Genomic DNA, 144,179 nt, shown 5'->3' with positions numbered 1-144,179 from the left:
CTGACCATGTGGACTCCAGTCACTACAATTTCCTATTCCGTGATCAGACACCAAACATGGCCGCTTCGCTACGGAAACAGTGCTTGATGAAAAATCCCAGTCCTCCCAGAAACCCCATCACCAAGTTCTGAGGGTGGTTCTGACCATATTTCAGATGGAACTAGTTGACCCACCAGGAGGACGACATCCAAGTAAATAAATAAATACACAAGGATATGACCTGCTGCCACCAGGTGGCGCTAAGCCCAATCCGACTGGTCTGTCCTGCTGGCAGGCTGACCTCCTCGGTCGTGATCGTTTTGGCAGCTCTTTTTACTTCGGCCTAGGATCTTTGATTCTGATTCAGTTTCTTTTGATCAAAAAGCATTTTAGTTGGAGTCACACTCCAGACGTCTGTACATGATGTCGGGTTGCAGTGAAACCCTCTCATTGTTTTCATTCTTTGCAGATACAAAACACCATGGATTTGTTTTCATCACTTCTACAAAATACTGTTTTGCCTTTCTGACATGCTTGCCCATGTCAAATTAAAATGAGAATTCCCTTCAGGCGGGAAGAAAAAGCCAGAAACCAGCTGATTACAGCTCCACACAAGACTGATGACCATCTATTGTTCGTCACTTTAAATGAATTCAACAATATCAACATGAGTTTTAATTGCCTTCCCTCTGACGTGGTTTTAAATAATTTGTCTGTCAGTGGTGTTTCTTTGTTCCTCTCCTGTTTCTGTTGTTGCTCAACAAGCAGTGACAAATCAATGGCACCAGCTCCAAACCTATTTTCAGCCCTTTTAGCCCACGTCTACTTCTCACTGTGTCAAAACAGCAAAAACAAGAAAATACTAAAAATATGTTGACACAGGCAGACTGCCCACACAGCCTCTGGACACGCAAAAAGAAGAAAAGGAAGGAATTTATCTTCACTCCCCACACCAACCCCTACGAGCCTGACCCCCTTCAATTCAAATCAGTTGCTCCTTGTTAAAAGGACCCAGCCCTGGACTGAGGGGTGTGTGTGTGTGTGTGTGTGTGTGTGTGTGTGTGTGTGTGTGTGTGTGTGTGTGTGTGTGTGTTGGGGGAGGGGGGTGATACCCCTAATGAAGATGAATATTCAGCTGCTTCAGAAGCCCCTGGAAAGCTGCCCGGCTCACAGTTACACTGCTGCTCCAGTCAATTTGGTGGCAGGGTTAGAGGAGAAGGGGGGGGGGGACACGCAAAGGAGTGGGCTTAAGTGGAGATACTGGGTGGTGGTGGTGTTGGGGGGGTCGGGGGTGGAGATGATTGGGGTGGCAGATAGGCAGGGGAGGGGGTCTGCGTGCCTTTGTGCTGCTCTGGAAGTGAGCTGAGAGCGACGCATCAACTCTGAATACACAAGGACGTGGAAGAGGCAGGCAGCTGAACACGCCGTCAACAGAAAAGATGGGAGCCTGTTCACAAGTGGGCTTCTTTATTCACATGGTTGGATGAGAAGAAGAATTTATTCTGGGAGGCATCTAACTGGTCAGGATGGGACTGATGCTGTTGTCCAGTGCTGGTACGAGAGACCTGGATCCTGCACCCCTTCCTCTGATCCACTTGTTCAGGGTTTACATCAGGATGCGCGTTCATTTCTCTTCATTCGGAATGTTTCGTTCTTACCGAGTCACGTGTTTATACTGCAGGTTATTGATCATTGTATTAGGTTAGTATTTTATTTTTTATAGGCCTTCTGCTGGTGATCCTTGGATGGTCGACTGCCGAGGAACAGGATTCTTTCTGATAGTCAAAGTTGAGGGCCTTTTCTTCTCTGTACCACGGCGATGAAGCAGTGGCGTAGTTGGACTGTAAATCTCAGAACTTCGTCTCACTCGTTCTCCTGGAAAACCACATGACTTTCCAGAGAACCAGTCTCACACGGGAGAGGGACCTCTGGAGTCATTAGGGCTGCGCAATTAATCAAAATTTAATCACAAATCTCTGTTTGGCCGTCTCAGTTTTCAAATAGCAGAAAAGCCCAATATTTGAAAATGCTAGTTGTGTTGAAAAGGCTATTTGATTGAATAATGTGGAGCTGCCTGCTCCTACAGACTTGAGAAACATCTTTGGTTGACATCGATCCACATAAAAATCACAGGGTCGTCACTGAAATCAAGTTTTTGAATTAAAATCACACAAAAAAATGAACCTCCAGCATAAAATAACAAATACAAAGCAAATCTAACAAATTCAAAATAATCACAATCAAACGCTCTTCTATAATCGTGCAGCTCTGTTGATAACATTTCACTGTTGAGTTCATCTTCCGTTTAGTTTTTACCTGCCGTTCTGCACTCACGGCAGAGGCGGTGACAACAGCCCCGTCTAGGTCAGTCGACATTCCCTCCTCTTCTGCTCCAGAACAACAAGCAGAACCAGCAAACATAACACAAACATCTCCCAGCATTCCCTCCAGCTCCGGCGTTCTGAAGTCATGTGACCGCTGGTCACATGACTTCTGGAGCGAGAACCAAACTGATAGAGTTGAGCGTGGCCTTCATCTACATCCTAGAACGATAGTTTCTCTACAACTTTAACACGTTGATGAGGTTCACTTGTGTAGTTTTTTTAAATGTTGTGGTTTCATTCATTGGTTTGCAGTCATTCTCTGCTACGCTTTAGGAAACATAATCAAATGAAAAAGAGACGTTATAATCCAAGTGTTGATGTTGGTGGGATCAAAACGTCGCGATTGTGTTTTGCACTCGACTCCCCCCACGAGGAAGGTGTTATCATTTCTACAAAATGAAAATCACGACTCTGGCCGGTGCTTCCTTCGTCTGGGCTGTCAGGAGATGGGAGGCGCCAGCGCCCATTAGCGCTGAGGAAGGCAGAAAGGCAGCTTTGCCACCTATTTGAAGTGGGAACAGCCTGTTTGTGAAGCGGAGGCCGAGCTCTCTGCTTTCGTGCCCTGCTCCCCTGTGACCTGAGGAGACCTCGGCTCCAGAAACCATCCTGACCACACAGCGCCTGGGAAAACAGGAGGAAGATACAACCCTGGCTGGATGTCCTCCGGCACCCCTGGAGCTGGGACGCCTTACGGAGGGAGATGAATAGCCAAGACGTCCAAACAGACAAACACTAAAAGGTCCTCAAGTATTGACTCATTACCTGAGTGATAAATAAGAGGTTTAAGGGCATGACGTGACAGTTAATTTCATGCTGCATAACAATAGCGACACTGTGACATTTGTTCATGATTCTTTTAATGCCACTGTCACACACCATCAGCACTCACCCTCTGATCCCGTAAACGATTGTGTGATTAAACATGAATTAAAAGTGAAACCATGAAATTGCTAGTCCTCCTACCATCTTCTCTAAAGTTCAAATCTGGTGCTCTTAGCGGCAGTTTTTGACACAAGTGCTGATCCAGCTCTCGGGCATGAGGGCTTGAGAGACTTAGACATTTTTTTGTCGTCTCTGCATTTCTTGGGAGGGAATTGGCAGATTATTTGGTCAGCCTCGATCAGTTCCACCACAGCTTAGAGGGATACATGCTCGCTGACTAATACAGCCCAGGAATCCATCAAAGTCACAGGGCTTGTCCCCCTTTAAAAACTTGTGTTCCAATCAAGCGCCCGGCGAGTCGAGCCAACACAAACAGGCTCCACTCCTCCCGAAAATGACCGATGGAAACAAAGTACAGTGTTCCAAGCAGGAAGCCACTGCTGCCACAGTTACCCACCGGGCTGGTTCAGTATCTCCAGATCAGGTCAAGACGCTTTTCACACTCCAAAGAGTTTTGAAGTGGGATGCAAATGTGGGCTTTTAGTGAAGGCTTTTGATTGCTGTGGTTGCCAGGTTAAGGTCTTCGGAGATGAGATCTCAGGAGATGACCACACACACGGAGATCCACTGGGACTCCAAAGTTTTCAAGCAACTTGAATGAGGCCAGGCGAGATGAGTGATGTGTTTTCATCTAATCGGGATTTCAATTTTTTTTTTTTTCTAATTTGGCAAAAATGTCCGCTCACTGTCAAGGATGACCTGAAAAATGTCAAGGTCAAGGTCAGTGTGAGCAGCCCCACTGCGGTGGTCGATGGCCACCAGGAGGTTTTCCCTTCATAGCAGGTGTGAACGACAGAATTAAAGGGAAACATGCAGTCCATGAATCTGCTTTCAGTGGAATATTTTCGCCCTTCAAAATGACAAAAATGGTCTCTGTACTCCAGATTGAAGTTTAAATACACAAAGTCAACTAAAACTGCATCATGTTAATGACTCCAGGAGACCGCCGCCCCACCATCATCATCATCATCACCATTATCATCACCATGGTGTCTGAGCAATTGTTCTAAAAGAGTTTGACATTTCTGACATCATGTAAATGCCTAAATGTTCCAGAGGCCTCATGACAGAGTCGAAGTTCCTACGAAAAGTCATGCGGCATAATTGGGATGGAACCCACGGAACTGTGAGGCAGGACGAAGGAGGGAGACGCGGCGAAATGGGCAGCCGAGTTTCACGCAACCAGGCTGAATAATTTTAGTGAGACACGATTTCAGACGAGCTGGACCATCTGGACATTTTCAAAAAGGTTTCTGGAAATGAAACACAGTGTTTTGTGGGTGACAACGGCAACATTTTCAGCTGTTGTTCATCACGAAGCCTAAAGTCCTGCGTGTCCTGTGAGCGGCGTGCGGGAGGCGGCCGCTCACAGGACACGCAGGCTGAACGAGGCAGTGCCGCGCTGCCCGTCACACCACCCCCCAAAATCAGGGGAAGGTTTGATGGCATCATGACTGACATGTTATTTAAACTTCACCTGGAGATTCAGGTGAGTTCAGTGTTTAACTAAAGGAAGACTGGTGTTTTCCTCCACTCATGGATGAATGGAAATGGAAAGTTCAGGAATGTAAAAGCCTGTCGAGTAAGTCGCTGCCTCCACGTATCACATTCGCCAACCAGCCTCTTCTTACCTCCAGCCATCGCAAATGTCAGTGCTCTGCTCTGCTCAGCAGGCCACCAACACACACACACACACACACACACACACACACACACACACACACACACCCAAGACAAAACACACTCTTACACACAGTTCCACATGCCTCCTGGTCTTCAGCTGCAGCATGTGACGGAAAAACAGTTATTTAGCACAGGTCCCACGGGTTGGCTGTCTCTTCGTTTGTTAATGACAAGCGTTTGGGGTAACAATCGATTTCCTGTGGCACTAATTAAGAGTAGACTCATTAAAACGTTTGCAATACATCCTATGTTAACTGTGCAGGTTGTTTTTACTCTCTCTGTTTTTCATTTCACTTTGATTGCTGCTTGTCTTCCCCCGTGTTGAAGTGATCCGTCTGAGGAAAGACGGATCAGCGACTACCAGGGAGACGAGGATGCTCGCCCGTCACAAACGGCGACAATTCTGCTCACATTCAAATGTGAAGACAGAGCAGCTGAACAGAGAGGCGGCAAATATAGAAAGGAAAGCTTTTAGGTTTTTTAATATTTCAGCCTGCGACCACGTGTTCTTACTTGTTGCTCTAGGCTGAGTTTGTCTTCATAAAATTTTGGCACATGGATGGTAAACAGAGCTAATTTTGTCTGTTTTATCCCAAATATTCCTGCACCTCAGGGGCGGCACAGTGATAAGAATTTAATACGAGTGAGAGATAATGACAGGAGACGCTTGGCTCTGGTTCCAAGTAAGCAGACACTCGCATCCATTTAGGAGTGCAATCAGGATTAAGAGCCCAGTTTTCCTATTGATCCGTCCAACTGTCCTCCCTGTGTGTGTTTACGTCTGGTGCCAGGTCGGATCGCTCTTCCTGGTGCCATCAGTTCACAAGGTGATTTATCTTAGTCTGGTTATTGTAGCTCCCTGAAAGTTCTGTGGGGGGGGGGGGGGGGGGGGGGGGTGTCCATATGTACTAAGAATATGAGCTGGATGGACAGATGGACTGATTCTGTTTACACTTCCTCTGCTTTTATTCTGAAATCCCTTCCCTTCTGCGTGCTGGTTTGCACGGTTTCCTCCTCTCGAGTGTTTTTCCTCCTTGTCGTATGCTCATCAGTTCTTTCCCAGGCTCTTCTCATGATAAATTTGGAGGTATTCTTTCAAAAAGTAATGCAGTATAATTTGCGAGGCACATCAGCCAGCCAGGGCCAACCCAAGCTCTGTACAGCCAGACAACAAACGAAGGATGAGGCGGAGCAGCCGGGTGTTTCAGAGAGTCACTGGGACGATGCCGGGTTTTTACCATGTTTCTGGTGGCAAAACTGGATATTGTGGTCGAGGCATGGGGACATTTTTAGTCTTTGATAACCAGAGCATCACAGCTATCATTAATATTGCATTTTCCACTAAGAAGGAAAGGATCTTCATAACTTTTGGTCAGAAATCATCTGAATGTTGACGTCAGCCCGTCTGTGTCTGCACCGGCTCGCCTGCCCTTGTGTCCTCCCACCACTCTCTTACGTCACTTTGTTGTGTTTTTGTTGTGTAATCAGTTGTGAGCTCTTGTCATATCCTCTGTTCACTTTTGTCTTGTGAGGTCAGCTGAGTTCCAGCATATTTATTGTCTCCCTGCTTTGGTAGAGTTCTGCTTTTTAGTTTCGTTGTGAATAAAGTCCTCTCAATCTTGGCGGGCAGCCTGCTGGCTCAGCGTGTGCAAGCTGAACACAGGAAGAGCGCCAGTTTCACATGGTGTCCAGACCGAGTCACTACAAGCATGGCTCCCCACATTTGCTGCACTGCAGCCCAAAGAGACATTTTTCTGTACACTTCCATTCTGAGACGTCTGGATCAGGCTCCACTGGTGGAAGTGTTCCCCTTCATACCAGGAAGCCAAACGTTTTGTCTTGGTTCCCTCCCTCCCTGCTCCACAGTACCAGCGCACCACAGAGTTCAGAGGTTCATAGGACTGGGAACAATGGAGCAACAACTTTGACTTCACAAGCACGAAGGTGTATCATGTTTTTTGTTGCCTGGCCGTAAAGAACTTTGATCGACCTTGGTTTATAATATGTGCGACAACAATGCGGCTGACTTGACAACGACTACACAAATCCTTGTACGACTCGACACCAGACCTCTTGTTTGGAACAGTTTCATTTGAGAAGAAACAGTTGAAGGTTTCTGATCCCGGTTTCCTAAATGCGAACATTCCTTTCTCCCTCCGCGCCGTGAAGACGACACACTGATCCGTCCTTGTGTTGTTCGCCATGTTCCTGCTTCTAAAAGCTCTACAGCTGTAACACAGCCAGCAGAGAAGGAATTTTTGGAGTACATTTTGTCCTCCCACCTTCCAACTGTTGTTCCACATCTGACTCACATCTTAGGGATGCGTCCTCTTTTTGAAAATATTAGTATTACTTATGTACTACAGGTTCACTGTGTACTCGAGTGAAAGAATATGGATCATTTATGCATCGAGTGAACCTCTGCATATACCCCTGCAGGAGAGGGATGAAGGCTGTATTGTTTGTTCTGTGCTTGAAATGAAAATTTTGAGCAACAGCAGAGGGTCCTCCCACAAACGATGTCCTACTTACTCCAATCATTATTTCTCAGGAATAAAAAGCAGGAGCCGGGCTGCTGTGCTGCTCCTTATTTCTCTGCAACCGTCAACAAGTGATTCTGCACTTCTCCACATTCGTATTTACAAAAAAATTCAACTGTACTTTTTAGTGTCTGACATGATGTGTATTGATTTGTGTTACGATGTATTTGACGTATCAATGTTTTGTTCCTCACTGAACAAAAATCAATGAAAATCTGCAATAAATTAAATGAAGTGGTATCATGTTGATCTGTTGGTTTCCTCTTTAGTTTGAAGAGGGAGAGCAGGAAGTTGAACGACATGAGGCCACCACACTAGCCCGTGTAGCATTCTTGCTTCTATGTTTAGTCTTTGAACCTTTTTATCTTTTTTTGATCATGGCAACACAACACATCTTTCTTCAGTATCTCCATGACAAGTCACTCCCCTGAAAGCCAATCAAGCCAGTTACTGAAACAGGACATCGCCCATAGCAACAACCACGCCCCTTTTTCCTCAGTCCCTTTTAGCAACCAACAAATGTATACCTACATACAGTATGTAAGTATCTCCCTCCCTCCCTCCTGGATAATTGTCCTGCTAACGCAAGTCAGTTGAATCTTACAGACAAATTAGTGTCAGATAGAGAACATTGTCTGGTGAAGCAGGTGAGCTGCAGGTGAACACCAAGAGTCACCATCTGACTGGAGTGGCAAGGAGGTCAGTGAATGCACCACGACTGGAATTTATTTCCTGCATCGTAAACTAATAACATTCATAAATTCATACAGACATATAAACACAAATATGTAAAACGCATAGATAAATACACATATACGTCCACGTCCTTTGGAATTTAAATTCATGGAGCGTCATACATGTTCGCACACCACTCACACGGATTTGCATGCAGCTCACTCCCACTCCTCCACCACTGGTCACATGGCAGACGAGGCACTTTCCCAGCAGGCTGTTACAACTGGGTCTGTTTCCTGTCAGACCCATAAAAAAGGTCGATCAGCTCATTGTTTTTCCTTAATTGACACTTTGTGGCCCAGAAACATCTTTCACCCGGAACAAAATGTATAAGACGAAACACAAGGGAGGAGCAGAGGGACTGAGGGTCCAATAAAGTCACAGCATCCGTCCTTCAGGTGACTGAGTAGAAGTTACAGACATGTTTGCAGGAGGACTTTCAACACGTGATGTGCTGGAGGAAGCTGATCCAGCATCCGTCCGAGGGGACACACCTCTCTTAACAACAGCAGGAATTAAGATCAAATAAAGCTCGTATGACATGACAGTTTAGTGGCTTCCATTTTAAAACTGATAAAACTCATATTTATTTATGAGTTCTGTTTCTTTTAATTGAATCATACATAACTAACCGAGTGAATGTGAAATCATATTCACTGGAGAGTTTACTCTGAAATCCGTTCAGCCTCACTCTTACCGTAACTGCTGGCATATACGTGCAGCAAAATTACGCACAGGGACGACTTTCTAAAATGGACGCTGGCCAGACTGCAGTCATTTTAATGTGTTCATAGCATGTAACCGTTTCCTGAGCTCCCCCAAAAATGTATGAAGTTCTGTTGTCACTGCCGTCACCACCATCACATTGATGGGTGGTCCCATGCCGTCGTTACTGTGGTCTCAATGTGGAAAAATCTTCACTTCCAAAAATGTAAAAAAAAAAAAAAAAAAATTCATTCCTTCACAACCCCTTAGTTAGACAGTTCAGTCCCACGACATCTTGAATTTACAATAGTACTACTTGGTTCGGGTACTCTCCTAGGTTTACTCGCATGCATGAAACCGGTCGCTATGACAACAAAGGTGTCATAAATCAGTAAAAATACAGGAGGACTGTGACTTCAGGAGGAAACCCTGAGCTGGTGAGGAAAATCTTAAAAGTAGAGAATTTACTAGGAGGGCTGGCAAGTATGTTGCCGAGCAGCGGCGTGCTCGTGTGATCAGAAGTATGATACAACAGTCCAGCCTGTCCTCACCATGACGCCCATCGTCGCCATCTTATTCAGCTCAGTGTCATGGCACAGAACTTCCTCACACCTCTAGTTGATTTATGTAACATCCATTGATCAAATCAACAGGAATCTACTCCGACACAGGAGGGTGCAGAGGAGCAACGACACGGAGAGAAGGCTCACCTGCTACCAAACCACACCTGTTACTGGTCTGTGTGTGCGTGTGTGTGTGTGTGCGTGTCCTTATCTCTGAGGAAGCGTGGGTGAAGTCATTCTTTGTCTTCAACAGCCCCCGTGAGGCGTGTGAGGGCAGGAGGAGGGAGTCTGTCCCTGTGCTGCCATCACTGCAACGCTGAATGAGGAGGAGTTGATGTTGGTAATACAGCAAATTAAATGTACGACTTCTTTCCACAGATAATTGAGTCCACTTTAATCTGCTCAATTTGTTCACTCAGTTGTTTTAATTATATGTAACTATGTTTCCTTTACAAATTGTCTTTACTTGTACAGCCATCAAATCAGTTGAGAAACAACCCTAATAACACCCAGCAGCTCTGTGTCACAGTGCACGTGAGGAGCTGCGGGCTCCCACGGCTCTTTGTACGCTGTCCCCCCTCACAACGGCAGCTGCTCTCTTTCTCCAATCATACTCTGCTAGTGGGCAGCACTTGGAAACGTGTGGAATGAACTGCCTGCAACAATATTAAGTGTTTGCAGTCAACTCAACAGAGAGCTAATGAACCGTAGCAAACAGCTTGTGGGGTGTAGCAAAAGAGAGGGAGGGAGGGAGAGGGGGAGAGAGAGAGAGAGAGAGCAGTTGCATCAAAAACCCTTCATTGGCACATCGGGCAAGCTTAAGTGAATCAACGACTTCCCAGAGCTGCAGGAAAACAGGCGTGATCCATTGACATGTAGTCAGAGGGAGAGAGAGAGAGAGAAGAGGTGCTGCACTAAATCTACGTCACACATTCAACTACTCAGGAATGAGTCCAAAGGGCGGCGTGGTGGCGAGGGCCTGCAACCTGGACACAGGTGAGCACTGGTGAGCGTCCGGTGTGACTTGTCCCTGCAGGTCGCTACGTACGTGAGGCTATGAGGCCGACGGTGAATATGAAGCTTTAGCGTTTGATAAATTAGCTTCCACGGCTAACGGTCCTACTTGAGTAACGTTAGCCAAAACAATGGAAGGTTATATGTTTTTGTTTTGGATGTATGTTCCAGTGAGAGTGCCCTTGACAGCGGCATACACCAGACCTTTTTTGAGCCTTTTTTTCCTGATGTTTGAATTTGCTGGAGTTAAACAAAATATAGAACACCAGATTTTAAAAGGTGCTCAATTTATGGAACTGCAGGAGAAAAGAACCCCTCTAAGCTGAGACATAGAGCTTCTTATGGATTTTCTGCCTTCTCCTCCATCACCATTGTTATAGTCAGACACTGGTATTAATTAGAATTCATGTCCTATGACTCCTCACTCTCCAAGTATCCTCCTTCCCAAGTCATCTGCCCCAGCATTGTGATCCTCTGCTAGTCCTCCTCACTGCAAATCCTGCGCCCACTTCCCATGCAGATGTCGGACTCTCCATGTGAATGGCAGCGTGAATGCTAATAGGCCGTTGTAATAAGGTCTTTGAAGTATGCAATACGCTGTTGCAGAATCATAATGTGAAAATCCCCCTTTGAATTGGGAGACTCTGCCCTGCTTGACACTGACGGGGCCTTGGCTCACTCTCTCCCTGCAACGTTCCTTTCATATTCACTCCTGGCAGGAAGACTCGGCTTGCTCTGATGGGTCTTAGATGACAACCAGGGTTTCTTAACACCAACGTGTGAGATGTAGCTATCCGTGGGAAAAAAGTGAGAAAGCGGATCCAGTGGGGAGTGGGTTGGATTATTGGTTTAGGGGAGAAATGGTGGGGTTTAGGAAGCAGCAGGATCGGTTGGGCTCGGACGGAGGGGGGCAGATTAGGTGCATCGCACCCGAGCGGAACTGTGGAGGCTGCAGTTGCAACGCTGTCGACTTCCCCTGGTAGCAGAATGATCGACAGCATGACGAAGGGTAAATAATTAGTGCTTCAGTTAGAGAAGTCCACAAATATCAAATCGTGCATTTGTGTAGTGGTTTTCATGTTCAACCTCAGGGTTTGACAGGCCTCAGTGGAAAACCTCTGAAGTCTGGAGTCTGGAGTGGAGAGTTTTGTCATTTCTGGTGAACTGGAGGTTCAAGCACCCGACTGTGAAGACACTTGAAGGTGATTCAATCAACTTCAAATGTCAAAGGGCATCATTTAAGGGATGTGAATATAAGAACCATGGTCCTGGAACCGACAAACGATGATCAGGATAGTTTCATTAGGATCTTTAATGACATCTTCCATGAAGAGGACAGCGAGGAACCATCCGATTTAAAGATTCATCAAACATCTCGCTGAATATGTGGGGAAACGGTGAGTGTAAATACTTCCAAAGGTCGGTTGAGGGTTTGAGTGCAAACATTTTGGTGAATGCGACATTAAGTTGTGGTGTCAGCAGTCGCCACATCCTCAATACACTCAAGCACAGAGCAGAGATCTCCACCCAAGGGGCTCCACGCTTCATGAATCGCAACCGTCAAAGAGATGATTTCTGGAAGCCCAAACGCTCCTCTTTCAATCCTGACTTTTGTCGATCAAACATCCAGGAAACTACCGCTCACAACTAGATTCCAGCAATGACCTAGAAAAGTCTCCAGGATCTACAGTTTCATTTGGATCAGCTTCAAAAGTTCATCTCTGTCCAGCAAATTTAGTCAGGAATCTGTCCATCCGCCTTTCGCCGTTGTCACTTTCTATGGGTGGGAGGGGAACGTTGCCAAAGACTCACTCAAGGTTTAATGTCACTCCTTCTCACATTTACTGATGAAAAAAAGGAGCTCATTTGTACTTGAGAGAGACACTCATGAGTTGCTCGTACTGACGTTGGAGTTCATTGACAGCCACCGTGATCTCACACGGACGCCATTATTACATTATTATTGATACAGAGCGCTGCTCTGACTCATGACATCACAACCAGTTCAGACAATTAGGGCCCAGAGAGCAGCTGACAAACCAGACAGATGAAGGAGGTGAAACAGGAAGAATCAGCATTAGTATTCAAAGTTGAGTATTTTCAATCCTGTGGATCTTTTGACAGGTCTGAAGGGGATCTTTAAACAACAATCAATTCCCCCACTTAGTGCTGCACTGTCACTGTCGATAGGAAATGTTTCTTCACCCACAAGCAAAATACGGCATTTAAGACTGAGGAAGCATTAATCACAACACGTACTTTAAACTACTTATTTAAACTTCAACCCTGTTCTTTTTCTAACCTTTTCTCCTCCAGAAGGAGCATCTTGAGCTGTACCACCCCGACCCCCACCCACCCACCCACCCACCGCAAGGAAAAGAGTGAAGCATGCTTGGGCTCGGGCAGAGTAACGTCAAAATCAATACGGCTCATATTTTAATGGTTGCAGAGAGGGAGAACTTGGAAGGAGACTGAATTTACTGTATATTTTATAGTACTTCGATAAAACATTGAATCCATACAACGACACTGTGGATGACACAAAGTGCAATCAGAGATTTACTTGATACTCCAGTTAATTTCCTTACATTTGCTCCCTTTGCGCTGCCATGCCTTTCACCTGAGACCAGGAGCGTTGACTAAACTGAATCATTAGCTGCCTGAGAACAGCAGGTGAATAGATTAGTATCCTTGGTGATTCTAGTCTGAGTGAATATTGATGCAGTTGCAGGTAACTTTCCTTCATCCTCTACGTCTACATCGATGAAATGTTCCCAGTTAAGCGTTTGTGACTGACTGATAAACTGCACGTTGGCGGACAGAGCGTCTACTGCATACACGGCTTTAGAGAACTCAGAACATAGAACAGTTTGACTCCTTAGGAAAATGCAGCATCAAACGTCAGAGACAAACGCATGTGCGCCGCTCCAGCAGCACCTTGACAGACCCGTCCGCGGTGCTGTTAGCTGTCAAGCTTTACGACACCTTCCTAAGCTGAATGAAGTTGATTTACTGAATCTAAAACGTCTACATTTTCACTGAGAATTACCACTTCACGGTTCTACGCCTACATGATTAATGCCTGACCTTCGATCACCACGTGTCTTTTCTCAGGTCATCCTTGAGTCCCAGTGGATGTTAGAGCTAAACTTGGGCAAACGCCCCCCGGGGGAGCCTGGAGATATCCCTCAGGACGGACAGACAACCTGAAGTCATACCAGACCTCCGGTCTGTGGTTGGTGCCGAAGCATCAGAATAGCAAAACTACAGAGGTGATCTGGTGGTCTGCTGCTGTCTCTAAATAGACATCATTTTGATGCTGAACGTGGCCTCCAAAAACACAAATTACGGAAAAGCACAATAGGTCCTCTTTGAATTTCTATCTGCATATTTCCCTTCTGCTCCCACTCATCTCTGCTCGTCCTCCTTTCATCCATCTCTGCTGTCGCCACTGTCAATCACCTCCCCCCATGCTTATGAAGCAGCTGAGTTTTATTTGCCAGACGCGCCACTGAACTTGACCCGTGATAAAAACCTCGACAGCATGTTTTAATGATGAAGCCACGCTGACTGATGCGCAGTCACAGCAGGAGTCAGGAGGGGAAGTTGTGAGAGTTTGACCTTTGTCAACTAGATGCACCGTGGGCTTCAACTTCTCCGCTCAGTTGTTGGCCAGTGTAACATCGACCGCATCTCCAAAATAATTACTGCCATCATGGCTTTCATATGCCATCGGTTTTTCGCTCCCCTTGGCGTCTTTTCTTTCCTTCTCTTATCTTTTTGTGTACAGATGATTCATTCTCCTGCCTGCGTTTGTCATCCAGTCCCTTTTTTAAGCGTTCTTTCTTTCTCTCTCCAAAAAAGGTAGTTCACTCGGATTCTTTGTCTCCACTTTGCTCTCCTCGCTATCTCTCAGTCACTCTCATTACAAAAGGTGATCACCCATTGAGCTCATCAGCCCCGAGTGCACTCCCCTCACCCGCTGACGGATGAGTGGGAGAAGGGGCCTGTCGCCACGCTGACAGCTTCTTCTGAGGGGAAACGTATTAATGGCTCTGCTTCAGACTAAAATGCTACGCGTGGACCCTCCCGTCCCACCCACCCTGCCGATACCGTGGCGCTCTTCTCTGGTATTTCTTAAATGCCAACGTCAGTCATGAATAGGTCAGGACAACAAGCACTTAAATAAGGCTTTGTCACTGATTAATGAGAGGTGGAGAGGACTGGGAAGGCCTCTGACTGCCTCGCACAGATAAAACAATGAATGTTTTGTAAATAGCCACGGGTGCTTCTCGCCGCCTCCATCCCCCCCTCCCCACCTCCGCCCCTCTCACTCTGTTCTTTCCTTCCTGGTAGAGAGAAAACATTGCCGTCAGAAAACTGACAGCTGCTCTGGGGATCGCAGAAACACATGTTCCCAGCCACAGGACTGGGGGAAATCCAATCACATCCCAGCGAGCCCACAGTGGCTCAATTGGAAAAGCCAACAGGCCTCTTCCCAGTATTGTTGTAATGGTATTAACAGGTTGGACACCAGCCAAGAAGCGCTACGGCAGTAACACGCTGATGTTATTGACTGTTTACCCATAAAAATGCATCTCTTCTAACTGCATTATATTCACATGTGACACAAATTGACTAATCTAAGCTGATTAAAGTCACTTAGAGGAGATTGGAGTTCACCCATGGTTTTAATAAAATGCACAAATCTAATCAGAGACGACGTGTAAATTGGCCAGCTAAAGGCAAAGATGTGTTTTAAAAAGGCTGTTTATTCTCTTTAGTCTTTGATATCAATTAGAGGCGATGCATTCATCACCAATCAGCTAAAAACGCTCATTAAAGGCATACTTCAGTTGGATTGAAGGGAGGATGCGGTTGTCATCCATAGCAAAGGACTGCAGGTGTAATTTACGGCAGGCGGGAACAGGAACACAAAACATAAAAGTAAAACCAACGGTTCCGGTAATGCACAGACTGGGACAAAGTCAACGAAAAGAAGAAAATAAAAGTTTTAGTTGGAGTTTATACTTTATGAGCTGAAAACAAACTGTTATACTTTCTGTTCTGCGCTACCATGACTGTAGGGGCACAGAATGGATTGTTCTGGATGATGCCAAGGCCAAGGCCAAATAACCCAACCAAGCAAACAGAAGATGTCTGTGAAATTTGGGACCAGGGTCACATTCCATGCACACACATCCACTCACATTCCACACACTTTCACGGCATTAGAATATGAGTGTCTCAAAGTGGTGATGGTGTGGGATTGTGCTATGAATTTGTGTGTCGTTTGGCTGTCATTTTGGAACTCTGCCTCCCCGAGTGTGTTTTCATGTGGTATCTCAGTAAATTCTCTTCCGTGGCCTACTTTGGGCAAGACATAAGGGTTCCAGTTTGTTTATGTTTAGCTCAAATCGAACAGTTAGTCGACTACTGAGCGTACGGCTGGATGAAGACGGCGTGGATTAAACCGAACGATGAGCTTAAGAGTTTGTACACTGACATTTTTGGACAGTTTCCTGACTTCCGGAGTCACAAAGAAGAAATGCAGGAGGTAAACATCTGTGAGCTCAGTACAGGAATTTGTGGTTACTTGAAAAGTGAAATACTTTTTGGGGGTTTTGCTCTAAAATATCATGCGTTCCATGCAGGAAAGGATAAGGAACCAAATCAATGGAGGTCAAAACACTGTGCGATGATGAATGGAAGCGTTGTGTGCAGGCCTGGACACAGACCGGCAATGTGTGAGAGCGTGGGGCACACATTGCAAGGGTTTGTGGAATCAGTCAGACACCCAGTACTACTGGGCAGGAGAGGTATGAATGAAGCAGGTCACGGCTCAGCTCAGATCAATAGTTAGCTTCAGTAAATGTGGGTCAGTGAATCTTCCGTGCAGGTCTGCCATATCTTTGTAGCCAAATTGCTGCTTTACTTCAGCTGACAGCCTTTTCTCTTGCCCCCCCCCCCCTTATATTTCTACACATGCTACACACAGTATTACTGCACAGCAGCACTTCCTATTCAAACAGCTGATCGGCCAGAAGAAAGGGCTGTCAGCAGAAGAAGGAAGGCATTGACAATGTGACACATACAGAGTCGTGCACATGTGAAGAGATAAAGTGGGTATTTATTGAGAAGTATGTTTGTCTGCAGTGCCGTCCTCAGCAGTGCATCGCTGAGCTGGAACCGGTGCTGCTGCCGGCTCTCTGGGTGGAGGACACGCTGACCTGCCTCAGCTGAGGGGAAGACTCATGCTCTGATGTCTACCTCACACAAACCCACCTTAAGAAATCGGAAATATCCCTTTAAATCATATAACTAAATATGCGTGTACATTTCTCCGGATGCACTGAAGTTCTTGACAAACTAAAGTTAGGAGTGAAGTGAGTGTGCTCCCCGGGACAGACCTGGCTCACACACCGCGCAGATGTCTCCCAGGTTGCGCTGTTCATTCTTTTCTTCTTCTTCTAAAGTAATTAACCCTGTGGAAATGATTTACCCTTGAATGGTTGTCAGATCAATTTCTCATTGGAGGTCCGTGTAAACCTGCTGAGGCACCGGCAGCCTGTCGGATCCAAGCCACTGGACACATCAGGAGCGGTTGTTGACTGTAACACCGTAGCGGCAGCCTCTGAGACAGGGCTGCACACTCGTTGTTTTGAAGTGACAATCAACAAATCACATGAAATATTGAGCAGAAGCAGAGAGCCCAAAAAGTCTGCTTTATGAAGACAGAGATGTCTTCGCATACGGGACATTGAAAATTAGAGTTTTTGCCAGTGTCTTATCAACATTAGGCAGCGCAGCCTGAGGTAGAATTTTACTGTTGGAAAACACCGACTCCACCTGTCTTCCCCCTGCAGACAAATGCATATCATGGTGTGGTTCTCTGTCTCATAAGCGGACAATTTCAACACTGCTTGGTCTCCTTAAGTGTCAGTCCTGCAGCACAAGTCTGCGTCGACTAGACACGATCAGAACGGTTGCAGAAGTAGTAAGATGATGAAGGGGAAGAGGTCAGTAGGTCAGACGAGGGCTTCTTTGGGACGTCACACGCCTGAAGGTCAGGATGTGATGGAAGGAGTGGTGCATCAGGTGTTCACTACCTTTGAGCTGAAGTCAAATCAACCCCATCTGACTCTGATCCAAAGTCTCAGTACGGGGCAAAAAAGAGCCGCTGCTTGAGTGGCGTGACAGGAATAAGCAGAAGACAATGGATGGATGGATGGGTTTCAACCACATATTCACCATTGCATCGATACATCATGAAAACTTGGACATGGAGCACAACACACACATGATGTTGTCAGATGAGAACGAGTTGCTACTTGCAGACAACTCGGGGTTTGAGCCGCCTCAATAAAAACCCCAACCCACTGGTCGAAGCAGAGGGCAAAGGTCTCTCTCTCATCCTCATCTTCTTGCCTGCCTGTCATTTTTGACGGATGAATAGTTCTGAATAAAAAAAAACACGTCTGCATACAATCATGAGGCTGAGTGTGTTTGTGTGTGTCCCAGAGTTGTCTTTGCAGGCCTTCATTATGAACAGAATGATTTAGTGAGCTATGGTGTTGAGACATTCGGATGATTCTTCTTGCCCTCTCACTCTATCCCTGGCAGCTTCCCAAGGACGGGCGGCAGAAAGCAATTGCTATTAGTGCGCATATATAGTCTGAGCAGATAAATATAGGCGGCTTTTAGCAGATGAGCCACAGTGCCATCAATTAAGATTAGGGTGAGTGCTACCACAGTGTCATAAAGAACAACAAGGCGGCATTCCTTCAATGTCAGGGGTAAGATGAACATGTACAAGTTGAGAAAAATCAAAGAGAAAGCGACAGCTCATATACATAATGCTGCACATTGATGTTTCCTCATCAGGGAGAGTGACGTGGCTCAAACAGCTGGGATGCACGTCGAGCACCGAAGTGAAATTATGCTGAAATTTCTTCATGAAGCTCCGAGGAACCTTTCCCGGACGCAACTGAAGCTCATCTCCAAAGACCTGGAGAATGAAAGTGGAGCTGCAGCATCTTGGCTCCGTTATCCAGAGAGGGTTTGCAGCTCGAGCTTCCCCACGTGTACTTGGTCCATACGTAGTTATTACGAAAAGTAATGCTCTGTAATTTCCATGGTAGCCCTGGTAATTGTGTGGCACCAAGAATGTGCAGGTGAGGAGGGCAGTTATTTTCATCCAGACATCAGGAAAATGGCGGGTGGTTTTAGGGGGACAGTCGGAATGTTTTCAACCGTGTTTTTGCGAGGAGGCCAGATGTTTTGGGCAAGAAGTGAAGACGTACTAACTGTTGCTAATCATTTATTTCTATATGGCTCAATGGAACAAGACCTTAACCAGGTTTTTGTCACAACTACTGTGGAATGTTGTATTTTCCAATGACAGTGACCCTGCAGTGCACAGGGGTGAGGGTCAGGGTTAGGGTCAGACTCTGTTGCACTGTGGCCTCAAACTCTTGTCGTGAGAGGCAGTCGCGTCGCTACCATGGAGAGCTACGCAGCGCTCCGCCACTGACATCCTCTGCTGGGTTACTAGGACATGTCTTTTTGAACGGAACAGGAATGTTTGACGGTAATAGTTTGATGTGGGCCGGGCTGCTGCTCCGTCCCCAGGTCGCGTCCCGTTTCTCTGCCCTGCTTGTAGCACAGGCAGTAAACTCCACGCCAGGCCAGAGAGACGTGGACAATATGTGAGTCTTGTGACTCTCTAGTGGTTTGCAAGTAAAGGCCATCACTCTCCCTAATTAGCTGGTCTCTTTTGGGCTGTGACTAAAATCACCTCTGTGGCTCCTTCCTCCATCGGATCACACCTAATTTTAATTATACCCCTCGGAATATTAGCCAGGGTCTTTGTTCCGCTTCCTCTCATTAAGGAGCCAGACAAATGAGTCTTTAAAATCCTTTATACATTTCCTCTACTTTTCTCTCCTCTTCCCCCGTCCCCCTTTAATTATTGTCCTCCTCCTGTTTTGGGCACGCTCTTTGAGCACGGCATGGTGCATAAGATGCCCCTGGCCTTGTGATTGTGAGTCATAATTGTCCATTTAGGATTTTCAAGATTTGAGAAAGCAACAGCAGGCTGCTGCATCACAAAAAAAAGTGTCCAAAGTGACAATGCATCCACAAAGCAGCAATAAGTGGCTCAGTGAATTTGTAGATGTGGGTCACGAGCCGAGACAGGACGCAGCACGGGGGCTGTCAGCCGTGAGGGGAGGAGCTCCAGGCAGATGGCCGAAGTGAGGCTGCTGGATCTGGTCGCCATCCAAATCAGACATTCAGATATTAGCGATGTGTCAGTGGCGAACAAACGGCTTTAGAAGCTCTTTTAGGTGATTGTTTCCCTCTCCTATCAATACAAGAGGATATTTTTGCCACACACTCTTGCACCAACTCAACGCTGCTGTGCTGCTGTGTGTGTGACACTAAACCCAAGTGATGAAAAGCCTAGACGACAGATCAGCATCAAGAGGTTGTGTAAAGCGCCATAAAAAAGATGAGTGGCAGCTGCAAAAGAACAATAATTTGATTGAGAATTAATTGATTCGAAAATTTCCCTATGACGAACTAAAAAGAGACAGATCTTATAGCTGAGCTGAGCCAAAATAAGCAGCTCAATAAAGAGAGAGAAAAGAGAAAGCAGTGTTGTCGTCCCCGTGTTTGGATTCGGATGATCGACTGAGAATAACCTCTACTCTTTAAATGCAGCGTTCACTCAGAAAATGGGCACCAGCAAGCTCGCCAGCACTGATTCACTGGTGCTATTTTTGCACCTGCTGAGTAATCTGCAGCTGCACTCAGCGTTGTGTTTGTCCCACATCAGAAAGGGGGGGCTGTGCTAAAACTAGCCGCTTTTCTTTTATTCGGTCCAAATGTGGTGATGACAAAGGCTCACAGCAGCAAGTGGTGCTCGGACCTCCACGGCACCGCCGAGCAGTCCCACTGAGCTGCGGTAGCAGCAGCTGGACCCACTACAGGTCTTACTGTACGTGATGGTTTTGTCGGAAAATATCGCTTTGAAAAAGAATATGGGATCATTTTTGTAGGGAATGAAAACACTTTACAGCTTGTACCTCTGTGTTTCTCTTGTGAGTGTGTGTGTTACCAGCTGCTATCCATTATGATAACTGACACAAATACATGGTCAAACTACGTAATGCGGCGGCGTCACAGCAGCTGCTAAGCTCACATGCCTGCAGCATGGAAACAAGGACAGAGGAAGAAACCAGGATCCTTCCTGGATGGAGACGCAGGATCGTGATGCTGCGCTTCTCCTGTTGACAGACGGGCGCGTAACTGTTCGAGCTTCGTGCTCTCATGTCTAACCTTCAGAGAGACTTCTACATACTTTACCACGTTATAAAAAGAAGGCAAATATTAGCAAAACTCTCAAAATCAACTACTTTATGAACGCACACACGCACATGAGGAGGAGCCACATTGTTGTGACAGGCTCAGCAAACAGGTATTATTCAAATACTCGTGGAATAATACACAGCCACCACAACCACTGTCACTTTCTAAATGAAGGGGAAGAAAACAAGCAATTAGTGGAATCCTGAGAGCAGGTGAACGTAACCAGTGGCTCCTCTCACTGATCTTTGGATCCTCCCCCGGCCCAGCCACCAGCCTGGCTCTGGTCCAGCCCTTTCCTCCTGCCCCGGTCACCCCCAGCTCTTCTAACCAGCTGCTTGAAAACTGACACTATTTATACTCGCTTCCTGATGTCTTGAAGGCACAACCGAGGTTCACCAGCCTAAACAAATAGGATTCATTCGAGCAGCGGTGTAGATGGCCGCCTCAGGTTCTATTCCAGTTAATATGAAGCACAACCTTGGTGACAATTTCAAAATTATTAAATGTAAAATACAACCACGGACGGTGATTTGCCTGTAGCTGGCCAACGCCGCACATCCATACTGCCTCAACTCCAGATACCAGGTTGGAGAACGTACACCCTCAGTTCCACATGCATGCATCCTGACGCGGCGTCAACTGATCATCTGAACGGTTTTCAAGAATCTGTTTTTGTGTTTCAAATCAATTATACATATTTAGGATATTTAATGTGTTTTTATGATGACAAAAAAAATAATCCCACTTAAATTTGTATGATAACTTTAAATATTTAGGTGTTTCCGGGATGCAAACATTCCGTGAAGGCCCAGCTGGCTGTCTTTATAGTGACTTGTGTCCTTGGTTCCCTGTGGGTATCTACACCTACACGTAAATGTTTAACACTTGCTGTGAGCCTCCTCCTTCCAGATGTGAGTGGTAATCTATGTAGCGCTGAAAGCAGCAATAATCACAGCTCATTAAGAAAATATGAGCGATGAGAGAAAACATGTCCATGGCGCTGTGCCCGTTCCAAATTAAAAAAAGAACAGAATTCCTGTTTTTGTGGTTAATGGGTGGAATTGCTGTCTCCTGTGTCTGGCCCTGTATGGCTGCCGAGTTTAGGGAAATCACTGGCGGTTTGTAAAAAACAAACTGGCTCACGTGGTTCCTACAACCTCAGACAATGGGCCTTCTTTAACAATCTGCAGCCCCGTGCTCAAGTGCATTTGGGGCATGTGCAGTCTACTCACTGAGGTGAAAGGATGCAAAGTCTGGCACAAGGCACAAAGAGGTTGTCCTTAGTCTCTAAATGAATCATGAGTGCATCTGAGGCGTAATATGAGACAGAGTGTCATCTTCTCCTAAAAGCCAGGTGAGACAGAACCTTGGATAAATGACAGATTCAGTTAGCTGGATCAAAACATCAGCTATTTTACTGGGAACTTGTTTTTCACTTGTCTAAAAAGAGAACAACCTCGAAAATGAATTTTATCTTCCTGTTTTATGTCAGATTTCGACTTACATTTAAAGAAATACTGCACGACAGCTGACTCTACTAGGGCTGCCCGTAGCAATGAGCTTTGACCACCATCATCTTTTCAGTTCATCCCCACATCCCAGTGGACATGTCAATTAAATGTGAAGAAATTCCCTCAAGGCGCTCCAGAGGCATCACACGTACAGGAATGGGTGGTACACACACACACTGACGGAAACAGGTTATTAACCAGGAAACAGACTACCTCTGGCCTATGGCATTCACAAACACACACACACACACATATGTATATATGTATATACAGTAGGTGATGTGAATATGTTTAGTATCATAAATCATTCTTTAAGAAACATTTAACTGAGTGTGAAACATGACATGTAGCCTGAGTGTAGTCGGTAATTATTGTCATTAATTCTAGCAGCTAAACTGACCGTGCGCTCCATGTGAAGCATCTCTACGTTCTCATTCCTGTCACAGAACAATGCAGCCCTCCGGGCGTCTAGAAATGACAGAATCTCCAAGGAAACGGCTCCACTTGTGCTCTATGACCAGAATGTAACCTGCTATTGATGACATGGTTCACACCACCGGTGTGTTTATGGCGCAAAGGTTAGCAAAATGCCTGGCTTCAAAAACCTCCGTTCTCAAAAGCTTGCAGCCGAAAAGATCTCCATGCGCGGTCACATGGGGGAACCTACCTGAAACCACAAAACTGAACCAAGACCAGGTGCGACGAAAGAGGAAAAGCAGGACCGATGTTGGACCTCAGAGATGTCATTCCATCTGCTCCATCCTGGGAACACCGACAACCTCGAGCGTGTTGTGCAGTTCCTCTTTATGACCAACGCTGTTGACAACGGCCGTGCTGAAACCCCACCAGCTGCCAATCTTTGTTGACGGCAGCAGCACCTGTAGGGGGAACAACAGTCAAAGCACATTAGTATCTCCCACTGGCAAGTCATCAGAGTTCAAGTTCATAATCTTCCCCACTCATAATATTAACATCTGCAGCCATTTAGCCCAAGTGCATTTCCAGGCTTTGTGCATGTGTGTGTGTGTGTGTAAATGGGACCACACACGCGCACACACACACGCGCGAGCACATGTTTACTATTTGTCTACATAGCGCGAGTGTGAGGATGCACTCATGGGTGGTTGAGTAATAGATGCTGGTGCTCTGCCAGTGCTGCACACACTTGTTCATGAATTATAAAACCAAGAGCAATTATGGCTTTTACACAAATTAACCAAAGCTTGCTGGATGCAAACTCTAATTGGGTCAGTGGTTATTTCCTGCAACACACCTGGGCTTGCTGTAAACGTTGGCCATCAATTATGAATGGCTCCTGCCCTACCTGTGCTGTCGAGCAGCCCGTGGCCTCGCGCAGCCTATACAAGAGCATTAGCATACACATGATAACTGTGATAATCTCCATGATGGCGCTTAAGTGTCTCTTACTCATGTTGTCTTTCTAGGTTGGATTACAAGGTGAGATAGATATCACGCTCTCTTTCATTAGGCTCCTTCCCACAGCCGCGTGGCCTCAAATGACTCAGAGGAAAGCGTCTCAGGCTGAATGGGTTGAAAGGTTTGCTGGTCCACTCAAGTCGTCCCCCTCAAGTCAAAGAACACATTGTTAAAGACACAAGCCTTTAACCATAAAAAGACGAAAAAAAGAGTCAAGTAATGAACTTAAATCAAGGCAGCAGAGACGACCCCAAGACCGCAGTAAAAGACACAACCCTCAGGACTGTCATTTCTTTCAATTATACTATTCAGCAATAAAAAAAGCAAATCTCACAGTGAAATTATCAGTTCAGTCAGACACATAAAAGAAAAAAAAAATCCCCAAGAAAAGAACTGTGTCGTTGGTGCAAGCGTTTGGAGCAGGACTTGAGCTGCAGCACAGCCAGGTGTGAAAACCCCCATCCCATCATCGGAGCAGCATGCATCACCTACGATATCAGGGCAGAGATTAAGCAGAGATAATTGCATTTGTTATGATGGGAGGATAGAGGAGCGAGATAGTCCCATAAATGAATGAAAGGTAACTCCATGTGTAATAAAAGGGGTGTTTCTAATTAGGAGTTGATGAGAAGATGCAAATGAATGAGCGCTGCCTTTTTTCAACAAGACCGTATTTAATTGGCTGTTCAAAAGTTTGTTTGCGGGGTACAGTTTTTTGTTGAATACATATTACATATTTATGTCTTGCATTTATATCATCACTCACTCTTTACAAGCAGTTTCAGGACTCAAGATTCAGGGGGCTGATTGTTGATGAAAGACACATCTGACCTGAGACCAGTCTGAGCCGCACTCAGACACCCAGATAACTTCATGCCACACACGTGACTCTGAAATCCACAGTACGACAACGACAGTACTCCTAACACTGACGTGTGACGGAATTAAAAAACAACAACAACAATGTGACTGCGGGCTCAGTTGCAAAATTGTGAGCTACACTCAAGAGTTGTTCACCTACCGAGTAATGACCCTGAGGAAGGTTTCCACATTCAAATTCATAATTCATGCTCATTTAGAAATGAGCTATTAGACAGTGGCGTGTGCAATTAACCGCACAGTGTGGAACAGGTATAACAGTAATCCAGGTACTATTAAATATATAGATAATGTACGTTTCCACAGAAAAGTAATTTGACTTTCCACTGCTAAGTATTTACCCAGGTTATAACGAGGACAAGAGCCAGGACCAGGGCTGACAACAATGATTAAAAATGAAGAATTCAGCTTGTGAGAGGTGCAACAGTGCAGCGTTCCTGCAAAAAAAAGCATGTAGAATAATCCCAAATACAGGAGAACAGCTTGTAGCAGCGACTCGGGAATGACGAGCAGGTACGGAGGTGTGGCTGATGATTCAGGTGTTTGTCAGCGTGGTGGGGAGCCCAACTGTTCATGTGTGTCCGTGGTTGTCGTGGTGCTCTGGAGTGATGAAAGGGCAGGTGACGCAGCAGTTACGTCACTTTTAGATTGGATGGTTGTGGTGTTTGGTGATGTCACACAGCCAATGGCTCCTCCTTAAGAAAAACAACAGCAATCCTCTTGAACAAAGAAGTTGAGCTTGCCGTTCGTCTGTAAAAAAAAGAACGCGAGCGCACCCACACGGTCAAGTGGCTCATGATGAAGCTTGCTCTCGTGCTGGATTGGTAGATGCCATTGCAGTGTTGACAATGAGTTTGGCCATTCTGAACACAAGCAGGCCTCATACCAAACACCCACGTGCACCAGGTTCATTTTCTTGAGATCTGACACGGGCGCAGCGGTGACTCACGGCGTCGGTTCAAGTAACACAGCACAACTCTGTAGATATGAACAGGTCCCTGTAGATTCCACGGGAATGACTGAATCCTCAATGTCATGGATCATTGATTAATCACGCCAATCCCTAATCAATATGTATAATTAATGTCATGTTTTCTTTCCTACAACTCTGCTGTCCGCTGGCTCCGTCCCGCAGGAACATCAGACCACAAGACCTGAAGTAATAGCCTGTCTGTTGGAATCACATAGTGCAGAGTGACAGTTTGTAATTAACTTTCAGGTTTTATACATATATATATATATATATATATATATACATATATATATATATATATATATATATATATATACATATATATATATATATATGAACAAAGGCGGCCTGTTGTGTGAAGAAAGCTGTTGGAGGGAAGAATTATTGGGTTCATTTTGACCTGAAAACATGTTCAGTTTTATACGCGTACACCTGCAGAGCAGAAGATGGACTTTTTGGTGAAGCAGCAACAGCGTTCCTGCCAGAGGCCTCATGTGGGACTACCTGGTGTTAGAATAGACTGCAGCTCAACAGGGATCTGTGGCTGCAAAATCATTACGTCTACAGTGGAGTTTGGACTATCCAGCTTTTACACATGGAACTTCTGTTTCATGGTTTGTCTTTTCTCTGCAAAAGCCCCAATCAATATATGTAAAGCAGTTGCTGGAAAACAAGGTCAGGGAGGCTGAAAGCTCCTGGAAAGATTCTAAATCTTGAACCTTGAATCGTTCTTCTTTCCTTTACTTCCTCAGACTCTATGAATAAAGTGGATTGTGATGAGCGACATGTATCTGAAGGAGCAACTCTCAGGCACTATCCCCTGGATTATTGTGGTTCTTCCACCTTTATCTCAAACTGAACACAAGTTTTATGTTTTCTTGTAATTCAATAAAAGGCTCCATTATTCTCAGTTACACTGCGGATTTCTTGCATCTAAAAACAAGGCTGAAAACCATTTCTTGTTTTACCCCTCGGACCAGAGTCACAGGGGGTAGGGGGTCAAAAATCTTCCCCTATGGAATGGCACAGCCTTTCAAAAGCCATACGTCATCAGCAGTCACGAACGGCTCTTAGGTAAATGCCATACAGTGGTAATAAAGGTATATCACCATGACATTTACCATTTATCTGACGGAGACTGAAAAGCATGGATGCTCCAGATTCCTTCACAACTTGAATTTTTATGCACCACTCAATCACACAAGTCATGAAAACAGTCAGCAAGGAGCGGTGAAGTTCAGCAACCTCTCTGCTGGACCTCAGATGAATTCAGGGCTTCAGATGTCCTCAAAGCGAGTTGAGTCCAAGATGAAAGTAGATTCAAATGTGGTGTTATTTAGTAAAATAAGGAGTAATCTTGGATAGTTGATGTTGGAGGTATCGGAATACTAACATTCGGAGTGGTTTTTGTTTGTTTGTTGTTTTGAACAGCAGGACAGGGATTATTTGTGATTTCTGCCCCAGGTCTCTTGTGACAAGAGCACAACGATAGCATTTTAATTTCTGGACACCATCACGACTACATGTGTTTCCACAGCTTTGCGTCTCCTTTCTGGACAAATCTGATGTTGCTACGTACACAGACGACACTCCTAAATGGTGTTACTGTGAACAGATCTGGAGAAGAGAGAGGGAAACACGCTGTTACTGGTTCACAAGACTCCTTCCAGCAGGAAACAAGATCTCAGATCAGCAGGGGTTCTTGGCAATGTGGGTCAATCAGCTTGGAGAATGGCAGAAGCACAGAATATGTGGATCATCACTCCCACTTTACAACTGCATGATCATGTCTCTGTGAAAGCTTTTGTTTACTGTGAGGGAGCCCTCATTACCATGCGCACCAACCTCCAATATGGATTCATGTCCAGCTTGGGGTGACGGCAAGTCCAGAAACACACAGACTCAGTCACTCACTCACACACACACACACACACACATACTCACGCACCGGGCGAGCTGAGGTGGAGGATGCAGCCATCTGAGACGAACACTGTAAACATGCATATACTTCAGGATGCACCCTGGCTCTCCACCTCCACAAAGCATTGTTTCTCCTTCTCTGTTCTCACAGAATCTTACCTTGAGCTGCTCGTCTGTTTCTATGGTGATTCTGCTTTGGAAATCTCTCTTTTTTTTCTTTCCCCCACCGTCAGGTTTGAAATACTTTGGGCAGTTTCTGCTGACATCTCGGATGATAATTATAACCACTTTAAAGTCATACTGCACCCAAAACATGTAGTTTACCTTTCAAGTACTCAGACATACATGTCTTTTGCTCACCCACTTTTGCTCCCCCTCTGAATTTTTCTTTGTGACTCCAGAATGCAGAAAGAGCCAGCCATGTACATTTAGCCTGAAGCTAGTGGAGTCTGAGGCAGGGAGCGTGTCCAGCTGGCACATTGACTTGAAGCAACTTGCAAACACTCGTCCACGATTGCGCACCGACTCATCAGACCCGAAGGCTTTACAGGAGGAGGTGCCTTTGGACAGTTTTGCTGTTGTTAGCCATCAGTCAGCGTTAGCTTTAAGCTAAATGAATGTGACTGGCTCTCTATGCTTTCTGGAGGCAAAAAGAAGCAACACAGACGGAAAATAATCTATCTTTCTGTGATTGAGGCACATATTAATTATTTGTATTTGAACAGCAGTACAGCTTTAAATTACCTTCATCAATAACAAGGGTGAACGTGTCCAACTGGAAAATTAGCTTTTCGTGACAAAAACGTTGACGTGACTCACCTGTGTCAAACCTGGATTTGTTCAAACCGACATCACTTTGCATAGTGCCAAGACACGCACTCTCTAAAACAGCACTTTTGACTTTTTTTTTACTTTATTTCCATGTGGGCTGCACTTATTCAGATTTTTTCCGCCTTAGGCAGCCTACAAGCAATGTTCCAGAGATGAAGACATATTAATCAGATGGAAATCACTGGAATATCCTCGATGAAGAATATCGTCTTTAGCGTCATCATCATTCTCCGGATGTCAATTTAGACTTGCCAGGAGGTCAGTTTAGGTTAGATGAGGAAGACTAATGACAAAATTAATGGCACACAATGACTAAATATGTGAGGCTTTCAGCTGAAGAAATGATTAAAACCAAGATTCTTGAAACTAATTCAGGATTCAACCATTACATTTATTTCCTAAGATAAATAATTAAGCCACAAACTGGTGTTGATGACATTCTTTCATACTAAATTTCCGAGCCATTATCAGCACATTATGTAGCTGGTAGTTCATCACACCCAGCGCTGATGGAAACTTGTCCCTGAGCAACTTAGCAAGACATGACTTACATGACAATCACATCTTTAGTGACAGATTGTGGATTTGTAGGTTTCTGGAGTTCAGGTTCAGTGTACACTGACAAAGAAAAAGGAAATCCAGAGGTCGATCCACTTTGTGCATAGAACAAATGTATTGTTAGAGGGACGTGTTTCAGCTCGTGGCCTCCGCTTCAGCGCGGTCGTCACCAAGCGCAACTTTGCTTTGTGAGCTGGTGCTGCGATCACCCTAATTTACAGGATTCTTGACAGCAAAGTGCTAATTTACAGTGGTGATTCTCAAACTGGCACATGAGCTCCCCCTTGTGCGACGGGGAGGGAGGACATAAGAATGCAGTGAAAACAACAAACCTTCGGAATGAAACTCCATCAACCAGATTGCTATCCTAAATAAGTTTTGTCGTTCGGTGTTCGGAACGTGAGCACTAAAGGAAAGAGAGACAACAGTTTTAAGTTAAGTTAACTTAAAAAGAACTTTTAGAAAGGTGCAGAATTAAAGTCTGGATTGACCTGGAAAAAATGATAGTGGTGAAACAAATATCTACAAATAGTTATATTATAGTAATTATTATAATAATCATAATATTATTCATATCAAGTATCTCTAAGCCAATAGCATGAACATGTTGATATCACGTGTTGTCCAAAGCCGTGCTGAGGTGGCCAATTTTCTGAATGACAGCTAAGCTAACTTTTGCTAAGGAACAACAGCAGTAGCTCAAGTTAGCAACTTTAGCTTGTGACAGATTCATGTTGTTATTGTTTGACGTCCTCACCAAATGCACCGTACCGACGGGGAGCTGTAAATGCTGACCACTGCATCCTCTGATGGAAACTTGCACTACTTAACCTGGCATATTTGCCTCAAAACACAGGAAACTCACATTTTCTCTTTTTTGGTATTTCTAAAATTCACTTGTATTTCCTTAGAAACTTTATTTACAGTCACCTTTTCAGAATAATGGTATTGACTTACATAGTACCCAAGTGTGGGTTCTTGTTCCATCCCTACTTTGGTTAAAGTAACTTGAGAATCAGGTGACATTGCACGTTGCCCTGCCAACACTTTAATGCAACAAGACAGCAAAATACCAGCCTCTGATTCAAAAGAGGTTCCCGTGTCCTCCGTATCCTCTGAAGTTTATTACCTGCTCTCCTCTCTAACCCACAGGCCCCTGCTGCTCATGAAAGTCATTCAGAACAATTTAGCTGCATCGTCCCTCAGCCCTATTGTGCAGTACACTATGAATACACTGCCACCCAGGGTAATGCTAGCACAGCAAGCCAATGTCCACAGAGACACCTCGAGCGTGAATCAATACCCCTGACTTCTATCAGACAAAAGCAAAGACCTTGCCAAGGCAAAAGCTGATTTGCCAGGGACGTGTACTCATGACTACCTCATGTGTTGCAAATGCCCAATGACACTGGATCATCTACTTCATAAAACACTGGCAAAGCCCTGTTGATAGACTTTCAAGTCAATTCAAGGAGCTGACACTCAGTTGTGGGTAAACACGTAATTTTTTGCCCAGCATTTGTAGGCTGACACTGAGATGCCTGATCGAATGCTCCATTGATGAACGCATCACGTTGTCACCTTGCTATTCTCTGGCTTTGCAGCGTCAAATGAAGTGAGGTAAGCCTGAGCCTGAATACAGCGCAGGATTGTACAAACTCAAGCCTGCACACAAACACACCCACACAGGGACGGCTGGACAACCTGAAGAAACCCGGCACAAGTGAGTTATAAAACGATGAGATCTCCTCCTCACTTAGCAGAGATTTCTTGATGAAGACAAAATGTGAAAAAGACAAAACGCATGAAAACCAGTACACACACACACACACACGTATATGTAGAGAGAGAGAGACAGAGACAGAGAGAGAGAGAGAGAGAGAGAGATTCTTTTCCCCTTTAAGAACAAATAGCTGTGACTGCTTGTCACAAGTACAGAAAAAGTGTGCGGGAGGCAGGGATGTGTGGGTGGCGCGTGGGTCGATGGGAGAGCCACAAATCTGGGGTGCTCTGATGAGTTTGTTTGGAGCCCAGCTGTGTGTTTGCCTGTGACGCCTAAAATCCATTAGAAATCTGCTGGGGGTCAGGGCTCCACTTCGCCTGCAATGGCTCTGTGCCTTGGAGAGGCCCGAGTGGCCCACCTCAACCTCATTTTCTCCACAGAGCGGGGGCTGCGAGGCAATCAGGCTCCACAGGACAGATGCCTGGAGAGGCTTGAAGCATCAAAACATGTCGTCCAACAATCCCCAGAGAGTCTAATGCTGTTGCTGGCTTGAAAAAGATCTTTAGGTGAAGGCTGATTATCTGGTGGTGGTTCTGTCAGCTGCATCAGTGGACTTATGGAATATAATATTTGAAGTCTCTTTTTTTCTCCTGTGCAATTTTGTTCTCTCTCAGCTGGTACAAACATAACTAAAAACTAACAGAGCGGAAGCAAAGCTTGCTGTCCAAATATTATCTCCACAACATGGATTGAGCCACACCGGTTTGCATAGACTTTAAATCGGGTAAAGAAACTGGGCTTAACTCAGAAAGATAAATACACAGCTTTATTTCTTGTTGAAGTTCAGGGCAGCGGGTACGAGCCTGCTATCAGACAGCGATCCCAGTCAATATTCTCCGCCTCTTAAGCTTTTACATGAAACAACAGATCCAGAGCTAGCGAGCTAATACCAACCTGCATACAGAAAAGGTCGGGATGATGACGTCACCTGATGACGAAGAGCCGAGACGTTTCTCATACCAACTTTAGATGCGAGCGGTAATTACAGCTGTTCTTTGCTGCCTGGACTTGGACCCCAACTTATTTTTTGTCACTTTAAAAAGTCGGTGTTGACTTAGGTTCCTTTGGGTGAATTCTTCTAAGAAAAAAGTAGCAAAAACAAGGTTAAAAAAAACGCCTCACAACACTCCCCAAACATCGCCAAAGACAGCTCTTCAGAAACAATTTGTCAGATTAATCAGACGTGTCAACATCAGATCCAGACCGATTGATAGCATCTCTCTTCAAGACCGGCATATTGGCAGGGCCGGCAGCTAATGCCAGTTTTCCTCGGGCAGTCCTTGAGTCAGCACTTGACAAGTGAGGGATATGTGCAGGGGCCAATCAGTGCCACCTGCTGTGCGGAAGAGGTAGAAAGCCTTTTTTCAGAGAGGCAGATTTACTGGGAGCCCTCCCGTCTGTGTTGAGAGCTGGTAAAATGACCAGGTCTTGACAAGACTTCAATTCATGGGTCACAAAACATGTCAGAGTAATGGCAGAAAGGTTGAGAAGCACACTTAGCTTGACAGGTTCTTTTTAATGCTAGCTGCCTCCGAGCTGTGATCCACGTGATACGGTGCACATACAGATTAACTTTCAGCAGACTCGCTTTGAATGTCAATTTGCCAACTAATGTCAATCTGCAGCACTGGAGGGATCAGTGCTGTTTCCATCCTGGTAACAGGAAGCATATCTACTGCTTTTAACAAACAGCTTATTTAAAATATTTCACAACCACTGGATTTACAGGACGAGACTAAAACATTTAAGATATGACTTGTAGGTTCCTCATTGCAGTCCCACTTATCAGCTGTAATCCAGTATGGGGAGATAGAAAATGATTCCTCCCTCATTTGTGGCCCTTTCAGAGGTGAGTTCATCATTGGCGCCTGAAAGACATGCTGTCCCTGAGTAACAAATGATTACCTCTGAATGAATCCCCAACGTCTCGCTGCTAATGCAGAACAATAGGTAGTGAGAATAGGGAGGCTGCGCTCTGCTTCAAGATCTATTTTTTATACCCGGCATCATTTTTTGCTTCACTGATCTATCACTAAACAACAGCTGCTGAGCAGGAGCCAGAGAGACGCACTGCAGGGAGGATGAGGCAAAGAGGGAGGAGAGACATTAAGCGAGAGCAACAGAGAAGAGAAGAGGCATCCAAAATTGGAGACGGTGCAGTTTTAAGAGGCGAGGTCACCGGTGATAGCCTGAAGCTCTTAGGTATGGTGGGCCACTGAGAAAGAGAGTGAGAAGAGGGATCCTGGCAGGTCTGCCTCTCTCATGACGGATAACAAGTCACCTGAAATGGCTTCCTGGGTGGCAGCCATTAGACAGACAATTTGCAATCATCCCTGGCCCAATTTCTCTCACCTTCTCTCCCTGTCTCACTTTCTCTCATATTACTCGGCTTCTCGCTCCGGTGCCCCATAGACCTTGGCAGCTTGAGTGACAGGGACTTAACTAGTCTAGTCACACAAATGTGAGAGGGGAAATGAGGAAAAGAGAGGGGAGAATTTCATTCATCTCAGATATACCAAATAGCCTCTGCTGCTCGGCACATTTACATATTCTCTCCACGTCCTCCGTCGGTCAGGTCTTGTTTTCGAGTCATCTCACCTGGAACCCACAGACGACATGTGATACTACAGTGGCAGAAAGCTGATGTGCAACTACAGCAGCAGATGCAGGTGTACAAGGGCCAGCCGGGGCTGGGGTATGTTTCATAAAAAATTCAACATGTATAAGCAGAGTCATGCAACATTTACCAACATGGGATTTTGCACCAGACTTTCGGCCCCCGAGAATACAACGTATGATCGGACGTACGTGGACGCCTAAATATTCCAGCCATACACTTGATACTTCATTAACAACATCTAGATTAAATGAATGCAACAGCACTGCAAAAAGTCCTTCTCAGCTGAGGGTTATCATCTGTTTTTTACTGGATCTCTGAAAGATGTGTTGATTTATTTTAATGGGGTTCTGGAGGCTGTACTTCGTACTGGGTTATTCTGATGTGTTTTATATATGTATTATTCATATAAATGCCACTGGCCTACTGCCAGACTTTAACACGGTACAGAACTGTTTGCAGCTGCAGCCTTCAAACGAGGAATTCATGATTTACAAACTGATGATCACGTTATGAAAAAGTTCATTTAGAGCAATACTTCGCCTAAAAAGCACTCACAAACAGGAGTCTTGAGCTCACAAAGACGTTTTTCCCCCTCCTGCGTTACTTCTTGGGAACTCCAAAATGCAGAAAGAGCCAGCCATGTATATGTAGCTTGAAGCTAATGGAGACTGACAGCTAACAACATCAAAACGGTCCAATATTGTCTGTTTACAAGCTCTCAAGCACATCGGCTGGTATAATCCACGTCTTCTGCATCCCGCCAAGCGCTCAGTAATCCTCAAACACTTTCAGCTAAAACAAACTAAGGAGAGCACTTCTGCTTCAGCGCTCCCAGGAACTAGAATGTCTATATTCGACATTAGTGCATCAATTATGTACTGCAAGAGGGAGGACCACAATAAACTGCAGTGGTGATATTTTCTCCCACGTTTAACTGACACATCATAAAACCTTTTTATTGCCTCACACATGGATTTTTGTGTCTTTACTGAACATTCAAGGTTTCGCCTGCATGCAGAGTTACACCTGGGCGCATGTATCACATGCAGTAACGCATCTGTATCTGTGACTCTGCACGCAGTTGGTCACACTAAATAGAGTTAAAAATATATCAGCCTCTCAGTTGACAAATAATGTAAATAAACACCTCAAACAGAATCGATACAAACTGACTGTGATGAACTGCCTTAGCTTGTAGTTCCTCCTGTGACAGCGGCAACTTCTGCTGAGCAATCATATTCTGCCTGAAATGACAAATTCCTTTGATTAGTTTACACAAGAATATTTGGATTTTGGAAACCGGCGGCACAAACTGACACTCCAACCAGATAGAAAGTCATGTGTCCCACCATCACCAACAGAACAGGCTTGTTCAGAGACAAAGTCTCGACAGGAACCTACAAAAGGACGTCAGGGTGATGCTCTGTGCCGTTGGTTGGGGCTCCAGTTGGGACTAACATGGCAGTCCAGTTGTAATCAGTCTTATTTCACAACCAAACGGTACACTAAAGTATCCTTCCGAGCAATAATGGGTGAGAAATAAATCATACAGCGACCAAATCATCATTCGTATTTGAGCAGCGTTTCCTCGTTTGATTGTTTTGGCCCGAGTCTCCCAGGCGGCCAGGGAAAGATCATGAGTTGGGTTCCAATGACAAGAAATGAATAACAACTGAAAATGTCGCAACATCCAAAAACATCCAGTTGTGTTGACAGAAAGCTGTCAGAAAATGTCGGGATCGTCCCGCTAGTTAAAACCCGTTTCCATGCCTCAGAACGTGTCGACGTCTCACTGCTTTCTTCTGTGGCATTCATACAAATTAGACTCCACTACTTTTCATAGGAATTCATCATGAGACCAGCGTGTCCTGCTCATGAAATATTTGTGAATAAGACTGATTCATTACCATTCTAGTGGAATCATATTCTACACATTCGTCACCACAATGCAACTAATGGCTGACTGCTTCACGTGAGCAGAACTGGTGCTTTTGTTTTGACGTTTTCAAGTTTTCCACTGTGCCGTGATATGAAATGTGATAGCTGGAATTGGTTGTCGAGAACAATAGGCATGATTTAAGTGTGTGAGGTTGTGGGGGCAGCAGGGATGATGAGGCACACAAAAGTCAATTGCTTTCTTTTAGCCAGACAGTTGCGAGATGGCAACGGAGAAATAAATTCCATCCATGAGTACCCACAGTCACCAGCTCCATTCTCTACTTGCTATGAAGTCCACGTTCAACATTACACTGGACACACTTGGTGGACGACAAACGGACACGTATTTCATGTACTCAGAGACTGAAAAAACTGTCTCTCTCTCTCTCACTCACACACACACACACACACACACACACCGCAAAGTCAAGTCAAAGATTTTCCGGCTCTACTGGTGTCGTCGTGTTGTTCGGTGTGTGGTAGCACTCCGCGGTGCTGCCATTTTTTCATCTTGTCAGAGTCAAGCAGTGTGCGCGGTGATTATGTCGGTGGTCCCGTGTTGCCGTGGCGCCACAGTAGAACAACAACAGGCATGTAAGAAATGTGCAGAGCTCTGATAAACTTCACTTTAAAGTAAAAAAAATAAATAAATAGATTTTACAGAGGCTCACCTGCAGCTCAGCCATTATACCATCAACTGTGATGAAGACATTCTCAAAGATGACGCCACAGGCACAAGTCAGGCAGTTAAGATAAGGTCAAGATGTGTTATGTTACATCACCTGCTCGAGAAAATCAACTTAAACCAACAATAATGCTCCACTATAAAAGAAAAGAAGAAGATCCACCTGTTCTCTATTTTGAGATTGAGCGGAGACGAGCAGGAGCGGAGCCACCAGACCTGATGAAGCCGTCCTCCCAAGGTTCAGCCGTCTGTTGCTGCCTGCTGTTGCACCCCTGATGGCACACCTAAACACAGTAACGCTCCCATTATCACACAACAGGTGTGCGCACACTCTTGCTTCACGAGCAAGCTGATGTTGAGCAACTAATCAACACATCCTTGACACCTGACCTCCCACTAATTTACCGATATTTTCAGATCTTAAGCAACAGAATGAACACGTTTCTATCCGCGAGTGTTATGCTAGCACGCGGCGTTTATTGGTGGAGACAAGATGACGGAATTAAGAGAGTGCCAGTCAAACATGAAACAAACAGACTCAAACCAAGAGAGATGAAACAACAGGATGGATGGAGAGCTTATTGATGAACTGGAAATGGAGCTTTGACGAATTTAATTTGAGCTATGTGCTCTGGGAGGAGTTGTGGTTACAACGCCGATGACCACCGCCAGCCCCGATGACCACCGTCAGCCCCGATGACCACCGCCAGCCCCGATGACCACCGGCCCTGAGCTTCACAGGACTGAAACACATCATTATTTCTCTGTATCTGTGTTTCCATTGCCTTCATTGCATTGCAAACATGTTTGTGTGACTTACAGATTTATTGGATTTGTCAGTGTTTCTGTGCAACTTGAAAAGCTCCTAAAAGAGTTGGCTGGGAAGGCGCAGCGTGACAGGCCTGACTAATAACTGCTCTTATTCCACGTTAAGTTCAGTCTTTTCCCTGACTTTGAGAAGTCTCCTCCCACACAACGCAGATGCTGATGATGATGATAATGATGATGTAGGGAATTGTACTGACTCCAGATCGAGTCATTCTTTAAACTGCACAGCAAGTATTCATTTCAACGCAATTGATCTATGAAAAATAAGGAAGAGAAGCAGTGCATGGAAATCAACTGACAGAATGAAACTGCGCTTAACAGCAGTGTTGACAACACCCGAGAGAAAGAGATAAACTTATCCTCTGCCAGTAATTTGGCTGCTATTGTCCACAACGCTTTAAACTGGGTTAAATGAGATTAGACCTAATATGCACAACCTCATTTGGTAATAACGCACTACAAACACTGTGTCTACTGAACAATGTTTCATAATGAAATGTCAGGATGAACTGGCCCGGCCTGGTCAAATATCTTGCATGTAAGCTCAGAAATCTCGTTAATTCAGGTTGTTGTTTTTTCTGCAGCTACAAAATTAATTTCTCAATCCGGTCATTAAAATGTTCTAGCAGACCATGACACAATTGCTCGTAACATTTCTCCATCAGTCTCTCTCCTCTGTGCAGCATTAGGGAGCTGAGACCCACAGAGACCAGCTGACCGCTAGTTAGCTTAGCACAATCAATGTTAGTAGATGGGACATGTTAGCATGCCTGCAACAAAAGGCATCATACAGTTTCGACCAGGACCAGACCAGCAGGAGTCCCCCTTGCTGCATCACGTGACTGGGCCCTGCAGTTTGTCAGGAAAGCTCCAGTTTGTGTCTGATTCTAAAATGAAAGGTCTTTAGTTTGAAGTAGTTATTTTCACAGGGAATGTCTGCACCACACTGGTGAAGAAAGAACATTCAACGTGCATACGATGACATTTGATGGACCTATGCTAACACTTCCCATCCACTACCATTCATTATGCTAAGCTAAATAGCATGGGTCTCAGTACCTGAATGCGGCACAGGGGAGAGAAAGGTATCAACCTTCCTGTCCGGCTCTGGGGACGATGGGCAAGAGACATATTTCCCCAAACGTTGGCGCGTTTCTTTAAGCTATAAAAACAACATGCTCTCAGTCTGCTTCTTCTACTATTTTATTTGCACAGTTACTTTTTACGGTGCACCAGAGCCACCAAGAATCTTTATGCATTCTCAAATGCTGCAGTCAGGATGAATATTATATTGGCAGTGCTTATGGTTTGTCCTCATGCACATGTTGATTATGAAGCCATCTCACTCTCCCAGTCTCCCTACAATGCTCCTTCCAAGTAAACTGGAACATTCAGGAGAGATGACGTGTTAATTGTTGCCAAAAACGGAAAAATAAAATGTCGATAGTTTAAATGAAATCTAAATTATAGTAAACACTTATCTGGAAAGTCTTGGGTGACTTTATGAATAACCAGACTGTGACTTTGTGCCCGAGTGTCTCAGGGCTGGACACAAACCAGGCGTAACCAAAAAGATGACACATTGCACAGATACGGCGCCTGTCCCGGTTCAATGTGCATTCATTGTCTTATTTGGAGACCACCCGCCACAGCGCAGGCGGGGGGTGGGTGGGGGCTTCTTCCCTGGAATGTTTACTGAGCATCTGGCACTCCCTGATGTCACTGTGCTATTTAGCAATCTTTCAAGGACTTAAACCTACACCAATAATGCTTTTAATACCACCTTAATTAAAGTCAGAAGTGCACTGTGATGCAGTCGCTAACATCACCTCATCTCTATCCATCTATCTATCCTCCGTCTATCTATCCTCCGTCTATCTATCCGGCTGCACATTCATGTTCATTAGCAAAACCCTTTTGCCAGAAAAAGATCCCAAATCCATGAAGTCTCCAGGTGGCCGTGAGGCTTCCTGACAGCTTCCCTCATCGAGGAGGATTCTAATATCATTCATGCTGCAGCAGAGCAAGTTTCAGTTGTTAAATTTAACCTCCACTTTTTCGGCCCAATTATTAAATGATAATGAATGTTTTCAATTCAAGGTGTGAACACCTCCATAGTGCTGGTCACTGGCTCACACCGGATTCAGATTTCTTCTGTTCTTGTAGACCAATTTCTAGTGTTTGGGGAAGAACGGCTGTCTTAAACAATAGCTGGGTTTACATGGAGCCTAATATTCCAATTAGAATCGGATTAGAAGCCCAAACCAAATAAAAATGTTCCATATGAACACCTCAATCCGAATAAAGAGGCCCAAACCGAATGGAATTTCATTCGGTTTCACAGGGGTAGAATATTCCTTTTCCCAAACCGATCAGATGTAAAATCTTATCATATAAACGGTGAAACGGAATGCTGTCAGGCGGTGTTCTTCCTGCTCTGTCTTGACGTAAATGCGCAGTGACGTTTCCTCACTTGAAAAAAATGGCGGCTTCCAGGAAGCAGTGCGCGCAGAACTGGTCTGCGGCAGAGTTTATTTTTAATAGAAACTCTCAAAGATGTGAACGTTATCGCACACTTAGACGGAAGGAAAACAAGAAATTCTGATCTGTTCAAAAAAGTCCACGTCAAGCTCAACGAAAACGGGCAGCACGGGCCAACACCGCGAAAGAAAACCAAAAAGGCCCCCTTCTGTACTCCGTCTCCTCCTCCCTGCTTCCAGTAGGAGCGCCTTCGTATCAAGCTTTTGCTTGAATAAATGTGTCAGCACAATCGGAACGACTGTGCTGATCACACGATGGACCTCCATCACCGATCAGTCACGTGATGTTTACATCGCTCGGCATGTGACACAGCCGTAAAACGACGGTTCCAATTAAATGAAGTGGCACATATAAACACCAGATCGGAAGAGATCACGTCACACGGAAACAGTAGACCCGAGCTCTTCAATCGGAATGAAGAAAAAGTCTGCATGTAAACGTGGCTACTGACTTCCAGACCTCACGGCTCATTCGAATATCTCCCACAGTCCTTCACTCACAGCACATTTACTTTAAACCACTTTTAATTCTACAGCTCTGAATGAACTCTGTCCTTCATAAGCTGCTATGTATTAAATTCCACACAATGATATGCATCCAGAGATTTACTCTTTTGGTTTTATTATTATAATTTTGTTGTAAATATACAAATAATGCATTATAATTATTATACTCTGCAAGAAATACATGAGCCACACATGACAATGAAATACAGTGCACGTACTTAAGCAGTAGCACTCCAGTGTTTACATCGACACAACTCTCTTGTGCAGGTGTCAGATGAGCGGCTTTTTACACCTCCGACAAAGATATGCATCATTGTGACAGCAAATAATGCTGTTAGACAGAGAGCTATCAAGAGTGCAACAGCGCCTTTCAAAAATATCAACTCTGTCAGCCTCACCGCAGCAGGTTGGTGCTGAAGAGGCTTCCGATGGCCGTGGAACAGCTTCACCAGGCGCCATGTGAAAGAGCTGCAGTCAAGGCCAGCGTAGGTGGAACAAGATGGTCGTGGTGGTACGTGATACAGGCTGTAGCTTTCCTTCATAATATATCCAGGTATAGAGGACAGGCCTGTACTAAAGTCCACAAAGTTTAAAGTTATTTTTAGTTTGTGTACTTTGCCATAACCTGCATGGGTATTCTTGTAACTGTGACAGTGTCCCCGTGGCGCCGGCACATCAGGAAACACCGGTGTTGTTAGAGGTCACACGCTAATGACCTTTTAGGCAACTTTCAACGCGACTCACTTGTAAACATTTTGTCAAATACAGACAAATGCAGAGATGTTGAATTCTCATGAGCAGATATCCAAACATTTGTAATTAACTTCCAGCACCCCCCCCTCCACCCCCAGCCACCGCCACCCTAGTTGTAGACCTGTAAACTAGCAGCACTTGTTCCTGTTAGCAGACAACCACCTGAGACCTGAATGCCACCACCAGAAACCACTAAACAGCGATGACATGACACAGGCACTGTCAGAGTTCCTCCGAAGCCCATTTTTTTCAAAGCACAACGTCCTCTCCCTCAAGTTCGTCCACTAACAGAGCTGTAAAGCACTTTCCATTTGCATCACCGGTGCAAAATGGCAGATATAAATGCCTGTGAAACGTGAACCTGCAGTTACCAGGTGATATGTGCTTATGATGAGCTGTTTGATGGCTTACAGCCCCTTTCAGCACATTATTAATCACATCTAACGACTTCAGATACTCTACTAAACAGTTCGCCCTACAGGATTTCCCAACTGCTGCAGCAAGCACTCAATATGCCGCCCAAGGCATGAAGGTGTTACCCATGACAAGTTGTGTGTGTGCTTGCATCGCTGAGAGAAAAGGAGAACGATGGTGAGGAAGAGAGCAGGAGGGGGAAGAGAGAGAGAGCGGGAGCAGCCTGATCTCAAGCGGCAAATTAGGGCCTCACTAAAATCGATAACAGGGGAGCCATGCACAGATTTCATTAGTTGGCAAACGTGTGTGGCTAAAGGGATGCAAACAGATATTGATGTTTGAGATTGATTGATCTCTTCTTTTCTCAAAAATGTACACACTGAGTGACAATGCAGAGTTTGCTCTGGGTTTGTTTGCTTTCTAAATCCTGAATACCAGCTCGTCCGTGACCTTTCCCCCAAAATAACAAACTCACTTTTTATTCAACAGATAGTTATCATTTGAAAGTGGATATCACGGATATCTAAATTGGACTTGCTAGGTCAAATGACAGTCACACCCAGCCGGCTGAGCCTTGCTCCTATTCTCCCCTGCCAGCTGCAAAACATTTCTTCCAGCAGATATAAAAATCAATAAACAAAAGTGACATTCAGGCCTTTTGCATCTTAAGCAAGTCCACCTTGTCACAGAGGTGGTATTAGAGAATACATCTAATAAACCCTTTCAAGTAAATGTAACAAGCCTACACGGCTCAAATCTTATTTGCGATTATGTTTTAGCATAATTGGGTCCCGGTTGGGTGTGGTTTACCACAGAAGGAAATCCGAGCAGAGCTGGAAAGGTTAGGCAATCACAGCAAAGTCCATGAAGGATAACATGAGGTGATGGACGACTTCTTTGATATCATCTGAATTCCCCAGATTAATTAAAGCCCACTCATGTTGCAGTAGAGCAGGTTAAAACAAAACTACCAAAAAATGATGTGCATGTCTGAGTCATCACAGGACTGGAGGCTGACTGCTCAGCGCGACTGTGGCGCTCCAGGGCAGAATTAAAGGAACACTTTGACATTTGCTTTGTGTCACTTGTTAGATAAGAAACCACTTTCATGCCTAAAAAGCAGGAGGGATGCTGGATTCATTTGAAGGAGCCTAATTTGACTGCCAATGTCAGAGTTGAACCTTGGAAGTATCTTTAAAACAGGGCCGAGGGGCAGGAGGTGCAGCTCCTTATTGCTCTGTTTAACAAACCTCAAGTGTCACACAGTTTCGCCTCATCTGGGAAACTTTACAGCGGTGGCAGACGTGCTGTCACTTTAGCAAAGACAAACTACCTGGCTTAGATTTAGCCAGGTGAGCGAGCTACAGTCCACAAGCACGGACGCATGAAGGAGGAGGGACATGGAGAGGAAGGCGCGAGAGGACGGACGAGACGAAGGACATCTTGAGTTCAGCCAAAGATCATCTGAGAGAGGCTGATATGACGTTAGCCGCCCAAGATGGCGGTCTCCACCACCATAACGAGGCTCAAGTTGTTAACAGAGCGCCGCTGAGTATAGACGCCCACATGCTTAGACAGGCAGCACTGGAAGGCCCCCCGTGACGACGTTCAACTACCAGCAGGTCCTACAATTTGATTATTCAGTTTCAGCTCTGATGTCTGGTGTGGACAAAATCAAAGCCACTGTGACAAATGAGGATAATGATCAATGAGCAGAACAACAAAGAACAAAGACGGGTTTGACGACGAGTCGCCAGCAGGCGAGACCTGACCGAACGCATTCCTCGATGTAAACCGTCAGTCGGGGACATCCCTGCCCTCACGGGAAGAGAATATGAAGCTACACTCGAGCCAGCGGTGCATCACAGGCTCTCCTCTCAGCTTCATAAACAACTTATAGATTTACAGCAGACATCAACACAAATGGCTTGATGTCCTCGTTTGGCCTTCAATCTACAGTCATTACTTGACTTCATATTTTGGCATCTTCTCCTCACTTTCTAATACCTCCAGTTATTCTGAGTCAATAAAGTTTTACCGGCTGTGCCCAGGAGTATTTACATCCCCTAATATTTTAGATGCACAGCAACATAAATCATGGGACTATGGGACTCGGCCAGGTGCTGCTGCAATTCTATCATCTTAATTTTTCATCATTACTTTGATTTCCCGGAGCCATCGGATAAACGCTGTGATGGTCTTGAATGATTAATTGAGGTTGAATATGTACTTTAAAATTTCCATTCATTATTGTGCGTCACATTTTATCTGCCCTGCATTTAATCATTTCTCCATGTGCATATTAATGACGACAGTGATACCTGTGTAATGGGAGTGAGTCACTCTATGTTAAGTGTCTGCTTCTGGACCGTCACACTGCCCACAGTGCCGTCTGTGACACGCTTCCTCCCGTGGAGATTCCTCAGCTTCACTCTCTCAGTTTAAAGGTACAGTGAAATTCTCTCACACCTCCGAAACTGAGATCGCACATCGGACCGTCCACCAAACACACTGTAGGTGCTTGCACACTGCTATCACATAAAAAAACGAATTCCTCTTACCTTGTAGTTCACTGCAGGTTTCAAATACTTGAAAAGTAAAACTTCCCTGGCAAGTAATAAAACGATTTCCTTCTACCAAAACACAAAGAACAGACTCACAATGCGCACCTGGCATTTCATGAAATGAGGGTAAAACTGAACTAGAGATCCGACGTCATAGCTGAGGGCCTCCACAGCGCGAGTCAGTCAAAGCCATCTCCGACCAACAGAAGGTCGTCAGTTCGTCCTTGTATCCCAGATGATGTTTGAATGATATTTGGGGACAAAAATTCCCTCAAAAGGGTTCATGAAATCCTGCGTTGACCAGAATGATGAGTGATCAGTTCATCCCAGTGGATGTTTTGGAGAGTCAATGAGAATGAGACCGTTATCCTAAAATCCTGATCTTTAACCACAAAAATCTGTTCAAGTAATCAGACCTGAACAAGCGTGGCAGCCTGCACTGACCTCCAGACGGACGTGTGACCATTTCTAGAGGTTCCTGTAATGGCGGGTCCACGAGGAAGTGTGCCTAACTTCAAACTTCATGCTTCATTTGTAACGGAAGACTGCGGCGCTGCAGAGGCTTCCTGCTGCTCTTGTTCCTATCGTACACAAGATCATGAACCATCTTTGCAGGCGGTTCCAGGCCGTCCCGCCCTCCCCACCAGTTCCCAGCCCAAGGGATCCTGTCATTGTCAGCCTGATGTTCTCCAACCATCAGCCTCCTTCTTTGTGCCCCTGCACAAAAGTTTCCAGCCACTGCCCTCCAAGGCCCAGCCACGTCTTACAGCAATGAGGGTTCTGTGATGGAGCCAGTTGCCCCAGAACCTGGTGCACTTCGGACCGGCTCTGCCTGTGAGATCTACCCTCCAGCACACCTTCAGAGCGTGTCTCCCCCCTGGCCCTACCTTGAGGGTGTCCACCTGAGGTCTCCTGCTCCGCTCCTCAAAGGCCAAACACTGCTGGAGAAACACAGACTGTCCACACAGTGGTAATTTAGAATTCTGGACAAGAATTCTTTCTGACTGGTGGGAAAAAAATATATCCAAAATGAAATGGTGTTTATTTGCACCATGATATCCTGCCATGTTACCCTCCCCCTGAGGTCTCGCGCTCAGTCACAATCGAGCCCTCGGGCCTGTGAGCGTTCGGCTCATGAAAATGAGCATCTACCAAACAACTCACAGCGTCTTGAGAACGGCTTTGTTCAGATATTCAGAGTAGTTTTGGATCCACGATACTTTGTATTTATTACACAGCAAACATCTCGTCTCACATTTTCTCAAAGTGACTTTTTGCATGCAGTACTTTCACCCGTTGTAGCTGCCATCTCAAAAAGAAGAAAAACAAATTTAGGTATGCAGGGCATCAGTCCTATTTGTGAAGACTCCAGGTAGATACGGCATACATCACAAAGCAATCTGCCTATAAGGAACAATCCTGAGATTTGTGCGTGGAAAAAAGGTAATAAAGTAGGGGGTGTACACACGAGGAGACCTTCGTCAGGATCACTCATATCTTGCGCTTGATGAGGCGTGTGCTCAGTATGATCTGAACGGTAATGGTAGTCAGACACGCATGCCAATCAAATGCTTTGTTACCCAGTTGTTTGACAATGAGATACACGGGGACCAAATGCTATCAAGGAACTCATTTTCTAGCATCGACCAAACCCCCCCCCCCCCCCCCCCCCAAAAAAACAAAATCCAACGTGTTAAAAATGTGATGCGGTGTCATGATATCTGAGCACAGTCAGAGAACCGCATGTCAACATGACTTGAAATGGGAAATGGATAAAGAGACAGGGCCACATATTGTATCCAGTAATGGGAGGAAGAAGCTGCTCTTTCAAGCACTGGGCTACAGGCCTCTGCAGCGTAGCGGGGACAGGCTCGCACCAGGCTGACACCGTCTCAGTGTTGTAGAACACATCACATGATACTGTCTGCCGAAGACGGACCTGACATCACATTACATCCTTGACATTGTTTTCCAAAGTGAATCTGACCACCACTGGTACAGAATTTAAGATCTCTCTCTCGCTCTCTCTTCCTGTCTCTCTCTCTCTCTCTCACACACAAACACACACACGCACACAAACACACACACTTCACTAGCACTTCCAGACAACAAACTTTCCATTTTTATTCCTATCTATATTCTGAGGGTTGTTCGCATTCACAGCTTGATTTATTTAACATTTCATTCTTAAGAGCATGAATATATATTATATATATATATATATATTATATATATATGGGTGCTGCCAAGTTTACTTCTTCTATCTCACGAAGTGATAAAAATACCCAAAAACCCCTCAGTGAGAAAACTTTGCCTCTCATGTTGAACTTGGCTGTGTTCAGATTTAAATTCTGGAATATGGAAATTTACACGTTTATGTGGTTAATGCCTTGTTCACATACTTCTAAATCAGATACAATACTGCTAATACAAAAATACATGTCTGATGTACAGGATATTTACTTCAGAAACCCTTTACCCTATATTCACGCCGTCTCAACTCAGTCCATCAGGTTTCCAACCTGAACCTTCCTGTGTCTCCAGCGTTCAACTTTGGTTCTTTCGTCCCTTCTGTTTCAGGTATTTAATTCCCTGATCGTTGCGTTGATGTCTTGTGAAAGGGTATAAAAGTAGTTTATTTGGATTGGCGAGGATTCAGGAAGGATAGGATGAGGTTCTTGTACGGAGGGATAACTGGAGGTCGAGGAGACGGGTAAAAAATGGGTCTTTTTAAAGTGTATGAATGGAGGCCAAATGGAGTCTTGATGGAGGATCCAGGAACCCCGGTTCTCCATGAGCTGTTGGCTTCATTAACTGATGCGGTTGCTCTAATTACATGAGAAGAAGAATAATTACGCTGATGGATGTAAACGCCCTACAATAATGTATGTCTTTGATGGGGAGAGGAGACAGAACAGCTGGCAAAGACCCACACAAACACAGGCAAAACATGCAGACTGCACACAAAGGGCCAGGGGTAACCAGGCTGATTCAGGTTTGCACGCGTGGTTGAGGCTCGGGTGATGGAACCAGAGAGGAGCTGATGCGGTCTTGTCCATAATTTCAAGAAGTTATGATGATCTGGGAAGGAAGTCTTTTTCTCTCTTTTTTTGCCGCTTCTGCATTTCTACGTGTTCAGTCTCTTGCAACAGACATTTTTCTTATTTCTAGGGGAGTGCTGAGGAAAATAATTGATGGTGACATGAAAAAGCGGGGGTAGGAATAGCGAGTGGCAGGGCGAGTGGTGGGGAGTGGGATAGAGTGGATGAATACCTATTTAGCCTGAGTCTGAACCACAACCACCACCCCCACCTTGGAAGAGAGGAATGTTCACTGTGGGACATCAATCCTATTTCTTCCCATGTCTCCCACAGTGCACAGGGCAATTATATCTTTATTACAGAAAAATGCAGATTATTTTCACGCGGAATGCAGGCACAGAAAGACGGATGATAGGTGGAAAGTTGCTACGGCTTGTGTTTCTAGGGTACGTGCTGTTTATGCAGTCAGAATGTTGAAAACAGGGAGTGTCCGGTCATAAACAGAGGCAGGCGCTCGCGACTCTGAAACCTCGCCATAAGACTAAACAACATTAGAGCGGATTCGCTGTGACACTTGGGAGCATCAGCATCTTTGTCTCGGTGGGGGAAAGGTGTTGTTTTTGGCACCGACACCACAGGATTGATTGATGCCACAGCTCAAGAGGTTTCTAGGTGGTGCTCCCTTTTTTTTTCATTTCACACAATATTTGATTATCAAGGGTTGGCTGCATATTTAGGCTTTAAAATATCCGAGGGAGATAGCTGTTTTGCAAAAAGGTTTCATCCAGTTCAAAAAAAGCCACTGTGACCCCTAAATGTGCCAACCAGAGCAAAGGGAGAGCGTTCAGCAGTTTTTAATGCTGTTATCTATCCCTCAATCTGTCAGGTTGCTGCAGCATGTTCAGCATTCCCACAGCTCTGGAAATCCTGGAAAAGTGGTGGGATTCAAAACTTGCAGCTCTGGGAAAAGAACATCGGAAAGGTCACGGGTACATGCTCATTGTAATATTTTCTGTTCTCCAGCAGTGGCTAGTGTTTATTTAATGTCAAGCGTGTTTGCTTGTAGATTTAATTAGTCTTGAAGGAATAAACAAACCGAAGCAAGATAGCCCCATATATTCAGACGGCCGTGTCCAATGAAGGCTACTATTAGTGAGGAACACTACCTGTCAGGTAGTGCTTAGTCAAAGAAGCCTCGAGTACCTCGGGTTTGCTCCATGGATCTACTGGACCACAGAGTCCCTTGTGATTATTTTTACAAGCCCCATTATCTTTCCATCCAATTTCTTCCACCACAAGTAGGAGCGCATGCACAGGCAAGTTCCCTCGAAACTGGTCCACTGGGACCTGCTGACTAGGGATGGGCACACTGGCGGTTCAGGGGGGAGCAGGCTTGTGCTTGATCCAGGGGATCAAGGCCTGAGGCTGAAGGATCATATTTGGTCCCATGCTGGCTGGTTACTCAGAGACTTGGACTAATGACTGTAGAAATCTACACGAGGTATAGAGACTGGCTGGGATGCTGAGGGCTAGCATGGTTGCTGGCTCACTGGCCGCAAGCTGGAGGGGAGCCGGTTCACTTGTATAGTTAGTCAGCCTGTGGCAAGAAGGCAGGCGCCACCAGTTGGAGTCCAGCCTTGGGAAAGACAAGCTGAGGCCTGGGAGACAATGTTTTGTGCATATCAGAGCAGCTTCCTTGCTGCGATCTAACAGAAATCTCTCCTGATGGGTGGGTTTGTCGGCTGCTGTCACGGCCCTCACTCACATTTCCCTCTGTCCTACTGGGGGCCTGGAGTACCAGGAGCGCGATGCAGCATGAAGCCCAAGCTTGGAGTGAAAGACAAGGCAAGGAATCTCCTGAAGGGACAACAAACACCAGGTTGACACTGACAACAGGACGTTCCTTTAACAATGTGAAGCATTTGTACTGTAATGCTGCAGTGTGTCAACAAATCAAAATGTTCGTGTTTCCAGGCAAAATCCCTTCTGGTTCAGTCACAGAGATCCAGGGAGATTCACAAAAACCTGTCCTCAACAAAGCTCAAGAGCCCAACCAGGCGATGTGCAAAAACTAAAATGAAGCAACAAGGGAAACAAATCTGACCAGAGCAGGGGTGATGACGCAGGTCCAACCCAGAGGTCACACACCAGAGGTCACACACCAGAGGTCACACACCAGGAATGAAACCTCGGAAGTCTCAAAAAAGACGATAAACTGAAGAGGACTAAAATCCCCTCTTGTGTTTTCACCAACCTTTTTTTTTTAAGTCTCAGGTTACAAAATGTCAATGAAAATGCCAAAATTTGAAATTTTTGAAAAGGCAGACAAACAGGTAAACAAAGGGAGAAACACACGAGGACAGAACCTTAAAAATAAAACAAGATTCATGCAGAAGTCCAGACAGGAAACAATCCTCCAATAAATACAAGGCTAAACCTCAAACATATATTTCTAATTCTCGCTACATAACTAATAGTGCCAGTATCAACCCCGCCCCGCATGCTGGCTACCATCTGTGTAATTAAATATGTCTGCACACAAAATAGCGTCGAATAAATTTTCTTAAATAAACTGAGAAATCATATCATTTTCTAGTGTGTATGTGAGAAAATAAACGCGTGCTTTCAGAGAGTGTGACTTTCACAGCACACCATTAATTTGTTGTAGTTGTTTTCTTTATCCACAAGCTCATTACATTAACCCGAGCCGTTGACCCACAATTCCGCATTGCTTGGGTGCTGCTGGTGCTGCTTCCCTGTCCTTGTTATGCCAGATGCCTCATAAACTACAGATGTTTACAGAGCACGTGCCCCGGCCTCCCCACGGCGACGGAGCAGTACGAGGAGAGATGGAAGATCGGCAAAGAAAGCCTGCCTCCCCCTCCTGTGCAAGGTTAATCTCGTCCTCAGCCGCAACTAGCATGTCACCCTAATGAAGCCCCAACAGACTCACACTTAATAAGAGTTAAGAGTAAATTAACCTTGAAGACTTTGCACACATCTCTTCTCTTTTCATACACTTTATGCATCCATTTCCCCCAATCAAGGACGAGCATTCATTTAGCTGGAGGAGGTCAGAACAAAAAATATTCCCTTGATGGTTGCAAATTTCCCTCTGACATCTATGTTCCAGACAAACCAGCCAGGAGAGGATGCGCCTCTGTTTCCCTCTCTCTTGTCAGAGGCAGATAAAAAGCTACAAGCTGCTCCGCCACACACCCACACCTTTCTCTTCTCACCACTGATCAATGCTCTTAATGATGGTAATCAATCAAGAAAATGAAAGATTTACTCTCCAATATTAATTTTGCTCAGCATCGATTGAGGAGTGAAGAGTATTACTGCCATTAATGCCTTTCAAGGAGCTGTATTGAGTTGCTTGCCTCTGAAAACAAGTCGTTCATCTTTCATTTCAACACTTTTATTACACCTTTAAACATAATTAGAAACAGATAGCAATCACCTGAGGTGATATTTAGTAAACCCCCTGATTAGGCAGATGCTTTTGTTTTTTAAAGGCAGGTTAGAATTAGATCTCAAATACTAAGTAGGGACGATATTAATACACTGCGCTCCTGCCATGTTTGGGTTTATATTTTTTCACGTGATGGGCACGCTTGTGCTAACGCTAACAGCTAATCATGCCCAATGGGTTTGATGTTGCGAGGTAACAAAGTTTTCACCTGACATCATCTGTCCTCGCCATACCATACTGCACAGGTAGACACGCAAGGAGCTCGGAGAGCTGTGCTGACTCGGGGTGTGGTGATGACAGCTGAAGCTAATGATCCGCCGCTCAGTGAACCACCAGGGGCAGACAACATGCCAGACCGACCAAAGGAGTTCCGCTACGGGCCGGTTCTGCCTGCGATATGGTGTCATGTTTATCGTATCAGCTGATTAAAGGCTGAGAGGAACCCTGAGAGCTTCACGCTGCTTTTATTGGCTCCGCAACAAATCTTTCATAGCTGTCCTGCACTTTGAGTGCTAGGAAGTGACAGTGCTCATTTGTTCCAGACGAGTTGTGGCCGCATCGAACGGAGGCCTGCTTCAACCAGGAGAAAACCTTTATTATGTTGTCATTAATAATTGACTGGTTAGTTACCGTGATGTCACAGAAATACGTTACACAATTAAAACCACTTAACATGCAGGTGGGACGGAGGGTGGAGATCAGTTCGGATCGCCATGGTACGACATCATTACACATAAGATTCCAACATAATTTCTTTTATCAATATATAATAATATTATATCATGTTGCTAATATATCTGTGCTGCAGGCACGCAATTACCGAGGAGGTAGGGTGCACGGCGCCGCCTGTTCACAGGATTACCTGAGGCCCACTGTCCCCAAACTTGGTTGAGGGGTACAGGACGGGCCGTGTTGGGGTTGATCAGTTTAACTATAAATAAACAACAAGCAAGCTACAAATACTTGTACAGTGACCTCGTATCAACAAGCACTATTGATTGTAAAAAAAAGTCTTGAACCCTTTTGTTGGTTTCAGTCATTAGGTTCACTTTCTGAAACTCAGCATAATTCGTATTTTGTCAATTATGACCCCAATAGGAGCGAAACATGTAAAATATCAGGTGTAGTGTCGTGTTAGGAGCTGTCCACTGCAACTGCATTCTCATTTTTTTTGTTTTTTCCATGAGCACCTGCTTTAGGACTACAGGTGAAACTGAGCCTTTGTGCTAATTCTTGACATATTTGCTGTCACACAATGCTGATGTGTTCATTACAGTGCTTGGTCTCAATTTAATACTTTAAATAAAAATGCGATCGACTGTAACGCAGGGTACGTTTACGATGTGGATCGCATGGAATTGCAGCACTGGCGGCTTCTTATCATCACAAACATGCCAGCATGAGCTGCCGCCCACAGGAGTGCGTTCGTGAACCAGGGACTCCACGCGTCTGACATAACTCAGGGCTCATTAGTGACATCACATGAGCAGAGTTTTCATGATGAATGTAAATTTAGCGCATGTTGATCTACCAGCAGGTCACCAAGAGGAGACGGTTCTCTCCCGTACTCCTGGAGTATGATGCAGCCAGTAGTTAATTTTAGACCACTTTTGGTGGAATTTGGAAGCGGAAATATTGTTCTGGTCATTCTGGACATCAGTCGATAGGCACTTTGTTATCTTGACATGGATAAAGTGCCTTTTCTCTCTGTTATTCGCTCGCATAACACAGCATAATACTTTTAAACCAGGTTGCCTGAGCGTCTACTTTATCCCCGTCTTTCCTTTCTTTTGTCAGTAGTATACATGCTCCTCAGCCTGAGTGAGAAAAGTGGAGCGGGTTTTGTTGATGACTTAAGGGATGGAAAGCACACCGGGGCTCCTAATGCACCTAGTATTTAAATAATCCCTGGGTCTCCTCTATCCTTTTGATGCCTTTGTTCACTTTGAAAAGTTATCACCATACAGCCTGTACTGTTGGCTTGGGGGGGAGGGGGGGAGGGGGAGGGAGACGTAGAATCGCACCACTATACCTTTTCTTCTGCATCCAGTTCCCAGAGTGTGAAAAAAACATCTGAATACACATTCGAAAATCTTATCTCGCTCAAGCTGTACTGGCGAATTCTTCCTTTTCCTAGCGCTCTAGAAAGCAAGGCAAGAGGGAACCCAGGAATAATCAGCCATGCTTATCTTTCTACAGTTCTGAGGGGAGCTATAATGAGACTCACTCATCCATAGTGGAGAGCTTAATAATTCATTGTGGTAGCTTTGCAGGTGAACCCTATCACATTACAATTTAAAAGCTCTAAAGCTAGTATTGCTGAAGAGGACAGCAGCGAGGATGAATGCTCCGCTAAAAAAGCCTTCAGGTACATGTACATCATTGCACACACACACACACACACACACACACACTCACACACTCCACTCTCTTAATGACTTCCAATTTTCTTCAAATAGACTTGTATTGCACCATGAGCCAAGTGGTAAACACAAATATTTGTTTGGTGAAGTGGCCTCCAGTTCTTCATTTGAGGAACGTTCATCATGCAAGAGTAAATCACCTCGAACAGCAACAGAACTGAAAGCAGCACTTCATCCAAAAAGAATTCAAGAACTCCCAGTTGGTCTCCAGCTCACTTTATTACGTCTCAGGAGCTGTGTTTTCATTCGATTGTAGAGGGAAACGTTTTTATCTAACATGGACATTTCACAAAAAAAGCGGTTAAGTAAGCCACCAACTTGTATGGAACCAATACAGCGAGTACTGGACATGTCGCTGCTGTCTGAAGGTTTTTTTCATTTCATTTCAATATCCGTGTAGGCAGCAGAAGCAGCTGGGTGGCCACACGGGAGGAGGATTCGCTGTATCAGAGGGCTTTCCGTCTCCTTCCACATGCTGGACACGCCAAGCATCAGCCACGCAAGTAACAGCAAAACCCACCTCATCTGAGCGTAAAAAGCTGCTAATTCTATCAACCTTTTATAATATGATTCTTAAAAAACATTCATTAAAATATTTTGATGGAAACCTAATTCAGACATGACCTGACAGATACTGCATATTTAGCAGCATTGGCCACCCACTGCTAACAGCAGCAAAGCTGTCCAAAAATGTCAGTTTGCACTCACAGTTTCGACTCGAGGTCACGGTTCGGCGTCACCCTCAGCTCCTTTATGCAGCCGTTTGGTCAGTAATCCACAAACACTTGGAATTGAGCTACAAACGCAGCACATAACACGTCTGGTTTGGGACCCGTGAACAAACCTGGAGCTCGACCAGCTGCTGAATCCAGCTGAATCAAGTCATCGTTAACAAGGGCAGTTCGATTTGCATTTTTTTTAACATCATATTAGGGGAAAAAATGAAAAAAAACCTCCTTGTTCGTGACAACAAATATATATCATAAGCAAGTAATGCAGCAGGACAGAAACATGTACTTGTGAGTACTTGAAAGGCAAAGTAGACTTTTAGGGTGAGGCATCACTTTAACATTCTGGAGGTGCGAGAGCTCAGGGAGAGGAAAAGAAACAAAACAAAGCTTCTTTTTTTTTTTTGCTCAATTTGGTCTCAAGGGCAAAAGTGTTGCTGTCCAGTCATTTTGCAGTGCCCCCCCCCCCCCCACCCCCTCCTGCTGGCAAGGTGTCATAAAACCCTTGCGAGGAGGAGGAGGAACATTAGTATTTCTGTGCTTCAACACACTTGTTTTCACCAAGACCTTTGCTCTGATTAAGGATCTCGAACAGTCTGTTGGCATTTTTATTTGCTCCTAAAACTCATTTTCTCACAGGGAACCTTCAGACATTCTACAAAGATGGGGTCGGCTTTGTCAGTGACCTCTGGCATCGACTGCCTGTGGGACGCATCCCAGATGGGTTGGACTGTGGCCCACAATTCTTCTAGCTCCCTCTCTTTATCTGTTGCTCTCTTTCCTCCTGTTCTCCCTCCTCACAGGACAGCCCAGAGAGCCGGGGTCGCTTGGCACATTGACTGCATACTGGAGTGACCTTGCAGGCTCCCTAATGGAGATCTTGGCGTTGTTCCACAGTTTCTCAGCCAGCCTTCCTTCACAGACATGCACCCTCCTTCAGCCCCGCCGTCACTTGGTCTATAGATCCCGACTACACTCACCTCTAACCCGTTCTCCCTCACCCACGAGCTGGGACGCATCACATCACTGACATTAACTGTCAGCGGCAACGCCGTTTGATAAAAGCTCCGTTTGTCCGCCGGGACACTGTCGAGTCACGTGGGAGTTCAGTTCGCTCCAAGGAGGCTAGGCAATAGGCACATTGTTCCTATCGCACATTCAGGGATGAGAAAAACCAAAACACGTTGGGATCACATTAGCCTGCTGTAACCCTCAGGAACGAAGTACGATGGGAATAACTGATAAATAGATCACTGGCATCTGAGAGTGTGATCACATGCAGAGGCTCCGTACAGTGAACCAACAATAATTCCACCGTGCGGCTTTTGTGCAAATGAATGTTCAAGGCAGTAATCAATGTGGCTGATGAATTAACAGAGAGAATTCACATGAATATTGAATGATCTAATTAACAGGAATGTATCTCATTTCACGGTCACACAATAATGTACAATATTGGCTGAGCATAAGTACATCAACTGCTTCCAGTACTAACTGTCGCAGTCCTGGCTTTACTGTCTACTACCGCATTAATCACCCAATTAATATTTGAAATTTTAATATTCTTTGTTAGTATTTATACATATTTTTGAAAGGTGTCAGTATCATCTGTATATTGAATAAAGCACACACACACACACACACACACACACAAATCACACAATGTCCGTTTGAATGATACGTACTTACACAGATTAAGAAACACACATAAGACATAAGAATAAGAAAAAAGGTCAGCACACGTATGAATTTGTATCATAAGAAGAACATGGATGAAATGCTTAAGTCAGTAAGAAAACACGTATGACTGAGCTGAGTAGGAGGAGGGGAAGAAGATCTTCCTCCTCCATTTGGATGTGCAAAAAGGATGCGAGCTGAACTCATTTTATGGCTTTCATTTCACTTGTTCGTTTGTTTAAACACATTTTCCACACATTTTCAATATACCGCTTTCAGTTCATCAGCTACTGAATGTGTGCAGGCAATAAATAGTAAGCTTCCAACGGAGAATGAGAAGTAGATACAGGACATGAAGAAAATGATTCCACGTCAATTCTTGAGAGTTGAAATTAGATCTTTTTCTGGTTCCGATTTTTACCAGGAACCCAGGAACAGCTGGTTCTGTACCAGTTTATTTTACTGACCTCACAGTCCACCAATCTCTCACAGAGGAGGGTTACATGCACAACGGGTTTTGTAGCTGAAAGGAGGCCTCAGCATCAGCCTGGACTCACAAGACTTTCATCCCTGGCTCCAGGTCCATGACCTTGTTCAACCTCGTCTCCTCACAGCAGCGGCGAGTGTGTTTTGAAGGCAATGTGATACCATTGTCTTGCTTATTTTTTCTCCCCAAAGATCCAATCTTGCAACAACAACAAAAAAAAGCTGCTTTTGGTAACAACATCAATATTGATTAGCCACTGACCTGGTCCAGGTTAGGGAAAATGGAACCATTCAGAGAACTTTATCTTTTGGTAGCGTTGCTCTGCAGCAGGAGAGGAAGAAGCACACAGTTAAACAGCACAAACAACAGGCAAATATGATAAAATGCTCAAGGCTGGAAGACTAACAGAGATAAATGGCAAAATGCTGCAAACAGGAAAATTGCAAGATTTAAAATTGTACTTCTATAGCTCCATTAAATCATACCTCAGCTCTCAAACACGCAACACAACTAAAGTGAATCACTGAGAAGACATTAAAGCTGCGCGACATACAGTTTTACCATTAAATATAGAGCCATTTTAGCTGTAAGTTCATGAATTATTATTATTATTATTATTATTATTATTACGGGTCATGACATCAAACCCTGTGTTATTTTAGAATTTCATTGATAAGAGTAGTGCAGCGCTGGGAAACCTTCATGGACAGCAGAAGGGATGTGTTTTGCCTGTCACCAGATCTCGCAGGGTGACTTGTCATGTTGATCTTCAAAAACAGGTTTAAATGGAAGAAATTAAAAAAAGCAAATACAAAATTGCAGATTCAATAATGCAAATATAACCAGAAAATGTATTCGATCAGTCGAATAGCTGCGTTACAATGAATACTGTTAAGAAAAAGGACTCCACCAGACAGCACTGGCTGAATAATGAATGATTTCACTCTTAGCACTAAAAGTGTGATAAGAAATGATTGACTCGTTAAACCAAGAACACCGACGCAAAGGTTTTTATTTTAATTAAGTTTGTCTTTGGAAACAGAGCTGAGGGAAACGACATGAAATGCTTCTCGTTTGAAGAGCTCTTTTGCTTTGTCTGGAGCTTTCAAGCATCACACCCGGACTTGAAGATGTAAATAATGGATCGTTTCTGAAGGGTACAAAAGAAAAGGTTTAAGTCCAACAGTTCATATTCTGAAAGGGGCCCTCAATGTCAAGTGATCCTGCAGCCCTCCAGTCGATAGGAAGACTACGGATGTAGAACTAAGGCAAGGCAAATGTCTTTGTATAGCACCATTCCTACACAGGGCAATTTATAGTGCTTCACAGAGGTAAAGAGAGAATTGAAAGTTAAGAACAGTTTAAAATCAAAAACGTGAATTAAAACATTCAAAAATCATTCAAAATCAATAAAACAGTTTAAGATCAATTCGACAGCAGACAAATCAATATTAAATCACTCCATCAATCCCAGATCAATACTATCAGAAGGCTGCAGTAAACAGCAGTGTTTTCAGCCCTGATTTAAATGAGCTGACAGTTTGTGCCCCCCTCAGAGGTTCAGGGACTTTGTTCCACAGGTGTGGACCACAGAAGCTGAAAGCAGCTTCACCCTGCTTGGTTCTGACCCTGGGGACGCTGAGTAGACCCGTCCCTGATGACCTGAGGGGTCTGGATGCTCCATACCCAGCCAGCAGCTCTGACATGTATTTAGGCCCAAGCCCATTCAGTGACTTACTGTATAGACCAGGAACAGGATTTTGAACTCAATCCTTTGACACACAGGGAGCCAGTGCAGTGATTTAAGGACAGGTATCATGTGGTCCATTTTCTTACTGTTGGTCAGGACTCTGGCAGCAGCATTCTGGATGAGCTGCAGGTGCTTGATTGATTTTTACTGAGACCTGTAAAGACACCATTACAATAATCTAGCCTACTAAGAATAAATGCATGGACTAGTTTTTCCATGTCTTGTTTAGAGAGAAATCCTTTAATTCGTGCAAGGTTTTTGAGATGATAAGAGGCTGATTTAGTAATCGTTTTTATGTGACTCTTAAAATTCAGGTCTGCGTCCATAACAACACCAAGGTTTCTAGCTTGGTCGGTGGTTTGTAGTGTCATTGATTCAAGTTGGCTCCTGACCTCAAGCCTTGCGTTTTTGGGACCAAACAAAACAACTTCTGTCTTTTCTGCATTGAGCTGGAGAAAATTCTGGCCCATCCACTGATTGACCCGTAGGATACAGTCACTCAGTGAATGCAGTGGACTGTGATCGCATGGTGACACTGTAATATAAAGTTGTGTGTCATCAGCATACGAGTGGTAGGAGATGTTATGGTGATACTGACCTGGGCCAGTGGGAGCATATAGATGTTGAACAAAAGTGGCCCAAGAATAGAGCCTTGCGGGACCCCACATGTCATCTTTGTTCACTCAGATTCACAGTTCCCAAGCGACACAAAGAAGTCACGCTCTTCGAAGTAGGATCTGAGCCAATTTAGCACCGCACCAGAAAGTCCAACGCACCTCTCCAGTCTGTCGAGCAACAGGTTGTGATCGACTGTGTCGATTGCGGCACTAAGGTCTAGGAGTACCAATACTGATATTTTAGATGCGTCAGTATTAAGGCGTATGTTATGGAACACCTAAATAAGTGCAGTTTCAGTGCTGTGGTGTGGTCGAAAACCTGACTGGAAAGCATTGAAGAGATTGTTTTGGGTCAAGAAAGAATAAATTTGTTGATAGACAACTCTCTCAATGAACTTTGACAGAAACGCAAGGTTAGATATGGGTCTGTAGTTACTTAGTACTGAAGCATCCAGATTAGGCTTTTTTAAGAGAGGTTTGATTACTGCAGTTTTTAGTGCCCTGGGAAATTGACCTGATTGAAGAGAAGCATTTACTATCCTCAATACATCTGATGACACACAATGAAAAACACTTTTCAGCAAGCTTGTAGGCATCATATCAAGGCAGCACGTCGTGGAGTTTAAATTCTTAACCGTTTCTGTCAGAGTTGCATGGTCTATGGGTTGAAATGTTTCTAGACTTCTGAGAAACTGAGGAGGAACTGGTGACATAACTAAGTTGCTTTTGGAGGAGCCACATATTGTTTGTCTTATCTTCTGAATTCTATCTGTAAAAAAAGGCTGCAAAGTCATTGCATGACTTGTTGGGACACCAGTTCAGCAGGAATAGATGCCGAAGGGTTTGTCAGTCTGTCGACTACAGTGAATAAGGTGCGGGCATTGTTGGTGTTACTTTTGATCATCTCACAGACAGCATTTTTTTCTAATTCCTCACTAATAGTTTATATATTTTCTTCCTTTTCAATCAAGACCCTGGAAATGCAAAAGGGCCCAGTGTGGAGATCTCAAACTGTGCTCCAGCTTGCACAGGACTTCAAGGATTGTGATATAGCCAGGGGACATGATACAGCCAGCTGAGCCATGAAAGTAGAATCTTAAAAAATCAATTCTGAAACTCACAGGTAGCTGCAGCAGAGATCATTTCTTCTTCAAGCATTCCTCCAGCATTATGGAGCACTTGTAAGAAACCATTTTCAGTAAGTGCAGAGAGAAACAGAGAGAGCTCCACTAATCCAAGTGAGAAAAAAATCCTTTGGAGGACTTTCTACTTGTGACCCTCCGACGCTCCAAACAGAGGCATTTCGACTGTCGGCGGGTGGCATACGATGGACGTACTACACATCAGCCAGGGCGCTAACATGGAAGAAACCCACTGTTCAATTAGCCGGGTGGAAGACCACTATAACAGGAAATGGTTTTAAAAGAGAAACATCAGCGTGGAAGCACACATTCAAAGGTTACCTTGGTTTTGCACTGTCATTATGTTTCATAATTAACCCTCCTGTATGTTTCAAATCAGATTAATCTGATTTAGGTGCGTCGTGTATTTTTAAAAACACACATTACAAAGAAAACAATGCGTTTCTTGGAACTCGTGTTTAACTTTAAATAAGCTTTACATCCTTACTGATGTGAAAATCAGTTCAACTGCAGGGCTCAATGGGGAGATAGTGGGAGAGGGTTTGTTTCGATTGCTTTTAACTTCATAATGTTACTTATTCTTTATCATTCCAGTCCAGTTTCTACCAGATCCAGGTTACGAACAGGCATTATAGTGGTGTAGGAACCCAGAAATTACTGAGCGTCACTGAGTGTCTGTTTGCTTCATCCCACAGTCAGTGGGATTCTACAGTTTCATTTGGCAGACGCTTTTTGTCCAAAGCGACGTGAATGTGAATGAATTTTCAGTTCCTGGCATTAGCAAGGAATTACGACTCAAGCCAGGGTGATTTTCCACAGTTGCCCAACACTTACGGGTGATTACTTGCATTTCAAGCACTCTGGCCCCCACATCAACACCACGGACGTGCCGTATCAACCGGAAGTCCATTCATCCCTGGAGGAGCCAGCTCTCCCAAGCTGTAGAATATGTTAAAAAAAAAAATTGAAGAAACTATGGCTTAAAAAAGCTATGAGGCTACCAGTGAGCTAACAGGCTTTCGCTACCTTTGAGTTACAAGAGGACATTCCTCATATTTAAGAGTCAAAAAATTGATGACACCATCCCCTCAGCCGAAGAGAACCTCGCTCTGGAGCAGGTACAAATATCTGTGTATGGAAACAAGGCAAAAGGCCGGGCATGCTTATGAAACCAAGCAACAAAATAATAATAATCATTAATTACACTCATATTTTGCTTTTCAGGACATTCAAGAACACTTTACAGTGTACAAAAATATATCAAAACAAATATAAAGTATGTAAACACTTCCATGAACTATGGACCATCTATTTTGGAAATAAGATCTTTTTAATTGAATATAAAGGGGCTAATTTTTCCTTCCTTTCGGTGAAAAAGTATCATTGAATGTACTGGTTGTATGGTTGTCGTTAAATTCATTGGTTAACTTTCCTTTTTCTGCTTACATTTTTGCCATCATATTCTTTTTTCTCCATGTACACAGAGAAACACTTCAACGTCATCATCATTTTCCACTTTGCTTGGAGAATCTATGCCATCTTTCAGCAGTTTTACAGTCATGGAAAGGGAGCGATGAGAAACGGCGTGTTAGCCTGGAGAAAAACTCTCACATTATTATCACGGCTCTTTTTAGCTGAAAGCAAAATAAAACTGTGATAATGTTGGGAGTGTTGTTACGAGACAAGCTGCAGATGAAATGCCACGAGCTGCTCTCGGTTATTTCCCAAACACTCCGAATGCCTCACTTAGCTGAGACCTTTGGAATGGACCCCAAAATCTGCTCCCAGTGATGGAGGGTTCATGATTACAGGAAGCTCCACAGGCCCGACTGGAACAAGTACAAACCAGAAACACCTCCAAAGATATCTCCTTCACCTGCTACACTTCAAAAAATAACAAGCTCAGATTAGATTTGCTCAATAACACTTTCCTAAATGTACATTTAGCTGTGATTTTAGTTATGAAAAATACCTATGAACATTGAGGGATTTGTTCTCTGCCTCTGAAGGAGAACGTTAAAATCAAACCGCACAACTGTTCTCTGCAGTCTCAGATCAAACAAGAGGAAGCTATTTTCAGAAAACTCACCAGCAGCATGACGTCGCCTTGCTTCAGTTTTCAACATAGATATCATTATCCACGAGAGCAAAGTGTAATATTAAAGAACTGTCTAGCAAACTCCGTGGTAAAATAAATGCTAAACAACAAGTAAAAAATGTTCAGAACGCCTCGTCTAATCGCTGCGGTTGAAGCAACAGCTGATTCAGTGGCATACGTGTCTACGAACATAGAATATGGGCAAGTACTCGATACTGTAGCTTGCCATGTTGAAAAATGTTATGTATAGAAGGTGTGTGTGTGTGTGTGTGTGTGTGTGTGTGTGTGTGTGTGTGTGTGTGTGTGTGTGGTCATGACTGGTCTCTGGTCTCTGAGCAGTTAAAGACCACACAAAATAGCACAATTCTAAATTAGCCACTGATTAATGAGCGTGTTACCTGAAGGCATCGGTGTTTTGCGATTTTGGTTGGACGTGTGATGCAGTACGTGGTATATTTAGAATATACATTGGCAGCTGATTCAGTAGATGCTGTTTAACAGCTGGTGGTCTCGTCTTGGCAAAGAGGGTTTCTTTCCTCGCCAACTGAGTCAACAAAATATCTCTCAAAGTTGGAGGCAAGTCTGATGGAGCTCAGACACACGGGACTTTGTTCTCCAGTAAAAACCTGTTTGTAGACTTTCCAGTAATGATCAACTTTGTCCAAGAAGCAGCACAGAAATCATCAAACACACCCAGCTTCATGTACAGTACACAAGATAGGCTTTATGTAAACAGATGGATGATGTAATCGACTCCGTAAGCGTAAAACCCAGAACAAGAACGATAGTGATCATGGTCACGGAGCAGCACGATCACAGTCCTCACCGACTCCATTTGCAATAATTACTGCAGTCCATTTTACAGTCAGCATATTTTACAAAAAAATAAACAGTTTGTTCTTAAGTCAAGTAAGTCCATGGGGTTCAGCTGTCCTCAGTGTGCACAGCTGGAAAGTCTCCCTTAATAGCAGTTTGTCGACAAAGTCTCTTCCTTGCCTCTGTTGTTCCAACGCCACCAGCAGCAGAGCCATGTTGTGCTGGTATCAAGTGTCTTGTAATTTTGTCGTCGGTGAACAGCAGCTTTATGTTCGGAAATGTGAGCTGTCAGGAGACCCACACAAGTTAAGATGATATTTTTTGCCCAGTTCATGGGCGTTAACTCAAAGATGGAGGCCCAGGCCCACCTCACGTGCTCTTAAATGTTGCCTGATTTGACCAGGAAGTCGTTTGTGATCAGCAAACAAGAAGAAACAGTTTTGATGCGATTCCCCCCCCCCCCACTACAGCTCATGGGCCTGCAAGGAAGAGCGAATGATGTCACGGGGAAGAGCAGCCGTTTCTCTGAAAGTGCCTGCAGGTCGCACTTGGTGGGGATCCAATCTTTGAATATCGAGCTGTCAATCTACACATGACACGTTGGCCGAGTTGGGAAAAAAAGTTTTAAAAAAACAAACCTCCAGCAATCCATCGTCTTCTTCCTGTTAAGGGTCGCTGGGGGGCTGGAGCCTATCCTAGCGTCTACGGGCGAGAGGCGGGGTTCACCCTGGACGGAAAAACCAAACCTGACTTTGCCTATTTGTACGAGAGAGTATTAGGGCCACCCATGAGGAAATAAAATGAGAGGAGGAAGTTTTTTTCCATTCCGCACTTCGAGAAAAAAGTCGACAGGTAATGTCTTGAATGAATGTCTTGAATTCTCCTCCAAGCCTGTGGGGTTTGTCCTTGGGAACAGTCGCAGTTTTCGTTAAGTCTGCAAAGTCCTAAAACTGATAACTACAGTGTGTTTGTGGGCTAAAAGAGAAAGTGTTTCTTTGTTACTACAGCCGGGTCTGACGTGTAGTTTCACCAGTTCATCCACCTGCCTGCACGGCGCTTTGCAGAGGCATCACACGCGCTGGCTGTTTGAGAAAAATGTCAAAATGTCGAGAAAACTCGACCTTTTGAGACTCTAAGTGCATTAAAAAAAAACAACCTCCTCTCGTTTTTTTTCTCTCATGGGCGGCCCTAATACTCTTCCATGGATTTGCTATTAGAAATGAGCATTGACTTCTTCAAAGTAATTCTCTCCACATTCATATCGACGAGTCCCCAACAGCCACCAGTCTGCGTTAATGAAGTACAGCAGTCCTGAACCTCCGTGTCCTGGATCGGGTCGTTGCCACAGGAACAGATTTCACCACTCTTTTCCTCTCTTCAACTTCGGAGAGAAACACACTGGACTTCACTCATCTTTTTTACTTTTTCTTACAATCGTGATGACACAGCTGATCACAAACTCTCCTCGGTGCATCACTCACAGATCACACACACACACACACACACACACACACACACACACACACACACACACACACACACACACACAGAGAAATGATCCACCACAACAACCCCACCAACTCATCAGGTTCTCCCTCCATTGACAAAAGCAATTAATTCATACAATACCAAACATCCACTGGGAATAAAACCTGACCTGAAAGCATTTTGGTGGTCAAAGGTCAAGGTCACTCTAACTGAATTTCTATAAATTGTGACAACAGGCCGGCTAAATTGTGGCCAGCCAGTCCTGAGCATGTTGCTGCTTCTCCACAGACCAAGAAAAAGTTCGGGAATATCCAGGAAGACAATGGCAGTCGGTCACATGACTCAAAGGTTTGCTTTGTGAGAGTTTATTTTATCAGGTGTTTCAATCTCCTGTTTTGCTCATTTACCCTTCTTATTTAAAAAAAAGGCATGAAGTGCTTTGCACTCAACTATCTTTTACACAATTTGTTGTGCAACAGCAGAAACAAGAGATTGTGTGTCCAAATCCTTTATGGAAGCCCAGTGAGTGACAGACGCACAACGGAGGCATACAACCGCAACAGTTGTGAGTGTCTTTGCTCTCATCAACCTGACGAAGGTTAAAGCTAGTTTTTGGCTAAGAATAAGCAATAAAGCATCAATTAATTCAGGTTTAAATATGACCAGAGAGGAGACGGGCTATGATCATGTGATTGACAGACACTGGGATGTCGTCTACCAGAATCATTACTGTGACTGATTCCCTTCCCTGTCGCACACATCCGACCATGACAAGCCATTTGCCTGCAGCGCTGCCAATTCCAATCAGTGCTGGTCAATGAAAACCTAACTCAACACAGACAGCTCTGTCCACAAAAGTATACACACACACACACACACACACACACACGCTCACACGTATACCACAACACAAACATAGAGAAGTGTCCTCCAAGTATTCCTCACAGACACGGCTTTGCTCAGGCACATTCGCGGTTGAAACTTTGTAAGATCGATAATGTCAGGGACTGTCAATAAGGACTTGCTCACATGTATCGATATGCTGACAACCCAAAGAATGGCTTGTTTGTCAAAAGGCTTACTAAAAATCAATATTCTTGTCTAAGTTCAGTGACATTATGTTCAACAGGCATTGAAGAACTTAATGATGTGTTGCTGCTCAGCTCTATATCCGCTTGTATTCCCCCTCTGGTATTTGCTGTTAGGGATGTGGATGATAGAGCGTCTGTCATACTTGTAGCACCTCCATATCTGCATTGACTCACAGACGGTAAATTAAATGAGTCAATCTACTGATTAATCTGGCACAAACCTGTTTGGGATCCTGGGATAATCTCCAGTGGCAGAACAAACCTGCAACCCTGCTGGAAGTGGTGAGAGAATCCAGGATGTCCCAGGTTTAATTTGACTCTGCAGCCATTTTGCTCCAGAATTTCTGACACACACAGAAGTCAGGAAATAACAATCATGACTGTTTCCAGTTTTCCAATCCATAAAGTAAGAAGATCTCACTCAGGTATTTCTAAAAATGCTCCAAAATCAATGCAGACCGCCTGAGAAAGCAGTCGGCAGAATAAAGCATTGGCACCGGTTCTGGAAAGCTCAACTGTACAATCTCAGCGTTTCGTGAAGTGATGCTTGAACCTAAAGTGCATTGCTTTGTAAAATCCACTTGAATTGAGCTAAAACCAAATAAAGTCTTCACACTTCCAGTTTGACGCAACAGTGGACTCGCGTGAAAGAGCTGATTCATCTGGATGCAGCAGCTCGGCAAACTTGTCCGCAAGCGCATTGAACAGGAAGTGTTAGTTTGGAAGTTTTAGTTGAAGTTAGCATTAGCTCCAAACCGCCCCGATACCACAGCCCTCTCCTAATTAGGGATGTCACAAGAACTGATACGTGCGATACCACCCGGTTCTAAAAATACAAAAGACCGATGACACCCATTTTTTTTAAGCACCGTAGGTATCGGGGTCAACGCTGGAATCAGTGCTGCATCTCTTCCAGAACTGACGGGGGCAGTATACGTCCCAGAGTTTTGCCAGTTGCTAGGCTACTTACATTCAGGAGTAGGAGGTAACTACACACGGCATGAGAAAAAAACTACATCGACGATGGCAGCTGCAGCTGATGCGACCGCCCCAAGCCTCGTAGAACAGAAAGGCACCGAGAGTAGTTGAGTCTGCAGGTATTTAGCACATGAGGCAGACGAGAGCGTGTGTCTTGCAAGTACCTTGTCAACTCTAGCGAAATTCATGGAAGATTCGAGTTCATGTTTCATGTTCAAGTACATGGAATCTTGGAAAATCCTTTTTTTTTTTTTTTTACCGTGATATCAAAATTGGTATTGAGAATCGTGTAAAACCTACTGAGTGACACACTTGACATTTGGGACATCTGATCCAGTGATCACTCCAGTTTAAGCTAAAAATATGACACACTTGTTCACATGTTTTGGGGAAAACGGTGCAGACTTGAACTCTTGAAGGTACTTCAGGTGAAGACCCTATTAGGTTTGCTTAGGTAAACACTAAAAACACACACTAGACGGCCAGACGGCCCGGAGCCGGTTCTCACATACACACCCATTCAAAACCTGGTACTGGACTGTTCTTGCTGTCAATGAGCGCGCAATATGCGCATTATGCGCATAATCTAATTTCACCCCCTGAACATGCATGAAATTCGCTGAAATTCGCCACACTTGTCCGGTCTGGCTAAACATTCACTAATCAAAATCAAAAAACACCACAAAAGTCAATAGCGCCACCTAGGGAGCCACACAACTAAAAGATAATTTAAAGATAATTTGCAACGCTATAACTCCTCCCATGAATGTCCCACAAACATGGGACCAACACCGTTGGACTCGTCTCATCAAGACCAACAATTCCTATACTCTGACCCCTCACCTATCTAAAACAGAATGTCCACAAATTGGACAAAACTGTCAAAATGAGGACTTTTTTTACTCCCCGAACAAAATCCATCTCCTCCTAGAGCATTAATGCTATCGCTTCCAAACTTTCACACATTAATCACACAACTCTGCTCTTCAAAAATCTTTGAAAAAAAACTCACTCGGTGTCCATTTTACAAGCCGTCAAAGTGGGGGAGACACGTTTCACCTTACAATGGAAGTCTATGGGGAGACGGTGTCCTCTCAGGGTTCATACTGTCAAACAAACGCTTCTCACGTCTACACCATCCATCCCACAGCTCTAACAACCACACCACTGTATTCCTGACAAAAACCCCTCCAAAAACATGGTGTTCTGTGTCCCTCTGGACCAGCGTATGCCGACTTCTTCCTCTTGTCCCCACTCCAGTCCTGGTGCTCCTCCTCTCTCTCCACTCTAGCACAGATCAGAGACAGAGCAGTGGGGGAGGGGTTCTTAAAGGGCCAGCTCTCAGCTCTGCTCTCACTCTAGCACAGATCAAAGACAGAGCAGTGGGGGAGGGGTTCTTAAAGGGCCAGCTCTCAGCTCTGCTCTCACTCTAGCACAGATCAAAGACAGAGCAGTGGGGGAGGGGCTCTTAAAGGGCCAGCTCTCAGCTCTGCTCTCACTCTAGCACAGATCAAAGACAGAGCAGTGGGGGAGGGGTTCTTAAAGGGCCAGCTCTCAGCTCTGCTCTCACTCTAGCACAGATCAGAGACAGAGCAGTGGGGGAGGGGTTCTTAAAGGGCCAGCTCTCAGCTCTGCTCTCAATCTCTGATCAGACTCAGGCTTCTAACTCCTCAACTACAAGGCCTCCACACTGGACCAGGACACCCTGGGATTCAGGCCAGGGGCTCAGGCCCTCACAACACTGCTTGCAGCTTTAATTACTTTTATTTTTGTTCCGACCAACTTACTTCCAATCCACATGTGCGAATAAAATACTCAGACAGTCCATCAAGGAGAGGAAGTAAAACATCTCATACCAACTTAAAATAGTGTAGGTTAAAATGAATAGCAGGGCAAAACCAGTCACGTATTCAATGAGAAGCATCAGAGGTTATTAATAAAACTGTCCGAGTATACGTGCTGGAGGATGCTGGGCTGCATATAATGCCTTCTCCAGACACTTGACTTGTTTGAGGTTATATAAACATCATGAAGGGAAGTTATATGACCACTCTTCTTACTTCTGCTATGGAGAAATCAATGCGGTTCCAGCATGGACAACAGAGATCCATTTTAAAGTCTCTTGTGGATGATTTTAGACTAAATCACAACTTGAGAGGAGTCGGGTGAATGCAAAGCTGCAATGTAAAAGGTAGCACAGACCAGAACAATATCAGCTCTGGCTGTGTGGACCTTAGCCGAGTGTCGTGGACTGATCCTATCCTGCTTCACGTGATGGTTCCCTGAGTTGGTATTGCCAGACCTAATTATATAAATGGGAACTTCCATGGGCGAAAGCCGGATGACACCACATCAGTTCACAAGGAATTCATCACGATGGAGAAAAATGACTTGTAAAGAAGCAGAATAAAAGGACGGAATCAGGAAGGATGAAGGGAGCAGAAAGGAAGGGGGGAGAAAATGAAACGGAAGTAGCTCTCCACGGATGGCTTGTCATCTGAGGTGAGACTGAACATAACCGAGGTAAACAATAGATGTTTGGTAAAACACAGGAGCAGTCAGTCAGGCAGTAATAAAAGGAGAACGGAAGGGTGGGGGGGTAAAAAAAACAGCCGCTAGTCTTTCTGAGGGGAAGCTGCCAGACTCCATTTGTCTGAGCGTGCAGCACACTCTGTCACCTGCCATAACTACCCATCAGCCCCTTGGATTTCTCTGCCTTAACACACACTTGTAAGGGGAGTTCTGTGTTGCATGCAGGTGTAGGAAGAGGCGGGTCTCTGTTGGGATCCATTCCATAATGTTGTCAAAGACTCATAATAACCTGTCAGTGTCAACAGTGTCAAGACGAGCCCTTTTATTTGTTGTACTCTGACGTGGACAAAGGCCCCCTGAGTGCTTTGCATTTCTCTATTATGTGAAAATAAGGCTCAACTGTAAAAAACAGCTCTCTAAAGCTGCTTTTCCACAGGCGAAAAATCTGCTCACGTCTGGATTCTGTCTGCAACGGGAAGCATTTTGGCACTCGATCCTGAGACAAACGACTCTGCAGTAATTATGAGGGATGGGTGGAGTAATGGAATACTCCACTGCTGTCTAATCAGAGGAAACTCAAGGGGTTAATTAGGAAACTTTATTTCTGATCTATTTTGGGGGTTTTTTGCCTGTAAGTATGATCATCAGTTAACTCCAAAAATCCCTTCCAGTGCAGTGATCCATCCATCCATCCATTGCCTTCCGCTTATTCCTACATTAAGGGTCGCGGTGGGGCTGGAGCCTATCCCAGCCTCAACGGGCGAGAGGCGGGGTCCACCCTGGACAGGTCGCAGTGCAGTGATCTTGCCTTAAAAATAAAAGCAGCAGCGCTTTATTTTGAAAAGGTTTGACCAGATGACAAGCAAACTTCACGTCACCTGTTGTTTGTGCTCTGAGCTGCGATGTCATACTTTCACTACTTACTTGCTCTTCTCTTGGAAGTCATATGATATTGACAATCCGTCTGAAATAAGATTTCAAAAAAACGATATGAAGAGCTAGAATATCAGTTTTGTATCTGGGAAAAAAAAGACATGGCAACACATGGCCATATGGATATTTTTCCCCAAACCCAAGGATCCCCATGAGCTCACACACAGATGGAAATGAGAGCAGAGCATCTTGGAGCCTGTAGTTTGGTAGTTTCTTTCATGCTGTTTGCAGGTACTCATTCACCCCTGCTCACCGTCATCAGCTGATTTGGAGCTCTCCAGGGTATGAATCAGTATCCATGTACTCTTTTTACAGCGTGCACTTGTTGCTTATTGTTGATTAAACAGGCTCCACCCCCCCACCCCCACACACACACACACACACACACTTAACAGGATAAGAGGTAGAAAATGGATGGATGGATGTTGATATTTTAATTGTGACACTACGTAATAGCAGTATAATGAAAATCTGGTGTGGTTGGAGCTCTGGTGACGGTAGCTGTCGTGGTGTTCAGCCACCTGGCGGATTCTGGTGAAGGACACCTACTGCAGGTGCAGCGCCGGCCGACACAGATCAGTCATTTTATTCTGAGAGGGATAATTTATGACATGCTCGGAGGGTTACGGATTCAATCTCCAACATGTTTCCACTGTCATGTTCCATGTTTAGGGCTGTCATCAGTCTTCATCAGGCGCCCCGCTCCACTCCTGCCACCCCAATCTCCCGAGCCACGATTTATCCCACAAATAATTGATTATGACAGGTTGCATGCAAACAGAGAGGGAGCTGAATGTGATTAATCACTTTGTTCGATTAATTACAGCTGATTATGCATTTCAAGTGCCAATCCTGCAGCTCATGATGACTGGAGGTGCGCCTGTATATTCATTAGACCTTCACCTGGGACTGACCATCCCCTGTACGGATGGACGAGTCTCAGTCTAGATAATTATAAAGACTCTTGATGCTCCCACGGGGGAAAAATAATAATTTTCTCCATTTTGCTGGATCCAGTCAAAGAAGAGGTAACATATCAATACAGTTTTTTGGAAAAAAAACAATTTAAGTTTTTGACAGTTGTAATCCTTGACTCCTTGGAACTGCATTTTATGCCATTAAAAGCAAGTTGTGAAAAGCTTGTTGCCCTGCATGACTCCCCTGGATATTCAAATACAATACAATTCCCGCTGAAAATTGCAAATCAGATCACATAAGCAGGTTCACAAAAAAGCAATTAAGATTCAGTGAAACATGTAATTTAATCAGACCAAAAATGAAATATATTAAAGGTGAGGAGTGGAGTACTCAGCCCTCGCCTATTATTCAGATGAAGTCACCATGCAAATGGTGGTTTTGACAAGCACACATGTCCAGAGTGACAGGCGGCGCTGACTGATGGAGCAGACATGAAAATAACTAGTCAGGCCTCAGAAGCCTGAGAGTCTCCATTAACACGACCGTGAAGAAGCTTCTGCCGAGGCGGGTCGAGCAGCATTCGCTCACTTCATCATTTGTTTGGGTTTTTTTTTTTTCATGGAGAATTCTGCTGCAGCATCAGTTAAGCTAGCCTTACAACAATCCCTAGCAGACGTACATGCTCTCGTTGGACGGGTCAATTCTCTCCCAGTTACCACAAATTAAAGGAAATATGTGATGAGCAGCTTCACCAACTTCGAAGTGTAACTACAGTCTTCTGAGGACGGTGCATCTGATGAGCATCAGTTCTTCAGGAGGAATTTACATGCAGCAAAATATAATGTTCTGGTTTTTATGAATTTGGTTAAAAGATGTAACAAGGGGTGGGGGAAAAATATCAATTCACGTAAGAATCGCGATTCTTATCCTCTACAATTCTAAATGGAATAAACTTCAAAAATGGATTTTTATTAACGTTTCCTCTGTGTCTGTGTGCCCTCACAGGCTTCCGTACACAGTCGTGCTGCAGCAGCGAGCTGGTACAGTAAAACTCTGTATCCAAAGGTGGCGGTAATGCACCGAAGAGATGGATGCCAACTGCCGTAATACAAGAAGAAGAAGAAGCAGCAGCAGCTGCAACAGAAGACGAAGAAGAAGTTATCAAACTCTCATTGGCGGAACTTTCTATGGTCGGAACGATGGAGGAGCAACGAATCCGGCCGGCCCGTCACTAACGGCAAGCCTTGGGGCTCATTTTTGGATTTTACAATCTCCCTGGGAGAGCAGCTTGACGTGAGTAATTCAATATGCAAGGTTTGCAAAATGAAAGTCCAGTTCTTAGGAAACGCTACAAATACTGGGGCACCCATCCTACGTGCAGGAATAAAACCTTTTTTTGTAAGTTTTTACTCTTGCGAGTTAAGCATGAATAAATGTTACCCTTTGTCTTAAGTTTAGCTTTGTGTGTTGACATCATTGGAATCTGTTGATACAACTTTCAAATGTAAAAATCATGTTACACAAACATTATTCTGTTTTGAGGCCATAATTAGCCCTTATTATTATCCACTCTATCAGTTTTTGAATCGAAAATCGTTTGAATTGAAAATCTTTTGAATCGAGAATCGATTTTGCATCGAGTCGTGACCCCAAGAATCGGAGGCGAATCACGACACATCCAAAGATTCCCAACCCTAGATCTAACACACGTGCACAGGGAAGGGTGATATTTCACAGATCAGTAAAAATGCGTGTTAGGGAGCAGGATCAGCACACAAGTCTCAAACGAGCAACTTTCCCACACAGCACGAGTCCGCAGATGTCAGAGCTGTTGCACATCGACTGAATCGTTTCATTACTATAAAGCATCTCAAACGTCGACAGTAAAGCCAGCGGATGTCACAGCTGAAGGCCTCATGGAGCCACACCAGCAGGAACCACACATCCCCCACACGCTCCACCTGCAAAACCAGCCTTGACAGCTGATACAAGTGGTCTGCACACTCAAAGACTTTTGGCACAAATCGCCTGAGGGAAGCTGATCTGAGAGCTTGTCGTCCTCACTGGGGTCCCGACCTGACCGCAGTTCATTGCTCTAACCGACCACCTTTGATGGCATCTGGCACTTTGGAGAAGTGCTTTCTTCCCGAAGCCTTTCAGTAGTCCCACAGTACATGAAATGGGCTCATACTTACTTTGTACAGAGTTGAAGACCCTCCTTGTTAGTTCCACCTGCTGGCAACTGCAACAATGCCTCAAAGCTGCTGTGGGCTGGGATCAACCAGTAACATGGCAAAGAACCCTTAGAAGAAAAAATTACAAACCGACATGCCCTGATAGCACCTTCATCCCTGTGTTGAGGGAAAATCATATCTAGTTACCTCTCCTAAGAGCCCGATCCAAGGTTTCCATCTTGTCACCCCACAAAGAGCAAGACAAATACTTCCCTGGCTGTTAGCGCTCTAGCTGTTTTGAAATACAGGAATGCCCTTAAATTATTATTTCCTTCACTTTCAGTGACTTTTTGGGGGGGAATAGTTCCTAGTGGTTAATATTTCTATGCTTTAAACATTATTTGTACAGTATGGAATTCCACCAGATCGTCAACTTTCAATAATTCTGACTGTCAGAATGATGAGACGTTCATGTAATCACACACGGTGGAAGGTTTAGTAGGAGGAGACTTGTGTCTCTAAGATTCAAGACTCACTTGTGCAATAATCCTGCTGGTTGCACACTTGTCAGGTAATTTAAGTAACAGATTGTGAAATGGGATTGTGTGCAAGTAAGGAGCGTTAGATCTTTTACTCGGACATGTGAAAAACAAGTGTTGTAATTATCTTTCTTTAGGAAAAGATCTGCAGCTTTTTTCTAACATCTTGCAAGAAAGGAAAATAAAGCCGGTGCAAACAGTAACAAATGTACACTTCAGAAATGCTTCAAAGTTGTGATAGAGTGAGGAGAGACACACTGGTGTCAATTCTGACATTTATGTGGGGCGACACACAAAGTTTTCTGCGCTACAGACATTTCTGCGCTGCTTGATAGGTCCATACAGAGTCTGTTGGCGCTTTGTGTCATCAGCATGAGCCAGTGAGGGTTTTAGGAGGTGGTGGCACAGACGGACAGAAACCAGAAACAGCAGCAACCAAACAGCCAGAAAAGGAAGCCCTGGACGATAATTAAGAGGATGTTGAGAGGATGAAGGCAAAGCTGAGCTCCTGTCGACTCTCCTGAATGTTCCAGAGTGCTGATCTAGTGAGTCTGTCTCGAAGTCGAGTCCTATTCCTCAGAGTCTGTCAGGAGGAGCCAATACTTAGTCCCATCCCAATGATAGATGGATGTATAATCACACGCTGACACTCTTGACTGAGAATCACACTCATAAAAACTCGTGAGTCAGCTTGATTGATCAGGCGTTTTTGGAGGCTGGGTACTTGAAAGAACTTAGTTTGTGACAGTTTTCCTTTGTAAGGTCAGACTGCGCGAGCTAATGGCCGCTTCATCACGGCTATGACCCACCTCGTAGGCGGCTGGCTGTATGATAAGAACAAGTTAAGGTTAAAAGGATTTCGTAAGATTGAGCTTCTGTCCTGCACTTGCATAAATTTGCCAGTTCCAGACGAAGATATAGATTCAGCCCGGCTTGAAAAACCAAAGAGTAGACAATAGGAATATTACGGCGCCTACAGCCTCACTGCCATCGTCTGAACAATGCAAACACTGCAGACAGCAAGACGGCCGGTGTGTGCGAACAATATTCATCCATCAGCTAGGCTTTGGTCACAATGAGCCTTATGAGCTACGTTTGAGCAGCTGTGAAAAATCGTTTGAACTCAAACTCAACAAGCAAACTGGTCCTCACCAAAATGGCGGTCTCAGTTCTCCTCCAAATGAACCCTGGGGCAGTTCGGCTGAGATGTGAAAGGATGGGACCGAATATAGGAAGCCATCAGAGAAACACCCACTTCTCACAGGTAAGTGACACGATGCGAGTGGAACAAGTGTTTTCCAGTGTGAATTGTATCACGTGTATGACCATGCTGCGAGATGGCGAGGAGGAGGAGTGGCATTTACAACCTTGTGCAGTAAACACATGAAAAAAACACAAAAATGAGGATAAACACTCCAGTCAGAGAACGGGCGCTCGTTCTGAGTTAATCCCCCTGACAGCTGGACCCAGGGTCAAGGGGGGAAACATAACCTCCTCTACGGATGTAAAACATCTTTAAGGTGCACAGAGACATTTTATACTCAATTAAGAATCAGAGTGCATTTACAACATGAAAGCAGGCTTTTATGCAAGAGCATAAATAGTTGAATCAAAGGCGAGTAAGAAAGCAGCCCCACACGATAAACACAACAGCTAGTCCACCTTGTGATCCCTGAAGAATCTTTGAAAATGCAATTAAACACCAGGAACAAACCGACATGTCAGTCAAAGCCATGTGGTCTTTGAAATCCCGAGTAAAAGAAGAATGCTTGCTGTGGTGGAGTACAGAGGAGAACTAGCTTATTTATAAATCTATTTCAGTTTAAATTGATGACCTTTGTCCTTTTTCAGCTCGGCAGCTAACATTTTAATGTCTCTGGTGTCTTTTCATATCTGAACCAAGCTTGGAGCACAGTTTATAGTTTCCTGTTTATTCCCAATATCTACCTAATCCTTGTCAAGGGCAAAATGACTCAATGAGAATCGCCATTTAGGACCAATGACATATCACCAGCAGGACTCGCGACGCTCGCATTTGACTCATCAGATTAATAAAATCATTAAACTGCATAAAAGCCCTTGCCATTCAAGTCGGGTCCCCACAGTGTTTCACCTTGTCTGCTTGGCAGCGAGGGGCCCTCTGTCTTGTTGAGAAATGAGAGGAGGTTAGTCTCGGCGCTCGCAGCTCACGCCGAGCGTCTCCGCCGGCCGGCCAGCACGTCTGCCTCGCTCTGTGCCATTGATTACCTGATGCAAGCAAAAGCCAAGTTTGCCTCTCTGATCATTAATCCTGCCGCAGCCCTGCTCACAAACCCTGTTCTCTCACACACACACATATACATACACACACACACACATATACACACACACACACACACACACACACACACACACACACACTCACACCATTTGGTTTCCCTTCTCCCCGTATCTGGCATTTATTGAAGTCATGAGAGCTGGCCTGAGTGATGGAGGTGGAGCTTGAAATTTACACAATATTTTACAGCTGTGAAGAAATTCCCACCGAGATCAATATTCTATGGCAGGAGGAGAATCCCCAGATCAGCTTTGTAAACTTTATTGAACAGATATAGGAAAGATTTATATCTAAACCCAGCTAATTATTCATGCCTTCTCTTCACTGGGCCCATCTTTATCTCAGCAGTTAGAACAACGTGCGATGATGCCATGAGGATTTCTGCACCAGCGAGTTCAAAGATCCTCCCAACAAATTCTTTCATGATTCAGGTCCCAATCTTGACATATTGGTAAAATGGATTTTAATTTTACATACTGTGCTATAAATGTGTGTTCGAGATTCGTGAAGAATCACCTGGAGGAGGCATCAGAGCAGAGATGTTGTGACAATAACGTTACCTGCTGTTATCTGCAAGTGCAAGGCAGTGTGCGGGAGTCTTTTCGCTCATCTTGTATCGACCTGCATTCTACTCCTACACACCTGAAGTTTTACAAGAGTGCAAAAGTTTTGTGCTTCGCTTTGGAATTGAAACTCTGCTACAGCGATTGAATTTTCCCTCTGGCTGATCTGGTGGCAGATAACATAATGGAGGCAGCTTCATCCAACTATCCCTCTTCACAACCCCAACATCTAGTGGCCCTGCAGACTGGCGACGAGTATTAATGTTTCAACACGTATTGGCTCTGCGGCCGGCAGCCACTCCCCCAATCACGAGGTGAGAGGCCCTGAAGTGAGAGTCTGTGGAACTCATTTTCAAATGTCTTCTAAATGAGACACTCTCCTCACTAAAGCTACGTTATCCTTTTACTCTTTCACTTGTGCCTTGCTTTTGGACTTATCTGTGGCTGGGAGCCAACCGTTGCCCGCCGTCCTGGACCCTCCGCCACTCTCGACTGTCAGCTTCTTTGATATACAGCAGCCCAGCACAGAGCTTCAGCTTTCTGACCGTCTCTCCTATGAAAGACAAGCCATCTGTCCGGAGCCGAGAAAAGCAAAATGTTGCACACAACACAGCAGCTTGAGCTAATATGATGGTATCAACTTTGCAGGGGGGACGTCCTTCACCCCAAATAGTGAACCTGTTCCCCTCCATATCACCACTGCTGTTATCAAGGGTCTACTCTTATCTCCCACATTTAAGGGCCCTCCCTCACCTTTGGCACAGACTTTTCAGAGAGATCCCAACCAAGATGACAGATGAACTGTGACGCCCCTCCCAGACTGCGGCCCAGGCCAGGGTCAGAACAAACAATCAAACCACGGTCCTGTGAGACCAGCCCGAGAGCGGCAATGCATCTCAGGGGAGAATTCCAACAGACCTCAGATGGGAATTAAACTCAAACAAAGTGCATCATCAGATGCTGGGGGGGGGGTGTCTATACCCCCACACACTGAGAGGAGAGGTGAGCCTGCAGCGAGATCATTAATTACACAGAAACCTGAAAAGGTTTATCAATACTAATACTTCTTTAATAGTCCCATCTCTACTGGCTAGCTTATCCTTTTAGCAGACTCATTCATGATGCCATGTCATGGCTGAAGCTACCAAAGAGATCCCAATACGCTGCTGCTGCTGCTCCCGCCAATGGACGACAACACTCCATCATTACCTGATGTAGGCCTGCTTACGTTCTTATTCAGACGGATGCGTATCCATCACAACCAGTTTCCAGTCGTAGTCGCATTAATGAGGTGTGTTGTAGACATGTACTGGTCACAGTCTTATGTTAACTGCTCTAGGAAACAGCTTCTCGCGAGTGTTCCGTTTTTGTATTATTATCAAGAAAACACGTGGCATGTACCACAGAAATACTCATTATACGGTTTTATAAATACCTTGATATTTAAATGAGGTCAACACTAAAATGATTGCAGTCCAAGTCAACTCAGTCAATTTGATTGACAGGAAAATAATTCTGATAAGCAAATTCTCTGTTCAATCGATGAACGAGCAGTAGAACGACGGTGTCGTGCGTTCACAGACGCTGGTTTGCCGAGGACCAAATTAAAAACGCAACATCTCATCCACTGATTCAGATCAGAGGAAACCAGACTGGGGGTGTGAAAGCCTCAATGAGCCTTCTTAATTTGTGATCATTCATCTAAATTCATCTCTCACTTTAATCCATTTTTAGCCGTTTGAGAGATTCTGGCCCAAACATCACACAATTCTCAAGTCAAAGACAAAACAATTTCTGAGCTTTTCCGTGCAGTTTTTAAAGAAGGGGAGACAAAGAAGAAAAACCATTATTTTTAGAATTGCTCCTTTACCTCAGGGAGCGCACCTCCACAAGAAGCAGCAGCACAACAGCCGTGTTGCATGTCCTCAAAACCACAGTTCAATATGAGCGAAAAATGACACCAACACATCGGCGTGCGATGGAGACACGAACTGCAGCAAAATTTCACACCAGGTAATTATCTACTGTTTTTCTTTGCCTTTGGGGGGATGGTGGGCGAGGCCCATTTGAGGAGGAGGAGGCGGTGGTCTCGCTTACACCCTTAGATGTGATGGTGAAAATTACCCAGCCTCCTCGTGGGCTTGGAGAGCCACCCGACCTCATCAAGCAGCAGGTGAGCACTTTTTTGCATCTCTCCTTCGGTGTCGCCCCGTCCAGTATAAATAGAACAGTATGCCGGCACAAGTCACATCTCATTTGGTGTGCTGTGTGTCAGAGCACCTCCGCCGAGACGCCGGGCACCGAGGGCAACCGGGGAGAACCCAGCCTCGCTAATGGACAAGAGACGGGCCTGGAATTTACAGTCCCCTCCAAGAAACATTTGAGGCCGTGATGTTTACGCTCACGCACGGACAGAATTGTTTTCATTTGGGTCTTGCTGTTGGCGTAGCGCGAGCTCAACACCACAGTGACTCCCTGATCAAAAATCAAACATCAGATGGTGATTGGACCAGTCAGAGCTCACCAGAGGTTTGTGAATTCACTGTGAGTTCTTGATACTCTCATGTCAAGTCGGATCCTGCGTAGTTCTGGTGGAAGCACAAAAACCCAGTGGTTCAAGCCATGGGTGCAGTTACTGTTGCACCGGAAAGCTGTGATTCGACGCCTCCATTCGTCAGTCCCATAGCAGTTCACATCCTGTTTGTTCGAACTCATGGTAAACAAGAGACTTTAAGGGAATTCAATGTTACAACAAACATCAAAAAGTTACAGAGATTCGTGGATGGAAAAGAGTTTGTTTTTTTAGAACATTGTGATGTCACCCTGAAACTTATCTTTTCAGATATGAAGTATAACCAATTAATCATATCTTGTAATTTTATTTCAACTTGCTGGTGGTGCAAGTGTCTCATTTAAAGTTTTCTTTTAGACTCGCAGCGTTTCTCAATGACGCGGTCGTGTACTGATGCTCAAGGCAGACGTGCGCCTCACTGTTTGCTTACCTGCGATGTGGAAGGCTCCAAAAGCCAGCAGTAGGCCCCGGTGCTGTATTCATTAATGAGAAATCAACTTAGTTTGATACCATATTAATCTTCATCTTGAAATGAAGCAGAATGTGACCAACATGTTAATGATCTCTCATTACTGCACACTGTGACTGTCGGGGGCAAATCAAACTGCTCCCTGTACCTCGACGTTTGCATCTCCACCAGATGAGACTCGGCTCTTTCTGCTGGAATCCCCGCAGAACCTGAAATATACTTTGTTGTGATCGGGTCTTGTTTGGACAGATGTCCTTCCGTAGTGCTGTGGCTCAAGCTGCTCTCATTCTGTTATAGTAGACATAACACTTGCTTGTATTTCTGTAAGCCAATCAGAATCCATGCAGCAACAGGGAGCCTGAATTAGAACTTTATGGGGAATCCACATTCCATTCAGGAAACATATACGTTTATATATTCATATCGGTTGTGTATCATTACAAATATTCACTGAAATAACCTCACGGTCCTGCCTCATCCTACCATCCAGTCAGCCGTCTGAACTGGCAGTGCAATATCAGTCTCACACCCACGACGATGTTCTGGTAAACCAGACTAGCTGTAATCTGATGGGTCCGATCCGTGACCTGTTACTCCACGCTGACTTTTTTCTAGTTTGTGCCTCTGGCAGGGGCTCTGAGTGATATTTGGTCTTCCAACAGATTCTTCCATGCTCCCGTGTGAATCAGGTTGAAGCTAACTCAGAGATAAACCCACTCATGTTAAGATCACTTCGTATCTGATGCCATCAAACAGAGAGAATGATGCGTAAGAGGTGGTTCTACTCTTGCTTCTCATTTCCAGCCCTGAGCTGAGACTGTAAAGCTCACCGTGAGTTCTCACCAGCCATCACTTGATCAGTGAGTCAATGTTATGGTTAAGGACCAGTGAGGTTTAGGCACTGGATGCTCATGTTAGGGACAGATCATAAAAAAGCTAATAGAAAAGCTAATTATTGGGGTTGATTGACAGCCCACTCCTACAAATGCAAAAGAACGCCCTGCACGTGGTATCAGACACGTCAGTTTCAGCGCCTGGGATAAAAACGAGCTCACTAGTTTGCTTGCATCATCTACACCTTTCACTGATTTTGGGGTTGTTGGATCTTTGGGGTTTTTTGCCACTGGAGGCAGCGGAAAAGATCCATAAAACACGAGCTGTACTGTAACGCATTCAAACCAGCATATAGAGGCCAATAATCCACAACATTCACCAGCTGGTCTCACATTTCTGGACACACCACAAAACAAAAACAAGTGAAAATCAAATGTTTCCCATTTTAGGTTCAACAAATCATTAATTTCATATTCATGCACATTAAACACATGAACTCTTCCTTTGCAACTGAAAACTCCGTCTGCAGTTACAGTACATCAGTAAATATAATGCTTCTAGTGTTTTGACTTAATTCCCTACAATATAACAACAGATTGTGTATGGATGATGACACATGATCCCTCCAAGATGTTGATAATTAAAGAAAATGATTTTAAACACGCATCCTAAACTCACAATTCTACATGTGCAACAAAACAGACTTACTCCTGTAAAAGGACATCTCTCTGTAGGTTTCTACAAACAAGACTATGCAGGCAGGTATACACACACACACACACACACACACACACACACACACACACAACAAAGAAAAAGCAACCTCTGCGAATCGGTCCATCAAACCGCAGTGAGGCAGCCTGACGGTTTAACTGCTGCATTCCTCCAGTCTTCATCAAACAACCGCACCTGCATGTCCGTACGTCTGGCTGTGAGCCAGCAAAGGGTTAAAAACATGTCCGTCTCCTGCCGCTGGTGCAGGCGAGAACAAGAGAACAATAGAGGACTCACCAGCATCTCAAGAGGCCTCCAGCAAAACACGGATTAGGTGGAGATTATTAAATGTCAGCTCTTAAGACGAATACTTTTTACAGCCTCAAAGTAAATCAATACTACTTATCTTTGATAAAAGAGGGCGAGTAGATGTGCCAGCATCGCGGTCTGACAGATCTCTCTGCCTCGCGCTCTCTCGCTCCTCAAAACAATACCTTTACTAATCCAATTGAAGAGTAATGTAATTTTTACATATGGATGTTTGTTTCTCTGTTAGGGCACAGTCCAAAATCTCTCTTTTCATTTGTGTCTTCTGCTGCTTAGCCGCTTCACTCTTTGCCCTCCCAGCTCCCCTTTTTTGTTTTTAAAGGCTTTACAAATCAAATTTGAAAATCCCTCTGGCACGTTTCCAATGCGCAACACAAAGCACTCTGAATCTGTCACTTTAGGGAGAACTGACTCTTTCAGGATATTGTTGTGCAGTTCATGATCTCTCCCTGTCTGTCTGTAATCTGTGTAAACACATATCTGCATATGAATGCACCATAAGTAGGGGCAAGATTTTAGGAAGACTGGTTTCTGGTTGTAGCCAAAGTAGAAGGAAATCAGTGGACGACGTTTTACCCTCAGAGGGAGGAGCAAAAAGAGACCGACGTGTCCAAAATGCATTCCTGCAACCTTTCTGCATCATCTGAAGGGGATTTAGCTCAATAATAGCCAACTGGAAATGCAGAAAATCTTGGTGCCAAAACAATTGAACAGTGATACAGGAAGTGAAATATAGTATTAAATACAGTACCAGCCTGTGAACACACGTGGTGGCCAACAAAAAGTCCAACACAATCCTCTCACGTAACACTATGGCGGGTGGAGGCCAAGACAGGCTGTGCATGCAATTCTTTTAAAGTCGATATTGATTCACAATAAATTAACCTTTTATCACGCAAGCTTTGTTATCTCATGACAGAGATAATGTCCCATTAGCACAGCATAAAGGCATAAAAACTACAAATATGGCTTTTCTTTGCTTATTGATTGATTTTTGCATTAGTTGTCCCCTTGTGTTACAATAACAAGTTAATCATCTCGTTATGATAAGGTATTATTCTGTCATCGGGAGATAGGAAGCCTTGTCATTTGTCCACTTACATCATTTCACCTGCTCCACCACACAGTCGTAACCCTTCAGTGAGCAGGTGAGTTCAGAGTTGGTCCTGACTGTTAATGTCAGCGATATTCTCAGGTGCACCTGCAGCTCCAGGTGTTCCACATCTGCCACTCTCAATACATCCCCGTCTCTTCCTCCGTCTCTAGATTAGACTAGATTGAATTAAACTGAATTTGTGAAGCATGGAGGTACAAAGCCAATGAAATGCATGCAACCAGATGCACAAAACAACAGCTATACAGACACACGAGGGCAAGTACAGAGCGCAAGCGACGCCGTATCGTACACCACGGGGCAGATGATGCGTAAGTAATTACAAATGTTATACTTCTACGTGACACAGATGGAGAAGGGAGTGTGTGGTTGCATGCAGCAACTCCACAGCGTTGGTTGTATGCAACCTAAATAAAGGCGATGTGGGCAGGATGAGGTTCAGCCTGTGCAAGATTGGGCAGAGAAAATCTAAAACTACTGAGACAGCCGCACTAATGCCAGTGGTTTCACTGAAATTCTGCCTCATGCTGAAAAATCCATTTTCACAAAAGGCACCGAGGTTGACATCTGCAAATATTGACGTAAACAAACCAATCAGAACGTGCCTGTCGATGGCTGTATGAAGCCTACTCAGAGACCTCATCTCCCTGCTTTCAAAGGCAGCGCAGGATGCACGGCGCTGTGCCTGATCCCATATTACTCCTGCGATGAGGCGGGCTCGGGCAGTTTGAAGTTTATGTGCCCCCCACCCAGAGAGTGTGCGTCATTATTGCACCTTTGCTCTGTGTGTGTGCAGATATTTTGGTGTACATTTGTAGTGCACCCTCGCCGCTTCCTCAGCTCCTGCATCCAAATCATAATTACAATGTAATATCAGGCGTAAGGCAGTGCCCCTGCTGTTGTTTCACTTTCTCCTCCTCTTCCCTTCTATGAATATCAAATGTTCTCATGCTGAGCTCCGAAAGCTGCACAGCTCCTTCCCAGACACTCAGACAGCCTCTGTGAGCGTGTGTGTGTGTGTGTGTGTGTGTGTGTGTGTGCGTGTGTGTGTGTGTGTGTGTGTGCGTGTGTGTGTGTGTGTGCGTGTGTGTGTGTGTAGGTTGGGGGTAGGGTAGTAACTGTCCTTCTCTGGCTTGAAAAGCCAGCGACGGGACATCGTGGTATGGAAGATGAAGCCTGCGAGGCTGTGGCTGTGCCACTGGTACAGAAAAAAGGACATCTGTCAAACATGCCCTCGAAAGACTCGTTCTCGGTGGGAAAAAGAGCTGGAATAATAGGAGTGTTGTTTATGTGACGCTTGTTTGCTCCTCAGTTGCCCACCATTGTACTGTTCTCTGCGAGCCATTAGTTCTCTCCACTAGATGCAGATTGTCTTTACTTTGATTTGAGGGTATTTTTCATCCTCAGAACATTCCTTTTCCAAGGGATCATTTGACAGATGTTGTCTTTTTAATCCACTAAACACATTAAAAAAAAGTCACACCTTTTCCCCACTACGCAGTGTTTATCGAGTAAAGTACTGATTCAAAGCAACTGCCTCTAGCCGTAATATAAACAGATTATCCATTAAACTCAGGACCGGGGGTCTCTTTTATCTGTGAGTCAGAATTGACGAACACGTACAACGCATTCTGTTGTTTCCTCTGCAGGCTACAAACAGATGCAAACAAATGCAATACTGTGTGAAAGCTAGATAATATCAATTTGTGGTAAATTGAGGCATGTTTAACTTTGTTAAAGTGGCAAAATGACAGAATACAAGGAACCTTTTGTAAGCAGAACTGGCAGACAAACATCTATAGGGGATTTAATGATATTCAATTATAGTGTACCTGAGTGTATGCATGATTTATTACTGTATCATCATAACTTTAGCCAAATATTATCATTCGTGTATCAATTACTCACGGCTAGATGTCTTGAATTGATTAAGAGGAGGCTGGGGTCACCTTCCCCGCCAGGCCTGGAGTCGCTCCCAACACCCTGATGGAAACACAATTAAATCACAATGTAATGACTCTCCATGCGCACACATCAATGTGTAGAGGACACAATCGCAATAGGAAAGGTTCCACACAGCCCGCCGCAGCACCAGGGACCTCCTGTCCTTGTCCTGCCCCAATAAGACCAGAATATATAAATGACAGATGAAAACACACTGCCAACTCTTGGGCTACTCAGCTGATCCGCTCCTGCATCAGAGGCTTTGCTGTAACCGACCCTACTGCCTATCTGGAAAATCCTATTCAGTGAATATCAACAACTTGTCAAGCCTCCAACCACACCTGCAATGGGCTGCCAGACCCGTCTGTTACGCTGAAACACAAATAAACAGCAAAAGTACACTGTAACATCTTGTTACAATATGCTGCTGTGAGCTCATTAGCAAGTGAGTGTTATCATTTGTTCTGCTAAATTAACCACTGGTGGCTTCTATCCAGGAGCAGTGGAGGGGTGATCTGTGCGGAAAAACACAAGCATAACTTCCAACTACAATACGGCGATGTTCACCGACATTACGTACATCAGCCGCAGCATCCCAACACCCAGCCGCCCCCCACCCCTAAAGTTCACAGCCGGGACCGCGATCACACCGTGTTGTAAAGAGGTTTGAGTGCACGTCCAGGTTCTTTCACTGCCCTGCGTTTATATAAATTCCTCATGGTGAACACTTTTTTGAAACCCTGCCTTCGAGCTTGCCAATTGGCCAGGACTCAAACTGTTTTAGTTAGATTAGATTTAGATTATACTGCCTGATGTGTTCAGGAGTTGTTAACTGACATTTTTGTATCGGTACTCTCATAATTTTCAGTCTCAGCTGTTTCCAGCTACAGTAAAAGGCTCGTGTTTTCGCCCCACACCAAGGAGTCACACTGATAGAGGGTACTGTTTGGGTGAAGCACCACTTCACTGATTGGGATTGCAGCTGCTAGTTTGCCATGTTCTCGAACTGTTAAGACATTAACTCAAATTTACAGCATTCAGCCACGTGACCGAGGAGGTGCTGCGATGCGAATAAAAATCCATTTGGATTTGAGTCATTGGGAAAATATATCATCAGATCGATCTAACGAAGTACGTGATGAGCTAAAACGTTCACACTGCATTTGGCTGCAAACTTAGAAACACGTTGGCAACAAGTCATCACTCCACCTGCTTGAACTCTCTGTATGATCTAGATGGAAGTCACTGGGCTAATCATCTCACACACACACACACACACACACACACACACACACTCCCAAAACTAAAATGGCAAAGATTTCACTCAGGTGCCTGCTGCTTCTGCCAGGACTCACATGAACCTTCTTCATTAGATATGGAGGATATGGAAAAATACATCCATTCAGCAGCTTTGGTGAGGTGCCTCCGCTGCCTGTCGCCTCCTGGGAACAGGCGAGATGATGGCTGCAAATTAATTTGTGACACTCAGAATTGATTTTGTAATCCCACATGGTATTTGATAAATAACCCTTCAGAAAACGGAACACCTCAGACGATAAATACAGTTATTATCTCTTGGAGGGATAATTAGTGCTTCCTGCAAAGACAGAGCACCCTTGGTCCTCTGCTACCCCAGAAGTAAGACAACTAATGAAAATGTTCAAAGACCCTTAAACAAGAGGAACATGATATCACTCTGGCTTCAGGTGAGGCTGGGCGTTTGGTGTCGACACCGGCAGCTTTCCTGAAGGAGGTTTTAGGAGTTATTAAAATCGCCTGAGTGCATGAAGCCACACATATCTGACGCTGCCGTCACAGGAGTCGTCTGCCTCTCCGCCTGCATTAATGGACTCTTTTTATGAGGACAAATCCTCTGTTATAACAGAGGCATTGTTTACTGGCTGGTGGTGAAAGTGTGAAGCCACATTCTCCTTAATGGCCCCATTAGCTTCTCTGGTTTTGTGAAGTCCAGCGACCATCAGAGGGAATTTCGGGAGGTTTAGTGGGACAGTCAAGCCGATGTTGTGATTTGTTCTAATAGCCAGCAGGGGGCGAACCCACAAAGTATTATGAGAGATATTAACTAAATACACATCTTCCGAATGAGTTCATGGTCTCCCATCCTAGTTTCAAGCCTTCTTCAACAGGCCATGATGTTCATTTTGTATGTTCTGGTCCAATTTGGAGTCCAAATTCCTTGGGGCGTGGCCAACACCAAGTCGCCACCGCGGTGCCACTGGATTGACTCGGAACTCCACCAGATTGTCTGCATGTTTTTAATATTTTCCTTACTTGAAATGTCTCTACCGTCTTCTTTCATTACAACGTTTTAATAATAATAAAAATAATAATAATAATAATAATAAGCAAGGCCAAATCATTCTCAACATCAAGTTCCATAAAACAAGCCAATCAGAGTGTTAGCAGCAAACCCCAGAATATGCTTTAAAAGTGAGTCTGATGAATTCTCATGTTTTACAGCATTTTTAATAATTAGGTCCTGAAATGATAATTAGTGTGTCTTTGTGAGGGAGACAGTGTTAATGAATATGAGTGGATATGAAAAGGAATCCTCTTCGTGGGAAGGAACCGTTCATTTGCTTCCATGTTACATGTAACATTTATCTTCCTGCCCTGGTGTTTCTCTTGGTTTGGACGCGTCGCCCCTGCGGAGGACATGAACATCTGTATCGCAGCTCATGACAAGGCTTTGTTGAGATATTTCAGCCTGGGCCGAGGCGGTTGACAGGCTGACCGAGGCAGCCCTCCCCGGGGTTGAAATGGACTCATCTTAGTCACAAGACTGAAACTGTAGAAGTGTGTGTTATTACCTCTCTACACGCCACAGAAATGCTGAGTTGGCTTCAGCACCAACATCAAACTCTGGTCACAAAATATCTTCAAATCGCCGATGCAGTAAATGCGACTCCAGCAGGTGTCTCTCGATATGAAAAGGTTTGAGTAGCCCTCTTTTTCTGACTCCTGTTTAAAGTTAAATCCAATAAGTTCCAGTTTCCTAGTTTTGACACGCCAAGATTTAGTCTTCTCCATCCACCTTGCTAAATAGCACTTGTCATTCTGGTAAGGATTTTTGCCATGACTCTAAATTAGTGTGTCTGATGCCTCCTCATCATGACCGGCTATTGTTTTTTACTCCCCCTGTACTGCCAAGTTGGAGGCAGAGAGGCTGTGAGGGGCTCTGAGTGGAATGGAGCCTTGCTGACATGGTATTCACTCTAAATGTAAATGAGAGGGTTTTAGGAGTGGTCAGAGAATCTACGCCTACAGTAGAACGTGCTCCTTTACTCTGGTCTCACAGATGACAAATGCTGTTTGCAAGGCGAGGCCTGCAGATCAGCGCCGCACTTCAGTGTCTAACATGAAACACGCTACACGGAGACGAAAGAGCTAGTGACTCACGTACAAGCAAACAATAGGGTATTCTTCGACACTACACCACACACAATGTACTCGACCGACACATTCACACATGTACAAGTATACATACTGCATACACAAACACCAGGGTGGTAATCCTGCGTGTCATCGGATGAAAACAGAGCACGAGCATCTTCAGATCGCAGGGAGAAGTGTGTTACACTTTTTTCTTTGGATAAACACACACACACACATCAGTCTTCCGTGAGTTTTACACTTCTTTGATGGCACTGTTGGTCAATTATATTATTTAATAATTCATAAACTCAAAACATGCCTCCGCGAATCCATGAGAAAGCGACTCTGTGCTCATGGAACTGTGTGAGCTCAAAACTCTCAAGAAAGAAACCCTGCATCGTAAATTAAGGACATATTATATCGCATTCAATTTCAAAATAATTCTTCCAAAGAAAAAATATAAAGCCGACAGCATATTGTAAATCTCTCTCCACTAATATAGATAAATATTTTCAAAAGAATATACTAATAAGTATTCAGCTATTCTCTCTATTACATAGAGCAGTTTTCTGTAAAGTGCTACATCTGTTCAGCTAGAGGCATTTTGCCACTGAGCTGTAGAAAATGAAACTTGCATAAGATTGCAGCACACTGGTAATAACTTGGAATATGTAGCATCTAAAGACATCTTATTTGAAATAGTTTGGAGCTTCAAACTCAAAAATTCAAAAAGTGGGGGAGCTCTAGGTATGGTTCAAACTCAAGTGATTCGTGTTTCAGATTCCATCTCAAACCATAAATGAAAGCTGCAGCAGCGTCTGAGGAGGCGGCAGGATCAACGGACGCGTCAATGGATGAAGTTTTAGGTGCATTCATGGTAACTGAGAATGCATTATCCCAGCTGCACGCACAGTTGCATGTAGATGATGCAACATAAGTGAGCGTCAGCAAATTTGCTGGAATAAATTCCAACTTCAAAAACGGACAAAGATGAAAATATTGAGCTTTTTCAACCAAATCTGTGTAACTACGCCATGGAAGTCTGTTCGTAGTTGAACACCAGTCACAGTCGCCCGTCTACAACAGTCCCAAACTGTCAAATTAGACTGAAGTTCACCGCCAGGCAAACAGACCCACACAGTTCACTGTTCATGAAGGGTTTGCCCAGATTAGCGATTCCTAATGGCCATGGGCCCCCTGGTGGGCCGTGAAGGTACTGCAAGTGGGCCTAATGGCCATGGGCCCCCTGGTGGGCCGTGAAGGTACTGCAAGTGGGCCACCAAATAATTTCCAAAAAGTATGATTTTTGAGCGGCTGCACCGTGGTGTAGTGGTTAGCCAGCAAGAAGGTTGTGGGTTCGTGCCCCGGCTGCAGCACGGGGTCTTTCTGGGTGAGTCTCCATGTTCTCCCTGTTCCTGCTGGGTTCTCTCTGGTACTCCAGCTTCCTCCACAGTCCAAAGACATCAAGAGGGACCAGGTTAATCCAGACTCTAAATTGACCGTAGGCGTGGCTGGGAGAGCCAATGGTTGTCTGTCTCTATGTGTTGGCCCTGCCATGGACTGGTGACCTGTCCAGGGTGAACCCGCCTCTCACCCATAGCCACTGGGATAGGCTCCACCCCCCACGACCCTTAATAGGAACAAGCGAAGAAAATGGGTGGATGGATGATTTTTGAGGGGGTTGGAAATGCAATTATATAAAAATACAAATATAAAGAATAATGTTTTGAATGTTTCATTTCATTTTCATTCATTGTTGGTTTCATTTAAAAGGATATTAACATATTAAAAAAATCATTATTTTGTTTTGTTTTTTCCTTCAAGTATGAGACATGTGACAAGCAAATGAGAGCACAGGAAATTTTGTTGTTATCGGCCGGACCACTGGGCAGCGAGAACGCGTTGCACTTGACTTGTTTACATTTGATGCTGAGGGCTGAAGCTGGAGTGTAGGGATGGAGCTGGCGAGCAACAGGGAGGATTAAAAGGAAAGAGAGACGAGACACTGATGGTGGAGGGACAGCCGTCAGAGGTGGGCTGAGACAATTTTTGAGACTTAAAAGTGGGACCTGAGTTGGAAAGGTTGGGAACCACTGGTCTAGATAAAACAACACATAAATTCTTGCCTCATAGGTTCTTCAAATGTATGTACACAGTCGTAGTTTCCCACAATCCGTGGTATTCCTCTCTTTTGCAGAGGAGAATATTCGAGGGACGAAGTCTAACGTTCAACATGTCAAAATCACATCGATTGCATTTGATGTGTTCATACATCTTTACAGGTGTCTGATTTTTTGATCGACTTCCAAGCCATCTGTCACGATGAGAGCACTACTGAGGCATTATCTGGACATCCTTTCATTGCAGGAAAAGAAAAATGCTATTAAGGGAAGACAGACAATTGCAACTTTTATAGCCTTTCACTGTAAAGAAAGCCAAGGTGATAGTGAAGACAGCTCCCTACAGCAAAGAAATGCTCTTAGAAACCACAGAAAACATGACAGAAAGAGGTCTTGCAGACCCACAGCCACAACACAACCACAAGACAAGTTTCTGACAGTCAACAGCTGACAGGCAGCTCACAGCATAGAACACCTCCCAGCAGCGAGCAGTGTCCCAGTCAGCAAATATCAGTTTCAACTGTGAAGAGAACCCTTTGAGCAGCAGGTCTGACCTGTCGAGTGACAGCTAGAAAGATCTCCCTAAAATGGCAAAATCTGAAAAAGAGTCTTCCCTGGCTCACAAAGAGTACACTGACACACAATAAATTACAATAAAAGCTGGAAGTATTCTGGTGTATTAAAAATGTATGAGGACATTTGTTCTAAAGAGACACTGCTGTGCTCTATATTTCCTGACTCAGTTTCGTCAAGACATTCTAAAACAGAGCTGGTGGGCGTCTTCGCAACAGGCCCAATTCTTAACAAACGAAACTGGAGACTCATTAACGCCAAGTAATGTGATAATTCATGGAGGGTATAATCTCGCAACGAGTTAAGGTTTATTTACTTAGCTTCTCTCCAAAAAGGAAAAGTTTGCTCATCAACACAAGTCAGGAGAATAAGATACTGCTCAGTCAGAACTAAATAGAGATGAAAGGAGCAACAAAAAATGTTTTAGATTTTTCATGGCAGACAGGATCTCATCGACTGGAATAACTCAGTTTGTTTTCAGTGAGGGGTGGGGGAGGTTTATAACTTCGTCATAAAGAACCAAGCCTTGTATTTTAACGATTTTAGAATGGCCCTTACTTACAGAAGCTCACAAATTTCATTGCCTCTCCAGTTAAGACAATTTTATTTTCATCCTTGTCTAAATGAGCCCCCTTCTTCAACCTTGGATGTTTAGATTCAACACTAGAGCCACCCGAGGGATGTCAGAATGATGGCAGTGCGAGCACAGAGTATGTCATTAAAGCCGTTACCCCACCGGTGGAAAAACTTGCTAACTAGCTTATGTCTGCAATGGGAAAGAGTCTAACAACTCTCGATAAGTTCAGGGCTCCAGATGAAACCTGTGTGTTGAAAACAACTGATCAGAGAACAGTGTTGGTGTCTCAGGTAAAGAGTAACGGCGTGATGCAGGTGGCGGGGCTGCCAGGTAAGGCCATGACCTTAACTGCAGGTGTGTTCCTGCTGGGGGGACAGCAGGGTAGAAGGGTAATAGAGGTGGGAGGCAGCCGTGAGCCAGCAGAGGGCCATGCATGCTTATATTGTGTATTTGGTTGTAAGTGTGTTCTTAAAAGACACGATGGGCTCCAGAACACACACAGAACATCCCTGGAGGCGACTAGACAGTAGGGGGTTGAATGGCAGTGAAACCACCTTACCATCAGAGCACCCCCTGCAGGAGAGAAACTTTCACAACAAATACACGCACACACACACATGCTGAGGCCTCCTTTGGGCACCTTTCTGCAGACTGTCAATCTGTGAGCCCCCTCCCGTTTCCGGCCCGCTGGACTGTACACGAATTTTAACTTGTAAAAACTGCCTGGAGTGGACATACAAAGCATTAAATATGAAGAAAACACAATTCCCAACATAAACAGCCTGTGGCTAGTCTTTGAATGCTCGTATCAAACTGCTTTAGAAGCTTGTTGTGCCATGCTGTCAAAAGAATACTCAGTATATGGGTAATGCAAAAGAGGAAATGAAGCTTGAATAAAACTCGTAGGTTCAACTCAGAATTTAATAATCACAAAGCTTCATAAAGCTACAATTCTATCATGCATTTGATGTTTAGTTCAGAATGGAGCAAAGGATTTATTATTTTATCCGGGAGGGTAAAGTTAAGGAAAAACAACTTGCATCAGTTATACTCCTGATTAGAGCTGAGCTGTTTGTGTCCGTGTGTATGTGCACGGTTATTGTTGCGATAGAAAACAAAAGAGTCGAGTCCTCTGGGTACCTCTGATGGGGAGGACGTTTAATCCAAATTTATGCAGCTCAGGTAGAGCTTCAGGTCAAGGACAGTGTGCGCTTGGATCCGACGGCCATGTTGTAAACAGAGCAGCCACTTACCTGCCAATCACCGGCCCATCGCTGGAGGACCGGACATGGATCTGCAATATCCACAGTCAGCAGGCAAACAAAGTGTGTTGGGTGTGTGTGTGTGTGTGTATATGTGTGTGCGTGAGTGCAGTGGGAGCTTTGCATCCAGAGTGCTTTTGACCTCTAGGGTGAGACAATTTGGAGTTCCTTCAAGCAGTATGAGTGGAGACAGCGCGGCAGACCTCGCTGGCCCCGTCCTCCTCTATCACACCGCCGGTTAGTCCTAATCAGAACCGACATATTGTCCGTCTGTCAGTTCATTCAGCAGCCATGTTGGCTTCAAAGTTTGTGCTATTGCCAGAAATTGCTTTCTGAGCTATGGGATGAAGGACAAAATAAGACTAGCAGAATGTGAAAGCGTGGCTATAAATTGCCTCCCTGCCTTCAAATGCTTTGTGGAGAGTCATAATGGTGCAGATGCAGCAACCACACAAAGACACTACCATTACATCCAGCAGAGCTCCTGTGCTAAATTAAAATCTGATGAACCTGTCTTTCCCTCTTGTACCTTGCCACCTATCTCCCTTTTCTGTCCCTGATTGGCTGATGGAATACATTAAAGTATCCTAATGTGAGCAGTCTTCCATTACTTTCAGAGAGACAAGTGAAAATGACTAAGAATACAAGAAAAGCAACCAGCCAGACATACGAGCAATAAAGCCTCCAGTTAAGCAGGGGCTTTTAAATTATTAGGGGAGCGTTGGGCACCACACTTGATGATATTTGCATTTTTATTTATGAAGTAAATCCTCCCTAAGCTTATCATTTCATTTCTGCAAATGTGAGCTACTTCTAAGACTCCTCCATGATGGAGCTTCCCTGTTATCAAAGCAGGCAGTAAAAAGCAGAGGGCAGCAGTCACCTCCTTTCTGGCTGGACCAGCTTGAGCAACTGGTTTTTCCTGGAGTAGCTGAGGGATCACCACTGTGCCGCCAGTGCCGTGTTGGACTTCCTCATTGGATGCTGCCTTATCAAAGCGATGTACAGCAGAGATGCTTTCCTCTGACCTGGAGGGTGGATTGCACGCAGTAGCACAGCCAGATGTTGGCAAGTTTCTGTGTCAGGTCAGTGATTTCCAACCTGCAAATAATGAACGAAAGCGAAAGCTATGCTTGCCTCATTTTCAAGCATAGCACTGCTTACAACCCAGTCTGGTCTAATCCAAAGACAAAGAACCTACTCATACATCTTTCTCATGTTCTGCTTATGTGTCACTTCATTGTCCTGCGGTTCTCATTGCAGTGGTTTGCTCAGAAGAGACCGCTGTCTGCTCACGTTTACCATCTCAAGTCCTGGGCGTCCAGGTGGTGTAGCGGTTTACTGCATTGCCTACCAACACGTGGTCGCTCAGTCAAATCCGCTTGTTTGAATCCAGCTCAGTTGCGTGTCTCTACGTTGACTATGATGAAGATGGGAAGCTGGATGAGGGCATCTGTCCTTGTCACCGAGCTCGGGCTCACGTATGGGACGAGGCATGTGGTCATCCGCAGCCCTCCCCAGACTGGCAGATGGAGTGGAACCGTGACAGCTTGGAAACGGGGTAATTGGCCATGTATAGATCATGAATGGATAGACTCATTAATGTTTGATTGGACTCTGCAGTGGTACTGGGACCACTACAGATGAGCATTTAATTTTAAGAAAAATCACATTATAGTCACACTTAAACATCCCAGTGACAAACTGGCCATATTTCTGTTCCACGTACTGGGTTTGACCTGGTCCTGTTCCAGCTGACATTTGATGTAAATTCTGGGCCTGCTAGAATCTACAAGTCTCCCCAGTACCAGTGATTGAGACAGTGGAACATGAACACACACACACACACACACACACACACACACACACACACACACACACACACACACACATATACACACACACAAACACACACACACACACACAAATTACCACCCACACAGTCTTGCACAGGTACATGACAGATTGTTTTAGTTCACTGCCAGGAGCCATTACTTTTAAACAAGTTCATATACATGAGAAAACTTTCTTTGGCAAATTCCTCTAGCGGATTAGTTGGAGAACGATAATAGATTTTATTATAACCAGTAATAAAATGTTCCTCACAATGAAGCTATTGCAACAAAGTTTTAAAGTTTTGCACTCCCTTCCCCATGAAATCTAAAACAATATGGAGTCATTTCAGTGATTTACTGGGTCTAAAAATCAAATTGAAATTGCATATCCCTGTAATAGATGTAGTCATTATTTCCATGGAGAGATATAAGGACGAAGAGTTCCATTCTGCTGCAGTATAGCTTTCATCTCAATGTGATTGCACAATTGCATGTTTATCATCCATGACATTGCCGAAATGTTTCTGTCTCAGAATCACCTCATAAAACCCTCATTTACAAAAGTTTAGCCGAGATTAGTCCATTAGCCAAATTACCTAGCCAAGCAGTTGATTTCCAAACGCTGCGTCTTCAATCTGCAACACAGCATGGGACCGCGCTCCGAGAAGAAATGAGAGGGAGAGACGGAGGAGGAAGCTGGGAGCGCTCTGGAGAGCACTGGGAAACTACTCTGCAGTGCACGAGTCAGCCAACCTTTTCCTTGGGCTCACCTTTAAGGAGTGAAGCATGCATTGATTAGAATATGTCAGCTGTCTTCATAGGAGCCAGATCATCCCCATCATGACACGTGCCCTGCTCGCACCCAACCGAAGGATCACACCTGAGGAGAATGTTCATGCTGAACGTCCCTCACAGCTTCACGGGGTAAATATCAGACTGACGCTGGTCAACTGCAGTGTGGAATCATTTCACTTCCTGATCTGGAATCTGATTGGTGACGGTAGGGATTCAGTATCATGAGACGATATCAAACGCTGCTCAATGGTGATGAGTTCTGTTTGAACTGGGAAGACCGACTACACTTGGCTCCCGGTTTAAGTGATTTTAAACTACAACAGAGAAAACGTTGTGGACTGCTGCGTTCAAAAATACACATTCAGCAAAGGCAAGTTCACCAAAAGTAATTTGTACCGTTTAAGATATTACTCGTTCCTTTTGTTTGAAAGTACTGTTAGCTAACAATATAACTGTCTGTGTAGAATAGTGGGCAAGGCAAGGCAATTTTCTTTGTAGCCTGTTTTCACCACCAGTTTGTCTCCAGGCTTCATGGCATCATAACAACATCCTCTTGCCTCAGACCCTCACATCGACTGAGGAGAAACTCCATAGAAAACCCTTTTAACAGGGAAACACGGGAGAAAGCTCAGGGTGAGGAGGGGAGGAGGGAACCTCACCAGGAGGGACAGACGTGCAGGAGATGTTGGTACAGAGAAGACAACAGTTTATAACACAGAATGTGGGAAACATGGAAATGTTAATAACAGCTGAAGAAGGAAGCTTCTGGTAGGCAAGGGAGGCCAGCTTAATGGGAGGACTGGATGGCAGACTGGTTCATGGGAGGGGAGCGCAGGCCGGTGTGACAGCAGGGAAAAGGGGGGGGGGGGGGCAACGCAGGTGGCAGTTGGTGCATAGAGATGGAGCTCCAAATGTTAAGTTAAAGTTAATTATCATGCTATGCTTATTACATTTGAAGCTACCCCTCCAAAATCATCACATTAATAGTGTGTTAAACTTTTCAACCTGCTCATCTGCGTCGTCCCTGCGTCGCTGCTTCAGGAGCACTTTTCAGACTCAGCCTATCACTCGTCTGAAGGTTTTTACTGAGGACTTTCGTCACGTATCATTCACAGTCTCATTTACGAACATTTTATTCCCGAAAACATGGAGAATTTAATGGAAGTCATTTTTTACTTATGAGGTGATAAAGAAACAAAAAAAATAATTCTGTAAACACAACTATGTCAACAAAATAAATCAAGTCTTGAACCATTATTACACTTTTTACATCCCCCTCCATCAGCGTAGCATTTGTTACTTTATAGCACCTCACTTACGATGACTTGTTCTGACAGGTATTTTGCTGACAAGCTTTTTACAAACTGGAGACTCAACCGTAGCGCGAGGCTGCGTGTCCCCAACTACACACTCCACCACTGCTTGTCTTCACCCTCTTCAAGTCTTTCTTGAGGTTCTTTCTTTCTGTAGGCATTTCCCTTGGCCTCCCAGCGCATTAAGAGCATCTTGCGACAATGACTTTGTCCTTTGAGAAACTTGATGTAATGCCACTTAGGGAACACAGAGTCTGACTCAGCTGGTGCCATTTTGCCATTCCATCAGGATGATTCTTAGTCTGGGGGATGTTTTTCTGTTAGACCGGGGAAGTGTCATTTCATTGATAAACTTTTGAGGAAAAAAAACCCCATCAATGAACACTTATTTCAAGGCTTAATACATAACAAGACACAGTAGCTGTCATAATATTTTTTGAAATATTATCAGTAACACATTGTTGTACTCCATTACTGTCTTAAAGAGATATATTACTGTCACTGGCAGCGCAAACATTGAAGTTCACACAGAATACTGGTTTATTTTTCACCAGAGTAGGATGTACTGTTGAACGAGTCCCAGCAATGCTACACAGGACAGAATAACACAAGTTTAGCTCAACTCTGCTACACGGCTGGGAAATGGACGGTCATTGCTTCAAAACGTGGGCCACCGGTCACAGGGGTAAGTCGGTGTTTATTATGTGAATTCCTGGATGTGAAATGTTCACCTGCATAATCATCACTGTGCCACACATAACGACTGTATTATCAGAGGAATGAAGAGTCTCTCAAAAGGGTTTCTTTCAAGGTCTTCCTTTGAAGCTTCTAATGAGTCAACAACTGAGTCTTTGTGCAGAAGAACATTCACCACCCTGCAAAGGTACAACTCTGCCCACCCTCTTGTTCCCTCTTCATTTTCAGTCACTGCTGAGTGAGAGATTTAAAGGCATTAAGTCAGAGGTGCAGTTACTCCATTTCCTTTGCCCAACACCTTCTCTCTCTTCCATCTTCCTGTTCTGCATTTGAGGACAGGTCTGGTGTCTAAACTCAGACTTGACCCTGTATTTGAATAAGTTAATGCGCTGGCCTGTTTGTGGGGAGCGAAACGGAGGGAAAGCCTGTATCTGTTCCATACAGTTGGCTCCAGGGAGAATTTGATTCCTTTTCATCTGTCACTCTCAAGGTGTCATTCTCCACCCCAGGTTGTTATCAGCACACAGGCCCTGACAGCTTCAAGCCGCTTCCTCAAGGAGAAAAAGAAAATGGGGAAAAAAGGAGCGTTGCAAAGCTCAACGATGAATGCATTTGGAGGGAAATGACATATCATCCGTGTACAGACGTGGATTGATGCTGCATTACACAACGTTTAATAAACAGAGAGAACCAAAGCACAATGCTCATTCTGTGTTATTCAAGGGTAATTCTTGGATTAGTTTCTAAGGTCTTGTTAATGCTGATTGTAATACCTTTAACATGCTTTTGTCACGCATGAGACATCCAATGCAAACAAAACCGTGTATAGTGTGGATTCTCACGGGGCCGCTCCAGGAAAAAGGAGCAATATGGTGGCACCGACCCAAGACTTTGTACCACAGTCTGATCAAATCAGAACCATAACAAAAATTCACATTTATTTTACAAAGTGGCTTCAGAAATCTGCAGATACTTTAACATAAAAGGACACATCTTTGCATCCAGAGTGGAGCAGAAACCAGGTGTTAAGCCAGAAATATGATGGTATCAGTAGGGATGTCTGAGTACAGCAGTGCTGTGAGTAGATCATCAGTAGATGCATTTGTTCTGTAACTATATCCACACATGGAATGGCGGGGCTTAAGTGAGAGCTTTGACCAGAAGTGCGTGGGGTTAACTGGAAGGTAAGTACCTCCACAAAGGAAACTATGTTAATGCTGGCATGTGTGCTAGTTTGTTAGCAACCAGGATCTCTCAAAAAACTGAAACAGAATTTGAAATTTGGTCGGTAGATCACATTGACCAACCTTTCAAAGCAACCCGAATCACACTGTAGATCCTGAGGACTGTAAGAGTTATTCAGCTCATAGCGGTGTGTCACTCTGGCATAAATTATTTTAAATAGAATATAATAATAGTTATATTTATAACATCTCTTTTAACAGTATAATAATTGGCGGATAGCTCAACATCAAACAGCATATCACAAAACGTAACGGGATATTGGGAATAAGGTTCAAGATTTTATCATATCTCATATACATCAGGTACAAGTACAAGGAAATGCTGTATGCTAGGGATGGTTGGGCTCAGGATTTCTTCCTGGTACTTGCACGACTGTTTGTACTCTCTTTTTCGGGCAGGCTTTCCCCTGTTTTACCCTGGGCAAGTACTGTTGAGCACTAATGAAAGCATCAGCTGGTCAGGCCCAGTCCTACCGTGAGTAAGAGCAGAACTGAAAGTGTTATTGTTTGTTTTGATCTAAAATCAAAGTGTTTGAGAGTTTTTAAACAGACAGGGTTTTTTTGTCATTAACAGTTCGTTTCCATTCGTGTCAAGCTAAATAGATGGTGGATTCTTCCTGCACTGTGGAGTGCATAAACAATTAAAAAAAAGTTTTTAATTTTTTTCTGTCGTCATCTAGACAGATTTTTTTTTTAAGTACCTGTGTTATTTACTTGGGGCGTTGCAATCATTCTGTTCCTCTAGACACAAAAAAGAGTGTTATTGGATATAGAAATGCTACTGTGGGTGGTATCCACATCACAAATACACTGAGTCATTCGTAAATGACCTGTATCGTCTATGTATGAGGGTGCATTGTTAGAGAGCTTGTACTGACAACTCTCTGCTGCAGTAAGAAACACGATGAGCTGTGAGAATGAACCAAAACTATTAAGTTGTGGGCTGTAATGACCTTGAAAGGAGCTGTTGGAACCTGCAGCGTTATACGATTCTCTTTGAGGATCATTGCAGCATCTTTTATATCGCAGATCAATTGCTACTGTAAAAATATTGGTCACACTCATGTTGGTGCTACTGCGCAACTAATGAATCTCTAAAGTAATACTATTGATTAACGGTACTTCTGAACTTGTTGAAGCTCTAAATATACAGGCGTATTGATTTCTCTGGATTAAGATGGACTGTAGACACTTTTGATTGCTGCAGTGACGTGTCCTCTCATTGAGAATGTGGGAACATTTGTTATTCACAAAGTCTACCTCGCTGCTGTGAGGCCGGAGCTGATCACAGCTCACTATATCACATCAATCACTCTGAGAAGCCCTGTGAATTAAATCCAGCGCATTAAATATGCAACACATTGCATTCATTATTGATAACTACAGTCCACTAATGTACTGAAGGCTACCTGCATTGTACTCGACATCAGCTTTTATCGGCAGACTGTGCAAGTGGTTTGGATATGCTACAAACATACATTTTACCTGTGATCATGTGGGAACGCTACACTCGGCCCTGCTGAGTCCCTCATGTCATCTGAAAACAATTCAATCACATCATGCCCCTGGACAGCTCTATTAATTAGTCATTCATTTGCGAATACTGTTTTGGTTTATATGAAAAGGACTTTTATGTGTCTGGTTCGCAGCTTCAACATGACCCTCTGCAACGCAATAAATCAGGTTTAAAAACCACTGCTGTGGGACAATAAAACCAGGCTTAAGCCCAAAATTATTTTGGCAGTCTAGTACTAGTTTAGAGAGCATCAATCGCTCAATTTGGGAATTACAATGCAACTAGTTTGCAACAAGTGCCACAACATTGAATTCAGGATCAGTGGCTGTTTTATTTCCTCTTAAAGTCCTCCTTCCAATGACATCTTCGGTGTGAGTGCACAGTGACATACCACAATTCTATCTAAAATGAATTTCTGTTGTGCCGTAGCTAAATGATCCAGTCTTGAGTGTTACAGATCAAACCATCATTGGTTGTATTCCTGAACAAGAGTTACGCACATGTTCTCTACTCTAAACATATGGACTACATTGATCCACCCACCCGTAACCCTGTAGAGTCACTGGGAGATGGCGTTAATCCCAGTTTACAGTGGTAGACAGTAGGATCTCTGCACCTGAAGGTGTTCTGCGAGCAACTGATCCAGGATCATACCCGACGAGTAAGACAAAATAAACTACAGCTCTGAGTTTCCTCGTGATGGCGAGAAAATCGTTGACTCATCCCTGCTACAGTGGCGGTCAGACGATAAATTCAATCCACCACTTTAGTCCAAAATGGAGTGCCTCAAACCGATATGGATAACGATGCAGATTTGGTTAAACATCCGTGAACCTGAGGATGAAGCTCACTGACACTTTGATCTCCTGACTTTGCCTCTACCACTAATGAGGCAGACACATTTTCAGTATCTTTGAAATCCGGATTGGTTGAAATGAACCTCTCTAACATGGAGTTTCAGGGTTTTCGGAAACTTTGTTGATTTCACGTGGCACCGTTGAGGTCAAAATATGTGTTTTATTTGCTTTTTTTTTTTTTATTCTGTTGAATAAACACAAGCAACGGGTCAATTTTGTTTCAAACTAGTAAAAACTATAAGCAAATATCACAAATAATTATGAAATCACCAGATTTAACCCACAATCCTACTTGTGTCTCAGAGTTATCAAATAATTCCTTATAAAGACCAAATTTATCAACCTTGAACCTCTGAGATTAGATGACAATACTATTTGCTCCATCGGCAAACATCTGATCCGGATTTAGCCTTCTTTTATTTGGCTTATCTTTCCCAGATCTCACATTTTTTACTATTCAGATGAAAGATTGAGAAAAGAATCTCTTCCCTGCCCTCCCTGACACTTCCATTCCTACTCCACATTTCTCCAGGAGAAGAAAAATAGAAACACACAGTGACGCGAGAAATCCCCTGACACCCGGAGATTGTAATAATCTTCTTCTCTTCTTTACGTTCTTCAATTCTTAATGCGTTCCTACAAAAACAAATTTATGGTAATCCCCCCCATCGCATATCCATTGCTGTTGTCAAATCCACATGAGGGCAGCCAAACATGCTTCTTCTCCCCATTCGTAAGTAGAGAACGACAAAGCACAGCAGCATTGTTCTCTGTAATAATTACTTCAAGCAAACCACTTTCTTTCATTTACTTTTGCGGCCCTATTTAGATTTTGGCTTTCCATATCACTGCGGTAATTTTGAAGTTCACATAATGCACAAGTCTGTGGAGATGATGCGTGCACTCTTTATAGTCCAAGATGAACACATGCTAATCTGCTCTGCTGTATTAGCCATGTAGCTATTACACGGTGGACTTTGGTCTTAATCACAGTCAGAAGCTTGAAGACGGAGGATATCAACATATGTGAGGAGGGTTGTCTGTTAATAATAGAGCCACGTCGCAGTTGGCTTGGCAGATTATGAATACGAGCACAATGTGTTCCTCTCAGCTAACCACCGGCAGCCAAATGCTTGTTGTGTCTGGGTGACTATAGCGCCACAATACCATGACAGTTGCAGCTGCCTCTAGACTAGAGATGTGAGGGTTTCCAGTTCTGCTGGTGTGGTCCAGTTTAGGCCGTCAAAGTGGTTTGGAATCAATGTGAACCAGGTAAAAACGATGCTGTGTGTGTTTACTTGAAATCCCCAAGTGTTTTTGGGGGGTAATGATTAGAACAGGGTAAGACTTAATTCATCAAGGCATTGCAATTTATCATAAATCCTGAGATTGAGATTCGGATACTTTTTAGAATCAGAAGTAAAACTGGAGGAAGTGGAGTTGGTAGGAGTCAGGTTGTCTGAAAGCTTAAAATGTCTGTGTTAAAATACAACGATGCGACAAACCTTTTACAACCATTTCAGCAAGTATAGTTTGCAACCTGTGGCAAACATTAATGCTCGAGGTGTGGATCAACAAACAAATGCGGGTGGAAAAATCCTTTGTCAGAAAATGGCACTCAAACTCTGAAGAAGGTGGTACACACGCTGTGACAATGCTGGGACATACAAACACAAACACACGTGAGAGAAGTTGCCATTCCAAAGCAATTTGCGGAGGTAAGGGAAGCAGTCGTCCAGCAGAGAGAGCGGCACTTAGCTGTGATGGTTGGACCTCCAGAGCGATGGACCCCTCTGTAACCATCACATCCCATTTCATTGCTAATGACTTAGAATTAGAGTGTAATGTTCTGCAGACCACAGCAATGCATGCACGTCACACAAGAAGCCATATAGCAGGCTAACTGAAGCAAAAAATGAATGTGAGGAAGAAAAAAAAAACACCCAGCAATCGTCTCTGTGCGCCTGAGAGGAAAAGATTTGTGTACAAGCACATATGTTTATTACTTTTGTGCTCCAAATTAAGCTCAGGTGAAAAAAGGACCTCAAATGAGCTGTTCTTCACTTAATAAAGAATAATATAATGGTTAAATACATTTTGGTGTCAGTTTGTTCGAGACCAATACAAATACCACACATTCGAATGTATTCTAATGAATTATCTGGGTATGTCTGACATCCAGGCACATTATTGAATCAATATCTAATCAATCAATATTAAATGATTTAAATGGCAAGACATGGCAGAGTTACTGTCAAGAATAAAACAGCAACATATATGACATAGAGCCAACAGTTTGAACTGGTGTCAGAAGATCCAGAGTCACATCCCTACAACAGACATACCTGATACTTGTACTGCATGTATGTGTGTTTGTTATATTGTACATCGAGGTGTGCTGCTGCAGTGCAAATGATGACTTTCACATTCACCTGTGTGCGGTTCAGCTGCAGACGCCTGTGCTAATAGGTTTCATGTGAGTGGCCCTGCTGCTGCTCTCAAAAGGTAATATGTCACAGTCCAAGTCCCCCCGGCCGCGCAGCCTGCCTCCCCACCATCCCGCCCCACTCCATCAACTCGTCCCTCTGCACAGACTGCCCTCTGGGGGGAGACGCCTGCCCAGGAGAGTCTGGGAGTCTTTAGGTAATGCTGGATAGAGATATAGGGCTGCAGTGTGTGTGTGTGTGTGTGTGTGTGTGTGTGTGTGTGTGTGAGTGTCTTTGATAATCTGTGGTTACAGAAACCACTTCCCACAAACTGATCTCTCTCTCTGTCTCTTTCTCTCTCCGTCTCTCTTCAAGAGAAACATTTCGCCTTGAATATCAAATACAAGCGAGACGAGCGACAAATCAAAAGTGTGCTTATTGTCGGGTCTGAGACCATATGCTGCTTCAAGGGCTCTTTGTCCCTTTTCTTTTACTCTGGTTGGAAGCTTCAGGATATCTGGATGTGCCAGTTATTAGACTGATTAGGGATCCCTGATGTTTGGAAGTTCATCACCAAGTCCACATGTTTTACTATTGATTCTCATTTTCTGATGCCTGAGTACTAATTTATGGGTCACCACATGGTAGAGCACTGAATATTGTTGGTTATTTAATCTCATTAATTTAGGCAGCATTTACCAATTTGATCCAGGGTCCTTTTTGGTTTGTTTTTTTTCTCTTTTTTTTTAGGCAGTGTAGTAAGTGATGTATTTGATGACATTTCCAGAAATGGTGCAATAACACATGGACTTTCCAGTGGATTAATGTACATTTAGCCAGTTTCCTTCAAAACTGCTCTTCCTTTGAGATATTAACATTACCAACAGCCTTTTTATTTATGCTACTAGCCCGTTAAACTCAGCGGCCTCTAAACACCAAGAGTAACGTTAGCAAAGGTAGCTAACAATGTTTGCAAAAGTCCTTTGTAGCTAACTGGAAAAGCCGTGTTACAACAACCTTTCTTTTTCATGCAGGTGTCATTGTCTTTCCAGCCGCCTCAATGATCTCATTTAGCTGCTAGTGACCTTGACACATCCATGTTTCTGTCACCTAGCACCTTGTTGTCATGCAGTTACTACTTGTCTTTCCTGTACACAACATCAGGATTTCTATTTGAAGGCAACATTTCATTCAGAGATTTATTAGGAATCACAATCGTGTCGAGTCAGCACAAGTGTCCGATGGAAGTGACAATGTCTTCTGTCGGTCTACTAACAAGCCAGTTAAGATCAGGATTAACTCAATGTACCAGGGGCAGTGCAGAAGCTTCAACAAATGTTTGCTGATACAATTAGAACGTAACCTCTTTCATTCCTCCTCCGAGCTCAGCGTGGCTTTTCCTGCCCTGGGTAACTTGAGCTGCACAGGCATGGACGCACTGCTGCTGGAGCTTGTAGCGCTACACTAAGAAAGTAGAAACTAGCTAGCAGGGAAGCTAGCATTTGAGAGAGGGAAACAACCCGCTGCTCATACCTCAGCCAGTGTCACGCTACACATTAACAACTGTATTTTGACATTTATGTTCACACCTGCTGTGGGCCCACAGGTTGACAGTCAAAGTGATGAGACTGACTAACAAATGAAAGTTACAGTGCAACTGGAAGTCTACTGGCCTCATGACTGTCTTCCTCTCTGTCTCAGTCTTCATCAGTTTCACTTCATATCTTGTCACCGCAGCGCACAACTCTGCCAAGTCTCAAATTAACAGATATGAATTCACCAGCATCCTGAATTTTACTGCCTGTATCAGCAGAGGCAGCTGCTACTCAGCAAAAGTACAATGTGCTTCAACGCTGCATCCCGATTTTCATTTTCAACCAAAATAAAAGTGTGCTCAGAGTTTAGAGTCCAGTTTCTACCTTCTGATGTCCAGTAGTTGGGAGACTAACGGCATCTAACCGTAGGATGCACATGAATACGTCAAACATTTCAGTGTTTTAATGTTGTTTAGTTTGTTTCAATAGAAAGAGGAAGTATCCAGCTAACTCATGTGTTTACATTTGAGACTGAAAGGAAATTACTAGAAATTATTTCAGCAAAGCTTGAGCAGGCTAAACCCAAATAAGTGTTGTTCTTCACCCTCTCCTTAAATAATACTTATATTTCTTTTTACATCTCTTCATTTGACTGCATAAGTCAGAAATTTTCAATTCAGTTTGTGAAGTGATAAGTATTTTCTGGAGCAAAATGTCTGGCTTTTTTTTTGTTTGTTTGTTTTTTTGCAATAACATTATGTACTCGTCAAACTCTGCCTGTGCTTTGTGAGCTCTTCTTGCCACTTGTCATCCTAGAAATATAGTTTGTCATATCTGATGCACTGGTAACAAAAGCAGATGTAGAGAGTTGATGTTGTACCCAACACCTTCATCTGTCAGCTGCACTTTTAGCCAACACACCGTCACACTCACTCTCATCCTCCTTTCAGTGGAAGCCTTGAATTGGATTGATTCTGTCTCTCTTTCTGTCAGAGTATTGGTTTATTCCCTCCCTGTTCAGGCAGGACCAGGACCCGTGTTGCTCGGCGAGAGTCAGAGACAGAGTCGAGCGAGCGAGGGAGAGGTCACCGATATGATTATCCCCGAGTGTCAATACAAAAGGGAGATGGGAGAAAGGTCCCCGCTGAGCTGGAAAATGAATGGCTTTGACCTCATCAAACCTGCGGAAGCATCCCCACTCGCTAATTAAGATTGAGTGGAAGAAAGTCATCAGAGTACAGGGCTGGCCATCTTAGCTGAAGCTAATCAAGCACATTTCACTTCACTGCTCTTTTTATTTATCAAACGAGGGCAGGAAAGGGAGCGGACGAAGCCATCAACAGCATTTTATAATAAGGATAACAGCATCCTCTCTATGAGACTAGTTCCATCCCATATTCAGTGTGATACCTGCATCCCGCTTGTAGCTCGAGCTCATTTCACCCATATGCTAAGGGAATGATATTCCGATAACAGCGTCGTTATTCCCAATTAAACTCTCCAACATCCATCATAAACTGCCATTGTAGCCAAGCACAGGACCATTATTGGCTTCCATTAATAGTGTATGTACAGGCAGATGGTGAAGAGTGAGTGTGTGTGTGTGTGTGTGTGCGCGTGTAAACAAAAGAGAGGAGACGATGGGGGTAAAACAGTGTAATCCACCGCCGTTAATGATTAAATATTCCACAGTTTGCAAAGCCAAGAATTTTTATTTATGATGCACACAAAGCACAGGCAAACACAGGCATGCGCAGCCACATTATAATATGTATTGAGCAATTAGTTCAACAAATAGCCTGCCATGGTGTCGATGCCAGCCGCCGCAGAGTGTGAGGTCTCTTCCCTTGGTTGGGAGGGGAAAAATCCCTGGCTGAAACCTCAAACACCAGCGTCACCCTGCCTTTGAACCTTTTACAAGCTCTCAGTGGGTGTCTTGCTTTCACCTCTGCAGATGTGTAGTAATCACACATCCACTGCCAGAGTGCACACACACACGCACGCACACACACACACACACGCACACACAGGCCAGCTTTATCAGAGAAGGAAACATGTATGACCCCGATCACACAAGGAACCTGGTGATCCTCGATGAAGGTGTCCTCCTGATAAAGTGCTCCAAATGAGTAATGGGGATATCGGAGGTTGGATCTGATTATCCTACACCTCCATGCCTTCACCCCAACAGGGAGGGGAAAAAAGGAAAAATTACAGCTGCGGTGTCAAAGCTGCAGTCAGATGACAGCTAGCACAGCGAGGTGCCCGAAGGCAGCCACCACCACCACCATCCTGTTCCTTTGGTTCACTTTTCTGAAGGTCAATCTTCAGCTGCCCTCCACGTGGCTGCAGTCCTGTTTACCTCTTTTGGAAAGCCAATTACATCGCTGCAGTGTTGTGCCAGTCAAAGCTGTAATATTTCACACACAGACACAAATGCAGCGCACACGCACGCACACACCCACACAAGTACAGACAAACACCTGCAGCAGCAACTCTTCTTGGCTGCGGTAGAAGGCACAGATAATGCCTTTTGACCTGTCTGTGGTGAAATATATCGACGGGCCTACATGGAGCGATTATTTACAGCTAAGGCGCATCATGAGGCAAGTTGGTGAGCGCATGAAAAACGATGGCTTATTTACCATGGGGTTTTATATTGGGTTGAATGAGAGATGCTTATAAACCTGTCTTCATTATCTGAAAAATGGAGAGGCCTTGCTAATGTGTGCTGATTTATTCTATAATCCCAAGGGTGTAGTTCTTGATTTATGCCACTCAATGACAGCTTGTGTAATCATACAAGTGTTGGTAAAATAATGATGGATGGCAGGTTGTTGTCCTCTGTTGGCTTCTACCGTATGGCGGCAACCCTAAATATGAACATGCAAGGACAGAAAATAATCTTTCTCAGATGGCTCCTATTGAGTTTTATTTTCCTTCCCTTATATGACATTTTAAATTTGACTGAATCATTAACATGTTCAGGTGTTGTCATGACCAAAAGTCAGATATATGGGAAAAGTGTAGTCCACCCTTTGCTGTCCTTGTTCTTCTCTGCCATCTACAGAGAGTAAAGGGGACTGCCACACAAGTCCCTGCACAGGTTGATTTCACCATGCATCCCTCTCTCTTTCAGTCTGCAGTTTGCAACCTTCCTCTGTCTCATGATTTTCAGGTATTTTCTGAGGGTAATTATATATGGTTCACTTGCATAACCAGTATGTGCATTCCACTACATGAAAAATGTGTAGAAGCACTGATTTTCCTGTAGTAGAGGAGCCAGGAGAAGTAGGGCAGCAGATGAGTTTACGTATCCACGCTAGATACCATCTGCTATTTGTGGTGTTGTTGTTTAGACCAGAGACATTGCAGGAACACAAAGCAAATGCGTGGATTTCTGTCAAGCTGAACGAACAAAAAAGGATTGTTTTGTTTTGTCATCAGGTAACCTTGGATTTCTGAGGCAGAATGATGAGCAAGAGGGAAAACAGTTTGCATGCCGAACTGAATGTGATAGCAACGCTGCAGAGAAGAAAAAAAAAACTTTCACTTGATTTCAGGACAAGCAGGATAGTTCAAAAGATTATGTGAAAGTGATAAAAAGCCATAAGGGGTCCCTGTGTGTGTGTTGGCTGTGTAAACAGGTCTTGCTCTACCTATTCAAAAGTGAGAGAAAGAGCCCTGGGGTGGAGCAGAGACGATGGGTTCCATCTGGCACCTGGGCAGCCAATGAAAAGAATAGAGAACTGGAGCCAGGAAGAAGGGGAACATCATGAAATGCTCCAATTGGATTTGTTGGCCGGTACATTGGCACCGGCTGCAAGGTGGCTAACAAGGCAGGTGGCTAAACAGGAAGGAAAGGTATCATCAGCAGCATCAATTCTTCATGTAAGTGCTGCTTATTATTCTGCAGGTGTTCTCTGATGCTCAGAAAGTATTGCAATGGATCTAGTAAACAATTAGAGCTCCTGCGCAATGCTCAGGCTTGTTCACTACTTAAAAACGAGTACCCCTTCACTACCTCTCCCTGAGGGAGGGGGCTGAATGTAGTATGTGCTCTGTGCACCACGCTCCTGAAGCATTATGGGAGAGGAAATGATGGTAAGCAGAGAGCCATCTGCTTTGCCACTTGCCACGTATGCCTGTGCCAACACCACCTCCTTCGCTCCATTTCTCAGGTGGTGGTGGGGGGGGGGGGGCAGAGGGATCCACACACATAGAACAGAACACCAGATGATCCTTGAACTTGAAATTAGCAGATGCAGAGAACCCAGTATGTAACTGTAGAGGATTGTCACATTTTTCCACACCTTTAACTCTCATCATGGATCACACATCTGCCACCTTCTATATTATTCCTCCTGTGATAACTGACTGCATGATGATGATGATGATGATAGCTACAGATGGATCACTTCTAATTGATAAGGGAGCAACGAGACAGAAAAGGGTCACAGACGTTCCTTTCTTTTTTAACCACTCGTCTGTTTTCATTTTATCAGAGCAGGAGTGCAGCAGAGATAGGCCTCAGTGTCCTTGACAGCGGTGACACTGAAGAGATGAATGTACAGCCGGTCAAAGGAAAGTCATTTATTTCCGTTGACCCACTCGGTCAAGTGGATTGAAGCTGAGCCTTTTGATTTGGCTTTTACTTTGCCTTTTTCTCCCTGCAGAGTCCACACTGCTACCACAATTACTGCAAACAGAGAAGGTGATGGGTCTAAGATTTTGTCCAGATAAAGGAGTCAGGACCCTATCTCTCCTGTTGACACCATTAAGCCATCACTGAGACCAGGAAGGTAGGGGGGCTGCTGACGGTCTGTCAGTCAAAGCTTACCACCCAGCTCTTGTTTAAAACCATCTGCCACTGAACTCCCAACGGCCTCTTTGTATCTGATCTCAAAAGCAGCAATGGAGGGTCGATTGACTTGGTTGTCAGGAGGCATATTCACCACTTGCCGCCTTATCAAGCTAGGGACGGCAGAAGCACACATATTCTTGGATCCGGATAGTAGGTGGAAAGTGCTTAAGGGTTATTTGTCAAGCCATGCGGCACTGACAGCCGGCACTGGAATAAAAAGCCATTCCAAATAGCAATCGTCAAAGAGCTGAAACAACTGCAATCCAGCTGTCACGCTCTGAAAATACAACGCACATACGGATACAGGCATGTCATGTAAAAGGGTACGATTAATTTTGAGGGTACTGCCGAAAAGCATGAAGGAGATTCTTTTTTTCCAGCCATTGCAGGCTTGAAGGTGTTCAAATTTGTCACTCCAGAGCCAGTTCAACCCTAATCCAGCGTCAGTGTCAGACAGCACACCTAAATCTCTTCATGGTGGGACTTATCAAACAATAACAGATGCTTTGCAGATCCATTTATAGCTGTAAGAGATTAATATTGTGTTATGACTTCAGGGAGGTTGCGGCACACGTGTCAACTTGTTGTAATACCCTAATATTTGATCTATTGCATAAATGTATGAGGAGTTGTCACCAGCATTTTATTTTCACATTTTGCTCAAATGCTTGTGAGGAGATTATGTCGGAAATTGAAACACTGATTACACTTAAATTCATTTAATTCCACCTCAGGTGACAATTTAAGTCTGAAAAACAGAACTAAAACAATCTTACAAGACGTGCCAGGACAGCTGTCTTGAATCAAAGCAAGACACCCACCTCTCTTTTCACGTGGAATCATCTTGGTGAATAGCGCTTTTCTATTTGACGTTGTACAGAGCATACTTGTTATCCAGAGTTGTCACACTCACAAATGGAACGCAAACGGAACACGCTGGTGTTCAGAACAGAGTTAATACGAGTCTTTTTCAAAGCAGCATGGACAGTCACGGACTGTCCATCATGATTTTCAAGTAATCGGCTCAACAGTAAAATGTCTGCACGTTTAGAGAGAAAAGGCAAAACACCATCTGCTCAAACAAAGTTTTAATGCTTACACACTCGAAAAAAAATGGAGGAACGGGATAAGAGCAGTTCTTTACTTAAAGGTACACTATGGAAGAATATTCCCTCGAAGTTACGTTTGCTACCTCAAGAGTACAATATTAGTCTTCAAGGGGCCAGAAGTGCATCTTCTGGCTGACAGAAAGAGAATAAAATGAACTCAAGGGGACACAATTTTCTTTCAAAATGAGGGGCAAGCATTCCTACCCGTTTAGAAACACGCTGGTACAGTACCTCCATGTTTGAGTACATAGTCACATCGCAGGATATACTCTGTGAAAGTCCTAACCCTGTGACTGTCAACTTGTATTTTAAGTCACACATCAGCACCATGTGCTCCAGCTGACATGTTCCTTAATTACCCTGAACACTGTCGAGGGGGAATGTCACACCTTCTAAGTGTATGACATTAAAGTCAGACCACTATGTTAAAATCTGCAGGTGAAATTGTTCTATTTCGCTTTTATCGTCACTTTGAGATGCTCAGAGCAACTGACTAGCTGCTGTGTGAGTTTGCCATGTTGACATAAGTGTGTATTGACTTCAACCATTATTTTAACATGATATAAACTTAACCAGACCATAGCCCCAGCATTGATACATTGTAAAATAGACCTATTAGAAGTTGTTCTACAGGGAAGCCCAGGCGATATAACAGTCTATCATGATCCCCCTTCCAATCACCTTGTTACCTCAAATCAATGCAGCATTTCTGATTCTACTCCTCCCTTTTCCTCCAAAGTTAATACAGCAGGAAAATAAAAATCATCTTCCTAACGACAGCTGAAGAGACTGAGAGAGATCAGACCATGTAAATACCTGTGCTGGTGACGGAGTCACAGCAATATGGGATGGGATGAGCCTCTCCATCTCTTGTGTAATGAGGAATGACTGAGAGGGATTGCTTGGGCCAACATCGTCTGAGGACAGGGGCATTGCTATGCACCGAGTGTTACGCCTCAGACGGAGCAAGTTCAGAATGGCAGCACATGGGGTTTGATTGCAAAAAGACAAGCGGCGCACGAGGCTAAACATCTCTCTTCTTGCTCTTTATCCCTTAAATGACATGGTTCATTCATACAAGCAGCTTGTAGTCAAGGTGATTTGCAGGACAAAAAGCACTGCAATATCCAGTTAGGCTAGATATATACCTGCTTTTTAGCCGCACGTTGTGTCGCTAGCTTGTTTGCTCACATACCAGCGTGTACTGTGTGTTTCAGAATATTTCGCTATAAGGCAAAAGAAACAGAAGAAAGAAACAAGATGTAAAATTATGTAATTTGTGTAAAGTTGGTCACAGTGGGCCAGTGATTGAAAAAAAATTAAGTAGCACAACCAGCTCAAGCTTCGGATGACTGAGGGACTAAATATGCATTTTCCACTGTTCTCAAATGTAATGGTCTCTGACTAGTTCCATTTAGCTTTGCAGGTCAACTTCTAGAATAGTACTTAGCCCACGCCAGCTACTCTGACAAGCGTGTTTGTCACCGTGTGGCAGCAATGACATATCATACAGATGCGAGTAATTGTGGACTTTGGTCTTTAACTTCTCTCCATAATGTCCCTCGTTACAGTTCCAGCCCCGCAGCCCCGCAGCCCCGCAGCCCCTACGCTGCCCCTACAGTTCATATGAGTACTGCATCTTGTGGATGGGTGGCCTTAATTTCTGAGGAAGCGCACAACCAACACTTCAAAGGGTTGCAGGAAATGCGAGGGAGCCACCATGTGCATGCAGACGTGGAGGTACAACCAGTTATGTCTCTGACCTTAGTCACAGCAGCGCAGCTGGGCCGCCCATCGGCTTGGCTGCCTTGTTCAAGAAACAGGACTGTGCAATAAAATCACTACAGCAATATATCACAATATTGTTGTTCCTCAATACCAGCCGCTATGACAACTACATGTATAAATGTAAATATGTAATACTATATAAATAATTAATAAAACTAAAATAGAATTTTTAAGTACAAGAGTTTGCACTCAATTTGTCCTTTGAGTTATCAATATAATGTGATGTACATGTTATTAGAACACCCAGGTGGTACACAGCAAGTTACATGTTCAGCTCTATTTTGACATTTTCAGGAAATGATGTAGAGTACCGCAATATGTTTCATATCATATTGAAAGGTCTTTGGCAATACTGAGCCCTATCAAGACGCTTCAGCACATATTCAGAGGGAGTGGAACCACTAACTTCGTCATTAGACGGCCCATTCTACCTCCTCAGCCTGCTGAATGGCAGGCTTTTGAAGACACTGGAAAAGATAAACAAAGAGAAAGGGGAGAAAAAAAAGTTGGCAGTAGAAAAATGACATTTAATTAAAGAATAAATCTTCATCGCTGTCCAAAAAAAAATGAGAACAAGGCAGACGTAGGAAACCATGACAGGGGTTAATGACAGTGGTTAAAAGAAAGATTTCCCTCGTGTACAGAGCAAGAGGGATTTGGAAAGCAGTAAATATAAGTCTTTTTAGTTCTCACTCTGTGATTCTTCAAAACAGTTGGCAAATGCGTGAGACTTAGTTTGCACAGTTGGTAACAGAGAATTGAGCTGTCTGGGCCTTTTCACTCTAAATAGGTGCTGATAAGCTAAACAAAAGCATGGAAAATTGAGTACAAGAGAAGAGCACAGCTAGTGTGGATAAGAGGGAACGTGTATAATCTATGGAAATCAGGCTTATGGCTTCATGTACACCTGTGTGACTATGCATACAAGGCTATGTTTGATATGGCTCCGTCCCTGAGGAGGAGGTAAGTGATTGGCATGTTGCGGAGCTGGAGAACTAAACGAAAGCTAGCTGCAGGCCCTTCTTTTCTCCAGATTTCAATCCTGGGAACTAGAATCATTTATTCACATCAAGAGGCTGCTTTGTAAACCACCCAAAGGAACTGCATGTGACAGTGTGTTTATTTATTCATAATACATTCCCACAGACACTTGCACAACATGTGCTGTGATTTTTTTTTTTTTATAACTGCCATAGGAAGGTGCACATCTGCACTTGGAAACACCAGGGAGGACGACGAGGCTTGCCACGAATAGCCATGATATGACACTTTTTCCTTTATTAGAAGTCCTTTACGCTAAAATGATTCCATTCATTGTGAGAGGTAGAGAAATAATTAAGACGAAACTCACTAAGGAGTTCTCTTCTAATTGGCCATATGGACTGGAAAGAAAAGTTTTATGTTTTGCTTTTGTCTTTCAAAGCAGATGTGTGAGGTCTTGGACTTTTGGCTTCAGGGGCACTGTCATCTCAGCCTTAGTGGTTCCAGCTATAATTACTCTACCGTGTCTTTTGCTATTTTAGTCCACCATAAGATTATTAAGTTAAGTACAGTCTCTCTTTTCCTCTAAGCTTCCTCTTAGTGCAGTCAGTTGTCAACAGGCTGCTGTGAAGAGGCATGATGACAGTGTGAAGTACGATGTCATGTGCTGACATGTCCTCTTGGCCTGTGACACTGCAATGTAATTGAGCCCATCAAAAGCAAACAAAGAATGTACCTTTACACGCTGCACTTATTTACAAATGCAAAATATATCTGCAGACGAGTCAGCAGTGTTACACTGTGGAGCTCAAAGTGAGACCATTAAAACTCATTTTCATACTGTAGTTCGTCCTTGGGATACATATGGCAAGTTATTCCTCCACGACTGACTATTCAGGGCTCAACAGTGTGAGCGTTTCACAAGACAAAGATGTATACAAACTGAATAATGCATTTAGGTGCGCACGAGCAGATAATATTAAGTAAAAACAGGTAACACAGCAAGGACAATCAGACAGGTCAATGCACTGCACCATTGTTGCAGTGGGCTAATTCAGTAACAACAACATACAACCTGTCAGTGCCAGGGAGGGTCAAACTGGTCATCACACCATTCTGACGAGTGTTTACAGACCACCCTCCTGTCAGTTCTAACAAAAAAAACGTGATCTTACGATCCTCACAGCTCATTGCGCAGAGGTGGTATATTATCAGCTAGAATTACATTTTGATACCAAAAACAAACAGAACTGGTATGATATCAGACATTATATTGATTACTCAACAGGCAAACTGAGTCAAAACTACTTCTTACTAGAGCGATATTTCCCAGTTGTGCACCCTTACTGAACATGCTACATGTTGCTACCGTAACTATTGAAAAAGGATTTTTTTTTTGTTTTGTTTTATATTGCTGGATTGATTTTATTGCACAACCCTATAAAAATGCCAATGTAAAAGAGTTCCATCCATCCATCTATTTTCTTCCGCTTGTTCCTATTAAGGGTCGCGGGGGGGCTGGAGCCTATCCCAGCGGCTAGGGGCGAGAGGCGGGGTTCACCCTGCACAGGTCACCAGTGTAAAAGAGTTCAAGCTCATTAAACTGAGCACCAATTGTGACCAAGTGGTTGGACAAACTTGTCACTCCAAGTTATTTTTGTAGCTTTTGTACCTGCCCTGTTAAGCACACAGACACACCTGTACCGCCCCATTCAAGATATGTGGGATTTATCTTGCTAGAAAACGAAAAAACCTGCATCTGAGTCGACCCCCCCCAACCTAGTGGCCAAATCCATATGAAACTGCACACGGCCACAGAGATCTTCCACACACTGAGATCAATGTGGCTGATAATCAACATCACCCGCCATCTTCTTTTTCTGACTTAAACCAACAGTGCCACTCTGTCATTACAAACCACACAGTCACCGAAGCTGGAAATGATTGGCATCAACGTGATGTGGACATTTGTTTCACTGCGGTTCCAAATCAATATTTTCACACAGAGACCACAATGCTCCAGAAACACTTCTGGTCATACAACCACGTTACATGATGTGTCAGAAGCATGTAGGCTAACTAAGGACAGGCTTTTCAAAAAGAACATATATAAATAAGTCACACACGATACAGACTTACATGTTCTTCATGTCTTATTCATGGGCTCCTTCTGGTACATGTCATATCCTCAAGTATTTGTTTTGATGTCATGACGTCGTGCTTTTAATGCACATTTGTTGTTCTATTTTTGGTTTTAATGCAATGCATGTTCACTATTTGATTATAAAAACATGAAAACGCACATCCTTCCTGACAGGTCTAATTATGAGCTAAAAAGTTAACCCGTTCACATTTTCATTTTGCATTTGACTATAGTTTCTGGGTGTAACTCAGGCTGAGGGAGTCTTCCGGGGCCCATGTCATCCCTCTGTATTTGTGTAGAGAACACCGCAAGCAGGACCTGAATTCAGATTAGTCCCATTTTTCTGGTCTTTGATGTGGGGATCCAGATCCAAGCCTACATTTTTAAGTGACTGTCACCTGCTGTGCTGCAGCATGTCCCCGAGGGATGCTGCGATCATTGGCAGGTTGCTGCAAATCAGACAGACTCTTGACTACCTCTCAATGGCAGACCCACAGCCCCTGGGGGGAGATTTCCTTATTTTAACAAGACTTTTTTGTATGAATCTGAAATGACACCAGCAAGAGTCCAAACATAAATAATGAGCACATGAAGGAGCTGGCCTGACTCTGGCCTACTGAGTATCCACACATTGGCTGCTTTTAGTGCAATAAGGAGATCTTCACGTTTCCTCCTAATCTGCTGCATTTTCCCAAAAATAAAATTATGTAAATCATGTTGCAGTGAAAACAAACTCTTGAAAGTGCAAGCAAATATCTCCTTCATTACAAGTGCAAACTGCCTCAGCTTTAAAAATTAATCCACCGAGGCTGGTACCTTTTGCACCCTAAACCCCTGTACAAATGAAGCGTTCTCTGATCTTATCTGAGCTCTTAGGATGGAAAACCTCTCCATTCATTACCCGACTTGCTGGTGACAATACCGTGTCTCAGCTCCACAACAGAGTACCATTGTGAACGAAGGAGAAAAAAAATCATTGCAGAATGCCGTAACACTGCCTTCTCTGTGAATCTTCCAGGGAATGTGGGTGGTGACAGTTAGTGGATTAGACACAATGTCAGCTTGCTTAACCTCAACTTGAAATTCACCACCAAGTAGGTAAACAGGGAGATTTACAGGTAATTTACAGACAGCGGGAATATGAAAATCATCTGAGCAAACATGTCTACACGGCAACATATGGTAAAGCTGAAATGTCTTCAAACCTGCAAGAACTAACCATGGCTTCTGGGGCCAGTTCAGTGTTCAGGAGCAAAGCACTTTCACGAAATATCATGACACCACCTTGAAAATGCATTTAAAGATGTGTCAGAGGTTTAGGACCAAAAGCACAATTGATTTCCCTCATTTTGGATAACTATGTTTCTTTTTTTTCTTTGCAGTACTCTTTCCTAAAAATAAATGAATAAATGAAAGTGTTCTACCACTGGAAAGAGATACAAATAAAACTACTGAAAATGAGTTGGACATGCAGCAGTACCTGACGTATCTTTTACTTAGCAGACAGAAGCGGTTGAATGTAGCAGCCAACGAAGGACAGGAGACGTTGCAGGCTAGCTCTTTGTTCCGAGCTCTCCTACTAGACTCAGCCGCTTTCCCTTTGTTAGCCTCTTCAAATTAGGCTCAAAGGGGTGATGTTCATCAACAGTCAGTCCATTTGTCCACACATCGTCACATCCTTACACTCCAGAGTGGACACTCCATCTTTCATGGCCACAAGAAAATACATGAAACTGAACTAAAAGGACACTAAAATATATCAATAAGTGTACTTTCCACCACTGCTTATGGCCTTACGAGTGGTTTGAATTGTGTAAAAGCCAGCAGGAAAACATGACAGCGTTTCTGCTGTTCAAAATATAGTTTTTAAATGCCACTGAGCCAGAATGTGGCGATAAGAAAAGTGTTTTACAGTATGTCCTTTGCCATTATTCACAAAGGGTACAAGGTAAGTATAGTTGTTTTATATCCCTAACTAAAAGAAGTCCAAGATCAGACGATCTATTTTGCAATGACGGTGGGTTTTCCACTCCTGACTATGCATTTGCATAATGGAATTATGGGCTCAGCCATGCTATGTCTTTAGTGGACCATTAGGCAGGCCTTTACTGGATTGTAATTAGTGGCTTCTGCCCTTCACCTTCATTAGCATGCAAATGAAAATTCTGAATACCGAGAAATATTTGGCACATTGGGAGAAAAATGCCAAAGTGATTAACAGGCAATCCGTGGTGGAATTGTCTATTTCTATCTATCACAGTTTCGCGCTCCTGAAATTAGACATTGCAAAGTGGTGGAGTCCTAACAAGTTGATCTCCACAAGCAGTTGTTGAAATGAATTCTGAGGACGTGACTGGTAGCTGAGAGTCTATTCTGAACAAAAGGTCTTTGGCTTTTAACTGGCAATATTCAACCTGATGTTCCGGCATGATAGCTTTTAAATCCTCAGTTTATTTCATTTCACAAAGCCGTTTCTGACAACCCCCCCCCCCCCCCCCACTCCACACCACTTTGCACATATGCAGTCCTACCGAGATATCTTTAAATCCTTATAAAATATTGTTCAACAACTACGCCATCCTGCAGTATCTGCAATTCTAATATACTCATTTGAATTACATGCATCTTACCATGAATACAATTGAACTTTCAAGACATGTCAGACAAGACCCTGCCAAAAGTAGCCCGTGACACATGCACATTAATCAGAGGATATAGCCACTGGGCCAGCGAGTAAAACCCACCTTCCAGCGTTGGCAGCACCAACCGGAGGTGGCTGAAGCCTGCAGGATCACTCTTCTTTTGTTAACCCTGTCTAATTAAGAGTCTAAAGCCAACGCAGCAGGGTGACAGCTTGAAGGCAGCGCCAGTCGCATGACTTCTAAACAAATTACTGTCTATATATACCTATAATTGATTTAAATACTCACAGTTCATTCACTTCATCTCAAACAGGTGGGCACTTTGATTTGACAACACAGAAAACTGTATTACCAACAATTCATAAGATTTATAATTAAACAGGCATCTTGAGGAGTTCCAGCATGGTGCACTGAATAAAGCTGTATTGCCAGAAGCTCAAAACCAGAAATGAATCATAAGCAAACACAAATGTCGAATGGTTCTGTAAATCTGACCGCTGCGCGTTACAAGTGTTGTAGCTCAGCAGCTAATTGCTGCTCAATGTTAATTAATAGAGAAAAGACTGTTTGTAGGAAAAATAATTTGAGTGAAATAACTTATTACTTTGACTAAATGGCTAAATCATCTACAGTGTTTGGGGTAAGACATTACACAGTAATATATTACTTTTAGGGTACTAATGGAATAATATCACAGTAAATCCATAATGATATTGAATATTTTTTGCAAGTTTCAATCCATTTATTTGCACTGAAACCCTCATCATTTATTATTCACTCTACCGTACTGCACATGACTCTATTGACCAATTGCAGCTGTACAGGTATCAGAAGCCTGAGTTGAGTTATTAATTTGCATTTTTTCAAAAGCAGAATTATTTTATTGATTCGTTAAATGTTACAATATGTATACATACTAGGGGTGCAACGAAATAGTCAACTCACGAAACACGAAACAGGGTTCACGATACAAAATACTCAGGATACTAAATACCGATTTAAGAAAATCAAAAATCAGGAATGCAAAAATCAAATACCCTTTATTTTCTTCCTTAATATGCAGACATACCAGTTTTTGCTGCTTCAGTACAAAATGCTTTTTGCTTTGGAAAAAAAAACAACTATATATATGTATATATATATGTATGTGTGTGTCTGTGTGTGTATGTATGTACATAAATATATAAATATATCACATCACCGTTGCCTTGTCTTTCACATGGGACGCCAAAATAAGTCCACACAACTGATTTGTTTGATGAAGGAGCGTCCGCTACTCGTCATTTTTTTTATTTCACGAAATTTCATTACGTAAAATTTCGAAACACCCCTAATACATACACACATACAAATACAACAGTAAATGAATACACACAAAATCAAAAAGAAAATACAATATTCACGTACATAAAGGTACATTTATGTACGTCTTTCAAGTTAAACCAAGGCCATGAAAGAATTGGATACACTTTTATTTCTTCTGCTTTGTCATACTGTCACTGTTATTTGGCAAAAGCAATACAAAAGTAACCTAATCAGTCACTTTTATTCTAATCAGACAGTCATCCTGTAAAATAATATGACTTAGAAATCACAGTAATATGTTCTTTGACAGTCTTACTGTAATGTCACATTACTCAGAACCCAATATAAATATTACATTTGGCCAAAAATGAGCAGAGGCTCCTGAGGGGGAGGCACCGTTGTGACATACTTCAGCAAGCAGAAGCTGCGCAGGGAACTTTATGTTTTACGTTCATTCATATCAGACATATTCCTCCTTAAGAACGTAAGGAACCGGGAACTTCTTGCTGTTAACCATCATGCTGAGTAGCAGCAGCATTGCTGACATTCAAGTTTAATATATTTCTGGAGATTGGTTTTCACTGTCAGCCACTAAGCAGGAAATGGATTACAGTACATAAATTGGATCAAAACAAGTATTTTGTATTTTTAAAAAACGCTATTACCCCAACTCATCACCCAGGAAGTAACCCAAAGTTGTCAGAATCTGATTTCTGTCAAACTAACAATCATCCGTGATGGAAAAAGTGATTAATTTTCATGGATTTCACAGATGAGTAATCAGCCTTAATTACATGTCTTGTTACTTATAAACGTGAAACCATTAACTGGATTGATATGTGACAAATAATCTATATTAAATTGCAGCAGCAGTAACCGCCCCTGATTTTCCCCTCTCTGTCCAGATGAATGGGCTTCTGAGAGTCTCATTTGCCACTGCTGTCATCGTGTGTCTCATGCAAATGTGTGTTATTGTTTGTTCTAACCCACTGTGATGTCTTTGGCATGAATTTGTCACGGATAAAAGGTTTTACTTAAGATGAATTGATGATGAAAATGTTGATAAGGTGCTGAACTCATGTGAACCGGGGCTGGGCCCCCGCTTGATGTCGTCACTCTTTGAGTCCTCTGCCATCGTAACATCATGATGTAAAGGATTCAGTATTTTACAAACTATGATTCCATAGGGCAGGAGCTCTGTTACACTTTTGACATGTGGGAGACGGACAAAAGTAGCTGCTGCTGCTCCCGGTCACCCCAAGTCCCGTTTATTATCCACAAATTAAACCTGTCAGGTCAGGTGAAGCAAAGAAGCTCAGTTACATTCATGGCAGCTGTGTTTCTTTTCTCTGTGTCGCTGTTATTGTGCATCTTTCGATCATGTAGCTGTTGTTTGTAGCTTAGCTTCTTCAGCTAGTAGGCCAACTTTAAACCTATACACCTGTAACTCTAAGGTTCTGCATGTGGTGCCCACCCTCCCACAAAAGACAACAATGTCAAGGTCCAACATTGATGTTTCACTGTGGACATCATTATATGCCCAACTCCAGACACGCCTACAGGCTTCAAAAGACAAAAGAGAAGAGAAAAACAACTCACAGAGCCATCTTCCCATCAGTCATCGTGTCTAACTAGGGCATGAAGGCAACTGGACCTCAACAAACTGACTTTACGCTTTAAATGATGTGCAGTGCAAAGGCCAATCCCCCCCACAGACTGATGTAGAGAGCAAATGCATAAAAATGCCACCTTCAGTGGTCATGACGTCCAGGCTTTATGAAAAGCACCAGGCATGTACAATGACTGATGAAGAATCCTCACTGAACCTTCATAGCAAAACCACGCAGTGGTGTGGCAGGTTAACATCACACTGGAGTTCTGGTCGGGCTCAAGCACAAAGGAACCCTTTGTAAAGCCTTTGAAAAAGATTATGGATTCACAGAAACTACAGACACAACCACAGCCTCTTAACACATGGCATGATTATGGTCTAATGGTGGCACCACAGAAACACAGTCAACAGAAATCAATAGTATTCTTTGTTGCAGCAGACACATAAATTCACTGGTTCAACAACGTGATGAAATGTCTGCAGGGAGACAAGTGGTAGTCCTGTTAACAGTGTTTCACAAATTAAATCCAAACAACAATGTTTTCGAACATTAACCAAGTGTTGCTGGGCCTATTAACTATATTGACACTTCACTTTCCAACAAGGAATTTCACTGATAACAAAATAAATTGTTCCACGCAGTGTAACGCTTAAACAAGAGATTTCATCTGTTCAACACAACATTTTCTATCGGCTTTGTTTCCATGGTGCTGGTGAGTAATTTTACTTGATGCAATGGATTGTGGGTGACTGTTTTTACCCCTGCAACCCTTGATACACACACTATAACTTGGTTTGTTCAGGTTTCCCTTCTTGTGACAAAGCTTCTGCGAGAGCTGTTGTCTAATCTTTTAACACTTTAAATATTGTATTTATTTACATATCTTCACTGAACTTAAATTGCACCTGGTCCTTGAGTGCACCTTTTGCCCATATTCTGACCAACTACCACTAACACCCTGTTGTTTTAAGCTGGTGTTGTGTTTGTGTCTGTGCTCTGGTAGACTGGAGAAACTGAATTGCCTTTTCGGACAAATAAGGTCGTCTGAATCTGAATCTGAATAACTCAAGAACCTAGAATCCTATTAAAATTAAACATTTTCAATGTGATCTAGCAGGATTCTTAAGGTTTTAGTGGCTTACGTCCTGCTGCATCCGTATTGCATTCTCTAATTTCTACACAAGCTTTAATATCCCCTGCCTTGATGATTTTTGCACGATGACGTTTCACATTTTCACTGACAAGGACGAGGATGATAAGGCTATATTTGGCAAGTGTTGCTCATCATTTATAGTTTTAAATATGACCACCAAATAATGCAGTGTTGAGGTCATTTCTGTGAGATTGTTTTGGAAAGTTACTAATTCCTTAAGGTTGCCTCACTTTTGTTGTAATTTTGGGAAATGTAAAACTTAACAGAATAAAACTAAAACTTGAACTGCGGTCGGTGGTTTTTCATGACCGTCTTTACTGTTGCAAATGCAAAAGTCAAAATCTGAAGTTGTGTTATGTGTGGATTAAAGTGCAGTCAGTTAAGAAACCTTTCACCCACTCGCTCTCATGAATTAGCCAAACTGTATACAATTTTTGTTCCAGTCGCAGTTTAACTTTTAACAGTTTAACAGTTTAACTGTTATTTACCTTTTCCTCCAAAAAAGAAGGTTGCATCATTGCTCAGAATGGACAGCCTCCCTGCTCAATAATTCATACAATTAGTTTTTCTCCTTAAGCAAGCTCTCTTGTTTCGGTAACCCGCCTCAACCTTCGCGCTGGCCCCTGTCTTATTAATCAGCCCCCATCGATTTAGTGTTGAAACTAATTAAAGCCTGACATGTGCAGTTGATTCCAGACATCTGTATGTGTCACGAATGCAAAAGGACCCTCCACCCACTTGCCTGCCACTCGCTAACTTGCTGCCATTGACACCTACACAGTAACTTATTACACCGGAGACAAATTGAAGTGACACCTGCGCTCAGTGTTTTTCAGCAGATCCATTGACACCATCAGTCTGTGTTTTTAAAACGACCAAGCATCCCTGAAACTTTCTTTCTGCCAGTTTTCAAGTTTAGAAAAACAACAACAACTAAATATCTACCAAAACTGTAGTTACAGCAGCTGGCCTTGGGATGGCAGGTGAGTTTGCCACTAAAAGTTGCATAGGCCTCGATAAACCTTGACTCCATTGACAACTTGCATTATAACACATCTCTCAGGTGTTAAAGTCGAGGGGAATGGGAATATGTAATTTCATTCTTACACTGTAAACAGAATCCAAAATTATCTTTCCGTCTCGCCTGCCAGGATGTCTGAGTTGTGAAAAAATCCACAGGCCATTTTTAACTGGCAAAAACAGGTTATTGAGCTTTTTCTTTCACATAAAAATATCGGTCCAACGACTTCATAAAGTTGAAAAGCTGAATGCAAAATTAGAATATACATAATAATCAATGAATGAATTACTGCAATAGCGTTGCGTGTTTCTCAAACATTTTTTAATGTGCCTTTGGTTTAGAAATAAATTGGAAAGAATATACTCCAGAGTTTACTGCAAACAGTTAGATTTATCTTCTATTTAATTAATAGAAAAATACTTTCATAGAGGAATAAGAAATTGACAATGGCTTTATGTATTTGAACGAAGAAAAATAAAGAAAAAAAAAAACCTTACTGACCAGTTGGTGAATGGATAACCGAGGTTACAAGGGACAATTAAATGAACCATGAGGTCTCACGTTTTGTAAAAAACATTTTTTGAAACAAAATCTACCAGTGAGTGGTGTTTGCTTGTTGTGAAATTTGTACCTTAAATGTAAGTACGCTTTGATACCATCAGACATCATATTAATGTGGTAATATACCTTGAGTGCCAAGAAAGGCGCCTTTAAATAAAAACATTTTATTATTATTATTATTATTATTATAAGTCTAGGAAAAGACTGTGAAATAGCCACTTAAACAAACATGTTTTATTGTTGATGTTGACTTCAACGCAGTCCATCTTCGAGTCTTTAAATTCTGCATCGTTTCAGCTACAGAGTCAATAAACAGTAATTTAATATGTTAATTATCTCACAAGCAGCACAGAGGGTATTAAGGCTAAAGTTAAGGTTAAATAGTTGAGCCTTTGCTCAGGGCTGTTCAGTATTTTTAACTGCACTGTCTGAGCAGAAAATGTCCCTTGTCATGATAAACACTCCACACCATTCATTAAGTAGTATAAACACTCATAACTAGACTTCATGTCCTTAAAATGAATAGCCCATGCGCTACCTAAAGTAGCAGTGGCGGGTAACAATTAACGTATTCAGCCCCTCAATGATGAAGCTTCCCACTACCCCTATTAAGTTGTGGCATCTTTATACAGTTTATCCCCGCTGTTTTATGAATTCACAATTACACCTCATTAATGTGTCATTTGCATAATTACAAGGAATGGGGACACCATTCACAGTGGGAATACACACTACCTTGAAGGAGAGAAAAAAAAAACGCTGCAGTGAGCCGTAGCAACAGAAACATTTGGATACCTTCATGTTTTCAGGTGAGTTGCTCTCACTGCTGCGAACACTAATTCACTCATGTACCATAAGGATTTTTATTTCTGCAAACTGACAGCTGGACTTCACAAACCTGCAGATGTCTGCCTATGTTCATATTTGATTTTCCCCTAATATTTTCAGTTCAGCTGCATTAATTCCCAAAATTTAATTCAATCTCATCAAGGGCGTGAAATAGGGTGTGAAAAAGCAATATCTGCCATGAAGGCAATGTGAGAAATCCCACATAAGAGCTTATTTGGAGTGCGCAGGTGCTTTAACCTACCTTCTCTAGGTTATTTGTAAGATAAATGAAACCACAGAAACAGATGACAGGTCTTTAGCTCAACTATAAAATGCAATTAACCAGCAAATGAGGCCAGGCAAGGCACTCTGACCATTCGGCATTAGCAACATCTAGAGGGGAAGGAGGAGATTGGTAATTCAGACGCAATCTGCAAATGGCTCTGCTACCTTTGCTGGGTTGATAAATAGCATTTGGCAGCTTAACTGCTCCTGATTTAAGTATTCAAGGGTATTTAATTGCAATTTCTCAGAATTTTTGCCATTGCTTGCAGGAATGATGAGAATTGGCCTCTTTTATCATAGTCCAATGTGTGGTCTGTTCAAAAAAATCCAATGAAATCGATCCAAAATGCTTCACTTCACCTAAACTTTTTCATCACAGATATCGGCTCTTAAGAGAGTTCAAAGCAGTAATTATGTATGCTGATGTCGAGCAAGGCCCTGAGCACAATCACTCCCTTGTTTTCTACTTCCTGTATATTAAACATTCAATCATTTATTAATACAAGGAGGATTCTGACACTTGTTGACACTTGTTTATCATCATCCATCCACAGTAAATATTTAGCCCTAAATATAGGGTAGGATAGATGGCAGCCGCTAACCCTGAGTCACATGTTGAAAGCTAAATTCATATGCTCATGACAACAATCCCATGTTCACTGCCTTTATCCTTAATAAATATTATATTCTTTTGAATATAACTTTATGGTGACATTAAAGGTATAAGGTATGTAGGATATTAATGTTAACTGCTTCCAGTAAGAGTGAACTAGATTAGCTATAAAAGTTATTCGCCCTAATAAGAAGTCAGGCAAAGCATTAACCCGTCGACGCCAAGTGTCACGAATTCGCGACACACAGCTTCCACTCAGACTGCAGCTGAGATAACGAATGTATTCCTCCAATGCCTGTCTGTGCACATTCAATAGGTACCCAGGAACCTGTAATTTCAAGAAATGTTAACCCTTTTTTACCATTCATGCCTTTTGCCGCTTATTTACATCATACCTAAAATTATATCTATACTATGTTACCACAGCTTGAAAGCAAAAACACAATTTTTACATATATAATAGTAAATCAATTCAGGCATCGATTCAGTGTTTTCATGAATGTACCAGTACAGCACCAAATCTAGGACAAATCTCTAACATAAAGCTTCAACATACTTGGACATCAACATGGATCTCGACTGGGACATTATTCTCAGACAACCCTTCACCCAGACGCCGCACAAGAAAGACGTAAATCTATCTGATTTATGAAGATGAAACTCAGTCTGCAAAGAGCTATTAACGTCTTGTTTAAATGCTAAAAGCATAGAATGCGGCTCGTCTTTGTAGCATCCATTTTGTCCACACATTATGTCCTTAAAGCTCATGAATACAACTCAGAAGAATAACTTCCTGACTCAGAAACGCAATCATTCTGACAAACTTTTTTAAAAGAGTTGACCTTTTTTCCCTATTGCCTGGCAAAGGGTCTGCTGAGGCCAAGAGCAGCAAATGATACATAAATAATATTCAACAGATGAGCAGGCCGGATTGTTGTTTTTGAGGAGTGGGACCACATCACTGCATGAGCTCAATTTACGAATAATTCAATAAACTGGTTACGCTGTTAATCAAACTTTAAAATGCACTCTGCTGGAATGTAAGAAAAAGCACTTGAAGTGGTCCAGTTTTTTTCAGGTATATTTAGGCTTTCATTCTGCACATTTTTGAAAGTTCTGTGGATGGATTTTTTTTGTTCGTTTTCTTAAAAATGTTGTCTATCACACCTTTAAATAAATGAGAGCAACCTAGAGCGATACATTTTCAAATACTTCACTAAATCCCCAAATTTAGTCCAAAATATCATACTCAAACCAGTTGGTCAAGGTCAGTTGGTCGAGGAGCTGAGGGGCCAACTGCTCGCACGACTTAACATGGCACCGCTCACAAGAAAGACAAGACAAATCGGGTGAATTACAGTAAAAGTAATCAACTGCCTTTCTGTCACTCTGACTATTGAAGATTCAGGATACAATCTGTAATATCAGTCCAGAGCATGCCTTCATTTCATCAGGGAAAATGTACAGCTCAGTGCGCACCGCCCACCTTCCTCATCCACAACCAACCCACAAGCTCCGATGGTCGGATACCTTGCCAAGGCCTTTTGTTCTCAGCCATAATACATCTTTATTAGAATAATCCCGTTGCTCCTGTGCTTTACTCACACTCCATTAGTCTTTATCCAAATCATGTAGTTACAAACAGACTGTCATTGAAGGCAGGAGAAATACTCTCCGGACAGCAGCAATGGATAATTGCTTTAACATTTTCACTAACTGTTTGGTGTATCAAGTCTGAAAAGCCTTTGGCAGAGACACAACAAGCAGCCCACGTTTGGAGCTAAGTGCTGAAACGAAAACCCTCATTCTGACAGGAACACTGTTTCCATGTGGAAGAAACCTGGCTGGGTTTAGTCCCCGATTCTCTCTCTCCAGTCTGGATACAACAGCTTGCACAGGGGTCCTGAGATTTATGGCAGCAGCTCTTTGTGGCTGGTGAGGGGATGTCTTTTGGGGTTTTCACATTCTTCCATTTGTTTTGCACATTACGGATGTTTCCCTTAATGTGCTCCGAGCATCCCCTTGAGAAGCTTAGATGGGGCTGTTCTCAAGTTCAGGCTTCATTTAGTTTTCCCTTTTTTCTTCTCTGGAGATAAAACCTGACATACAGACCTCTCTGGCTCTCCTGAGGAGCTATTAATACAGGAAAAGGAACAGAGGAGAGGAGGTGGCGAGCCCCACATCCACCTGGCAGACCAAGGACTGCCATGTTTATTTGTATCATACATGGGAAATGGATGAATCGGCAAGCAATAGCTTTTCGTAATGGTGGCAAACTGACGCTTTCAAGGTCCCTGATGAGCACTGGATCTGTTTGCCAGCCAGAGTTCTCCATCACTAATCATCATACCTCTAAACATCATTAATATAAAAGGAGTGTTTCAAATTGTGTGTCACCCTGAAACGTTCTCTACATTTGTTTATCAGCTTTGATGAATGGTCACAAGATTTGTGAATACAGTATCAATAGGCTGGCTTTGTGCCAGGCAAAACATATTTTTCAGCAAAAAAAAAAAAAATACAAGAAGGATTATGTCTGCATGGGCGTATATCTTTTATGGTGAAGGTAGCTGACCTGCTTCTCTAATTTCTTCTTGCTTCCACTTGCACCTCTTCCATGTACCATGTTCACATTTCAAGCTGTCCCACTCCCTCCAATCCTTGGCGTTCCTCCAGTAGTTTCACATTTTTTTAAACTTCCAAGTACTTCATTATTCAGCCTTTTTGTCAGCAAACCCTGCATTCCTCTGACCTGAATTTCTTCAAGTAGACGATTGTTGGTGGACATGTTGCACTCTTACACAGTTCTCATGTATTAGAGGAACTGCAGATAAGCTTTGTTCTGCTTTTTAATCAGAGATTTGTAAGTCAAACTCACCGTTCTTAAAGATGTTGCACTTCTTAAAGTGACACATACGATTTAGATTGTTGTGTTATTTGTGGTTTACTGAAATTTTATTCAGCCATGGGAGCAGCAGTCGATCCCAGCTGACAATGCACAAAAGACGTGGTTCACCATGAACAGATCACCATTTAATCACAGGGCTGACAGATAGAAACGACAAACAATCCGTCACACTCACATTCACCCCTACAGGCAGTAAAGTCTCAGAAGAACTAAGCACAAGCAGACACGAGGAGGACAAACAAACAAACAAACTCACTCCACACCGAACTGCTGTGAGAGAGAGTGATCACCACTACATCGCTCTGCTGCCCTCTCACCCCTTCTAATTAGAAATGAAACGATACCACCAAAAAAGACCCAATCACATTCATTGACTTGTCCATTGATTCTGCTAGATTTGAAATGCCCACTACAACTACAGAAACAGGCACTGGATCTTCCTTTGTCGCTTCAAAATCAAAACAATTGCAGAGTAGAGGCATCAAGGCAGTTTGACACAACTCAAGGCACTTTAAGGTTCCTCAGCTTAAAGAAAAGCTGGTGGACATCAAAAATGTGTGTTAGATGCTTGCTATGCATCTTAACAGTCACAAAACCAGTGTCAGCCTATTATTTTGAAGCATGACAGCATTCTGTAATTAAATGCGAGATGAGTAGCATAAGTCTGACATTCATTCCAACCATCAGATTTATCACCCAGCCCGTCTCCATGCTCTTCATACAGGTAGGTAGCTGCAATATTCCCATCTTAAACAGACAGTGTGCAACACACACACACACACACACACACACACACACACACACACACACACCACACACACACACACACTAAGGGTGAAGGCTTCCAACCTTGTCTTCTGAATCACTCTGCATTTGAATCTCCTTGAAGGAGCCGAGGGATGAAAGCGAAAACTGTCCTTTTACATGATGCGGCTACCCTTCCTCCTGCACCATGAACCTCCTGAGTAGCTGCAGTGACCAATATTACCAAAGAATAAATGGATGCATGCCCATAAGTATTGTTAGTTTACATTTTAGCACGCCCACAAGGGTTGGATCTTTTAAACACAGCCTATCAATGAATTTAATAAAAGCGAGTGTCCTTTTGAGTTTGACGAGGTTTTCTTACTGCTCATTCGCATCAATTTTTATTTCCCAGCGCCAACCTTGGGCAAAGAAGACCATTCTCATTTCCATGCAATCTAACTTTGAAATCTATGCGTGGATAATGCACCTGGACACAGTCTGTACTCGAGCAGCAAAACCACCTTGCCAGATAACTTTGCCATGCTTCAGTCTCCTCTGGCCAGCCTCAAAATGCTTTAACATAAGGACAATGAAGAGAAGGCGATAAATCTTTATTGAAGCAATTATAGAGCAAATGTTATTTACACCACCTAATTGGGCCTGGGTATCTCTCTGCTCATAGAAATTAAGGCTCGAGGGGAGTTAAAATGGACACCAATTAATTTTTGCTGACAGAATCAGCAAAACAGCAAATGGCAACAAAGGGAGTTTCCCCAGGAGGCAGTGACTTTAGAGGGAGGTGAGAATAACTCGGCTAATGTAGTCACAACATTACACCATTTCCATATAAATAACTTCCAAAGAAATAAGAAACTCATTTGCGCAGCTGAAAAGAAATCAATTACGGCAACAAACAGGCAAGCTTCATTCCCTTAGACCTTGGAAAGTGTGAATGACGTGGTTATAGTCCATTCCAGAGCTTTGCTGGGGTTATAAGAATATGCATAATGTGCACTGACGGACAGGGAGGGGTAATGTCAGCTAGTAAATGTCAAGTACACATACAGGACCACACACAGCTTATTAAAAAGCTGTCACCAGGAGAAAAGAAGCTAACAGGATATACCAGACTTGATGAGGATTTATTACCCACTGCCATCTTTACTAAATGGCATTCTTGGAGTCTTAAAATAAATCACCCTGCAGATGTGATCGTATATCTGTGACTCTGTGTGTATGTAGGTTATTGTGCCAATTTTCTGGAGCTTTTTTGTGTAGCATCATGTTGGAAAAAAAATGTACTTGAAAGGAAGGGGTCCTCTGCAAAATAGGTGGACTTGAATTTAGTTTCTGTGCCCAACAGGCACCGATTTATCGGTTCAGTCTGATATGTGGAGCGAGAACAGGTTTGGATTTTGCAAACCATGACATTTTCATTATGACCAATCCTGACAGTTAAAAGGCTGTTGACACCCAGAAGAAAATTAAAAACTCCAAATCTCCTACTCTACTAAACTGTGCGTTGTCGAACCCACAGTTGAAATATTGCCATTTAGTGTATTGGAGTTACAGTTCACTACATTCCCATTCGATCTTGATGAGTAAAACTCCAGAGTGGCTGCTGATTGAGCCAAATGACAACCAGTGGTGAAATGCCAGTCTGTTTTTTTGCTCATCAAACCAGTCTGTAAACTTACAATCAGCCCAAGCTGACCACCCAGCCTCTCACAGGATTCCAATTTTTTTTTATTCAATTTCAAGTCATTCTCCTGTGAATTTACTAATATTTTTCCCAAAATGTTTAAAGACATTAGGGTGATGAGCATAATTGCAAAAAAAATGCAATATATTGAGCGGTATTTAAGCGATCTATGGTGCCTGGCTGTTGCCACAGTGCATGCCTCATTTCTGTAGTTAGAGGTCGCGTAATCAGAGCGCAAACCACAGCGCACCCAGCAAAGAGGCCGTCATTAGACACCTAATTATTCATAGGTGTGCTGCATGTGTGACATCACTCACACCAGAGTGCCTTGGGTTATTCCCTTTTAAGCCCAGGATCCACCAGGACTTGGCTTGTTCCTATTCCACACACATTTCAACTCGGATGAAGAGAACACTTTTTATCTGGAGAAACAGACTTCCTCGCTCACCAGGTGAAGGCACGCAGGCACATTTTATGTTTATACACAGGGCAGCAGGAATCCACTAAAGCCATCACAGGTGAAGCAGACCAGGGAGGAGGTGAGCAGGACTGGGAGGAGGTGGAGCAGGCCTGGGAGGAGGTGGCAGCCAATGTTTCAGTTACAGTGGGCCAGTTGCCTGGAATGATCTTCAGTAAACACTCAAAATCACAGCTTTCATTTCAGTTACAGAGTTCAAATCATATCGCAAGCATACGTTTCAAAATGTCTGCTCCTGCTTTTAATTCCTTTTTTTACTTTATGGCTATACTTTTTACTCTGTCTGTCCCAGTTATGTTCTTCGTATTTTGTCTGTCCTAACTTTGTCAACAGTGCGCTGCTACCTTGGCCAGGGCTCACTTGCAACAGAGATACCTCATCTCAATGTGATTTTATCCCTGGTTAAATAAAGGTGAAAAAAGTCCGTTATCAATAGAACCGTACCACGATCTGATTGATACGCTCTTTAAACAGCACTTCACACACAACATCAGCCTCTTCTTGGTCTATGGCGCCAACATTTTCTGGTGTTCAGAAAGAGCAATATGCCAAGTATGCAATTTTGATATCACAACATCACCTGACACATTCTCTAGCGATATGATATTGAGAGACTGGCATCAAACAGGGACATTATGGTGATGTAAAAATAGTTCCGTTGCAAATTCCAACAAACTCACTCGACAATGCAGTAAATAAATATTCGAGTCCCCCATTTGTTTCTCCTACTTATGTTCTTATGTTTTCTTCCTAAGGTTCACCATAGATGGATTATCATGACCACAGGCTCAGGGCACAAACGCGCCACGGGCCCCGCCTACGCACGCAAACGGTGTGTGCGCAAAGGTGCTCTTCCCATTGCACTCATCACAACACCAAGGCAGCACACAACCACACAAAATTACTGTCATTTCAGGTCTGCAGCATGGCGTCATTTAGGTATAGCGAGGTACGGCAGCTACTATACCTTGGAACTGGGAGGGAAAAAAAGAGGGAGGTTCTGATGACGTGCATGTGAAGCAGTGTGGTGCACACTGGCTGGTTGTTTTCATTCTATTGCACTTAAACAGGTCTACAATATGCCCGTCAGTGAATAGGAGTGTTAGTGAATACGAGTGTTATGAGTTGCTGTACCAGCACCGCTGCTATGACTCCCATCACCTTGCCTCACTTTTCTGGAGGAAATTGTTGAAATTGTTGGAATTTTGCTGCACCAAAGTGGCGTCTTTGGCTTCTTTTTCTTTCTTTTGTTTTCGTTTCATGGATCCACTGAGTACCCGCTGTTCCATTTTGAAACTCACTGTACATTTGACCCCTGAATCCGTCTATGGGTTACATAGATATCATGATTCAAAGATAAGTTTCCTTGCAAATTATCATTTATCACAGAACTGCTGTATCTCTACTGTCTGCAAAATATCGTGACAGTGTTGCATCGTGACTAATCCTTCATGTACTTGTGCTCTAATAAATATTTGCCACCTTAAATCAAGTATCATTCTGTCACCACATAAACACACCACGCTCACAGGTATGTCAATCAGCGATGCCACCGGAGAGAGGGGAACTGAGCTCAGTTTGGTAGCTCAGAGCTGAACAGGGATCCTGTGATTTCGATATTTACTTTTTCAGAGCTGGTTGTCAGAAGGAGAGGGTCCAAATTCTAGCACCCTGCTGGGTTTTTTTCTTTGAGACACACTCAAACACACCAGTCTGGCCTTAAAAATAGGCTCACCTCAAAAAGTGAATAACATCTCTGTCAAAATCAACAGTGAGGTCTCCCCACGTTTCTCACCATGAAAGGACTGATAGAAGTCGACTACCACAAACAGTGCGGTGCCAAAAGGATGTGAAAAATATCCCACTTGAACTTTACTTGAAACACAATACCAATTTCTGTTTCTTTTCCACTTTAACCACACATTTCCTGTCAGCATTTCAAGTTGTTGATGACTTGCCTATTGTGAAGTATTTTTTTATGACTGGTAGACTTGCATTAAAAATGTGTAAAACACTTATAGTTATGCGATTGCACAGGATGCCAATGCAAAGCCAAGGATGCTGAACTTTTCTTTATCAATCTTATTTCTCCACTTTTTCATTCAGGAAACTAGTGTGCAAAGATTCGTCTATGGAAGAATAGTGAAACCTGGCAGTTTCTCGATTGTACCGTACACATTTTATGACTGTTTAGCATCCATTCACGCTACTCATAACAGGTGCCAAAAGAGGATATGAGAACACCAACACATATGGTGTAGCAAGCTTAACCTTTTCCATGTGTTTTTATTGGCTGCAGGAGAAGATTTTGCACATTCAATAACTTTAAATTGAAGTAGCCTCTGTGTCAGCTACTTAAAGGGTGAAGTGATAGAATTCAATCTGCTAAACAAACTGGGAGCAGTCTTCATTTGTAGTAGAAATGAGTGGGGCACCAGTGGGAAAAAGTAATATTGTCTGCTCTTCCCCCACTGGACAAGGTCAATTAGAGAAGGACATGGATTGGCAATCAAACCTGACACCAAAGATTGACTATGGTGATTATAACCATGCAGATGGGGAGCTTTAAAGGTTATTAATAATGATTTATGGAATTAATTAAGTAGTAAGATAGAATTCAGTGCTTTAAATACATTATATAATTCCAGCTGAGGGAACATTTACCACTTGCAGGAACTCTACATATAAACAGAATATGCTGGATGAGTGGATGGGTTGTCATTCCAGCTGAGCTGGAGTTATGATTGTGATTACGGAGAGTGATGATGGATTAGCTACCAGACACCACATAAATACCACCCATGTAACTTCAGAGATTGACTCGGAACGTGTATGTCAAAGCATCACGTGTGCATCACATGTGACGTGTGCATTAGCTATTAAATGTAACATGCTTGACGTATTGCAGACATCAAAATTTGTTTCTGTCTTTATAAGGAGTTTATGCACTTGGAGGAGGCTTGAGATTGAGATGCGAAATATAGTCTCCATTCTAACTCCTCACATATGGATGCTTTAATTGTGGCTTCAAAATCTGTGGAGGAAACGTCCTTCAGCATTAAGAGTTTTTAAAAGCACCAACCTGACAGTCACTGTCTTGCTGTATAGACATGTGCAGACTGTTTGCTTGATGGAATTTCAAAGGTATGACAGGTTGACATGAACAGCCCCTGACCAATAAAATAAAATCTATCACAACCTCTTAAGGTCACATAATGTCGTGACTCCAAGGCAACATTGTCAATAAAATGCCAATTCGGCTCCTTTCCTGGTGGAGACAAAAAAAAAATCCCTGATTCAGCTATGTCAGACGAACAACACTGGAAAGCTGTAAATTTTGATAGGGAAAACTTTACTTGATCTAGGAAAATATCAGGGTTACAGTTTAAGACCAAGTGCTGTAAACAGCAATTCATCCATGACCTCAACCTGCCCCTCATCTCCAGACTTATTTTACCAACTGTCCCATAAATACTGCAGTGGGGAAAGTTGAATATATTTTACACTGACAGACTGAACACATAAAAAGCTACACACATTGATAATCATGTTTCAGACTTCTGGTTTATTGAGAAATGCCAACACCATTCCTCTTCAAAGCACGTATTGATGGGAGCAGAAATACACATTTATCATTTTAAACAAAATGTACATTATGTCATTAAAGCAATGCTGGTAACATGAGGTCTTTTTGTGCTCTGCAGCCATTCCAGACAGCGAGACAGCTTCTCTGGCTTGTTAATCATTCCCCATGCACAGTCAAAACTGACATGATCATTTGATGCATTGCTGTGTAATGCTCCAGTAATTATTCTTTCCTTTAACAAGGCAGGCAAGCAAAACCAGGCCGCACCCCCCACCCCCACCCTCGCCATGTCTCAGTCATTTACTTCTTCATTTTCTCTCAAATTAGGAACACTCTCAGTCGAACTAGAGCATGGAGGGACTGTGAACGAGGGAGTGGCACTCGCAGACTAATCTAGGATGGTTAATCGTTGTTGTAGTGCAATACCTCTCTAATACAAATAATGGTTTTTAACATTCATTTAGTTTTTCTTGGCAATAACGGCCTCCTGTTCTTGGATCTGCACATCACTTACGCGTACACAACACTTCAGCTGCTGCTAAGAAAGCTCAACGGCAGCTGTTCCTCCTGAAGAAGGCTGGCCAGACCTCAGCTCGTCTCATCGAGTCCTCACCAGGAATGGTGGTTGCGGTTTGGTAACACCACAGTGAGAGTGAGAAAGAGTCCGAGACGCACCATATTGGATGTTTTTGCCAGTATTCAATATGCAAATATTTTAACAACTGATTTGACCAATAGCTAATATTTACTGATGTCAATGCCATCTGTATAAAAACAATATGAAATGATATCAATATGCTGACAAACACATGTAAACATTATAAATATTATAAATTGTTTAGCAGTAGAGACTTGAGCAAAATCATCAGCTCTCGGATGCACAGCAATATATTTCAAAAAACACAACGTATTACTGCTGATACTCGTAACGTGCCACAATTACTATGCATTCATTATTTGTGCCCTTGCTACCACGTCCCGTCTGTATTTGGCTCCACCCAGCGTTTAATTTGTAAATCAGGATGCAAGGGCGCAAAGCACAGATGAGAGCGGAACCAGACCAGAAGTACCACAACACAGAACACATGCCGTGTACACAAATGCCCACTGACTAACCTGTGGGTGTCACACGGACTTCAGTTTTAAATCATCCGCATGGCAAATATGTTTGCCAGTAATTTGAGACTTAAGACTGCTCTGCAAAAACACAAGCAAATCCACACATTTAGACAAGCATAACTGTGGGGCTTACAACCTGAATAAAGGGTCACAGTTGTGCAGAACTAACAACAATTCAAAGAAGTTTCATCACATAAGCGGATCATGAGCATAGAATTGATTTCCTTGATGGTATTGTATTTGTTCACACATTCAACAGCAGGATGGTCCCCATTTCACAAGACTTTATACAAATGTAATGAATAACAGTATCAAAACTGTCAAACTACAAACTGAACTTTTTTATAGGAATGATGTATTAATATTCTGATTTTATCCCTCTGTCTACATGAATGGAATGTACCGGTTTCATCTTTGTTTTCTCATGTCGAATGTTATATTGGCAAGTCTGCCATTGCTTTTTATCATTAGTATAAATCCATGTACCTCCTTCTTGTGTACCTCCACATCTACTATGTTTGTACATGTGTACATCTTCAGTTACAGAAACACAGGCTTTACAGCATCCAGTCAGTATTTTATTCCTTTGTTTGAATTAACAGTTAAAAGTCTAATGGAAGAATAATAAGCCGACTTTTCTGAATTAAAACCGAAGTAATGACGTGAGGTGTACCTACTACTGTTGTTGAACCTGGCCAGCTGCTGCCCATGTCCATGGCTGCTGCCCATGTCCATGGCCCCTGCTGGGGTTGGAGGCTCTCGCTCGCCTCTCCCGCGATGGTGACGCTGGAAGTTCCCGCCCATTTTCTCCGGTGGTCGGTTGAATGAGCACTCTGCTCCCACGGTGGTGGCGGCGGAGGTACTGGTTTATAATTCCTCCAGCAGTTGGATGTCCGAGCGAGCTCCCGCCACAGGGCGGCTGAGGTTCCCGCCAGTTGCAGTGGGTTGACCTTGCTAGCTACTATGGCGGTGTGGTGGTGACCGGTTCCCACCTGTTGACCGAGCGAGCTGCTGCTGAGGTGACGTTGGTGCCAGGCTCTTGCTTCTAAGGCTAACACTGAACCTGGCTGGTTCCTGCTGCTATACCCGCCTCGGCCGCTGAGTGGGGCTGGAAGGGCTACCGTGCGGCTGCGGGAGCCTCTTGCTGCTTCGGCGCCATCTTGAATTGTACAGACACGTCATGCGACTCTTATTTCTGCATTGACATGTTTACTTTTCATAGTTATTGGCCTGCCAGCTTACGCGTTCTTCATCTTTTTCCGGCAGCATTGCTGATTTCCACTATTGCCGCCCTGACTTCTTCTTCTTCCCTTCATATTAAAGCGAAATGCAGCCACCTACTGTACCGGAGGCACGCTTCATTCCCAATGAATTCCAGAAATTAAAATTAATAAAACGCTAATCTTCCGACCTTTGCCCTTAATGGAAATGTTTCACTTAATAATATCATATAACCGTGTGTCCTTCAAGAATTATGTTAGAACCTTCGGGACCAAAGCTCCAATTTACACAGGTGACTAAATTCATCCAATGACGCATCAAGTACTCAACTTTGACCCCACGTACACTTCCATTTTAGCCAGACCACAAGTTTTCAATAGCTCAGGAGCAACAACACGAAGTGGGCGTGTGATGGATGGTTTCATGTTTCAGTAAAAGTGCAACAGAGACTGGTGAACCTGGATGGACTTGTGCTGTTTTTTCCATGGCTGCATGTGAATTAACGCATTTGGGGATTGAGGTGCACAATCTGAATTTTTACACTTATTGCTATTCGATGCTCATTTATAATTTGGATATAGAATGAATCCCTTGATGATTCATTAGCTGTGGTGTAGGCCGGTTGGGCCTTGTATCTGGAGCTGAAGCGTGCTTGTGTTAAGTGGAATGGAATGGCGCTGTGCGTGTACAGGGCTGACGCTGTCTTAGTTGTGCACTGTTTTTTTATTCCGAGGCGTGTCTGTAGGCAGTCTTGTGGAAGACATTATAAATGAAGCAAGACAGACACTTTGCTCACTCGTGTGTGTGTGTGTGTGTGTGTGTGTGTGTGTGTGGCATGTGCGTGCAATGCATTGGTGTGTTTATGAGTCATGGCTGTAAGCAGCAAGTTAATTGAAAACTCTGAATTTGTGAGCACCATCACTGAAAAGACAAGCTCTCCCACAGGACCTCCACTGTTCTGGGCATCGATCATGAGCTCATCAGATGCTCCCACTCTGTTCCCTCTTGGTTTCATTCCCCTTCTGTCCTCCTAATCCTTAGGTGGAGTTGTTCCCTCTCTTCATTGTCCTCACTGCACCACACAGGCACATGTTCAGAGTTTTCTGTAACTTCCACTGGGAACATTCAGCTGATTGCACTCTCCCGCTCATGACCAGAGTCTGGATGTGTGCTTGAATCTTAACCTCGTAGATTTGATGTCCTCCCTCCTATTTCTTTCCAAACACCCTTTGCATTTAAGGATTTCTTGTATTTTTAAATATCTTCTTCTCTTGCTCCCCGAGTGGTCTGACTTCTTCTTCGGTCAGGTTTTATGGCAGCTGCTCTCATGTATGTTGCATTGCTGCCACCTACTGGACATGGTTACACTGTGATGGTATTCACAGTGTCCCACAGTTATCGTCCCTCCAGTGGTGTCCTTTCATCCTCTTCCCCCACCCAAAGCGGTGCAAAGGCTTCCCTTGGAGGAGTATCAAGAGGCTCTCTGGACACACCCTTTACATTTAGAGACCACTGGATTCACTGTTCAGGCAATTTTTTTCCACTCTGTACCTGGCAGGTGGAGCCCAGCTGTTGCTGTGCACCAACAATTAAATGCCCCTTCTACCCCTTATCTTGTTAAGGGTGGTGGGGGTGGAGCCTATCCCAGCAGCCTTCCCCCTGGACAGGTCACCAGTCCATGGCAGGGCCAACACATAGAGACAGACAACCATTGGCTCTCCCAGCCACGCCTACGGTCAATTTAGAGTCTGGATTAACCTGGTCCCTCTTGATGTCTTTGGACTGTGGAGGAAGCTGGAGTACCAGAGAGAACCCAGCAGGAACAGGGAGAACATGGAGACTCACACAGAAAGACCCCGTGCTGCAGCCGGGGCTCCACCCACAACCTTCTTGCTGGGGGGCCACAGGGAGGACCACTGCTCCACCGGGCCGCCCCCTGCCCTTTCATTTTAGAATAAATCGGAAGTAATAAAGAATGTGAATTTGCTTGAAAATGGTCTGTAAATTAAAATTGATATTTTAATTTGATCTTATTTCATTATTTCTTGTTTCTTCTGTTTCTTGAAGAGGTGCCTCTTCCCGTTAAATAGGTCCCAGAAGACAGGAAGTCGAAAACCAAGAGGTCTTGTAAATTCAGCTTACGCTGTGGTACATTATAGTTTTTGACTGTTCTCAATTTTTTTATTCTAATGTGAGTCTGTGTAGAGGGACTGACTAGCCCATATCAGATCCATGCAGTACTCGTATATGCACACCGGTACAAATGCAATACGGCAAATGATGCTCCTGAACCTTCGCTGCTGAACTGTTCTGTATTCACACACACACCCACGTGTGAGAGCTTTGCAAGGAAAAAAATCAGCTCCTGTTGCTGATCCACAGGCCACGTTGGAGGTTAAGCTTGTTATTGGTAGCAGCTCATTTACTTCCTGTGCAGGGTTGTTTTTTTTTTTTTTTACCAATCTGGTCATCTGACCCAGATGAACTTGAGGCCGTGCACACGCCCTCGCCTCCGTGGTGAATTGTATTTGTTGCTGCAGTTAACATCTGGTTGTCTGAGGTGTTCTAGATCCATCTTGTTTAATTACAGGTCAAAGTCTGACTCTTAGGAGGTGGATAAGTGTTAAAACCCTCTGAACATTCAAAAAAAGCTCACTACTCGTACTTACACTGGCATTTGTTTTAGGTTACCCAGGCCCTGGCGGCGAGTTGACAGTCCTGTACTGACAGTTATTGCCACTACAAACCAGACATCAGAACATCTCAAGTAAAATCCAAAAAGAGAAGTTACTCAAAATTCCCTGAGTGCATCCCTTTTATTTTTTTTTAAAGGAACATTTCAATCAGCGGTTAAAATGCTGTTGTATAAACTACTAATGGCAAGCAGAAGCTTGTGGTTATAGAAGCATCTGTCAGACAAAATTAGTTTATCTTCAGGTTCTCCTCAGGGACGTGGCAGTCATAGCCATGCTGAATGAGAACCCCTGTTCTACAGTATATTACACGTAACATTTCATCCAGGAACCCCCAGGGCTTCTCAGCAAACTGAGGAATAGTGCAATTTCACTTTTATTCAAAAAAAACAAAAACAACAAAAACTGTGAGAGATGTCTGAATGCAAGTCATTCACACACAATAAGCAAATGAAACCTGTCACCACATCAGTGATATGACCTTTAAATATTCATTTTTGATCGTTAAGGCCATCAGTATCTATGTTACACTGTGCAAAGCAGATGCGCTCGGGACGCAATTGGCAAAGCTGCCTTAGACCCAAGCAGCTGCCATTTGTGACCGATCTGCATGCTGGCAAATGCAACTGCAGCTGGTCTGGACAGGACGTCTGAAAATCAAGAGAAGCTCGAGTTGTGCCCCGCTGCCATCCTACCTTGTCCCCAGTGCGTTCTAGTAATCCAGGCACAACGGTCAGAGACTGTCATTTATTCTCGGCAGGCTGAATCCTCCTGCACCAGCAGCGGGGCGAGTATTTGGGCCCGTCCCCTCCCCTGAGCTCCTGTGGCAAAGAGGGATTCACCTATCAGCTGCTCCCTTGTGCCTTCATCAATTCATGAGTGTGTTTTGTCCGAACGTGCAACCAACCAATCAGGAAGTCCGCTGTCTTGACCAAAGAGGCAGGTGCGCTGGTATGGCAAACCTCGCCAGCATGAAGTCTAACAGAAGGAGGAAACAGGGGGAGACGGTTTAAGATCGAGCTGCCCTTGTTACATCGGCCTCCCACTCACACAACTCCCCGAGAGGTCTCGTACCACAATGTAGCAAACAACAATGGTATTGCAAGTTAGACAGAGCGCAGAGATCTAAAATTCTTAGAATCTGAGTTTATTAAAAAGTTTAAGTACCATGCTTTCATAATTTTTCAATTTATTCCTGCTTCAGCTTTGAAGGGTTTTTTTCTTTTGTGTTTCAGAAGTTTTCAATCAGTTTCAGTAACTTTCAGTTCACAGCTGTCACACATTTATGAACTGGTATTTCATTAAGGCAGGTCTGTTTAAATGCTTGCAGGCATTCAGGCCTCTGAATGCATAAAAGGACTGAAAACTCCTGATCTAAATTGTGTCCTTTATGTTCTCTTAAAATCCAAATCTAACAAAAAAAAAGTCAATAACATCGAGTTTATTCATCTCCCTAAAAATATACTCCCAGAAAATCACGCAAGGACACAACCTCCTCAGCGTTTGACTGACTCAGCAACTTCGGCGCCCGTTTCATTCCTCGGATGCCTTCTCATGACAAAGTGTTCTGAATTTGTAACAAAGCTGTTTCTCAACTCTGGCCGTCTTCTTCTACATGGCAACAGTAGACGAGGCCAGGAGATAGTTTACTATTTAGAGGCAAAAAGACAACAGTTTTTTTTTTCCCTCCAGAATTTATGGTGTTCAATAATTAATCCTATCCTCCTAATCCTTCATTATGCAGAATTATTCAGAGCTATACTGTGTCAATAAAGGCTTTCTCTTCTATTAGATGCTGGTTATGTTTTGTTGTTTAACACACACACTCACACACTCACACACACACACAAACGTGCACATACACACACACTCTTGTACTTCATAGTCACTGAGGATCATTGATCTGTTGTTTTTTTCATTATCATATAAAGGTCAACAGCAACAATCCCTGTTGTTGTTGTTGTTGTTGTTGTTGTTGTTGACCTGCTCCTGAGTGGCCGTTATCATCACATATCAGCGACGTGTATCAGCTAATAGATGTCTGCTACACCGACTGGTGACAGGAGCAGCCAACATGTGATCACGGCACAAACAAATCAGGAGATGGGAGGGATGATGTGGGCGGAGGGAAGTTCAGGGCAGCTGATAACTGCTACATAATGCTAACATTTACATTAGTTTATGAAGTGATATACAAAAGTGCTGCTCTTACACTGAAGTGTACTCACTTATTGTAAATGAAAAATGTTTGAAATACATCTCCATAATTAATCAAAACGAAACAAAACATGACATATAATTGTTTTTATTTTGTTGGACAGATTTCTTATACAAATGTACTCTTCCCTATGTTTTGGACAGAAATTAGATGAATAATTCACAACAAATATTACATTTCTAAATATTGGCAAAAACAGAACAGACCAGGGAGTTGGCAATTATCTAAAAAATAAAAATTTACATTAATAATTTATTGCAGTGTTTAAATGATTGTGTCGTACATCTTCAGCAAATTCCATCAAAGTGAGTTCTGCAGCTTCGTGAGCATCAACCTCAAACATGAAAAAACTTGAAAAGCCTGGAAAGCTGGCAGTAGAAGACCAGGACCAGGACCAGGACCAGGACCAGCTCAGCTCCTCAGAGGACATCACACTCATCACCCAAATAGCTCAGCAGGTCAGTCGTCAGGCTGCCTACACCTTCATCCATGAGCAGGACGTTTCCTGACAGCAAGATGCACACGCACACCAGCATCGATGTGCATGCTAACATGCTGGTTGTTCTGTTGTTTCCATGTTGGCATGTGAACAGTTGTGTTGTCGTCCATGTTGGCGTTTGTGATCTGCAGGCGGTTGTTGTGTTGTCGTCCATGTTGGCGTTTGTGATCTGCAGGCGGTTGTTGTGTTGTCGTCCATGTTGGCGTTTGTGATCTGCAGGCGGTTGTTGTGTTGTCGTCCATGTTGGCGTTTGTGATCTGCAGGCGGTTGTTGTGTTGTCGTCCATGTTGGCGTTTGTGATCTGCAGGCGGTTGTTGTGTTGTCGTCCATGTTGGCGTTTGCGGTTGCTGTGTCGGCAGCAGGTGTGTTGTTTGTAGGATCCAAACTCGAGGCTGTGCAGCCTGGACGAAAACATGGAGGTTGGAGATGTAAAAGGGATTCTTGTCACTGTGCATGACATTGGGATGCGACGAGCGAGTCACAAGAAACTGTCGGATTCGACATTCAGTTTGGGATTTTCTCTTCGATACAAACTCCCTCTTTGTGAGGTCCAGACCTGTCATACTAGTTATGTACAACCTACTTTTCTAAAGCAATAAAACATTTCGGCATGTAATTACTTTGAATATATTTGGAAATTCAAAATATAAATCACACTGTTGATTTCATAACTACGTGACATTTTGAAGGTTATGGTTTAACTGGTTTAACCAACCCTCAGACCAGACTGGAGCTCTCAGCGTGTGAGCACAACGCGGTCAATGTGTGACAGAGAAGCTGTAAGCCAGGCTACGCATGCAGGATTTAGTTTGTGATTTGTGTCTGCGTTCAGGCCTCCTGGCATACATGAACAACTGCAACGTTGTTCCTCACAGCCCACAGCAGCAGAACAACAGCGGAGACAGTGATCGATCTTTTTTCTTATTCCTTAGCTTCCTCAGGGCCGACTTCCACTTCTAAATAATACATGTTTCTCCTGATCAACATTGAGGTTCTTCTTACTCATTTTCTGTACCATTCCCATGAATGGAGCGCCTCCACAACTGTGTTGGATGGTTGACTTTCTACGGTATTTCGAGGACGTCGATTATGCTAATTTGCTATGCTTGGTTTGTTTAGAACAGGTGGGATTCATCACCTTTACGGAGCTCTTGAACGAGCGCTTCCACATGTGGCTGATGTGTGATGGTAGTAAATCTCATGGTGTCACCTGGGTGTTAAAACCAACATGGAACATCCAGGAGGTTCTGCTCCAATCCTGACAGTGCAAAGATATAAGTACAAGGGAGTGTGTGTGTGTGTGTGTGTGTGTGTGTGTGTGTGTGTGTGTGTGTGTGTGTGTGTGTGTGTGTGTGTGTGTGTGTGTGAGTGTGAGTGTGTGTGTATACCAGAGAGAGCCTGAGATGGGGGAAGCCAGAGAGGAACCAGTTTACATGAAAGTAGAGGAGGTGAGCCATCTAGAAACACATCCTACATGGTTCAGGAGACTAATTATACAAGAAGGCCAAGCAAAGTCGACCACTTCAGAGAGTCTGCAGGCTACACAGGGACCGTGCGACATGGATACCCCATTCAGAGGAGGGAAACAGCTTCTCATGCATGCCTTATTACCCCAAAGACCTATGTCTGTGGCAGATAAGTCACACACGCCTCCTAGCCTGAACTCCTCTGCGGACACAGATCCTGTAATGATACATTTCACTTCTGGCGATTTTCAGCCTGATGGGTGGAAGTGTGGAAACAAAAAAAGGAAAAACTAAGCAATATGGGACATCATCTCTGACCCCCATCAAAGACTTCTCTCTTCACATCGTGTGGTAAGGCGACGCAGTGCCAACCCCTCATTTTCCTCCTGTCCATCTCTAATGGGATTTGGGTTTTATATTAAGTCCACCACCACCACCACCCCCCCAACCCTCCCCTTGTCCTGACACTGTGGTGTGAGTGATTTGAATTTAAAAAGTGGCTAAATCCACAGAGTGGGTATCAAATGGGATTGTGTGCGGCTTTCACTGTTAAACAGGGCCTTCCAGGTAAGCCTGTCCTGTAAAATGACAGAAAAGGTGAGGGGTGCGGTTATGTAGGGCACCGCTTACACAAGCACCACAGCTCTTAGATGGTCTGGAGTCTGCGAGGCCTCATCTAGAGGCACCAGCTGAAAGTCACAGGAACTCCTCCACGGCCACGAACCGCCGATGTGTTTTTGAAGCTCGTGTTCATTATCAGCAATGATGAAGGGGGATGAGATTCTGTTAAGTAAACGATTCAAGGTCAGATTCAGAGTAACATTAATTTCATGATGCGTTAAACTGCTTTCAGCTTTACAGTCCATCACATGAGCTGCGGCGGCTTTGTTGTATCTGCATGAACTCATACTATGGTACTGGAACACGTTCACATCATCCAGTGCATGATAGCTGCTACTTATACGACATCAGACTTTAAAATGATTGCAAGTAAAAACAAAAAACAAAACAAAAAGGAAAAAGGATTCATCAATGTTATTGTAAAAGAAATTTTCCAGTTCCATTTTGAAAAT

The 144,179-nt window shown here is 43.7% G+C and overlaps 2 long non-coding RNA genes across 3 annotated transcripts; both read right to left on the bottom strand.

Annotated features, from left to right (window-relative positions):
* Positions 1–25,154: 25,154 nt before the first annotated feature.
* LOC147269779 (uncharacterized) lies at positions 25,155–27,862 on the bottom strand. Its single transcript, XR_015111595.1, has 3 exons — positions 27,796–27,862; positions 27,665–27,706; positions 25,155–25,438 (listed from the first exon to the last, which is right to left on the bottom strand). It is a non-coding gene; the product is annotated as an uncharacterized LOC147269779 (long non-coding RNA).
* A 5,316-nt stretch (positions 27,863–33,178) lies between these two features.
* LOC147269778 (uncharacterized) lies at positions 33,179–136,312 on the bottom strand. Of its 2 annotated transcripts, XR_015111594.1 has the most exons (4): positions 135,683–136,312; positions 83,383–83,457; positions 34,602–34,672; positions 33,179–33,406 (listed from the first exon to the last, which is right to left on the bottom strand). It is a non-coding gene; the product is annotated as an uncharacterized LOC147269778 (long non-coding RNA). The 2 variants fall into 2 exon arrangements; XR_015111592.1 differs by lacking the exon at positions 33,179–33,406 and having other exon boundaries at positions 34,257–34,672.
* Positions 136,313–144,179: the final 7,867 nt, after the last annotated feature.

The sequence above is a fragment of the Aulostomus chinensis genome, chromosome 2 (genome assembly GCF_037954235.1).
Source record: "Aulostomus chinensis isolate RoL2024-O1b breed Wild chromosome 2, RoL_Achi_v1.0, whole genome shotgun sequence".
NCBI lineage: Eukaryota > Metazoa > Chordata > Actinopteri > Syngnathiformes > Aulostomidae > Aulostomus > Aulostomus chinensis.
Note: the sequence above shows the minus strand (reverse complement) of the source record. Positions and strands in the feature narration are given on the sequence as shown.